Genomic DNA, 103,069 nt, shown 5'->3' with positions numbered 1-103,069 from the left:
ACCAGGCCTGGTGGTGGAGGGATTCTAGCTTTACTGGGTCAGGACCAGACTTTCTGTATTTAATCATTCAATGTTAGAGGAGCATTTGGGTGACATTACCTCATCTTCGAACACATTCGTCGTTCAAAGCCCTTCCTGTCTACTATCTCTTTTGGTTTTTGTTTTGCTTTTTGGTGCTGGGCCTCGAACCCAGGGCTTCACACATGCTAAGCACATGCTCTACCACTGAGCTACATCCCCACCCTTTTTTGATTTTTGAGACAGGATCTTGTTAATTTGCCCAGGTGGACCTGGAGTTTGTAATCCTCCTGCCTCAGTCTCCAATTTGCTGCTGCAATTTGCAGGCCTGCACCTGGCCCCATAGTGACTAATTTCAAACTGTCAACACTATAGTGCATACGGAATGGGGAAGCCCAGGGACCACACTATGGGTAGAGCTTGGTTCTGGCCCTATCTCTGCTAACTGGCCATGTGGCTATTTGATTTTAGCTTTTATTTATTTTTTTCCTAATAGAGGGAGGTGGCGCTGGGCATGGTGGCACACGCCTATAATCCCAGTGGGCTGAGGCAGGAGGATCTGAAGTTCAAAATCAGCCTCAGCAATCTAGTGAGGCCCTAAGCAACTCCTAAGCAACTTAGCAAGACCCTGTGTCAAAATAAACAATAAAAAGGGCTGGGGATGTGGTTCAGTTAAGTACCCTTGGGTTCAATCCTTGGTATTAAAAAAAAAAAGCGGGGAGTGGCCTGGATGGTCTATTTCATCTTTCTGCCCCTTTCTCAAAGGAAGGGACTCTATTCCACTTTGTGGTTGGAGCTTTCTCTGCACACTCTTCCCCCTTGCTAGGCCTGGCTAATGACCTGCTCCCAGAGCCACAGAGCACCTCTGTTTATGAAAGAGACATTGCTGCTGTTGTTGCAAGTTGCTAGGCTGCAGAGAAGCCCCAAAGCTGGGCCTGCAGTATCCTCCCAATTACACATCTCTACTCCAGAGATGGAAACCTCCTCCACCCCACAGCAGTGCACCAGCCTCCACCCAGAAGAACGCTCAATGGCAGAAGTGGAATAAGAGTTGAATTTAGCAACCCAGGGTAGGAGAGTAGTTTGACTTCAGACTCTAGTGTGGGCCTTCCTAATTCTGGCAATCACACAGGTCCTGAATTTAGCTTTACTTTGTGCCCACGCTGTTCCAAGTGCTTGACAAATATTGTGTTTAATCTTCATAACAACCCTATGAGGTAGGTGTGATTATTTTCATCCCCATTTTACAGATGAGGTGAGCGTTTAAGCTGTTTAACTAAACACACTTTTGTAACTTTGGAATCATCTTTTACTTTTTTTTTTTTATTGTACTGGGGTTTGAACCCAGGAGCCCTCTACCACTGAGCTACATCCTTAGCACTTTTTATCTTTTATTTTGAGACAAGGTCTCATAAATTTCCCAGACTGGGCTGGAACTCACCATCCTCATGCCTTAGCCTCCCAAGTACCTGGGATTACAGGTGTGTGCCACTATGCCCAGCATCTTTTGCTCTTAACATGTCTAGAATATTAACTTTCATAAGACAGTTTGAATCCTAGTTTCTGGCAAATAGTTGCTCAGAGTAACTCTCAAGGTGAGAGTAACTAAACAGCTAGGAAGAACATTTGAAAACATGCTAAAAGCCACCATGTGCTGACAAAATAGTAAGAATTTAACAGGCCAAAATGGGGGGATAATGCTAAAAGATAATCCAGCAAGGAAGCCATGTTTACCCTGCAAATATTTGCGAACCCTAGCATATTTGAACTTGACTGTTTTGTGGGGTGAGAGGCCAGAAAATTACGACCCGGGGCCCACACCCAGTGGGAAATCCCTCCATAATGATTTGGGAGCCACCTCCCTCAGTCAGGTTTCTCCACTGTGTGATAAGCTGGCAAATGTTCAACAATCAGCTCTGGGTAGGGTTGAGGAAGAAGGGTCCTGATGTATACAGTGTTCCAGTTTCCATAGTGTAAATATTCCCACTGTGGATGATTTCAAACTCTCAACCTGAAGTCCCTGGACACAGAGCTCAGTAGCTCAAGCCCATAAGTCAGTTACAGCACATTATAGACGCCACCCTCAGAGGACTGTCTGCAAACCAGTCTCCACCACTGCACAGGCTGCACTTGCATCAGCTGGGTGGTCAGGGAACCACAAGCCCTGAACTTGGATTTTTGTAGTCCCACATTAGCAGTGACCTCAGGAGCCTGGCAGAAGCAGATGTCAATCATCTCTGGAGGAAGGCCTCAAATTATCCCTATAAATAAATTTTAAAATACAGTATCCAAGATAGGAGTGGTGGTATATAACCATACCTGTAATCCTAGCTACTTGGGAGGCTGAGGCAGGAGGATCACAAGCTCCAGGCCAGCCTGGGCAATTTAGTGAGAACCTGTCTCAAAATAAAATTTAAAAGGGGGCTGAGGTTGGTAGAGGGCTTGAACATAAGGGATGCCCTAGGTTTGATCCCTAGTACCACATAATAAATAAATAAATACAGTATCTAGCATAGTCAAAGATAATCAGGCATATAACAAGGAAATATGACACCATGAGCAAGAACTAGCAAAAACAGATCCTCAGATACTTTACAATATTAGAATCATTGATCACTAGATACAAAACAACTGTATGCTTTGTTGAAAAAATAATTTTAAATATCTCATGGCCAGAAACTGTAAACTGTAAAACAATTTTTATAGAAACGGAAAAAATTGACAAACTACGTTTATAAAGAACATTTGTAGAAGCTGTATGGTTTAGGGATCAAGAACAGAAACACTTCAGGGGTCATACAGGTACCAGAGATGAGTCAAGTGGCTGGATAAGCACTCTGGCGACTGGGACAGCTTTGTCTGTAGGGCACAGAGCTCCTCAGGTCCAGCTGATTGGTGCCCTGTGGCACTTGAGGCCCTGTGTGTGGATCTAGAAATCTCAAGAGAAGCTGGATATTTGGATTTCTTTTTTTACAGATTCAAAGGTTGAACTGAGGGCCTCATGCATGCTAGGTAAGCACTGTTACCACTGAGCTATACCCTCAGCACTTTTTACATTATTTTGAGGCAGGGTCCAACCTGGAATGTGTAGTTCTCCTGCCTCAGTCTCTTGAATAGCTGGGATTATAGCTGTGTGTCTCCACTGGGCCTGGCTTGGATTTCTTTTTATGATTGTGAAATACATGTAACATCAAACTGCCTGTTGTAAGCATTTTAAAATTACAATGCAGTGACACTTAAGACATGCACAATGTGATGCAATTGTCACCTCTATCTAGTTTCAGAACTTTTGCATCATCCCAAATGGAAACCCCATGCCCATTAGTTGTCACTGTGCGTCACCCCTCCCCACAGTTCCTGCCAACCACCAACCTGCTGTCTTTGTGGACTGCCTGTTCTAGATAACTCACATAACTGGAATCATACCATCTTTGTCCTTGTGTACCCTGCTTTCAGTTAGCATGTTTTAGCATGTCAGGACTTTTTTTTTTTTAGCATGTATTCATTCCCTTGAGTGATATTCCATTGTGTGGATACATGCATTGATCAATTCATCGAATAGTATTTATATTTTTGACATGGTGTCTTATTTTAAATCAAATATAGCTGAGTGCAGTGACACACACCTATAGTCCCAACTATCTGGGAGGGTGAGGTGGAAGATCCCCTAAGCCCAGGAGTTCATGGTCAGCCTGGGCAATATAACAAAACCCATCTAATAAGAATAAATATAGGGGGCTGGGGTTGTGGCTCAGTGGCAGAGCACTTGCTTAGCACGCATGAGGCACTGGGTTCGATCCTCAGCACCACATACAAATGAATAAATAAAGATCTACAACTAAAAAAATATTTTTAAAAACAAGAATAAATATATATTCTACAACTATTGATTTGTATACCATTTTTTATTTGTTCTTTTCTTTTTTATTTATTTTTGTGGCACTAAGGATTGAACCGAAGCAAGCTAGGCAGTCACTCTACCACTGAGTCCAGAAATATATATTTTTAAAAGTTCTCTGTGGCCCAAAGCACATATCTGATGGCTACATGCAGTGAAAGGGCCAACAGCATGAGAGTTCTGATTTGTGACCCACTGCTACTATTGTGTTTGCTTGAGATGGAGTCTTCCTATGCTGCCCAGGTTGGTCTCCAACTCCTGGGCTCAAGTGATCCTCCTGCCTCAGCCTCTGAGGAGTACACAGCACACAGAACCAGGCTGCTGTCAGGTAATTTTTCCCGCATAAATCCTCAGGATGCTTCTCTGAGGTAATTGTTCTTATCTTTACTTTCATGTTGGGAGTTTGCATTTCAGAATGGTAAAAGATATGTCTAGGAAAAGGCCCTCAGTCTCTCACTCCATTTCTGTCAAAACCAAAACCACAGGGAAAACTTCTTGGTACTGGAATGAATGAGAGTCATAGGTTACAGCTTATGGCTGCAACCCTGAACTTCCCTGAGACTCAGTTTCCTACCCTGAAATGACTGGTATTGGGTTAATTCATCTCCAGCACAGGGCTTGCTCACATTAGGTCACCCTTTTCCCAGCATCCATCTGGGCAGGCATCCAGCCTGGTCCAGGCTCAGCTGCAGCTGCACACAGAGACATGGCACTTGGTTCTCCTGACCCTAGTAAATTCTTCCAGAGCTCCGTCCTAGCGGCTGGAGAGATGGAACGATCCTTAAAAGTCCTCCTTGTGGGTCGGGCCAGTCCATTTTACCTTCTACCGTTATGTGTGCAGTGGCAGCACCTGGTCTAAGCTTGGTACTTTTGTCAGAAGCGACTTACGGTTAAATTGCGGTCCTCTGACAAGCCCCAGCGAGGACCCCCTCACCTTATCTATGACAGGGCAACTTATCTCTGGGGAAAAGAATCCCTGTGACAATGATGATAATCATTAGGTTCCAGGCACCTTTCCTAGAACCCTAGTTTTCCAAACGGGCGTAGCATGCAGAGCGACGTCCTGGCTCATTTTTAAACAGAGCAGCGGGCCAGGAGAGATCGGTATCTCTCAACTCTTCTAAGAGCACCTCGCGTCCCGAATCGCCACCTCCAACTCTCAGAAGTCAAGAGCACCGCAGGAAACTTGCATTATTGCATCCGCTGCCACAAATCCCGGGCAGGGCACTAACCAAGCTGGCTCCAGGAATGCGCCCCCTCCGCGGCGGGCTACCCAGCCAGACTGCCATCCCCGCGGCACCTGCGGCCTCCGAGTGAATCCCCGCCCCCTCCGCGTGCCGGGGTCGCCAGGCGCCCCCCGTCGCCTCCCGGGAATGGGGTCGGGTGGCTCCCTGGGGTGGGCGGCGGCGGCGGCGCTGGCGGCGCCCGGAGGCTGCACTGCTGGCGGCCGCGGCGGCGCTGCTCCCCCTGCTCGGTGCAGCTGCCGCCCGGCGCTTGCGCACTGGGCCCCGGGCGCGCGGCGGCATCAGGCTTTGTGTGTGTGTGTGTATGTGTGTGAGTGTGTGAGTGTCTGTGTGTGAGTGAGTGAGCGGGCGGGCGCGAGTGTGGCCGCCGCGGAGCGCGAGCAGGACCCGGCGGGCGCGCTCCCCCAGCCTCTCTCCCCGCCAGAACCATGTCGGGCAGGTCGGTTCGAGCAGAGACCAGGAGCCGGGCCAAAGATGATATCAAGAGGGTCATGGCGGCTATCGAGAAAGTGCGCAAATGGTAAGCCGAGGAGCCTGCCCGCCCGCTCGCTCGCTGCTGGGCGCCACGGCCGCCTGGAACCCTACCCTGGCACAGAAAGCCGCGGGGCGCAACGCTCCGGGCCGCCCTGCCGGCCGCGGGCCCGGAGTTGGCGAGGGCGGGCGAGCGGACGAGCGGGCGGGCGGCGCGCGAGCCGGGTCACCTGCGCCAGGCGGGGGCCACGGCCGCTGCCCAGGTGCGCTCGCGCCTGTCGCCCACCTGGAGCGGCGGCGGCGGCAGCCCGGAGGCGGCGGGCGCCCGGGGCCGGGCTGCTGGAGCGGCGGGCAGCCCCCGCCGCGGCGCTCGGCTCCCGGGAGGGGGGCTCGGGGCCGGCCCCAGAAGCCATTTCGTTTTGTGCAAGTCACATGAAAGCGGCTTCCCGCGCGCCGAGGCCGCGGTGCCGGCGGCGGCGGGCAGAGCGCGAGCTCCATTGTGCAGGCACCGAGCGAGCCGCCGCCGCCGCCGCCACCGCCACCGCCGTCTCCTCCCCGCGCGCCCCGGGCGGCGCAGCACTGGCCCAGCGTCCCGGCCCGCGCCGGGCCTCCCGCCCTCCTGCCCTCCCAGCTCGCCCGCCCGCCCGCTCTCCCGCTCCCCGCCTCCCAGGCCCGGCGCCCTCGAGTCTGCGGAGTTTGCGGAGCGCGAGCCGTTTAAATTTAGCGCTTTGGGCTGCCTGGAGCGAGGGCTCTTGGCGAGGAAGAAAGATGGGGGCGAGCGCCGGGAGGCAGCGGCGCGGGCGGCCGCGGGGCGCGGGGCACCTACGACCCACCCGGCTCTGCGCTGCGCCCAGAGCGCGGGGGGCGCGGGCCGGCTCATATTCGGAGCCAGAAACCGGTTCTGGGCCGCGTCTGCCCTTCCCCGACCCGGAGCTCGTGTTTGTTTTGCGGGGAGAGCCGTTGTTTTTGTTCTCCGCGCTGGAGAACAGCAAGATTCGGCGTGGGCCGGGCGTGTTTTTCAAGCTCAAATTAGATCGTGTCCGGCGTGGCCTCGTTATAATCAGTGGGTTGGCACATTTTCATGGCCTCGGCAGGGTCTGGTTCGGAAGCGACCCCAGGGTCAGGCCTGAGGCGCGAGCAGATCGCCAGGTTGCACTGGACTTGTTGAAAACTCCCAGCTCCCTGATTTCAACTTTATTATGTTTTTCCCACGGCTTCACCAGAGTCCGGGAGGGAGAGGAGCAGCCGCGACGTTGTCCCTGAGTGTCAGCGCCCGCGGGCTTATCCTGACCTTTTATTAAAATTCTAGAGCCTGACCAGGCCCCACGGCAGGCTCTGTTTATATTTGGGGGTGTCATTTCTTTGAGTAACGCCTTGGTCTCTAAAAACCACTGGGGGCGAGCCTCCGGTCAGGTGGTGTCACAAGTTAGCTGTCCTTTCTGAGTCAAACCCAACAAAAAGGCAAGGGGAAAATCAATAAAGTCCACGTGCTCCCGGGCCTCCTATGGAAAGGGCTGTCTGCGGATGGCTGGATGCCCGGCCGTGGGCTGGGTTTGGCTCCAATGGGACAAAGAATTTTCACAACCGTGAGAAGGAGAGGCTTTCCAAAGTTGAGATCCAAGTCTTGGGTGCCGGCGGGAGCTCCCCTGCCGCGCAGGGCGCCCAGTGCCCAATTGGAGCCATTTAAAAATGGCAGAAACAGCTGCAGGCCAAAACACAGACAGGAAAACAACCCATAACCTTCTCTCCTGTGGGACTCCCAGTGGAAAGGCTGGAGTCACCTCCTTCCCTGCCTCAGCCCCTGTGCAAAGAAAGAGCTGGTGTTTGGGCCTATGTCCCTTCTGGCTGTCACCAGCCTGGAGGGTAGAAAGGGACCAAACAAGCTGCCCTTCTCAGCTCCTGGAGGCGTGGTGGGGCCTCCTGCCCCGGGTTCTCAGCCCTGCCCAGGCTCCTGCACCCAGTGACAGCTGCAGCCAGGGCTGCCAGCTGCTCTGCAGGGAGGGCAGATGGAGGGTTGGGGCTTTCTACCCGGGAGACTCCAGAGCAGCCGGCCTCTCTGTCCTGGCCAGACACCTCCATAGGGAGGGGGATCTGTCAGAGTCCGTTCCTGTGTTTCAGGAAACAGCACCTCGAGTCCTCTACAGACCTCTGGCTTTGGGACCTCCTGGTTGAGCTTCTGCTTCACTTCTTTGCTGTGACCTTGGGCAGTCCATGTAACTCAGTTCTCTAACCCTGGCAACAAGGGGCTCAGTGGCTCTCTCCCATCCTGGGTCTGTTGGAGGTGGTTAAGGTCATGTCTCCAAAAGCACATTGTCCTGCTCACAGGAGTACTTGTGAATGTTGTCCTTATTATAAGGTAGACTTTGTAGAAACTTGAATTTTGCACCTCCCCCCTTTTCCTCTTATAAGCAGAAAGCATGGTCTCATTGCCCAGGTTTCTCCAACGACCCCTGAGAAGCTGAATATGGCTTTGCTGAGCCTTTAGAATGGGTCTTCCAGTTAGCCCTAGAGGCTTTTGGGTTGTTTATTAACTGGCCACCAACCATGCATTTCACCACTGGCTAGGAGGGAGAGTTGCCAGATTTAGCAAATATAGAACACCCAGTTAAATTTGTATTTCAGATAAACAACAAAATAATTTTTAAAAATAAATGTTTCTGCTGGGTGGGGGGAGGCTGGGTGGTAGAGCACATACTTAGCATGTGTAAGCCCCTGGCTTCAATTCCTGGTACCCCCCCACCCCAAAACAAATAGAATATTTTTAGTGTAAGTGTATTCAACACAAAATTTGGGATATGCTTATATCAAGAAATTATCCATTTTTCTGAAGTTCAGATGTAACTAGGAAGCCTGTGTTCATCTGTTTGTAGAGCTGGGAAGGAACCCAGGGCCTCACGCATGCTGAGCACATGCTCTACTGCTGAGCTGCACCCCCAGCTTGTGTCCTGCATTTCATCCAGAGGACAGCAAGTTGTCTGGCATACCTGTCAGTGCTTAAACCTAGGGGGGAATTTCTTCTCAGCATCAGTGACCCTCAAAATCCACACCCCCTCCCCTGCCAGGCCCACCCTTCTCCTGCCCCTGCAGAAGAAGCCAGCAGCTAGCAGTGGCCTCCTTTCTATCTGCTGTCCTAGGAAGGCAGGCTATGGAGTGTGAGGCCAGAAGATGGCTGAAGTAAAAGCAAAATGGTGGATCTCTGTTTGGGCAAACTGGGCCAGGGGTATGAGGCCCAGTGTGGGTGGAGAAGAGGTGGGGAAGGGGTGTCATGGGTTGGGAGGCAAAGGCTTGAGCTGCAAGGTGAGCGTAGACCTGGGACAGCTCAGCACTTGCAGGCTTCCCTCAGCGAGTTGCTATGAAGACTGAGGCCTGTTTACCTGTCTCTGGAAGAGACCTGAGTTTGAGCCTGGGGCCTCATTTGACTCCTTAGGGGTTTTGTCCCAGCTACCTACCTTCCTTCCTGCCAGAACATGCAGGTAAAGTGGACCTGCGCCTAGTTTGGATGAGGCCTGGACTAAGGTGTCAGGACCAACCCTGGGCATGGATACAAAGTGAGGGAGAGAGAGCTCTCTTTAGAGAGTCCCCTTGGGTGGGGGGCAATCCCCAGATGGTCTCCTTGGCCAGCCCTTACTTTTGGACCAAGGAGAACATTGGAACTTGGCCTTGGCCTAGAGAATCCAGGATGGGTACTTCTTATAGTTTATATAGGAGCCCGGGGGTATGTTCCTAATGTGGGGGAGACCTCACATGCTTTTGCTCCTTGAGCCCAGTCTATTGTTATGAGGGGCAGTTTCATAGCTAGGTTGGGGTACGGCCCTGCGGTCATGTTGAATCCCGGCCCCAGTGCCTACAGGTGGTGGGAGTTGGGGGGGTGAGTGAGCTACATCGTGCCATCTGGAGCAAGCTGGCATGCCTCGGGGCATGTGGGTCCAGATCAAGTTTTTGAGAGTAGCCAGAAGTCTGGATTTTTTTATGTGGAGTTTTTTTTTTAAGTTTGGCAATCGATTCAAATTTTTAAAAGTACTCGGCAGGCCAAACAAAACATGTCTGTTAGCTGCTCGTTTGTCACCCTGGCTGTGAGGTGGCGGGAACAGCCTACTACCCTCATTGGGGAGGGGCCGCGTGTCCTGGGGTAATGGGTTTGGGCGGCAGTATGGGAAATCTCAGCTGCTCCCCTGAGCCTGGGCTCCTGTCCCACGTGTTTGTGAAGTCCCGTTTTGTCCTCCTAAGAGCTCCTTCCATAGCTTACACCTGAGTTCCAGGCCCCTCTCCCTGGGAAGTGGCTGGTGGAGCCCCAGTGCCCAGTGAGGTTCTCCACACTCCTGCTTCTGTCCAGGAGCCCGCTCCGTGTCCACTGCCAGGAGAACAGCTTCCTGTCTCTCTGATAACTTGGGGACTCAGCAGAGGGGTCTCTGGGCTTCCTGTTTTTCCACCTACAAAATGTGGTGACAGTGGTCCCTTTTTCCACCTTTTGGGAATCTCTGGCCAAGAGTCTAAAGTGCTTGGTGTGAAGCCTCACATGCACCAGGCCCTCGGTGCACAGTGGCCATTATGATTGTGGCTCTCCTTACCACAGAGGGTGTTTCTGGAAACATCCTTGTCCCTTCAGGTACCCTCTGATTATTTGGAATGGAGGTGGCAAAAGATTGGGATCGTGCTGACCTGTCTGATCTGCCTGGTAAGAGGGATGAGGGTGGCGGCCTCACAGACTGTTCCAAAAAGCAGCATGGCTCCAGGGGTTTGGACACTGGCTGTGGAGAGAATGAGTTTCCTCTCCATGCCTTGGTTTCTCTGTCAGATGGGGCATGAACCACTTCCTGATACCCAAGGTTTTGTAGAGATTAGAGAAAGTATGTCTGGTGCTTAACACATAGAAGGCCCTAGAAGTGGTCAGTAGTATAATAAAAGCCAAGCCCTAGCTTCCTCCTGCAGGACCCGCGCGGGCAGAGGTCGGGGGTGTAGGTGTCTGTGGTTTTGGTTAGCTGGTTTTGAGTGTGCATGGGCCCTGCACCCACAGAGGGGAAGACCCAGGGGTGAGCTTGGGTAGAAAGGCCAAAAACAATGTGTCAGGCAACTCAAGAAGGTCCTCGTACCACATGTAATTTTCAGTTCCAGTGGAACTGTTATCATTGAAGTTACTGAGGGTCCCTGGAGGCTCTACCACCTGCGCCAGATGTGCCTCTGGCCCCAAGGGCTTCCCATGAGTCCCCAGAATCAGCCAGGTTCCTCGCCAGGCCCTCAACAGATCCTCAGTGACTCCCACTTCTCTGAGATGGCAGAGCTGGAGGCCAGAATATCAGAGTTCAGACCTAAGCTCCATTCCTGAAGCTGTCCCTGAGCCTCTGTCCCCCTAGGTGTGTGGCTCTGAGTAAGTGGGGCAGGAAGTGACACAGTCTGACGGAAGTTCTGTGGCAGCAGCAATGATCTAGAAAGTGGCGATGGCGCAGAGCAGGGTGGTGGTGGTGGAGAGGGCAGTAATATTACCACCCCTTTTCCTTCTTGTGGCTTATAATTTTCTCCTCATCTGGAAACCTGCCTCTTGCAGCTGGAGGCCTGGATTCTGTCCTTCAGAGTTCAGAGGGTGGTAGCCTGGCAGACAGGGCAGAAGAACCTTGAAGGTAGGGGCACAGAGATGCTCCCCGCAAGGCCAGGCTCTGCCCTTCATGGCCCCCCAGCGTCACCCCTGAGGGCACCCTTTCTGTCCAGGAAGCTGCTCTCTAGAGCCTCTGAGCTGTTCCAAGAGGCAGATGGCGGGAGAGGACGGGGGCCACTGTGCTTTCTGCTCTCAGGAGGGCAGGATGAGGCTTACCTTAGTGATGTGACTTGCCAAGGGTCCCCAGCTATCAAAGGGCAGAGCTGGGGGTCAAGGCCACCTCTGTGCCATCAGGGATTGTTCCCTTACCGTTCCAAGGAGTGTGACTTGTACCCTGCCACAGGGATGAGCAGGTTCCTGCTCCAACCCGCCTTAATGATGGGCTCTTCCTCATCCTCCACAGGGAGAAGAAGTGGGTGACTGTTGGTGACACGTCCCTACGAATCTACAAATGGGTCCCTGTGACAGAGCCAAAAGTTGATGATGTGAGTATGCGGGGTTGGCCTCAGGGGTGGGGCTGCCAGTCTGTGCTCCTCCCACTGTGGGGAGAGGGCCTATCTGCTGCCGTTCCCAGAGCCAAGGGAACCTGCAATACAGGGACCCAGCTGAAACCCAGAGAGGCTACTGGACCTGTGTCCCTGCCTTCCTCCATAGTTCAGCCCCAGAGTGGCAGGAGTGTCCCCTGCAAGTTGTGTCTTCTGTACTGAGAGCCCCATGGTTTGCCAGTGGAGACACAGCTAGTACAAGGCTGCTCCCTCCCCAGGTCCAGGGCACCATGGTTTGGGGGTGGGGACAGTGGTATCCACAGCCACTCCCACCCTCCCTACACTGTGGTCCCATTCCTGAGCATTTAACATCTGCCAGGCCCTGAGCTCATGCTTCACCTTATTATTTCATTTACTTTTCATACTGAACTTGTGGAATTGAACTTTTAAAATCTCTATACAATTGAGGACACGTGCTCAGAGAGGTAAAGTCACTTCCCCAGAGTTACACAGCTAGCGTCTGAGCCAAGGATGGAGTTCAGGTCTGTCTGACTCCAAAGTACATGCTGCCTGCTCCTGGGAGCCTTCTGCTCATTGCAGCTGCTGGTGACAGGTGGCCCTAGGAGTGAGAAAGCTTGGTGCAGGGTTGCCTGGGCTCTTGGGAGGAGTTAAGCGGGATGGGACTATGTCTCCTGAGACATCTCGAGGGAGCTTGGGTGGCTTTGCTGGATCCTGAGGGATCCACAGCAGGCAGCTGCCAGGCATTGCAAACAGGGTTTCCCAGCTTCCTAGCTTTGATGCCAGTCACCTGCTAAAAGGGCTGAGACACCATGTTGGTGCTGTTTGGCAAGCTTGCCCCAGGGGGGTCAGTGTGGGGCTGAGGGCTTCGATATTTGTCTTCCCTCCTGGTTCTGTCCTGGGCTCCTAGAGGAGGGACTGAGACTTGGTCCTCTGCAAGTGTCCAGAGGAAGAGCAGGGTAGCCCAGCTCCTGGAGGCGGCTCCTGGCTCTGGCCCGTGCCTGGTCCTCGCTCATCATTAAGTGGTGTAGAAACGCCGGCTGCTTTTGAGAAGATGTGGTCCCTGCTTTCAAGGAATTTCTAATCTCATTGGGGGAAGATAATTATAGAATAGCATGAAACAGACATTAGGGAAGTGCCAAGTGGAATATGATCAAGGAGAAAATGGAATAGAGGGGCCATCAGAAGGACGGGGCAGCTCCAGGCTGGGCCAAGAGTGCTGGACTCGCAGTCAGGCAGAGAAGCCCTGCTTAATCTTTGAGGCTGGACTGGTTGCCCCACCCTGTGGGGACTCCACTCCCTCCTCTGTGTAGTGGGGCTTTGCTGTCCAGTTCCTGGGTTTCTCACTGAGCACACACGAGGTATCAGCTCCGGAAGCACCATGCCTTTCCCTGTCTGAGATGTGACGCGCAGTTCACCCGCCCCTTTCCCTGTGGGGTCAAGGTTTCCAGCCTGGCTGAGCATCTTGATTAAAAATGCAGATTCTTGGACCCCGCCCCAGACAACAAAATCAGAATCTCTGAGGTTAGAGCTGGGGAATCTGCATTGTGGGTGATTAGCTCCTGATTGCTTTAAATAATACCCAATTGGTATACAGTAATACCATTTTTTAAACTTCAGAACTCTGGAAGTTTTCATTCTTGCAAATATGTAAAATGTTTCAAAAATCCAAATGTTACTTTAAAATGTTTTTAAATTAAGGCAGTTTACATACTATAAAATTTATTTATTTATTTATTGGTACAGAGGATTGAACCCAGGGGCGCTTACCCACTGAGCCCCAGCCCCAGACCTTTTTTGTATTTTATGTAGAAACAGGGTCTCTGAGTTGCTTAGTATCTCGCTAAGTTGCCGAGGCTGCCTTTGAACTCATGATCTTCCTACCTCTGCCTCCCGAGCTGCTGGGATTACAGGCGTGCATCATGGCTCCCTGCAAAATTTACTTCAATCTTGCAGTTCTAGGGATCAAACCCAGGGCCTCATAAGTGCCAGGCAAGCGCTCCACCATGGAGCTGTGCCCCACATTCTTCACTCTTTCAAAGAGTGCACTTCAGTGTTGGTATATCCCTGGTTGTGCAACCACTACCACTACAATTCCAGAACATTTGTATCACCCCAGAAAGAACATTCATACTCGTGATCACTCACTCCCTGTTCCCCACTCCCTGCATCCCTGGTAACCACCAGTCTATTTTCCATCTCTGAGCATTTGTGTATTTATACTTTTTTTTTTTTTCTGTTGTGGCGCTGGGAATTGAACCCAGGGCCTTGTGCATGCAAAGCAAGCCCTCTATCAACTGAGCTATATCCCCAGCCTGTATTATTACACTTTACTATGGCTTTTTTTTTTTTTTTTTTTGGTAGTTTAGATGGACAGCATGCCTTTATTTTGTTTATTTTTATGTGGTGCTGAGGATTGAACCCAGTGCCTCACACATGCAAGGCAAGCACTCTGCCACTGAGCTACAGCCCCAGCCCTAACATGGCTCTCCTTATGATATGCCTGTCCTCCTCGAATGCACCCTCACCCCACTTCTCTTCCCTGGAGTGTTCCCAGTTTGTTTTTATCCTTCCAGAGGGAGCCTGAGCTTACAAACCACATAGAAACACCCATGTTTGTCCCTTTCTCACTATTGGTGAGAAATTCACATGTTCCATACCTTTCTTTTATACATCTTAGAAATACTGAAATATTTTCATAGGTTAATATTCTTGCAGATGGCCCCCTATTAGTACAGGGGAAGCGGCCATATTCTCTGTAGTTGTTACATTGTATACCTTATTTATTTAATGAGTCTCTGACTGATGGATACAGGTAGTTTCCAACATGATTCTGTTCCTGTGGTGAAAACTGGGGGCTGGGGGTGCAGCTCAGTGGTAGAGCTCTTGCCTAACGTGCCTGAGGTCCTGGGATCCATCGCGACACTGAAAACTAGAACGGAGTAGCATGGGTTTTTGCTCTGGGGTTTTGCTCTTTCCCTACACTTGGAGAAAGGCAGCCCCTGGGGAACTGAAACTACTGAGAATCAGTGACCCCTGCCTTCTGGGGTTCACCTGGCCTCACCTGGCACCTGCCAGTCTTCCTAGAGGCGGAGACCATTGCTGCCAGCCGCAGTGTTTGCTTGACCACTAGTGATCCCTCCACAGAGAAGGGATTATTTCCCAGGGTGCTGCACCTAGGCCAGCTGCGGCCATCTCCCTTCTTTGATTCCAAAGCGGAGGAGGCCCAGAGCTTGGCTTTTAGGGGGACACACTTAAATGCAGACCAAAGAAAACCCTGCAGAAGTTTGGGGCTCCAGGTTGATGGAATGGAATAAAACATTCATAGCACTCCCCGGGGTCGCTCGCGCATGTGTCCTCACATGTGATTCAGTGACTTGGTTCTGCTCCATTTTCCCCTCCAGAAAAACAAGAATAAGAAAAAAGGCAAAGACGAGAAGTGTGGCTCCGAGGTCACCACCCCAGAGAACAGCTCCTCCCCAGGGATGATGGACATGCACGGTGAGCTCCCCACGGCCGCTGCCTCAGCTGCCAGGTCCTTGGGCCTTGGGAAGCGCTCAGTTGTGTTTTTGTTTCTCTAGCAGGTTTGTTCACATTCCAGGCAAGGGGTAGGAGGATGGGCAGGACCAAGAGGCCTCTGTGCCAAGGAGAAGGCTCTGCAGAGAAGAGGAAGTTCCTATCCCCAGTGCACCAAGCCAGAAAGCAAAATAAACCAGAGACAAAAATAAGACCCTCTCCTCCCGCTGTGACCAGAAACCTCACCGCTGTTTCTATAGCCCAGTATGCCCAGGAGGAGTTGGGGGGAGGAGTATATGTTTCTTTTTCCCTCCTGGGTCTGGCTGACCATATAAATGACTGTATTTTCTTTTTCCCATTTTGTTTTGCTACTAGGAAGCTCCAAAATGGATTTCTTTCTTTTTTTTGGTACCAGAGATTGAACCCAGGAACACTTAACCACTGAGCCACATCCCTAGTCCCCTTTTATTTATTTATTTATTTTAAAAATGTTTATTTCTTTTAGTTGGACACAGTACCTTAATTTTCCTTATTGATTTTTTAAAAATATCTTTATTTATTTTTATGTGGTGCTGAGGATCGAACCCAGTGCCTCACACGAGTGAGGCGGGCACTCTATAACTGAACTACAGCCTTAGCCCCTCTTTATTGATTTGTATGTGGTGCTGAGGATCGAACCCAGGGTCTCCCACATGCAGGGTGAGCGCCCTATTGCTGAGCCACAACCCCAACACCCCCTTTTGATTTTTTGATACAGGGTTTTACTAAGTTGCTTAGAGCCTTGCTAAATTGCTGAAGGTAACTTTGAATTTTCAATCCTCCTGCCTCAGCCTCCCAAGTTGCTGGGATCACAGGGGTGTGCCACCGCATTCAGTTTCTTGCTATCTAATTTCAAAAGTTGTAACTTGAGCTGGGCATCCAACAATCACACACCTATAATCCCAGTGACTGGGAGGTTGAAGCAGGAGGATCTCAAGTTTGAGGCTAGTCTTGGCAATTTAGCTAGACCCCGTTTCAGAATAAAAAATTAAAAGGGCTGGGGATGTGGCTCAGTGGTAAAGTGTCCCTGGGTTCAATCCCTAGTACCCAAAAAAAAAAAAAGTTGTAACCTGTGTCCCATGTATCAAATCCAGGCTGAAATGTGATTTACCCAGGTTCTCATTTTCACACCTTGTTGGTGTTTGTTTCTCTTTTTACCTTTTATTGCAGGGGGGGGGGATTCAAATCCTAAGCATATAGCTCTGTGAAATGTTCACAAACAGTATACTCCCATGTAAGCAGCCCACGTCAAAACCCCAGATAGTTTCCAACTAGTGCCAGTGGGCTTCCTTGTGTCCCCTCCTGATTGTCCCAACCCCACAAGAAAAATGTTCTCAGAGATTCCAGTGTGAAGTTTTTACAAAACTGAGTTAGCTTCTACGTTAGCCAGCTTCTGTTACTATAACAAAATTCCTGAGTTAATAAACTTAAACAGAGGAAAGGTTTCTCTTAGCTCACAGTTTCAAAGGCTTGAGTGTCCACAGGCATTGTTTCTGAACCTGTGGCAAGATAGCACATCGCAGCAAAAGTCGAACAAAACTGCTCACCTTGTAGCTAAGATGTGTGTGTGTGGAGAGGGGAGTGGAAAAGAAGAAGAGGAAGGGGCTGAGGTCCCACGGTCACCTTCAAGGGCACGTCCGCCTTCCACCAGGCCCCACATTAAAGTTTCTACCGCCTCCCAATCATGCCGTGATAGGGACTTAGCTTTTCATATGTAGGCCCTTGTGGACATTTGAGATCCAAACTAGAGCAGCCTTTAATATTTATAAGTCAGGAAATCTGCTCTATTACCATCCTTTGTGGAGTCAGATCTAGAACCCTGGGAGTGGCCAGCTGAGCAGGAGCAGTTGTTCTGTAGGGAGGATGGGACTCTGGCCCACCAGGTTCGCCTCATTCTTGTCACCTGGCTGGCCCGTGGGGTCATAGTGCCTGCCACCCCTACTGCCATCCACCTCTCGATTTTGATTTCAATGTCTGTACTTTTGTCCATCCCAAGCCTTTTGTATAGCAAGTAGCATCAGAGAAATAACTAAGTAAGTAAATGGAAGAGGAGTTCACTGGAGTTTCTAAGGCCTTAGACCCCCACACTTGTCTTGTTCTGAGGAAAGAAGTCTGGAAGACCCAATCCCTGGCTCCAGGTCCCAGGAAGGCTTGCTTTTTTGGAAAACCTGGCTTCAGAAAGGCACATGGGGTTTCACTGCCCATTAACATGTCAAGAAAGCCCCACAAGTATCCACGTCATCATGGTCAAGATTCATTTCCTTTTCAAAAATGGACCTTTGAGCTGGGACGTGACTTCGTTCCCAGGCATCGCCCAGCAGCCCCTCTCTCAGGAACCCAAGAAGCCAGCCTTACCCAAGATTCAGGCTGGACTGTGGCATTCCTCTGGCCTTGGGGTTTGTCTCATTTTAATCTGTAGAAAGTGGATGGTGGTGCCTGCTTCATAAACTCATTGTGAGGATTTAAATGATAGTCTCTCTCAAGCCTTGGCACGTTAACAGCTACCACTTACCAAATCATCAAGGCGTGCCAAGCATCATGCCAGCCCTGTTTTCGAGCATTACCTCATTTGAATTTAATAAAAAGTCCCATTTTACAGATGAATAAACTAAGGCTCAGAGAGATGAAGTGACTTGCCTAACTTGAAGTTGGAAAATTTGTAACATCTCATCCCAGTGCTGGCATTTGAGGTCCTTCACGGGCAGAATCCAGGCTCATAGCCTGAACTAATGCAGAAATCCAGAATGCTGAGTGGAGGAGCTCCCAGGATGTGAGCACCACGTCCACCTTCTTGCATCCTTTCCATTCTAGGGCACGTACAACAAGACAGGTGTGAAGGCCAAGGGAGAGACATGGGAGACATGGGCCCTACAGGTGTTCCACAATGCTTTGGGGGGGTCATCAGCGCTGAGCTCTTTGGTCCCCAGGATTCCACTAAAGTGGGTCCAGGTATCAGAGTCCTGCTATTACCAAGTTCCAGGCCAGTTTCTGCAGCTAGCTCGTTAAGCATTAGTGTATATTGTCATTGTTAATGCCATAAATGCACATGTATCTTTGCATAAGAAAGAACTTTAGATTTTCTTGCAGGGTAAATCAGGAGAACACACTTTTTTTTTTTTGTCTAGAATTCATAAGAGGATGCTTTTGTGTAAGAAGGGCCCCAAAGTATACTTAAAGAAAGATCCTGGGCTAGGATTGTGGCTCAGTGGTAGAGCACTCGCCTAGCATGTGCGAGGCCCTGGGTTCGATCCTCAGCATCACATAAAAATAAATAAACAAAATAAAGGTAAAGAAAAGAAAAAGAAAGATCCAGTTTAACCCAGCTGGGCTGTGTGATTGCCTGGCACCTCTGCAGCATGTTGAGTAGACAAGAGAAACAGAACTAGGAATTGGGTAGAACAGCCTAAACCAGTGTGTCTGCCGCTCTGAGCCTCAGTTTCCCCCTCCATACAGTAAACATGGCAACATTGACTACCTGGTAGGTTGTTGAGAGGATTAATCCCCATGGCTATGTCCATTGGCGCACAACTGTAATCCCTGCTGCTTGGGAGGCTGAGGCAGGAGGATCACTTGAGCCCAGGAGTTTGAGGCCAGCCTGGGCCTCATAGCAAGACCCTATCTCAAAAACAGGCAACTAAGTGCTCTTGCCCAGTGCCTGTCTCATTGTAGGTGCCCAGGACTATCAGAGTGCTTTGCTGCCCCCCACGCTCACTTTCACAAAATTGGCTTTGGCCCGGAGTGTAGCATGGTCCAGAAAGGCAGTGTCAGATTATGGTGTTATTTTTGAAATCGCTGCAGGACAAGGGGAGATGTGCCCTGGCACCCCCCAGCTCTGCCACCACCTGACCACTAATGTAACTGCCCAGTTACCTCCCATTGCTTTTTCCTTTTTATTATGAAAAGTTTCATTGTAGAGCATAGAAGAGAAAGTAACGTGATGGCCCCCCTGAGCCCCCTCCTTGGTTTTTATGAGCACCAGCCCATATTTGCCGCATCAATTTTTTTAATGTGTTAAGTTTCTTAATTGACATATCATTTACATATTTTTTTAAAAAACAGCTCTTGTGTGTGAAGTTCTGGGAGCCGTGATGGTTGTCTGCAGCCTGTGCTAACGCATTTTCAAGTCAATTTCCGTGCATCACAATGTTGGAGTCTGTACCTACACATTTCAGAACACATTGCCAAGGAGTGACATTCTCTCTGCCTGCTGTGCCATTATCACTGCTAACAAAATTAACAATAATACCTTAATAGCTTTTAAAATCCAGGCCATATTCAAATTCCCCAATTGTCCCAAAATGGGTTACAGCTGGCACATTCCAAACCGAATCCAAATAATTTCCATATATCATATTTAGTCTTAAAGTCTCTTAGGTTTCTTTAATCTGTAAATCTGTAATAATATCCCCTGCTTCTCCTTGGTATGTGTGTGTGTATGTGAAAGAGAGAAAGAAAGAAAGAGAGGGAGAGATGTGCTGGGGATGGATGCCAGGTTGCTACTAGGCAAGAACTTCACCCCTATACCATGTCACACCTAAAGTGTTTAACTACTGAGCCACATCCCCAGCCTGTTTTATTTTTAATTTGGAGACAGTTATCTGTTAGGGCCTTGCTAAATTGTTGAGGCTGATCTCCAACTTGGCCATCCTCCTGCCTCAGCTTCCTGAGCACCTGGGATTACAGGCATGTACCACCATCATGCCCGGCTCAGTCCTTTTTCTTTTCTTTCTTTCTTTTTTTTTTTTAATGACAGTGACTTGATGAGATTGGGCACTTGTCCTAGGTAGCCTGCTCTTGCTACTTGGTCCCTGTCTCCCTTTGATTCTGGGTCACCTGGAAGTCAGTGCAGAGGTTTGATGCACTTTGGAGGAGGCCCTGGCAGGCTGCTTCACCAGTCATGCTGTGTGCTTCACAGTGCTGTATGGCTTTCCCCGCCCAGAATTAGGTCTCAGGTGTCCCCCAAAGACGTTCGATGTATCAGGCCCCTCTCTCCATACACAGTAAAGGCCACCCAGGTTGGGCCAGCTTCCATAATCCTTTGCTTCACAGGGCATGTGGGGTGGCCCTGGGTGGTCAGCTCCAGAGGAACTGCCCAAACCTTTCCCTGGAGAGCAGCCTGGGGGGCCTGAGGCATCAAGGGATGCTGACACTGTCCCCAATCTGCTGTTCCTCGGCCCGGCAGGATCTCACCCTGTGCCTGTTTCTCCCCCTGTGCAGACGATAACAGCAACCAGAGCTCCCTAGCAGACGCCTCCCCCATCAAACAGGAGAACAGCAGCAACTCCAGCCCCGCACCAGAGCCCAACTCCGCCATGCCCAGCGACGGCGCGGAAGCCAAAGTAGATGAGGCGCAGGCTGACGGGAAGGAGCACCCTGGGGCTGAAGGTACGTGCCTGCCGTGGCTAGGGTGCAGAAGGGCCTCCCTGTAGCCAGCCTGCATTCAGTCAGGGCACAGGTATTCAAGGAGGCCCTGCCATCAGCCAGCCCCAGAAGGTGACAGAAGAAGGAAGGTAAAACACCTGAAGCTGCCAGGTGCAGTCGTGCACACCTATAATCCCAGCAGCTCAGGAGGCTGAGGCAGGAGGATTGTGAGTTCAAAGCCAGTCTCAGGGATTTAGTGAGATCCTAAGCAACTCAGTGAGACCCTGCCTCTCATAAAATACAAAATAGGGCTGTGAGGGCTGGAGATGTAGCTCAGTTGGTAGAGTCCTTGCCTTGTAAGCACAAGGCCCTGGGTTCAATCCCCAGCACCACCAAAAAAAAAAAACAGGGCTGGGGATGTGGCACCGTGGTAGAGGGCCCCGAGTTCAATCCCCAGTACCCCCCACCACCACCCTCAATAAAAAAGAAAAAAAAAAGGAGAAATTCCTGGAGCAGGTATTCTTTTGCAGCAATTAAAAAAATCAGATAATCCAGTATTTGAAGATGTGTGGGGATAATTATAAAATAGAAAAAGGGAACAGATTGTCTTACTGAGTTATGGCAGGAGGTATGATGATTTTAAATAGGGTGGTCAGGAAGCACCTCACTGAGGTGACACCGAGGAGATGAGGGTCAAATTGAGCGAGTGGCAAGTTGTGGGAGAACCTTGCTGGCAGAGGAACAGGCAGTGTGAAGGCCCTCGGGCAGGAGAGGGCTCTGCATGGCTGGGGAAGATTCAGCGGGGCAGGAACAGTAAGACGAGGTCAGGAGTGGTGGGCTCGTAAAGCCACTGTGCCCACCTGGATTTTTACAGCAGGTGAGACAGGAGTCACAGGAGATTTGGATGGCAGGACCTGAAGAATTAAGAACAGGTGATGGGGATGCCAGGGTGGAGGAGGGGATGCCAGTGAGGAGGCTGCAGAAGTTGTCCCAGTGGGAGAGGGTGGTGACCAGGGCAGAGCAAGAACAGAGGGAGCAGTAAGAGGTGGTTTCATTGTGAAGGGAAGATTGGGTATACACCTGCATTTCGTAGGGGTGTGTGTGTGTGTTTATTTTGCAATCCCTGCCAAAAAATGGAAATAGCATCATACATGCCTGTGTATCTGCCAGCTAAATTTGGCAGTTATTATTTGAGGGTTTCTTTTCCTTTCTGCTTTATCTGTAGTTTTTTTCCTAGGACCATGTGAAAGGAATCTGTAGACATAGGGCAGTTGGTCCCTAAGCGTGCCTCTTAGGAACATCCTCTCACAGAATCACCACTGTGAACCCCAAGAAACTGAACAGTTGTTCTGATGGTCTGTCGGGGGGTGTGTTTGAGTGTTAGGAGAGAGTATGTGTTGATGGGTGCACCTGGGCATGAGAAATGGGCTGAGGGCAGCTCCGGGTACCTGCAGGGAGGGACAGCAGAGGCTGGCCTAGGCAGGCAGGTCTGGAGCTCCCTGGGCAGGTGCGTGCGTCCCAGGGTGTGCCTTGCGAGCAGCTGGTAAGGTTCTGGAGGAGGACCACCCCTACTGGAGAGTTCGTCCTCATCCCAGAGAGGCTCTGTGCTGGCTCCTAGGTCTTAGTCACAGCTACATCCTGCTTCCTGTCCCACAAGAGCAGAGGTCCTAGACTAGATCCAGCCTGTGGGGTGTGGAGGTGGCCATGAAGCCCAGGACTATTGTTTGTTTTAAATTCAAACGTGATGTCAGAATTTAAAAACTGGACAATTTCACTTAAGATTGATTTCTACCTTCTCTCCCAAAATCAGAATATTTGGCAATACTGGGCCTGCTTTTCCAGGGGCACCAACAAGCAGGAGTGGGGAAGTAGCTGCTCCTGGAAGAAGGGCAGTAGGGCTGTCTGCTCCAATTACCACACTCCCCACCTCTCCCTGCTGCCTTTCCCACACCAAGGCCAAAGCAACATGTATTACCTACAATCACTGTTTTTCTCATTGAAGATTTAGAAGACAATTAAGATATTTCTTGAATTCATTTATTTCTCCAAAGTGAAAAAGTAAAAGTCTGAGAAGGCTGTTTTGTTTTTTGCAGTACTGGGGATTGAACCTGGGAACATTGTACCATGGAGCTACGTCCCCAGCCATTTGTTTTTGTTTTGAGACAGAGTCTCGCTACATTGCTGAGGCTGACCTTGCACCCAGCTCTCTTTTTTTTCTTTTTTAACGTGGTCCCTGCAGGGAGTCTCATACACGTATCTCTTTGCACCTTTGCCCAGGTACAAGTAGATCTGTAGGACCTGTACCTGGCAGTGGGACTGTGTAGTCAGAGGGCACATGCAGTGAGAACATGGCTAGTTGGGCATGGAGGCGCACATCTGTGATCCCAGCAGCTCAGGAGGCTGAGGTAGAAAGATTGCAAGTTCAAAGCCAGCCTCAGCATCTTAGTGAGGCCCTAAGCAGCTTAGCGAGACCCTGTCTCAATTTAAAAAAAAAAAAAAACAGGCTGTGGATGTGGCTCTATATGGTTAAGCCCCACTGGGTTCAATTTTTGGTGCAAAAGAAAAAAAAAATACAGGTAGAGCTGGGGATGTGACTTAGTGGTGGGGTGCTTGCCTAGCATGCTGGGTTTGATCCCCAACACAGCAAAAAAGTTCAGTGGCACACGCCTGTGATCCTGGCTACTTGGAAGGCTGAGGGAGGAGGATCACAAGTTTGAGGCAGACCCGATTTTCAAATAAGTCAAAAGGGCTAGGCACGTGGCCTAGTGGTAGAACGCTTGCCTAGCAAGCACAAGACCCTGGGTTCAACCCCCAATCCCACCAAAAGAGTGGGGGAAATGTGTGGAACTGAAATGTGGAGATCCAGCTGGGATCTGTTCCAGGGAGGCCGTAGGTAGGGTGACTCCCCTAGAGCAGGGGCTCGTGGCCCTAGCACCGTCGAGTAGTTCCTGGCCGTGGGGGCCTCCTGTGCGTGATAAGGCGCTGGGCAGCATCCCTGCTCTCTGCCCATTCGATGCTCCCTCACCCCCAGCTGTGACACCAAAAATGTTTCCAGATATTGCCCAGTGTCCCCAAGGAGAGGATTCCCCTAGCCGAGTGTCCTGTAGCTCTTCCACATACACTATGTAGGCCCCCTCTCTGGTTCCCGCTCGGCAGCCCCCACAGTTAGGGCACACCTGCCAGGCGTCCAGCACCTTCCTGGTCAGGTTGCTTGGCAGGTGGAAGGCAGAGGGGCTGGGACAGGTGGTCACATGGAGGCTGACATTTACTGGCTGCCTGGCCTTGGACAGGGAGCATCACCTCCCATACCACTTCCTGTTTCCTTGTTTATAAAATGGGATGATAAAAGTTGCCTCCCTTGTCAGGTCCCTGCAAGGAGTCATGGAGGCTGGAGGGGCTCTAGTGGGCAGGAAGGGCCTGGGCAGCTGTGGAGACCACTGTGTTCACCCTTTGTGGAAAGAATACTTCTGGGGGTGCTGGGACACATGTGACCACATCTACAGCCGTGTCCTGGCTTCTTTGCCTTCCTGGTTTCTTTCTGGCTGTGGCCTTGTTTCCCCATATTCGGGGTCTGCGTCTCCTCTGTCCTAAGGGCCACTGAGTTGCGGGAGTTATATTTTGGGCTAAAGCTTTCATAACTCCCACGTTTGGTCCCTGCACCCTACCAGGGTCCTCTTCCAGCCACCCCAGGCCACTGGGCCTGTACCACCTCTACCGGCACAGGACAGGCCCATGTGGCCTTCCCAGGTGGGTACACTGGGACCAGACGGGCTGGCCACCAGATATTGACCTTGCTTTGAACTTGTTTACTACTGAGTGAGTTCAGGGAATGACATAATGTCCAAGCTCCCTGGACTAAATTTAGGCCCCAGGAAAAAAATTTCCCCTGGGTAAGTTCCAGCACCAGCGCACTCAGAGAACAGGACTGCTGCCCTCAGCCCCGAACATGCCACGGCCAGCTCTGCCTGGCTCTCAAGAGAGGCCTCTGGCTGGGGCATATGTCTGCCCAGCATAGGGGCAGCATGAATCTGCCGGGTGAAAGGCCACCCTCATGATCTCTAAGCCATCCTCCTGCCCCTCCATATTTTACTAAGATGAAAGTCACAAAATTTACTATTTCATGGCTGGGGGTGAAGCTCAGTGGTAGATCTCCTGCTTAGCATGCATGAGGTCCCGTGTCCAGTGCTCAGCATCAAGAAATAAATGTAAAAATTAATCATTTGTGGGGTTGGGTTTCTAGTTCAGTGGAAGAGCACTTGTCTAGCATGTGTGATGCCCTGGGTTTGATCCTCAGCACCACATATAAATAAATCAAGTAAAGGTCCATCAGTGACTAAAGAATATTAAAAAATAATAATAATAATAACCATTTATAAGTGAACAAGAATTCACTGGTACCAGGCACAGTGGCACACACCTGTAATCCCAGCTACTCAGGAGGCTGAGGCAGGAAGATGGCAAGTTCAGGGTCAGCCTCAGCAACTGAATGAGGCCCTGTCTCAAAAAATGGGCTGGGGCTGGGGCTTAGTGGTAGAACACTCGCCTAGCACATGTGAGGTGCTGGGTTCGATCCTCAGAACCACATAAAAGTAATAAATAAAGGTATTGTGTCCAACTACAACTTAAAAAAAAGTGCTCAGTAGTAGAGCACCCTTGAGTTCTATTTCCAGTTCCACCAAAAAAAAAGAAAGTTCAGCGGCATTGATTACATTATTACACTTACATTGTTGTGCAGCCATCCCCTCTATCTATCCCCTCTATCTAGTTCCAGAACATTTTCCTCACCCCCAAAAGAAACTGTACCCGTGAGTCCATCACTGCCATTCCTCCCTCTCCCCATTCCCTGGTAAACAGCAGTCTGCTGTTGGTCTCAATGGCTTCGCCTGTTCTGGATGCTTCATATAAATGTCATCACACAGCACGTGGTCCTTTGAGTCTGGCTTCTCTCATTTAGCATCGTATCTTCAAGGTTCGTCCAAGTCATAGCGCATTTTTGGTGCTTTATTCTTTTTCTTTTTGCCTTTTTGTGTGTGTGCACACTAGGGATTGGACTCGGGGCCTCGCATATACCAGCAGGAGCTCTACCTTTCAGCTCCATCCCCAACTTTTTTTTTTCCAGTTTGATTTTGAGATGGGGCCTCAATAAATTGCTGAGACTGACCTCTAACTTAAATCCTCCTGCCTCAACCTCCCAAGGAGCTGGGATGGCAAGCATCCACCACTACACCCAACTGTTTCATTCCTTTTTATGACTGCATAACATTCTGTTGTATGGAGAGACCACATTTTGTTTGGATATTCATCTGTCCATTTACATTTGTGCTCTTTCTACTCGGGGGCTGTTATGAATAATGCTTCTGTGAACATTCATGTACAAGAGTCAAGAGTCCCTCTTTTAGATTTTCTCGGTTTATACCTAGGAGTGAAATTGCTGGGTGCTTTGCTAATTTTTTGCTGACTTTTTGAGGAACCTCCATTAACATGGATTTTAAAGGTAAAACTAAAAACATCAAAGAAATTTCAGGTGTTTATAGCGTTTGGCTCTGTACCCTAAATAATTCCTTCAGTTACTCCCATCTGTTAGTTGACAGTTTGGGACCTAATCATGTCATTCCATTTAATCCACAGCCACTTGACAGGGTGACACTGTCAGCCTTGTTTTTACAGAGGGGGCAACTGGGACTGAGAGCCCCTGGTCCCACAGGCAGCCAGTGGCAGAGGCAGAATGGGCAGTATTTGAACCCAGATCTGTCGTCCAAATCCTGTGTCCCTCCACACACCGGGTTGTAGGTAGAGCCCAGCCCTGATGATGGTGGATCCTGACTCTTCCTTGGAGCAACAAGAGAGCCCAGCTCTAGGCCGGGCATGGTGGCACCTGACAGCAGCTCAGGAGGCTGAGACAGAAGGATTGTGAGTTCAAGGCCAGCCTTAGCAACTTAGCAAGGCCCTAAATGACTCAGCCAGACCCTGTCTCTATATAAAATATTTTAAAAATGGGCTGGGGATGTTGCTCAGTGGTAAAGCACTCCTGGGTTCAATCCTTGGTACAAAAATAAAAAACCGCCCAGCTCAGAACCACACACATGAACCTGGGCTAGTGCTGGCCTCCTGACATGGCTACAAGAGATCAGGGCTACTGGAGTGGGGAGGAACAGGGCAATGGCAGCTCTTCATCCCCTGTCGGCCTCCCAGGTTGGAGGATCTTGCGATTCCTAGCAGCCCTGCTTTCTAGCCCTCTGCACCCCAGCCAGTCGGGGCCCTGAATAGCCACTGGCTCTTTCTGTGTTCCCATGTTGCTTTCTTGGCTTTCAGTTCAAGTCTGACTGATTTTCTCCTATTGAACATTTTTATATTCTGCCTCAGAAACCCCAGAAAGTAAGTCCAGGTTGTTTAGGCATTCCTTGTATTATTTTAGTGTGTGTGGTTTGGGTTTTTTGTTTGTTGTTTTTTCAAACCACATGGTCTGTTGTCTGCACCTTGCATGAAGCAGCTCAGGCAGGAACTTGCTGTTCCCTCCCTGGGTCCCAGAATTCCAGGTAACTCACAGCTCCTGCCGCCCCCCAAGGCTCTATTCCTTCTTCCAGTCCACACCTTCCTACTGCCAAAGAAATTTGGGATGGGGAAGCAGGGAGACTGAGTCATGAGAAATAACCCAAATCGCCAGAATCTCAGATAAGGGCTTGCTAACTGGAATGCTGAGCAGCCATCTTGTAAGCTCTTGTGATTAGGGAATTTGTAAAGATATGAAAACTTCTCTGTGATTGCCATCCAGGAAAGTAGGAAAATGAGAGACACGTAGAGGAACAGTCTAGAAAAAATGGGAACAAATCCTCTAAAAATGTTGTTTTGTGCTATCTGTGGGTGGTTTGAGTGAGATGACAGGTTGATTTTAACTGTTTTTTTTTTTTTCCTGTATTCTGTTTCTTGAACGAAGTCATTACTCTGATATCAGAGGAACACCCATATTATTAAGAGAAATGTTTATAAAGGGTCCGTTCTCTCGAGACTGCTGGTTCTGTACAGAAACGGGGCAAAGCCTCCCTGCCAGCCACCTCCCCAAGGGGAAAGGAGTGGACAGCCATGATTGTTGGGCACGTCAGGCCCACCAGAGGGCGCCAGGCACCAGAAGCATCCTGAGGTTGTCCTGCTGCAGGGCAGCTAATAGATGTTCCCGGAGCAGCCTGTGACCCCCCTGCTTAGAACAGCCTCACTAACAAGTAAACAGGAGGCTTCCCAAGCCCCACAGCTCATCCAGCCCTGAAAGATGCTGGCCACAAGAGTACCCAGTTCCTGGTATTTTTAGTACTTGGCCCATCTGGCGACGCATCTCACGTATCTGAAAACAGCTTCTGTCGTCTTGCTTTTCTCCCAGACGCTTCTGATGAGCAGAACTCACAGTCTTCGATGGAAAACTCGATGAACAGTTCAGAGAAAGTAGAACGGCAGCCGTCTGCAGAGTCGGGGCTGGCGGCAGAGATGTCCACAATCTCTCAGGTACCTGGAGCGAGGCCTCAGAGGGCCAGCCAGAGCGGCCAGGAGCCTGGTGGGCTGTTGGGGATGCTTTAAAAGGTGTTTTCTCATTGTTTTGTAAGTTGGAACTGCCATTTATCCATCAAGCAGTGTCCATGACCGTCACCCTGGGTGCCTTTGCCAAGCAATAGAGGAGGAGGACATGGGTCCTGCTCCTGGGAGCCTCTGGGGGGTGGGGGGTCCTTCCTCCCACCTCAGCTTCAAATCCACAAAAGCACCACCTTGTCTCAGAGACCTAAAGGCTGGGGGGTCCTTTGCAACTGAGCCCAGGCCGTTGCTTGGGCCCCTTGCTGGGTCATAACCAAGTGTCAGCATCTGCTTGAATCATGCTGCCTCCCATCCCCACCTCCCCACCTTGCATTGGGAAGACCCCTCTGCCTCCCTGATATTTGATCTGGCCCGAGTCCCACTCCTCTGTCTCCTCTGTCTCTCTCCCAATGTGGAGCAGGTCAACTCTGTAGGTCCAGATCCGAGCTCCCTCACCGTCACCCTTGCTCAGTGCTTTGCCAAACAGAAGGCCCTTCACCTGAGCAGGGCCACCTTCCCTGGGAGCCCTACAGCCCACTTTCTCCGGTTAACACCCCTGTGGAGTTTGTATGCTCTTCAGTTAAGGGAAACATAGTTCAGGGAGGAAGAGAGCAGGCCTTCCAGAGTCCCCGGCGCCTGCTGCAGGGTCCCCAGAATAAGCTCACACAGCCTCCTCCAACCCTGAAGCCCAGCCCATATCCAGGCCCAGTGCCTGTATTTCATATTTTTAACACCAAGCAACTGCTGTGTGCTGGGTACCAGGGACACGGGACAGCTCTCATGGGCTGAAGACCAGGCTCAGCGGGACGCAGACTAGACACAAAGTCTGACCGAGTGCTGCGTGGGGAGAGGCACAGGGTGATGTGACGAAGAGTGACGAGTCGGGAGGTCTTGGGGTCCACATGAGCCGAGAGGAATTGTGTTTGAAGGGTGCAAATGCCAGCGATGGCAGGCTTCCAGGCAGCTGCAGCCAAGGGCGCTCCGGCCTCAGGACAGGAGCCAGGCTGGGGGGTGAAAGGGAGGCCAGGGCAGGGTGCGAGGGCCAGGGGAGAGGAAGAGTCCACTGGAGCTGGTCCCCTGGCCTCTTCAGCCCTGGAAAGGAGTCTCATTTTGTTCTGAAGTCAGAGGGAAAGTGTTGGGAGGTTTCATGCCCATTGTGTGGCCGATGGCTTAGGAAGGTGCTTGGGCTGGGTTGGGGGACATGCGGGAGGCTGCAGCGGAGGCTACTGCATCATCCAGGCAGGTGGTGGCTCAGGAATGGCTGGGGCAGTGGTGAGCAAGAGAGGCAGGCAGGCCATGAATGAGACTTGCTAAAAGGTGGTGGTGATGGAAAGAATGGGGGCTGCAAGGTGCTGAAGGACCACGGGCTGTCTCCCAGGCCAGTGGCCTAACTGGTGAGTTAGGAGGAGTGTGACCCAGAGCTTGGTCTCAGGTGTTCTCAGGTGGCCAAGGTAACTGGGTGGTGAGTGAGTAGATATTTGATCTTTTTTTTTTTTGGGGAGGGGGGGTGGTCATGGGACGTCTTGGGAATTTGTTGACAATTACAGACTGTTCCCCAGAATAATGTGCGTGTGTGTACATTTAACAAAGGTTAAGGGTCTGCCCTGGGCCAGGAACTTGTGTCCTGGAGGAGCAATAGTCCAGGTGACACAGTGGTTCTAGGCCTTGGGAGACTGCCTAGGGCCTAGGCAGGTGCACCTGAACCTGGTGTACCAAATAATTACCGTCACACTTCACTGCAGATGAGACAGTGCCTCACAAGTAAGCCTGGCCCTTCTGGGTGGGGTGAAGGGGTGAGAAGCTCGTCAGGGCCAGGCAGGGTCTTTGCATAGCTCTGAAAGCACCAGGGCGCGACGTTCCCCTGCAAGCCTGGCTGGGGCTGGGACCGCCAGCTCCTCCTTCCCTCGCTTTCTTCCTGGGCCTGAATCCCTCCCCTGCTTATTAACCCACGTCTCTCTGTTGTTCTTCCTTCTTCCCCCAAGGATTTGGAAGGAGTGCCACCCTCTAAAAAGATGAAGCTGGAGGCCTCTCAACAGAACTCCGAAGAGATGTAGACGCTGAGCTCGATCCTCCGGTCCGCGTTCCGTGGCAGGCGCGTCAGCAGGCTCACCCTAGAAAGCGCTGTGAGCTCCATTCCTCTTGGGCGCGAACAGGACTACTAACGTTTCAAGTTTACCAAGTGCAAATCCAAGAAAACCCAGAACGGCAAAACTTCTCAGACACTGAAGAACTCTGCTGTGAAGAGAAACACCCGAACCCCGAAGCGGCTGTCCTGGGAGGCGGGCTGACCGCTCAGGAACGTCCACACTGTCTCGGAAGCCAAGATCACATTTGTGTTGCTGCTGTTTCCCTCCCCCACTTCTCTATTTATCGATATAAGCTATTGGAGGGTGGTACCCATCAGGAATTCGCTTTTCTATCGGGGGCTTTTCACTGTTCTACCAATTCCTTCCACTTTCTTTTTTTGTGCCTTGTGCCCTTGAGGTGACCTCTGGCATGTTTCCTGGTTATTTTGCATCTCCCTTTACAAAGTGCCCTCTCAGTCCGGATGAGGCAGCGGCCACCACCTTCCTCGCCCTGCTCCTTCCTGCCCAGGACTGCTGTGGAGTGGGCAGGCTGGAGCTGCAGGACAGTAGACACTCCTCAGCTGGCCCAGTTTTGGAAGGGGGGACTTGGGCACCCTCTGAGCCCTGGGTGGGGTTGGCACCAGCCTCCAGGACTCCAGGAATTATAGGTGCCAGGGCCCAGTCCTTAAGGGCTGGCCTCCTCGGGTCCAGGCCATGCCCTTACCTCCTCGGGGCATTGGGGGCTGGGTATTTCCAAGTTCCCAGCAGCCCAGATGGACATGCAAAGCCCTTAGATTTTTCTGGCACTTCCACCCTCTTGCCCCTACTGTCACCACCACCTCCATCACTGCTTCCTCCTGGACCTCCGAAGACCAAGTGGCTTCTCTGGCTGACTGCGTGTTTGTCTCCTTAAGACGATAGCAGGGCCAGGAGGTGGGAGCGGGCAGCGGGAGCAGCTGGTGCTGAACTTTCTCACGGGACGTTGCTTGGATTTCAAATCCATAGAAACCTGCTGCCCTCTGACCAGTCCCCCACCGGCATCCTTGGCCTCCCCCAGCCCCCAGAGGCAAGATTGCAATCGGAGGAAACCCACTCGCTTCTGCAAAATGTTCTGACTCTCAGAGACGACAGTTGGATGGAATCTCATTCCCAGGACATTTATGCCGTCGGGTCCCCACCAGGGATCAGGCCTTGATGGTTGGGCCTTAAAGGCCAGAAACAAGGCACCAAGGAATTGGAAAGATTTGCACACCCTCTAGAAAGGAGCGACTGAATTCCCCTCCCTGTGCCCGGCCTGCGCTGGGACGGTCCTCTCAAAGCGGAGATGCCCCCTTGGATGAACTGCCTAGCTACTGAGTTTTGAGGCCTGGTTTGCTCTTAATTAACATACGGACTCCTCAGACCGTAAACCTTTTCCTCAGCTTTCTTTACTGCACTGGAGTTCTGACTCCCTTTGAGTTGTGTGTTACTGGGGGGGTGGGAGGGGGACTTCGGCTTTTGTTGGGGGTTTTTGTTTTAGTTTGTGTTTGGGCTAATTGGTGCATATTCAGGTACCACTTTGACATGTGGATCTTTCTCCCGAACACCATGGGAAGTGTCTGCCAGGTTCCATTTTCTAAGAGTTTCTGAGGGTGAAGCTCCTATTGTTTTTTTTTTTTTTTTTAAGGGAGCGTATATATTTCCTGCACTTCAAGAAGAATCAAAATGTTCCTGAATTTCAAATACCTCATGCAAAATGTCTCCTGAAATAAGGGAAGGAAAAAAAAACTTTGAAAAATCTTAATGGTGAAGTGAGCAATGCCGAAAGGTTCTGTCTTAAAAAAAAAAAAAAAAAAAAAATCCTTGTACTTATCACTTTTGCCCCTCAGGCGGTCAGTTCTGCTGAGAACTGTGTTCTGCGCCTCGGCGTGGAAGTGACCCCAGGCGCCACCTCTCAACGTATCTCAAGGCGGCTTTACCTCCAGATCCTGTAGAGTTAGGGTAACGTTTTTTCTTTGCAGCAAAGCTCCATTTTGATGAAAGATGAATCTGGATATTTATTTCTGTTTTGGAAAATGAGAGGTTACAACCCAGAGAGCTGATGGAGACTCCAACAGCATCCATGGAGACAGGAAGGCAGCCAGGCCTCCTCTGCTCACGTGGCCTCTCTGGACAGACGAGGGGACCCGGCCTAGTGGAGGATGAAGATGTCCACGGTACCAAGGCTGTCATTAGTTTTTCTCTGAAGTGCCTGAAGGTAGGAATAGGCCAGCGGTTGGGACCAGCTGGGCCCCGCCAAGGCCACGCCAGGCAGAGCGCCAGCAGCCCTGCACTCCACGCTGGCCGGAAAGGCCTTCCCTGTGGCATGGTTAGACTGCAGAAATCCAATGTGCTTCCTTCCCCGAGGCAGTCTGCTCCTCGGAGCTGCTGCTCCCCACCCACCCTGCACCCCTTGCCCTCGTCCCCACCACGGAATCTAAGACCTTTTAGCCGGCGGAGCCAGGGGTGGGGGATCCTAAGCGATTGCCTTCCATGGACATCAGGCCCCGTGGCCTAAAGGGCTCCCAGGGCAAACTTAACTCCCCCACAAAACTTGAAGGTGGGGGAGCTGCGGCTACACATTCCACAAAGTGCTGGCACTTACACCCATAACCCGGAAGGCTGATGACGGATTCATATGGGGTGGTGACCTCCCATCATCAAAAGGTGTCATGGTTTGGAATGTTCATTATGGCCGAGGACCTGGTTAGAGGTATAAAGACCTTTTTTTCACCGTTACCTAATTTTTCCCCCCTCTTAAATGATTTTCTTTTTTTGGTGTGTTGTACAGCAGTATAATTTTTCACTTATTTATTCCATCAGTAGATATGGTTTGTACAATGTACAATGGTTCCATTTCAGAAAATAAAAAAAAATTTCAAATCATGAGCACATATGGTTTTGTTGCATTATAATAAAGAGTAAATAAATAAAAACAGCTCAAAAGCAGAGTACTTGCCTAGCCATGTGCAAGGGCCCAGGTTCAATCCTCAGCCCCACACAGACTATCAGGTGGTTGGCAAGAATGCCCTCAAGGCTGTGTCTGCATGGGTGCATGTCCCTGGTTGTACTGATTCAGGGGAGCTCATCGCATGCAGGGACTCTTGTGTCCACAGTCAGGAGAGCTGTTAGCACTAAGCATCAGCGGGGGGTCAGGTGAACCACTAGACGCTCTTTCTGTGGGCAGGTATTATCAACCACCTCGTGCAGGTCCAGCTCATATGGCCAGGCAGAGCCCCAGTCTAAAAGCCACACCTGGGGCTGGGGCTGGGTCTGTAACTCAGCGGTAGACCTCTTACCTAGCATGTGCAAGACAAGCATGTGTCTCCCTATATTTATTCCCCGCATCATAAAAAATAATAAAAGAGCCTTACCTGACACATACCTCAGGCCTGGGCTCCAGCAGGGACATCAGTTTGCTGCTTTCCTGACTTTGGGAGCCTTTGTCCTGCAGGAGGAACTCGGGGAGGTGGACATGCTGATGGACTGCAGCCTTGTCTTTGACTTAGAACTGGGCATCCAGTCGCTTGTGGTGTAGCCAAAACCAGAACCTTCCCTGGGCCCTTTCCTCCTAGCTGAGACTCCCCTCCCCCTTTGACTTTTTCTTCCCCTTGTCCGGTTTCACTTCCTCTTCCAGCTGAAAACTGGCCCTGGCCCTGGGTGAGCTTCCTGGATACAGTGGGGAGGGAATATTGTTCTAGAAGGTCTGAGCCAAGTCTCCCTACAGAGCTGACCTGGAGGCAAACACTCCTTTTTGTTCCGTCTGCCTCTCTGACCCACCCTGATCTTTTTCAACGTTTTTTGTTTTGTTTTGTTTTGTTTTTACCAGAATTGGTCGCTCAGCTAAATTAACTCCTGATATGGAAAGTTCAGACAGACAAAACACAAATCACAGGGCCTTGTTTGCTTAACGGAAAAAAATAAAAAGCTTTAGCTGGCTGGCATATCACAGTTTCTGTCCTCCCTGCTATCTGTCCCCGTCCAGACTCATCTCTCTGTGGATCTCTGCCACCCATGTCTGCAGTCCCTAATCTCTGCTCTCCCAGTCATTCTGTTTCACTTTCAATGTCACTTGGCATCTCTGTCTCTCTGGAGCTGAGTGACTTCTGCCATCTGCATCAAAGAGCAGTCATGCATGAGAGTGGAAAAGGAAGGCTTTATAGGCATTTACTGAGCACTGTCTGTGTGCTGGACCCTGAGCAGCAATGACTCAAAGGTGACCCTTCTCTCCTGGGCAGAAAGGTGCCCTGGCGCACTGAGAACAGTGCCTAGCACAGTTTGGGAAAAGGGAGACCTGCGTTTTGATGGCAGGGGTCAGGGGAGCTCCTAGGATGGTGGATGAACTCCAGGCTAAGGAATCCAGTTTTCCTGTTGACGTGAAAGAGTGACTGATGGTTTCTGAGCCAGGGCTCTGCTGGGCTAGGGATAGTGTTGCCAGCCAATAGCATGGAATTGAAAAAGGCCACCCTGGAGGTAGGGACAGGGCAGCTTAGAAACTGGAACAATAGGACAAGCAGGAGGCCAGCTTTGGCAAGAGGGCCCTTGTGCCCCTGAGTGACATGTTGAAAGCAATCAGTATTGCAGCCAGGTGGGTGGAGAGGGGACTGGTGGGCTGGGGGAGGCAGGCTGAGAAAGCTCAGCCCCAAGTCTAGAGCAAGCCAGTGGTGTCATGGAGGTCTATGGTGAGGCTGACGATAGACTGCAAATCCTAAAGGCCAAATCTAACCTCCCTTCCAAGCTCTTTTGGGTGAGGAACACACGTTTTACTCCAAAGACTCGGTCGACAACCCTTGGCTTTGTCCAGTTGCATTTCCCTCTTCTTCCACTAGGGGTCGCCCTCATTCAGGCTCTTTTAAGTGAAGCCAGCGATTCTGGGTTAACCAGACGTGTCCAATCAGTACGGTTCCACCCCCAGGCTTCTGCCATTGGTTCAGAAGTGGGCACATGACCCACAGTGGTCCAATGACAGTCAGCCCTGGGATTTCTGTGGAACTGGTGGGGAAAAGTCCAGTTGGAGCATGGTGGGGAGGGGGCTCACCGAGGTGTGAGCTGCTGGGGCTGTCTTTACCCATATCCAGGGAAGACTGATGATGAGGCCAACACAGGAAAGAGTTGAGTGAGTGTGAGCTTCCCGACAGTAACTCTTGGGCACTGTGCTCCAGCCGACCCTGAAGCCAGCCCTCCCCCTGAACTTTTCAGTTTTGTGAGATAATAAATACCCTTGAATGGTTAAGTCAGTTTACACTGGGTCTTTTCCCCAGGTGAGCCCCCACCCTCCATCCCAGGGCTCAAAGGGTGTCCTTGACAAATCCAGGAGCCCTTTCTATGGGAAATGTAGCTCAGACTCCTGACTGAATGCCATTCTCTCTGAGGAAGTTTCTGTCCCTTTCCTAAGTCACTCCCTTTTTAGTGCTCCCATGTGTCAAGGACTTGGAGATTTCCCAGCTGATGACAAAGAAATAAGCAGAGGGTAACATGGGCCTATTTTGGACCTTCTATAACCTTCAGCTTCCAAAGCTCCACCTTTCCAGAGCTGTGTGACCTCAGGCAAGTATCTTAATCTCCGCAGGCCCCAGTTTCCTCATCTGTAAAATGGGGAGTATAACAGTGCCTATACTAGCATTGTTGTGAAGCTTAAGTGTATTAATATACATAAAGTTCTCTGAACAGGTCCTGGCACACAGTAAGTCTCAAATAGTTGTTATTTTTATTGCTATTATAGTTATTATCACCAAACACATGTGGAAGTCCAGCTCTGAGGTCATGAGGCCAGGGAAGGAGAAGAACTGCCCATCTCTAGCTGCCTTGAACTTGCCTCTCAGAGTCACATTTTGCTCCCGGAAGACCCACCTTTTCTCCAAATGATCGACACTGGAGTTGTCCACATAGCACATCTTAGATGAGTCAGTCCTTGTGGGATGAGTGGAAGCCCACCAGAAAACAGGCAGAGGGAAGCCGTTCCTGGCTGGGGAAGGGCCTGAGCAACACATCCCTGACCCAGGCGCTGGCCGCTCAGGGAAGCCACCCACAGAGTGCTTCAGGGCCCTGGTCTCCGTGGAATGGCCCATTGGAGACTCATTTTTCCAGCTCTTCACCAATGTTCTCTCCAAGGGCTCTGGGGAGAGGCCTCAGGGAGGCAAGGACAAAGATATGGTGCCAAGTCTGTAGATCCTGTTTCCCTCTGGGATACCCCCTGAGCCACTGGAGCTTGGAGGATGCACTGGCAGGCTTGGGGTCCACAGTTTTCTCTTTCCAGACCTTGGCAGAAATAGCAAGCTGCTTTGCAACAAAGAACCTCAAGAGGCTCTTAATCCTGCTCCTTTCTCCCTCGGGCTCCCAGGGCGATGAGCTCATTTGACCTGCTTGCAACCCCGAATGGTAGCTTAGAGCAGAATATCAGTCTCTCCATTATACAGAAAAGAAAAACCAAGGTCGGGGAATGACCATAGGGACAGTAAGGAGGGTCTAGAAACTAGCCTGTCTTCCTCTAGATCAGAAATTTTATTGAAATGCAGCCATACTCACTCATTTACATATTGTCCCAGTCTGCTTTCACCATACAACTGTAGAGTAATTGCAACAGAAACTCGATGGCTCCTGAAGTGAAAAATATTTACCATCTGGCCCTTCACAGAAGAGGTTTGCCAACGCTTGCCCTAGACTACACTTTCCTGTTGAAAGAATAATAACAATTACCTCTTATGTGCTAGGCACCATGCAAGACTTTACTGAAATTTTTATTGACATGTAAGGATATAGCCCAATGAATATTTTTTTTTTCTTTTGTAGTGCTGGGGATCAAACCCAGGGCCGCAAACATGCAAGGCAAGCACTCTGCCACCGAGCTACACCACCAGCCTCAATGAATCTTCATATATACCCTAACACAACTGCTTTACATTATCACCACCCAAATCAAAAAAACAGAGTATCACCCCCCAAAGTCCCTATCCTATCCTCCTCCAGTCACTTCCCCTCCAAGGGTAGGTGCTACCCTGACTTTTCTCCTTGCACATATTTATTTTGCCTGGTTTTGAGTTTTATATTCATGGAATCACAAAGCACAAGCTCATTTGTGTTGGTTTTTGCAGTATCCGGGACAGAACTCAGGTCTCTCACGTGCTAGGAGAGCTTCCCTCCACTGAGCCACATCCACAGCCCTCATCACATGAGATTCACCAACATTGCTTCATGTCATTAGAGTCCATTCATCCTCATTGTTGGAGAACATTCTAGGGGGCCAGTATACTCCAGTGTACTTACCCACTTTTCAGGTAGAAAGGACCGTTAATAATCCATGCAAGATCCTGGACCTCCATGATCTCATTGCACCCTGACTTCTATCCTGAGAGAGGGACAGATTCAGAGCTTCATTTTATAGATGTGAAAACTGAGGCTTGAAGATAATGACCAGCAAGTGGAGAGCTGTCATTAAAGGTGTGTTTACTGTCCTGTTAGATTCTGGCTTGAAATCCCACCGTGGGTATACACAGTCAGCCCCGTGCACCTGAGGATGTGAAACTTGAAGACTCAGAGGACCACAGGGATTTAAGCATCCTCGGATTTGGCATATACAGAGGTTCTAGAACCAATCCCATCTATATGGAGGAATGAATGACCTGTACTGTATGGTTCCATTTATATGAAATTTCTATAAAAAGCAAAACAGTGGAAACAGAAAGGAAACCCTAGTTTTCCTGAGGCTGGGAACAGGGTTTAACTGTGAAGTGCCATGAGGGAATGTTTTTGGGTGATGAAACTCCAAAACTGGATTGTGAGGATGATTGTACAACCACGGAAATTTATTAAACCTCAATGAATTGAACATTTTAAATGGGTGAATTTAAAGGGATGTAAAATATACCCCCTTAGCCAGGCACAGTGGCACATGACTGTGATCCCAGCTACTCAGGAGGCTGAGGCAGGAGTTCAAGGCCAGCATCAACAACTTAAGTGAGATTCTCAACAATTTAGTGAGATCCTGTCTCAAAAATTACAAAAATAATAATAATAATAATAATAATAATAATAATAATAATAATTGGGGGATGTAGCTTAGTGTTAAAACGTGCCCCTGCCTAGGTTGAATCCCCAAGCACCCCCCCCCCAATTTTTTTAAATTAAAAATAAATAAATAGTACCTCTCCAGACTATTTTTAAAATCCCAAACCCACACTCCTCTATTTCTTCACACACCTGTGCTTCAATTTCCCTATCTGAAGACAGGGTTAATGTCGGCTGCCCTGCCTGCCTCCCACGGTTGTGTGGGGATGAGGAAGAGGAGGATGTGTTAGGTGTCCTGGGCAAACCATCAAGGAGCCTACCATCAGGTGCTCTCTGTAAAGGCATCGGGGTCTCTCTGGCCAGAGGGAACCTCTGGAATTATCGGGATCCTGTTTGGCTTTGCGTATCCGCCCTGCCGCCCGCTCAGGCCTGCCGAGCCACGCGCGGCGGATGCACTGGCCCTGAACTCTTTCTCCGAGTAGTCCCCAGAGGTGGCCGCTGCCTTTCAGTTTCTGCACTTGTTTATTTTCAAAGGGTCATTGCCAGACCGCGAGGCCACCCCTGCCCTTTCACGGTTTGTTTTATCCAGGAGATTTCAGGAAGAGAGAGAAGAGGTACAGAGGCCAGAAACAAACCCCTCTGTCAGCCCAGAACTGCAGAAGGCCCAGCTGTTAGGCTCAAGGACAGGCACTTGGGGCAGGTGGCTCAAGGAAAGGTGGAGCCAGAACAGTCCCTGCCCCAGAACACTTTATAGGATTTATAAATGGGAGAAACTATTATTGTTAATAACAATTACAAACACACAACAAGTGATGCTGGAATAACTGGATATCTGTATGCAAAAATAATGACCTAATTAATACATTGTACCTTATTGCAACTGCACTCAAAAGAGACCACAGACCAAAATGTAATACACAAATCTAAAAATTCTAGAGGAAAACATAGAAGAAAATCTTTGTGACATGGGGTTAAGCAAAACTTTTTTTTCTCTTCCTTTTTTAAAAAATATGATAGTGGAATGCATTACAATTCTTATTACACATATAGAGCACAATTTTTCATATCTAAGCAAAACTTTTTAAAAAAATTTAAATTTAAGGGCTGCGGTTGTAACTCAATGGTAGAGCACTACCTAGCATGTGTGAGACACGGGGTTTAAGTATCAGCACCGCATATAAATAAATAAAATAAAGGACCTTTGACAACTAAAACAATATTTTAAAACATTAAATTTGCTGGAGTTGGGGCTCAGTAGTAGAGTACTCACCAAGCACGTGCGAGGCCCTGGGTTCCATCCTCAGCACCACATAAAAATAAATAAATAAAATAAAGGTATTGTGTCCGACTACACCTAAAAAATAAATATTAAAAAATTAAATTTAATTAACTAATTTTAGTACTGGAGATTGAATCCAGGGACTCTCTCCCACTGAGCTACATTCCTAGCCCTTTTTTTTTTTTTTTTTGGTTTTGAGACAGGGTCTCACTAAGTTGCCCAGACTGACATTGAACTTGTAGTCCTTCTGCTGTACCTCGTGAGTTGCCAGGATTATAGGCGTGCACCATGGTACCCGGTAAAGCTGGGTTGGTTCGTTTGTTTTTAAGATATGATATCAAAGCAATAACTGCAAGAGGAAAAAATGAATAAATTAGACTTTATTAAAGTTAAAAACTTCTCTGCTAAATACACTGTATAGAGAATGAAAAGACAAGCCTCAGACTGGCAGATCAATTTTTGCAAAACACTTATCTGACAAAGGAATTGTAACCAGAATATATAAAAAACACTCAAGACTCCATAATAACAGAGCAAACATCTCTCCTCATGTTCAAAATATTTGCATGGACATTTCATCAAAGAAATTGTATGGGAAGTAAATAAGCACATGAAGGATGCTGAACATCATTGGGCATTAGAGAAGTGCAAATTAAAACCACAGCGAGATCCTTGATCCACCTGGTAGGATGTTTAAAAAGACTGACCATGTCATGAACAGTCTTGCAGAGCAAGCAGAACTTTCACGCCCTGCTAATGGAATGTAAACTGTGTGACCATTTGGAAGCCTTGGGTAGATTTTGGTGGCACAAGCCAGCAATATCAGCTGCTCACGAGTCTGAAGCAGGAGGATTGTACATTTGAGGCCAGCCTGGGCAATTTATCGAGACTGTTTCAAAATAAAATAAAAAAGGCTGGGGATGTAGCTCCAAGGTAGAGAACTCATGTGTGTGGTCCTGGTTTCAATTTAAGAAGAAGAAGAAGAAAGGAGGAGGAGGAGGAGGAGGAGAAGGAGGAGGAGGAGCAGGAGGAGGAGGAGGAGGAGGTTTGGCAGATTCTTATAAAATGAAATATAAACTTACCCCATGACTCAGTAGCCCCACTTCCAAATATTTACCTAAGAGGTAAATAGATGGGAATGTTCACAGTGGGCTTATTCATAATCACTAAAATTTAGACAAAACTAAATGGCCCTTTCCTGGTGAATAGAAAAACTATAGCATATTCATGAAATGAAGTACTACTCGGAAATAAAAAGTAATGAACTATACCCAGCAGCTCGAAAGGCTGAAACAGGAGGATTGCAGGTTCAAAGCCAGCCTCAGCAACAGTGAGCAACTCAAGGAGCAGCTAAGCAATTCAAGGAGATCCCTGACTTTAAACAAAATACAAAATAGGGCTGGGGATGTGGCTCAGTGGCTGAGTGACCCTGAGTTCAATCCCCAGTACTAAGGGAAAAAAAAGTAATGAATGACAGAGACATACAACAGGGAAAGACCTCAGATGCATTATGCTAAGTGAAAAAAGCCAGATTGAAGGCACTTATTAAATGATTGAATGATAATATTGATTGATTGAAATGGGGCTCATGTGGGTCCAGCTGTCTTTTTTTCTTTTTTTGAGTACTCTCTCCCCAGTCTTTTTATGTTTTTATTTTGAGACAGGGTTTTGCTAAAATGTCTGGGGTGGCCTGGAACTTGCAATCCTCCTGCCTCAGCCTCTTAAGTCACTGGATTACAGGTGTGCACCACTACGCCCAATAAGGTGGAGGGATTTCAAGTTTGAGGCCATCCTGGGAAATTTAGTGAGACCAGTCTCAAATTAAAAAAAAAAAAAAGAGTTGGGGGATGTAGCTCAATGATAGAGTGCTTGTCTGGTATGTAAGACGCCCTGGGTTCCATTCCCAATACAAAAGACTCTGGAACTGTGTGCAAAAAAATAAAGAGCATTTTATGAATGATCCCTTTATATAACCATCAAAAACTTAGGGCCATATACTCTTGTTCCAGGCACTGTTTATAAAGTCCTTTACATACATATATTTTGACTCAGTCCTCCTGCCAACTCTATGAAGTAGATATTAATTACTCCAAATTGTGAGAGTTTTATCCCAGAATCCCTCAACTTCCACTGTCTTTTTACTGAGGGGCACATAGCTAACAATGAGGCTTAGCAGGAATTTCAAACTCAAACACCCATGGCAACCAGGCAGGTAATGTAAATAAGCCCAATAGACCAAGGCATTAGGGAGTGGGGGGGGACTGGGGAAAACTTCTCAATACAGACTTTATTTGGAGGGGACAGTTGCTCCTGGGCTCCAGCAGCTACTAGGGGAAATAAGGGCCCAGGGTTGTCAGATAGTCTGATCGTTTGAGAATGTCCTAACAGTCTAGTTTATATGAAATGTCAATGATTTTTTAAATGTTAACAAATAGCTGGATTCAATGCCCCACACCAATGACTCAGAAGGAGGAGGCAGGAGGATTGAAAGTTCAAGATCAGACTCAGCAACTTAATGAGACGTTGATTCAAAATTAAAAAAAATAATAAAAGACAGGAAATGAAGTTTAGTGGTAACACACCCCAGGTTCAATCCCCAGTACTGAAAAAAAAATGTTAGCAAATAGTCAATAATTTAAAAAAAAAACATGTAGATGTTAGTTAAACGTATATTCTCTCCTTCCTCCTTCTCCAAAATCACCCCCCAGGTGTAAGAGAGCAATAAGCAGAAGCAGAAAATCCATAGCTAGTGAAATCAGGCATTATCTGCAGCCCTTGTGAAAGTAGGAAGGAGAATGGAGGAATAGAAATGAATTTTGCAGGGGGCTGGGGCTAGAGTGCTTGTCTCCCATGCAGAAGGCCCTGGGTTCAATCCCCAATCCCCAGCAACACACACACACACACACACACACACACACACACACACGAGCACACATACACACAAAAGAAAAAAAAGAAAAGAAATAAACTTTGCAAGCGGGGTGTGGTGGCACCCAACTGTAATCCCAGCAGTTCAGGATCACAAATTCAAAACCAGCAATTTAGCAAGACCCTAAGCAATTCAGTGAGGCCCTGTCTCTAAATAAAAAAAGGAAAAAATGAACTTTGCAAGGTGGAGGAAGGTGGAGGAAGATAAAACCAAAGACCTGCAAAAGCAGATCCCAAGGAGATGCTGGTCAGGCCTCTCCCAAGATCCCAGGGAGTCTCTAGAATTGGAGGCACCTTAGAGGGCAGAAAGAAAGGACTAGGGAGGTTGTATGGACTAAGGAGGTTAGAAGCCCATGTGGGACAGAGGGTCTGTCAGGTTCCCAGCCCCAGCGGGTCTAGTCCTGCTGACTGCCTCTGATGGTAGGGCTCCCTTCTGGAGAAACCAAATCAGGGAGGCTCCAGAGTTGGGGGTGGTGGTGCTGAAAGTAGAGAGGAAGGGAGTGACCACAGACAGAGAGCAGGGCGACAGCAGCAGCAGTGGGCACAGCAACAGGAAGTTCATGGCCCCTTCCCCAGCTTTGCTCTAGGGATTCCACAGCCTTACCCATGCTCTCCCAGAGGACAACTGGAGGTCCTTTTCTAGATGGCTCGAACTCCCCTCCCGTCAGAAGACTTTCAGACACCCACATTTAGCCTTCTTTCAAAAGGCTGCTGGCCACACACTGACTCAGCCATTGATGGGCCTTACTTCTGCCATCACATTGATGATGCTGGGGTTATCATAATGGCTCCTTTCCATACTTCTTCTTCTTTTTTGTCAATAGACTTTATTTATTTGTGTGCGATGCTCTAAAGCTTCCAATATGAAGAGAGTTCATGTTGAGGGCAGAGGGAATGAGGGTATAAACAATGTAGGGAGCAAAAGAGACTTCAAATAGCTGGGCACAGTGGCTAGCACATGCCTATAATCTCAATAGTTTGGGAGGCTGAAGCAGGAGGATGGCAAGTTCAAGGCCAGTCTCAGTAATTTAGTGAGACCCTTAGCAGTTTGGTGAGACTATGTCTCAAAATAAAAAAATAAAAAGGGCTGAGGATGTACCTCAGGGGTAAAGTGCCCCTGAGTTCAATCCCCAGTACTATGAACTCAAAATAGTTGTGGGAATAAGAGTCAATATTGTATTCATGAAACAAGACAGGATGCTCTTAAGAAAGTTTAAAAAAAAAAAAAGCATAATTTAAACTTTTAGTAAAATTTCCCTAAAAGTAGGTCAAAGAAAAAAATTTCAGAAAATATAGTGGGCCCTCTGTTTTTGTGGGTTCTACACTCAAGGATTCAACTAACCTTGGATTAGAAATATTTGGGGAAAAAAATCTGCATCTGAGCCAAGTGTAGTGGCACACAGTGAGACCCTGTCTCAAAATCTTGTCTCAAAATATAAATTCAAAAGTGCTGGGGTAGAGCCTCAGTTCAATCCCCAGTACTACAAAAAATAAAATCAAAGCAAGCAAGCAAGCAAACAAGCAAGCTAAGGCAAACCAGAAGCTGTGGCTCATGTCTGTAATCCCAGCTGTTTGGGAGTAATGTCAAATTTGGGTAATGTCAAATTCTCAAGTTTCAGATCAGTCTTGGATAGCATAGCAAGAGCCTATCTCCAGGGCTGGGGATGTGGCTCAAGCTGTAGCGTGCCCGCCTGGCATGCATGAGGCCCAGGTTGGATCCTCAGCACCACATACAAACAAAGATGTTGTGTCCGCCGATAACTAAAAAATAAATATTAAAATTCTTTCTCTCACTCTCTCTTTAAAAAAAAAAAAAGAGCCTATCTCCAAAAAAAAAAAAAAAAAAAAAACCCAAAAAAGGTAATATTATCATCTTGAAGAATTAAAGGGTCCCTTCATCTGTAACAATCTTTAAAATTCAAACCATACACAAAAATATAAAGAGGAAATCAAAGTGGAATTTAGTTATTATATTATCACTAATTATACTGACAACCCCCTCCTCTGAAAAAAAAGTTAAGCAAATGTGGGCAGGAAGTGAGGAAAGTGAAATACTGGAACAATAAAGGTATAGAACTCATCAGTGTACAATTTGGATCAAGGGCACACAATATGATGGGCATGTAGCTCAGTGAAAGTTTGTGTTTAACATACCAGAGGCCCTAGCTTCATCCCTAGCACCCCCTCTCCCCGCCAAAAAAAAAAAAAGCACAAAATATTTTTCGTGGTTGAAATAATGGAAATATTGAAAATGATCTTAATGAATTATAATTTAATTATATTACTATTATCAGTTTGTGATACTGGGAATTTAAAGGAGGGGAGCTATACCATTAAGATATGCCTCTGGCCCTTTTTATTTATTTTGGGGTCCCCCTAACTTGCAGAGGTTGGCCTTGAACTTGCGATTCTCCTCCTTAGCCTCCTGCGTAGCTGGTATTACAGGCCTGTGTGTGGAGCTAAGTCATAATCTGGGAGATATTCACTTCCTAGATCTTCTGGTAGACTTCTCCTTCCTCTGGCGCACCGATAACTCAAGGTAAATAGTTTCCCGCCCCCAGGTTAGGGAGCCGGAGAGGGAGAAGAGGAAAAGAAAAAAATAAGCCCCAGAGCAACTGAGGGTTATATTCCCAAGGTGAACCATTGTTACAGTTTGACAGAGAAGAAAGCTATGGCTCAGAGTTTCCCCTTTTTGGAATTACATAGGGGCTGGTTCTGCGGTCAGTCTCGAAAACAACCCCACAGTGTTTTGAGCTGTACTGGAAGGAGCAGGGCTCCGGTCCAGCTCTGCCACTCAGAGCTGTGGCCCTGGGACGGCGCCTTGACCTGGACCTCTGCGGATGTCAGGTCTCGTGAGAAGGGCTCCCGTTTTTTTGTGCACATCTGGGAAATCCCTTCGGTACTCAGCGACAATAAAAACGAAGACTGTAGCCGCAGCAGCACAACAGCTCGGAATGGAGCTGTCTAGGACCCAGTTCCGGGCCCCGCAGGAGAAAGCCGGCAGAGGAGGAGGAGCCCCACCCCCACCCCCACCCACCACGTGGAGCTCGGGTTTGGCCCGCAGCTAGGCGGCCGGGCGCTCTAGCCAGCACTGGGCTGCGCGGGGCGGGGCGGGGGCGGAACCCGAACAGCCAGTGGGCCAGGTTTCTGTTAGGCCGAGCCACCCTCAAGGGGCGCGGCCTGGCCCCGGCGTCCGGGGGCTCTCGGCCTGCCCCAAGGGGTGGGGGTAGAGAGGGGCGGGGCAGGAAGGCGTAGCCCTTTTTTTGTCCTCCTAGATAAGGAAAAGTTCCCTTGCGCCTTTAAGAGGCCGACGCGGGCATCTGATTGGTTGAGGCGCGGCAGTGACGTCACGCCGGGGTCGGCGCCCTACCCCTCCCTCCCCGCCGCGCGCTCGCGGACAGTCCGCGCGCGGGCTGGGCCGGCGCCCCTCAGCCTAGTAGTCCCGCGTCTCCCGGACCCCCGGGGGATGCCCGCGGTTGGGCTTCCCTCATGGCCGCCGAAGTCTTCATGTGTTCTCCGCGCCGGCCCCGCAGCCGGGTCCGTTCGGTGCTGCTCAAGCCCCAGGTGCCTGAGGACGACGACGACTCGGACACGGATGAGCCGTCCCCTCCGCCTGCCTCCGGCGTGGCCACCTCGGCCCGGGCCCACGCGAGCGCTGCGCCACTGCCGCCCCGGGCCGGGCCGGGCCGCGAGGAGCCCTCGCGCCCCCAGCAGATCATCCACAGCGGCCACTTCATGGTGTCGTCGCCGCACCGCGAGCACCCGCCTAAGAAGGGCTACGATTTCGACACGGTCAACAAGCAGACGTGCCAGACCTACAGCTTCGGCAAGACCAGCTCCTGCCACCTGTCCATCGATGCCTCGCTTACCAAGCTCTTCGAGTGCATGACCCTGGCCTACAGGTGGGACCCGGCGACCTTCGCGGACCCGGCCGGGCCCCGTCTCTCACCGGGGCCTTCCTTAGACAAAACGAGCGTGGAGGGCTGGGACCCCGGGGGTCCCTTTGGCTCCACGCTTTCCCTTTGGGAGGGAGTCCCAACGTTGTGAGAGGCGCCGCGGTCCTGGCCGCTTCCCCTGTCATCAGTGCCTGGGTTCTTCCGGCTTCACATTCCCCATCCAGGCCCCCCCACTCCAGTGTCCCAGGAGCCCCCCATCTCGGACCAGAAACCGTTGTAGTAAGGCTGCACCTTGTGTTGCCCAGCTCTGTCGACCCCTTCCCCAAAACTCTTTGTGTTTCCAACAATACCTAGCGGTGATTAAGACCACCTGTCCAGGGTGTCTGGGGCGCTGGCTCCACTATTTAATGATTGTGTAACACCTTGGAGCCTGGTTCCTCCTTTATAAAGAGGAGATGACGGTCGTATCTGCCTCCAGGGGGCTATTGTGGGGATGGATTGGATAGATAAAGCGCTTATTACAGCCCTGTACAGCTCCATTAATGTTAGCTACTTTTGGTATTGTCTGTGCACCTGGAGTCTGGGCCTCCTCACAATCTATTTATTGGGTAGCCCTTGGGGAGGGCCCTGGGTGCTCCTAGGAAGACTTTTGGAGCTACAGCGGTTGGAGGTGCAGTCTGTTCTCCTGGCAAGTTGAAGGGTTTTCTGGGTGTCCCTGAAACATTAGATGAGGGAGATGTCAGTGTTTAGGGCACACATCCCAGATATCATCCTGACATGTGGATTTGGCTTTGAGCAGACATCTCTTTTTTCAAAGTCACAGAAAGAAATACCTGCCTCTCAAGGGTTAAGAAGTCTTTCCACTCTTCTCTCCCTTCCTCAGGTTATGTGTTAGGCATTTTCTTCAGGTGACTTTTCTCACTCAATCATAGAACTTCTTTGCCCTGGCTGCCTTGGCCTGAACAGCCCAGCCTTGCACAGAACCTCCTCCACCCCCGCCACCCCATGGGATCCCTACAGAATTGAATCTCTTGCATTAGTAAATGCAGTGGCCCTGGCTCACTTAGCTCTGCTTCACAGGCAGCACAGGCAAAGTTTCCTATGAGACTCCAGTAACACTGTAGAGAAGAGCAGAAATATTTCCCTCTCCTTTATTTATTTATTTGTTTATTTTTTAGAAGGTACCTTGCTGTGTAACCACGCTGGTCTCAAACTCTTGGGTTTAAGCAGTCTTTCTGCATGAAAGACTTTATTTTTTTCTTTTTCTTTCTTTCTTCCTTTTTTTTTTTTTTTAAAGAGTAGTGATCCCTGAATAAATCCAAGTTAAAACATTATTTACCTGAATTTAAAATGCTATATACTTAGCTCTGGATGGCATTTTCTTCCTCTGGAATAAATGATTAGTCTACCTGTTCCTTTGTTATGTTGCTGAGACAGACCCCTCACCCCTGTTTCCTCTTATGAAGGTTTCCCTGATGGCTTGTTCCATATTTCTTTATCCTATTCCCCTGACATGGCACATTGGTCAGTCTCTGCTCTGATTCTCAGGTCTTGCCAGTTTGAGCTGGCACTGAGCCTAGAAGATGTTCTGTTAAAAAAAAAAAATGGCATTGATGTTGCAGTTCTGTTCACCCTTCAGTCTCAAATTTTGAGAACTTCCATTGGAATTAAAGCAACTAGATCACAGCATAATCTATGAGAAAGCTTTTTCAAACAAAACCAGAGGTGAAAGACAGGAATGTGTCTTATTAAGAAAATTTAATCCTCTACTTTAATATAAACTTCTGCATGTACAGTGAAAGAATGATGCTTGAGTCACAGGAGGCGCAGGCTTGAAAGCTTCAAGTCAGGTCAGCAAAAGGAAAATTAAGCTAGTCTCCCCTTTGCCCTTTGTTTAGATAACCTAAAGGCTTATTAAATAACACCAAAGAATTTCAGTAATGGCTCCCCCCCCTTCGTTTCTTTCAAAAATATTTTGGCAACTGGCCACTGCTCAGTTACCTTTTTTGATTGCAAAATGCACCACTAGTTTGGTGCTTACCTTGATTTTCAGAGCTTCTAGCCCCCCTAGCTCTCTTGCTTTTCTTGCTGTTCCTTATGCCTGAGTTCCTTCTACTGCCACCTAGGTCTGTCCACCACCAAAGGTCCCCTGCTGGGATCTGCTTACTAATTTTTCATGAAGATACTCTGCATCTCTGTGTGAGGCTCAATTTGGCTTTTCCTGAACTTAGTTGGCAGTGTGGAATTTTGGTAGAGATTGACAGAAAAGCTGGGGAAAAGGCAGTTTTTGACCTCAGCTCTTTTGCTGTGATTACCAGATGACTTTCAGAGAAGTAAGGTTGAGGTGGGGGACAGGGAGGAAAGAGACTCAGCTTCAGAGCTGGTCTGACTTCCTGTTCAGTGGGGTCAGAGCCTTTACTGCTTTTCCTGGTTTCTTCTGTACTTCAGCTGAGAGGAATGTCAGCTGGAACTGCTCTTCTATGTGACTGTTTCTGTCTTGGGTCCTTCCTAACTTCAGTGTCCTGGCTGTCCCCTGGCCTCTTGGTTCTAGCTGCCTAACTCTCCCTGGTACACTCTGTGCCTTTTTTTTTTTTTTTTTTTTTTTGGCTTCCTGTTAGCTGCTGCCTCCCAGCTGTTTCCAGCTGAGGTTCACAGTCTTTGGGGAGGAACCAAGTGCAGGGGAAGTTGTGGTTATTTTTCACCCAGTTCTGAGAAGTGGTCTAGCGATCACGAACATGGTCTGTTCCAAAACAAGAGAGGCTTTAACTCCTGAAGTCTGACCAGGGCTGACTTTGGTGGGGGAAATATGGTATTTGGGGGACAGAAGACAGTGTGAGCAAGCCCAGTGGCCTGCCTGGTGACTGTGCCAAGGGGATTCCATTTTCTTTGTAGCTGGCTTTAAAATCCATGGCCACCCACTCTGAGATGCTGAGTAGCCCTGTGGCAAAATGTCTTGATTTGGTCCTAAAATATGTGTTCAATTGTTAGGATATCTTAGAGGGGAAGAAATTGCCTCTACCCAAGGCAAAATTGGTAGGTGGTAGAGGACATGGAAGAGCTACAGGTGGCTTTACTTTCCTAAGCTTTCCTGTCTGCTGCTCTGGAATGGGGTGGCTAGAACTTTTCTGCAGGGTGGAAATGAGTATTAACTGAGATATGTCTGTGAATGTGCCTGGTATCTGGCAAATAATAGGCAAGAGGAGGTTTACCCATCTGACTATAGCAGGTGGAGCATGATGGAATTTCAATTCTGCATTCTCATTCAACTGACATTTTTCTAGGATCCCAAGTTTCTCATCTATAATCAGAAAAAAAAATGTATCCAACTCGTGTCTTTTAGGGTGGTTTTTAAATGTCCACCTAATAAATACTAAACAGAAGCATTCTTGATTTGGCTGAGTCCTTTCTAAGGCTCCACAGTGGAGCTATGCACTCTAGAACATAGTTCATGATTCTTGCCCTCTTAACATTTCAAGGAATGTCACACATGTACATCCCCCACACAGATTCTGAACACATCTAGTGTGTAGCTTTTTGTGGTCAGTTTTGGTTTCACTTTTCTACTTTTTAATTCCTTGCAGGGAACCTTGGTATGAAGTTTTCAGAAGGTAGAAGATACTCTTTTCATGTGTTTTAAGATAAAAATAGCTTTCTGGAAAACAGCTTTCTGCTTAAGTGGATATTGGAGGAGACATTTTGACTAAGAGCTGTAAGGTAACCTTGGTATGTAAGTTTTCAGGATGTGGTCCCCACACGTGTGCCCGGTATGGTAACCCTTTGTTCGTGGCTTAAGGAGGGAGGCTGTATCAGACTTGGGAATAACAAGGACTGAAGACAGAGCATTATGTCCTCTAAAATTTTAAGTTTCAAAGCAGCATCCTCTTTCTCTTGCTCCTCCCCCTCCTCCTCCTTTTTTGGCAGGGTACTGGAGGATGAATCCAGGACCTTGTGCATGCTGGGCAAGCATTCTACCACTGAGCTACATCCCTAGCCCTTTTAAAAATTTTTAAATTCTGAGACAGGGTCTTGCTAAGTTCCCCAGGCTGGCCTCAAACTTCCCATCCTCTTACCTCAGCCTTCTGAGTAGCTGGGTTCACAGGTGTGTGCCATGCCCAGCTGAGTTTTACTCTGCTGCTTCCACAAAAAAGTTAAGGTATTCTTCTTCTCTTGTTCTGTCTTTAACCTTTAATTATTGGATAGTGTGCACTAGCTGCACATGGTGGCACATGCCTGTAGTCCCAGCACTCTGGCGTCTGAGGCAGGAGTATGTATCCCTTGAGTGTAGAAGTTGAAGACCAGCCTGGGCAGCATAGCAAGGCCCTGCCTCTAAAAGGTGGTGGAAGTATAGTTACACATCCCTGTAATCACAGCGCCTTGGGAAACTGAGGCAGGAAGATCACAAATTCAAGACCAGCCTGGGCAACTTAGCAAGACTCTGTCTTAACATTTAAAAAAAGGAAAAAAAAAGTTGGGGATGTAGGTTAGTGGTAGAGCACTTGTCTGGCGCGTACAAGACCCTGGGTACAATCCCAATACCACCACCATCAAAAAAAGAAAAAGGTGTGTGTATGTGTATATGTGTTTGCACATACAAGCACTGAGATGGGAGCTGTGGCTACAGAGATGAAAATGTCAATCTCTAAAGGAGTTTCATAGAAGACTAGTTGTGGGACAGACACAGCAATGACAGCAGTTAGTAAGGGCTGTAACAATGTGAACCAGGTCTAATGCCTTGCTGAGGAAGTGTCTACACTGTACTGAGAGTATGTGCAATGCTATAACTAGTATCTATGTGGACAGTTTTGCTGACATCAGTCAGGTTCAATGCTTATCTCCCCTTCCCTGTATTAACTGTCAAAAGTCTTGGATTCTCTTTCCCAGTGGGAAGCCCCACTATTCTTCTTACCTATTTTCTGCCCTTCAGTAGTCCAGAACCAAATTTCTATTTTTATGTAGAGGTTGAGTAGTTAATTGCTAGCTCAATGGAAGGGCAAAGAATGGTTGATAAAATTGGGGAAAGAGAGTCTGAAAAAAGAAGTTAGAGGACTGGGGTTGTAGTTTAATAGTAGAGCACTTGCCTAGCATGTGTGAGGGTTTGATTTTCAGCACCGCATATAAATAAATAAAATAAAGGCCCATTGACAACTAAAAAAATATTTTAAGGAAGAGAAGAAGTAAAAGGGTTTATTTGGTAGGGCAATATAAGAAAACTCATACTAACTAAACAGCTGCTATGTTGTAGATTCTTTCTATGATTGTTTTTTTTTTTTGTTTGTTTGTTTTTTTAAATTGTTTTTGTTTTAAGACAAGGTTTTGCTAAGTTATCCAGGCAGACCTCAAACTTGCAATTCTGCCTCGGCCTCCTGAGTACGGGGGATAACAGGTGTGAGCTGTGGCACCTGATTCAGAAGTTTCTTGGGGGAAACGTTAAGCACCCAATCATGGTATGAAAGTCTTTTAAGTTCTTTTCCCTCATTGGCAAACCCACCCCAGGGTTATATTGATTATGCTGAGTGTACTGAGCTCCAGGGGGCTGTAGCAATAGAAGGGCCCTGGTCAAAGAAAAGTCTATACAGTGGATTGTGTCCTTGTTTTTTCCCCTGCCTGTTATAATTCCCATAGGAGGATATTATGGAAAGTCAATAGACTTTTTTATTGTTGCTGGGGATCAGAACCAGGGCCTCAGTGCATGCTAGGCATGTGCTCCACCATGGAGATACAATCCCAGCCCCAATCTGATTTATTTTGTAGGGATATAGAAGCTAATGAAAAATTCAGAGCATGAGCGCCCCTTCTTCAGATTTCTTTTTCTTTCTTTTACTTTTCTTTTTTTGATTCTAGATATTGAATCCAGGGGTCCAACTATGTCCCTAGCCCTAGCCCTTTTTATTTTTTATCTTATGACAGGGTCTTGCTAACTTGCTTTAGGCCTTGATAAATTGAGGCTGGCCTTGAACTTGTGATCCTCCTGCTTCATCCTTCCAAGTTGCTGGGATTGTAGGCATGTGCCATGACACCCAGCCCCTTCCTGGAAATTGAATAAACTCTTGGGTATAAAATGTGCAGTCTAGAAGTCCTGTGTCTCCAGTGATTCTTTTTTGTCTTTTGTTGGAGATCCCTCATCTATGGTTAGAATTCCAGGTCCCAGGACTGGGTTTAGACAGGGCTCTTTGGGCTGTGTGCCTATAGGATAGGGGTTTATTGAAAGGATCAGGCTGGGCACAGTGGCACACACCTGTAATCCCAGCAATTTGGGAGACTGAGGCAAGAGGATTGCAAGTTCAAAGCCAGCCTCCACAATTTAGCAAGACCCTTTCCCGCTCCCCCCCCCCCCAAAAAAAAAAGGGCTGGGGATGTAGCTTAGTGATAAAGCACCCCTGGGTTTAATGTGAGAACTACTGGAGGGCAGCGGAGACTGGTGCTGGTCCCTGGCAGCCTTAGTGGTCAGCAGGGGTGATGCCCCTCTTTACTGATGGACCACCATGCAGTCCTCGCCTCCTCGTAGGCACCACTTTCCTTGGTGATGTCATTCCTGCTGCCTGTTGGCACTCTCACCTGCTGCTGTTTCTTCTCTCTGCTCCTCTGCTTACGGGAGCTTCCATGTCTGCCACCTTAAGCTCCCTAGGGCCTGTGTTTTCACATGTGGACCTCACTCAGAGTTTCCTGTTATTACTAGTGCTCTTTGCCAGTTGTCTAATTAAATTAGCCCTGTAGACTCCAATTCAGACATTTGAGGGACGCTGACTGGCTCTTTCTCTGAGCAGAACCTCACAGGCCACAGCATATGTTTGGTTGTGGTCTTCGCTTAGCTGCCCCAAGCTCAAATGCTTATTCCCCCAACAAGTATTCATTGGGCCTCTTGTGTTCCAGGCACAGGTCAGCTGTTGGGGACACAGTAGTAGACAAGACAGATTTATCATCTCCCCTCATGGAACTTCCACTCTAGTGGGAGAGTCAGTCAGCAAATCAGATCTTGATATTCTGAATGCAGCCAAGACCATAAAACAAAATGAAGGATAGAAGTGATGGGTACAGGGAGGGTGGGCAGATACTTTGGACTGCTTGGAAAAGACTTCTGAAGAGGTGACATTTTAGATTAAACCAAAACATGTGTGGCAAGTAGGAGGCAGGCATGGAAGGAAGCAGCCCAGGTTAGAAAGAAGGCCAGCATGATGAGGTTGAGGGCAGATGGGGTGTAGGAGATAAACCTGAGAAGGCAAGGGAACTTGTTGGTTGTGGTGGGGAGTTAGCACATTTCTCACTGTGCTGGGAATATTAATTTGTCTTCATCGAGCAGCTCATGGTGGCTCATCTGTAGATTAGTTCACAGGAAACTAGTAGAGTAGTCTCTAGGGGGCCAGAGAAGCGAGGATCCCAGTTGGAGGCCGTTACTCTCTGTTCTGGGACACTCCGTGTCAGGTGGAGTGTGAGAAGTGGATGGACTCAAGGTGGTCTTTGGATTTGCTGGTGAATTGGACCTGGGGGGGCGAAGGAAAGCAAGGAGTTAGTGATGACTGGGCATTTTGGGGCCTGAGCTTCTAGAGCCATGACTGAAATAGGGAACCTGCATTGTGTGGCTGGTATATTTGTGCTGAGAACACCTCAGTGCAGAAAATTTTGTTGCCCAAGGCTTTCCTGACAGCTGGGACTTGGGCTGTGTGACAAGGTATGACAAAGGATGAGAGGGGCTGTCAGTGTGGGAGGCCCAGGTCCATGCACCTGGGTTCCGTCTTCTGGCCATGCTGTACCATCTTGTCCTCTTCCCTTTGATGTGCCTCCTGAGCAGGACATTGGATGATTGGATGGGTGGTGGGGCTTTGGGGTTTGAAACTTGCCTTCTGAACAGAAGGGTTTTTATCCTGTGATCTGTACTACCGTAAATCTTGAATGTTTTTTTTTTTTTTTTTTAACTCAGATGGGTGTGGTTATGTATAGGAATATAGAAACAGGATTCCTTGTTGTTAGCCTTTGATTCTCAGACAGAGTATGCAGAATCCCATTTGGGTAATAGTGAAGACTTTACAGCTCATAAAAAAAGAGTAACTTAGTAAGATCCTGTCTCAAAAAATAAAGGATTGGGGATGTGGCTCCATGATAAAGTGCTTCTGGGCTCAAGCCCCATTGCCAAAATGAGAATAAAAACAAATAAATAAGTACAAAATTTAAAAGGCATGCATGAGGCCCTGGGCTCAATACCTTACACCAGAAAGAATGAAAGACTTGTGCATTTTATTCTATGCAGTTCCTACCAAAACCAAAAACCAGGGACAAATATTAAACTGTAGTTGGTGTTATGCATGCTAAGATGTTAGGGATGAAGTGATGATGTACTCTGTCTACGTTCTACTCTGAAATGCTTTAAATTAGTGTCTCACAAACTTTTTGGTCTTGGGACTGCTTTACTCTTTTTGTATATGTGGGCTATATCTTTTTCTTTTTCTTTTGGTATTGAGGATTGACTCCAGGATGTTTTACCACTGACCTGCATCTCCAGTCCTTTTTATTTTTAAATAATTACTGCAATTGCTGAAGCTGGTCTCAATCTTGCAGTCTTCCTGCCTCAGTCTCTTGAGCAGCTGAGAATGTAGGTCTGCACTACCATGCCTGGCAGGTTATATCTATATATAACCATATTAAAAACCAACTCTGAGAAAAATTTAAACTATTTATTAAGCACTTAAAAAATAAAGTCATTAGCCAGGCATGGTGACACACACCTGTAATCCCGATAGCTCCAAAGGCTGAGGCAGGTGGATTTGAGGCCAGCCTAAGTAATTTAGTGAAAACCCTAAGGAACTTTATAAAAAGGCCTGAAGATGTGGCTCAGTGGTAGGAACCCTGGGTTCAATCCTCAGTACCAAAAAAATCCCAAGCAAACTGCAACTACTTGTCTGGAAAGCTGTACCGCATACTCTGCAGTGAATGAGCATTAAAGACAAAGAACTTCTTAGTATTACTTTGAAAATAGTTTTGAGGGGGCTGGGGTTGTAGCTCATTGGTAGAAAATTTGCCTAGCATGTGTGAGGCACTGGGTTTGATTCTCAGTACCACATATAAATAAGTAAAATAAAATGTCCATCAGCAACTAATAAAAATAAAAATAAAATAGTTTTGATATCGTGGGCTCCTAGAAGGGTCTTACGGTACTTTGAGAACCACTGCTTAAATAAAATAATATGGATTGATGCAAGGACTGATGGATTGTGATGAAGGAAGTATGTCAGAATGTTAACATAGAGGCGCTGGGGATGTGGCTCAAGCGGTAATGTGCTCGCCTTGCATGCGCAGGGTGCTGGGTTCGATCCTCAGCACCACATAAAATAAAGATGTTGTGTCCACCGACAACTGAAAAATAAATATTAAAAATTTCTCTCTCTCTCCTCTCTCTCTCTTTAAAAAAAAAAAAAAAAAAAAAAAAGAATGTTGACACAGAATCCAGATGGTGGTTACATGAGTGTTCATTGGATAATTCTTTCAACTTTTCAGTATGTTTGAAAATGTTCATAACATGTTAGAGAAAATGAAAAAAGCATCATATTTTAACGAATGTCCATTGTGACTTGATCAAAGAAATATATACTTTAAAAATATTTAGCTGGGTGTGGTGGTGCAGGCCTGTAATCCCAGCGGCTCAGGAGACTGAGGCAGGAGGATTGAGAGTTCAAAGCTAGCCTCAGCAAAAGTGAGTTGCTAAGCAACTCAGTGAAACCCTGTCTTTAAATAAAACACAAAAAAAGGGCTGGGATGTGGCTCAGTGGTTGAGTACCCCTGATTTCAATCCCTGGTACCCCCCCCTGCAAAAAAAAAAAAAGAATGAAAAAAAAATCCAAGGTTGGGAACTGTAGCTCAGTGGTAGAGCACTTGGGTAACATGCAGGAGGCCCTGGGATGGATCCCCAGCACCACAAAAACTAAAACAAAAGCAAAAAACAAAACAATTGAAAACAACTTGAAGTGAAACTCTGATACATGGCTACAACATGGATGAACCTTGAACATTATGGGGAGTGAAGGAAGCCAGACACAGAAGGACCACATATTGTGATCCCATTGATATGAACTGTCTAGAGTAGGAAAATCAACAGAAATGGAAAGTGGTTACTGGGGGCTTAAGAGAAGAGAGAATGGTTAGTCCCTGTTAATATTTTTGTTTTGTTACAATTTTGTGGTGTTGGGTATTGAACCCTAGGTCTTGTACATATAAGGCAAGCAGGCAAGCACTCTACCTCTGACCTACGTCCCCATCCCCTGGATCCCTAGATACTTTTTTTTCCTTTTCTTTTTTCGATACCGGGGATGCTTTACCACTGAGCTGCATCCCCATCCCTTTTTGTTTTTTATTTTGAGACAGGGCATAACTGAGTTCCTTAAGGCCTTGCTAAGTAACAGAGGCTGGCCTTGAACTAGCAATCCTCCTGCCTCAGTCACCCAAGTTGCTGGGATTATAGGAATGTGCCACTGGACACAGTAAGGGTACATATTTTTGAGGAGATGTTGAAAATGTTGTAAAATTAGAGTGGCAATGGTGTGAATATACCAAAAGCTATTGAACATTTTTAAAGGTTGAAGTTTATAGTATGTAAATTATAAAGGGTGAAGTTTATGGTATGTAAATTATATCTTAACAGAGCTGTGGTTTGTTTGTTTGTTTAATATTGAAACAATTTAGACTTTCCACATTATTTTTAGGGAATGTGACTTGGAAAGTGCAGGATCAGATGGTCTTAAGAATCCTAACTATGTCCATGTATGGAACCATGATTCTGTATCTTTACTTCATACATGAAAGGGAGGAATCATCGGGGAAAGTGACCTTCTTTGAGACTTTCCCTATAGATCAAAAGTGGCTTGAGAATTGTTTTCTGCATGTGCACTAGAACTTGCCAAATTACCCTCTGTAAAGTTTTCCTGTTAAGACCTTTCTCCTCTTAACATTGCTTTATCTGGGTTAGGATTACACGTAAATCCCCATAAGGACCAGGAAATAAAATGGGCCATCTGTAAGTCCAAGAGGACCTTTTATATATTTTATTTTCCTATTTTTGATAAAGTCACAGTTATAGAGAAATACTTACTATGAAAACCATATGAGTTTTAAACTGTTTGGCTTGGCCTCAGCACTGGAAAGGCGCTAGAGAGTGACCTGTGGGGCAAGGCAGAGTTTGCTCCAGAGGACAGCCATCACCCACCTCCAGGTGATTCTTGGTATTTTGAGCCCAGTGTTAGAACATCTTCATATTTGAAAAGCTGGAAGTAATCTTGATTTGGGGGGATGAGGGGTTCTGGAGATTAAACTCAGGGCATGGCACACACTCTACCACTGAGCTAGAGTACTCCCAGCCCCAGAAATCTGGATTTTTATGTGAACTCTACTTTTAAATTTGATTTGGTACAATTTAAGGTTGGATCTAGTGTAAAGCGAGGCTGGCCTAAGAGATGGCAGTAGTGAAATGTGGAAAGTGGAAAACAAAAGAGAGATAAAGACAGTGTGCCATGAGCCAGCTCTGGTACAAGGACAGTTTTTTAGGTGTTGCCACTGCTATGTGTACCTTCAGCTTTGTTCACAGGACCATAATCATCCCCCCACCCCTGGTACTGGGGTTTGAACCCAGGGGTGCTCTAGCACTGAACTAATCCCCAGCCCTTTTTATTTTTTATTTTTAGACTGGGTTTCACTGTGTTGCCCAGACTGGCCTCAAAGTCAAGATCTTCCTATCTCAGCCTCCTAAGTAGCTGGGATTAGAGATGGGCCACTGTGCCCATCTGTACTGAAGTCCTCAGAGACAGTGGCTCTTTATTAGGAGGAGGGCCTGGGTTCTAAATGATCTTGTCCCAGAGATGGGGGGTTTACTCTGGCTTTGTGAAAATCTTGTACTCTAAGTTAATCTTAGCCTTACATTCTTTTTTAAACTATTATGCCTCAACCTTACCACCATACTTGACAAGAATGGGGCTGTTTTCATAGGGTGATTCTGAGATTGGGGAGGATGGCAAAAAGTTGGACTTGAAGCAGTTGATTTGGTTACAGTTCAAACAAAATTATAGCTTCTGGATTGAGTGGGCCTCTTGCCTCCTGTTTGAAGTTTGTAACCTACTCATTTTATTACTCTGTGTGTGTGTGTATGTGTGTGTGTGTGTGTTGGCTTAATAGTGGGTGTCATTAAGAGCTTCCTCTCACCTACACATACTCACTTGTATAGTCACCAAATTCTTCCTCTGTTTCTCTCTCTCTTTTTTAAAGTATTTTTAAAATTGTAGATGGATACAAAATATTTGTTTATCTATTTATCTATCTTTCTGTGGTGCTGAGGATCGAACTCAGTGCCTCACACGTGCTAGGCAAGCGCTCTACTGCTGAGCCACAACCCCAGCCCCTCTCTCTCTTTTTGATGTGATTTATAAAGGTGTTGGCAGATACCCTTATGGCTCATAAATGCATTACTTCTGCTTCTAAACCAGATTAAAATGGAGTTTGTATTTATTGGAGATACAATGTTTCCTCTGCTGTTCACTGATAAATTGGTGAATCCTTCTAAGCTTAGATCCTTACTTTTTAGAGTTTGACTGTGCTTTCCAAGCTTCCTTCCAGATTTTATTTGTCATTATTTCTCTATGTTCACAGTATTTTTAACATTAAAAATAAAACGAATCTTTTCCTTTTAAACTGCATTTTTATTATAGAAAATTAGAAAATGCAATAAAGCTAAAAGAAAAAGAAAAATCACAATACCCAGAGATAACTTGTCAATTTCCTAGTGTTTATCCTTCCAAACCTTGTTTTAAAATTTTTTTTGGCATGGTGAGTATATTTTGTTTTCCATTTAAGAGATTGTGAACATCTTTCAAAGTTCCAAAATATTCATCTGCATTGTTTTTAGTTGCTGAATAGTATCTCATTGTGTGGATGATTTACTTAATCCCTCTGTTGACCCTTGAGCATTATTTCCATGGTATTTTTGTAGCCTCAGGTTTCTGGGCCCCAATTCTGTTTGCATACCTCAGGTTGGCTCCTTTGTCCAAAGGGTCCCTCTGCCTCCTCCTCCTTTCTGACAGAATCATTTACCCTGAGAACATTTTAGGACTCTTGGAAAAGAGGCAGTACCTCATACTGCCATACCAGGTACCTTCCACACCATTACACTAGCCCACCCTCATCAGGCAGGTAGGTGTGTATGGGGATGGTGGTGAGGGGCTAGACAGCTGAATGGTGGCCTTCTTCTGGCACCCTGGGCTGCTTATTTGAAAGCTGTCTGTGTTTTCATGTGTGTCCCTGCAGAGGAGCAGGGGGCAGAGGATATTTGGTAGCCAGTAGGAGTCTTCGTGTGTTTTGCAGCTGTCAGACCCCTGAGGCAGTGATCACAGTGGTGTTGGCAGTGAATGCCTGTCCCTTGGCCTTTTGTTGTTACTGAAGTAAGGAGGGTGAGGGCTTCTAAAGGGCTTGATTCCAGACGAATGCTCAGCACCGATGCTCAGGTGGTAAGCTCTCGAAATGGTGAGTGCTGTGGATGTGTGTTCCTGCGATTTAGGCCTAGGCTGTGGGAGGGCCATGGGAGGAAAGGCTAACTCACTCTGAAACGTCGTCGGTTAAATATTTTCTGTCAGGTGGTGTTCTGAGATGCAGACTGATCTCTGCTTTTGGCAGCCTTCCTCACTTGAGGGGATGTCTCATCTCCTGCAGTGTCAGCTGATTGCGGGGTGAGGGGCTGGTGATTGAAGATACAAGGAATTTGATTATGTTTTGCCTGCCCTGTGTAGAAGTGGGGTCCCAGCACAGAGGCCTGGAAGCCTGGGTATCTGTGTCAATCTTTTTTTTTTTTTTTAATATCTTTATTTTACTTATTTCTTTTTATGTGGTGCTGAGGATCGAACCCAGGGCCTTGCCCAGGCCCTTGCCCAGGGCCTTGCACATGCTAAGCGAGCACTCTACCACTGAGCCACAAAACCAGCCCTGTGTCAACCTTTTGCATTCTTGCTCAGACCCCTTACTGAGGAACCAGTGGGTCAGGCTCCTAGCTCCCTGTTCTTTCAGGGTAGTCACCTGTCCATTGGACGAACTGTTTCCATTTTTTTTTTTTTTTTTTTTTTTTTGCATGGTGAGTATATTTTGGTGTTGTTCTTCTTGTTTTGGTTTTTGTTTTTTATGGTTTGCTGGGGCCCAAACCCAGGTCTTCACACTTAATAACTACATGCTGTGCTGATGAGCTATATCCCCATGCTTCCTGTTAGTTTTAGCATTCATGTTGTTTTCCTACTGCGAAACCTTGGCAGAGGCGGTGCCCATAGGAGAGCCTGCTTTCATAGCAGCAAAGAGCCTGGTTATCAGCTCAGCTCTGGCTTGTCCTTGGCATTATCCTTGTACAGTAGTTGAGAGCCAGCAAGCAGGTAGAGCTTACCTGTGCTCTGCTAGGCCCCCTCCATATCCTTCTCAGTAGCTTACCAGAGTGTAGGTTACAGTGGAGCTGGCTGGTGTAGCCTGTGTGTAGCTAGCTGCTTTTCACCTGATAAGTTTGTTTGCTTATCTTTGTTATTGTGCCTGCTGCTGGCTCCTTGGAGCTCTGGGTGTGTTTGTGGAGTCCAGGAGATTGCCCCAATTGGAAAGTAAGGAAGAAGTGAGGAGGGCAGGGTGTGGTGTGAGAAATACTGTAACTTGTTCTTTCCCGAGCCTCCAGTTCTTCTGCAGAGGGAATGTACTGTTTCCTGTCCTAGAGGACCCTGGGGTAGCTGCTTTGAGGGTCTTACAGAGATAGGGGGTAGCCATCCCAACTCACATCAAGATCTTGATACTTCCCTCCCAAGTGACTGGAACTCGACACTGCAGCACTGTAGAAAACTTGATGTTTCAGCCCTTTGTTCTCTGTTGGCTGGGATCACTGGAAATTCATCAGTAAGATTTAGACATGTCCTGGGAGCCCTGGCTCCTGGGTAGGTATCCCTGCTGCACAGTAGGCAGCTCCAGTGATGTGTTGTCTCTGAAGGGCAGCTGGTGACCTTCTCTTGCATCACATACATTGGCTGATGTTGATTAAATGTATAATTTCTTTTCCTTCTTTTTCTTTTTGGTATTAGGGGTTGAACCCAGAGGCACTTAACCATTGAGCTACATCCCCAGCTTTTTTTGTTGTTGTTGTTGTGGGGATTGAACCCAGGAGCACTAAACCACTGAACTGCATCCCCAGCCCTTTTTTGTATTTTATTTAGAAGCAGGGTCTCACTAAATTGCTAAGGCTGGCTTTGAACTCAATACTCCTGCCTCAGCCTCCCAAGCTGCTGGGATTATAGGTGTAGTCTCATTAAGTTGCTTAGGGACTCACTAAGTTGCTGAGTCTGGCCTTGAACTTGTGATCCTCCTGCCTCAGCCTCCTGAGTTGCTGGGATTCCAGGCATGCACCTCCATGCCTGGCCCTTTTCCTTCTTTTTAACATGATATCTCAAAGTTATGGGGACCGGAGGGTAGAAATTAGGTGGGGAGGGCAAGTTTTTCAACTGGCTCTTCTTGGGCTGTTGCAATCTCCTGACAAAGCCACCATTGTTTTGAATAAAGTGTCAGTTGCTTTGGTTTGAGTTGCCCCAGTGTCCTGACACTGGCTCCTTTTTCCTTCTACCTCTGCTGCTCCAGAGGGGAGAAACGTCTTCCCTTTGCTGTCCCTGGTCATAGCAACAGCAGATTTGAGTAGGCAGCTGTCTCCTGCTCCAGTGGCATCCCAGGACCATCCTGGACTCCAGGGCTGCAGCCCATGTTACCTCTTGGTAAGGCCCTTTCAGCGTAGTTTCCAGGAATCACAGCACTTCTGGTGGCCTGAGCCTGCTCCATACACAGACTACCTGCTCTGGCCAGGCTGCCTGCTTGCTGTTGTTGCTGCCAAGGCTGACCTCTCAACTAACCCTTCAGGCCTGGTGTCTGCCCTATCTTGTGTATGACATTTCAAGTTATAGAGGTAATCAGCAAGAGCAGAAGGTTTGGCTGAGCTCCTTCAAGGATAGGAGTGGAGCCTCAGTATTTTGGTTTCCGAAGCTAACTTCAGTGCATCGACTCACTGTCTCACCCCTCAGTGCAATGTCCTATTTGTGGGGTCAAATTATGACATCCAGATGTCTCTGGAACTCCTGCTCCTGAAGGGAAAGGACATCAGGAACTCCCCTGGGGTTGAGGTGGCTCACAGAGGAAGGTGTTTATAGTGAGATTGAGATTCCCTTTTCAAGAACTTCATTTCTGTGCATTTGGATTAATAACTCTTAAGTGCAGTGTGGTTACAATATGACATCTCAAGAGTTTAGAAGGTAAACTAGGTTCATTGGCACATACCTGTAATCCCAGTGGCTGGAGGCTGAGGCAGGAGGATCACAAGTTCAAAGCCAGTCTCTGCAATTTAGTGAGACCTTAAGTAACAGAGTGCGGGGGAAAAAAAAGAAAAAGAAATTTAAGACTCTTGTGCCAGAGAGCTAAGTCAAAGTTCTTTTTCTCATAGATTGGGTTGTGGGAGTGAAAGGAGACAGTAGTGCATGGTGACAGAGCCCAGTGGAAGGGTGCCTATACAGTGACCTCCCCAGGGCTAGTTCTTATTCAGAGAGACTTGGGACGCACCTCCATGATTCTATTTGAGGAGAACACAAGAATCTAGGAATGGATAAGCTCCTGGTTTTCAAATCTTTAATGACTGTCCCCTCCAGGCTGTCAGCTCCTCAGGTTCTGCAGGGGGTTCACTGCTGACCTGCCCTTTTGTCTCACGTGCTGGGGCTTGAACCAAGGGCATTTTGCCACTGAGCTACACCCAAACTCCTTTTTTTATTTTGAGTTAGGATCTTGCTAAGTTGTTGAAGCTGGCATTGAACCTGTAATCCTCCTGTCTCAGCCTCCCAAAACACTGGGATTACAGGCGTGTACCACCTTGCCAGCCAGATCTTCCATTTTCTATTGGTTTGTATAACTTGTTAAATTCAGTGTAAAATAAGAGTAGTTAACTTAGGGTTTGGAGACTATCCTCTGAATCTGTGCACAGAAGTTTCTCATCCATCTGGAATTATTTTTACTCACTCCTAGATAGTTAATTGAGTTCCAGGTAGTTGTGAGAGAATGTTCTGTGTATGAACTTTTCTGGAATACTCTGAAGCTGTAATTACCCAGTTATGTCACTAAAAGTGTTGGTCAAATTAACTAGTATGTATGATAGAAATGATCTGCAGATCTGGGAAAGGCTATAAGATATGAGATTCTTAAGAAAATTACAGCTGAGCATGGTGGTGCATGCCTGCAATCCCAGCAGTTCAGTATTCTGAGGCAGGAGGATCACAAGTTCAGCCTCAACAACTTGGCAAGACCCTATTTCAAAATAAAAAAGGCTAGCGATGTAGCTCAGTGGTTAAGTGCCCCTGGGTTTAATCACTGGTGCCACAAAAAAAAAAGAAAATTACAGTGTGTTCTCATTTCTCAAATGTTCCAAGTTTTTTAAAAAAAAATCCAGTCAACAGGGCAAACTGTGTGTCCTGGTTAGTTGAATTTTACTTTATGTTAAATGTGAGATGAACAATTGACTTTTCCCCTTTCCAAGTGGAAATTCTTTCTTTCTTTCTTTCTTTCTTTATTTTTAGTTGTCAATGGATCTTTATTTATATATATGCGGTGCTGAGAATCACACCCTGTACTTCACACATGCCAAGCAAGTGCTCTACCACTGAACTATAACCCTAGCCCCCAAGTGGAAATTCTTTTATGTAGGTTCTTCCCTTACCACTTTCCTCATTACTTGGAGATGCACGTTTATTGTCAAACGGGGAATGCATATTTCCCTAAAGACAGAAAGAAAGGACAGAATCCTTTGAAATACTACAGTTGGGGGTTCCGTTATGTTACTGTCCTTTTAACTTTTCTCTGTGCCCATGTAGGTAAAATAGACTCACACCATCATTTTTGGTTCTTTTTTTTTTTTTTTTGGTGGAGGGGGATTGACCTGGGGCACTTTACCACTAGTCCTTTTCTTACTTTTTGAGACAGGGTCTCACTAACTTGTTGAGGCTGGCCTTGAACTTGTGATCCTCCTGTCTCAGCCTCCTGAGTTGCTGGAATTACAGGCATGCACCATTGTGCCTGGCTTCAGTAGTTTTTTGTAGAGCAGAGGTTTTTAAAAAACAGTTACAGTATGTCTTTTACAATTCATCGTTTTTGTGCTCTATTAACAAAATATTTGCCAAACCCAAGGCCTCTAAGATTTTCTTGTCTGTTTTCTTCAGGAAGATTTTTTGTGATGCTGGGGATTGAACCCAGGGCCTTGCACATGCTAGGCAAATACTCATACTAGGCAAGAGCTCTACCACTGAGCTATACCCTCTGCCTCTAGGAACCTTATACTTTTAGTTCTTATATTTAGGTTCATTTTGAGTTAATTTTTGTGTATGATGTGAGGTAAGGGTTGGAATTCAGTTTACATAGAATGAATAACCTTGTTTATACCTTTTGTGATTACACTTCTTTATTTTTTATTTTTATTCTTTTGAGACAAGAATCTCAAAATGTTCCCAAAACTGGCCTTGAACTCCTGGGCTCAAGTAGTCCTCCTGCCTTAGCCTCCTGAGTAGCTAAGATCACAGGTGTGAGGCACCACACCTTGCTGAAATCTTTGATACATATTATTAGAGCAGGTTTCAAAAATTGTACCAATTAGAAAAGAACTCCCAGAATAAGAAAATTTTTGCAAATCATATATCTAGTAAAGGATGCATATGTGAATATATAAAGAGATTTACAACTCAAAAATTTAGAAATCCTAATGTACAGATTGAGCTAAGGACTGAAGAGACATTTTTCCAAAGACACACAAATGACCAGAAGCATGTGGAAATATATTGAGCTTGTTCATCATTAGGAAAATACAAATCAGAACTACAGTGAGGTCCCACTTTCTGCTCACTAGGCCATGGTCTGCATTGGTGAGCACATGAAGGTTTGAGCACTCTGCACTGCTGACACTGCTGAGGGGAATGTAAACTGGTGCAGTGGCTGTGCTGTCTGGCAGTTCCTCAAAAAGTTAAACATAGAATTACCCTATGATTCAGCAGTTTCATTTCAGAGAAATGAAAACATATGTCCGTGCAAAAACTTGTTCATGAATTTTCATAGAAGCATTATTCATAATGAGAAAAAGTTAAAAATAAACTCAATGTCCTTCAACTGTTGAATGGTAAACAAAACGTTGTGAATCTGAGCAATGGAGTATTATTCCATCATGAAAGTGAATGAAGTACTGACATGCTTTAATGTGAGAGAACCTCAAAAACAGTATAATAAGAGGAAAAACTAGTCACAAAAAGTCACATAGTACAATTCCAGTTATGCACATCATCCAGAATGGACATACATATGAAGACAGAATGGATTAGTAGTTTCTTAGTGATAGCTAAGGAGTGCAGCATTTCTTTTTCTTTTTTTGGCACTTAACCACTGAGCCACATCCCTGGCCCTTTTTTATACTTTATGTAGAGACAGGGTCTCATTGAGTTGCTTAGGGCCTCTTATTACTAAGTTGCTGAGGCTGGCTTTGAACTTGAGTTCCTCCTGTCTCAGCCTCCTGAGCCTTGTGCACCATGGTGCCTGGCAAATTTTTAATAAATTAATTCTTTTTGCAGTACTGGAAATTGAACCCAGGAATACTCTATAATTAAGCCACATCCCCACTGGGCCTTTTTATCCCCTGCCCTATCTCAAATTTTAAAAAAGAGCTGAAGATACAGTTCAGTGGTTGAGTGCCCTGGGTTCAATCCCCAGTAACCCCCTCCACCACAGAGATACAGAATCAAGATATAGCACTGGCAGGTTCCTTGAATCCTTCCCAGGAGAAGCTTGCCTCTCCCACTGGGTGCCTATCAGGGATGGTTTTATATAATGTGTAGGGTACGCTTTTCTGGCTTCTTTTGTTAGCATGTTTGAAGATTGATTCAAGTTGCTCTGGGCTCAGAAGACATTCCACTGTACATCACACTGTTTCATCCATTCAACAGTTGATAGGACTTCTGGCTTCTATTCAGTTTTATTGTTTTCAACTATATAATGAATAAAACTGCTCAGAACATCCATCTGCAAGTCTTGTAGACATACGGTTTTCACAGTGGCACACACCTGTAATCCAGCTGCTCTGGAAGCTGAGGCAGAAGGATCAAAGTTCGAGGCCAGCCTGGGCAATTAGACTGTAGGAAAATAGAATAAAACATAAAGGGATTGGGGGAGAAAAAGAAAAAGGTTTTATTTCTTTTGATTAAATGCTGAGTCACATGCCAATGTATATTTACCTTCTAAAGAAATGGTGAAAGTGTTTCCCAGTTTTGTTTTTTTAAACTGTGTGCTAGTATTACCCTGCTTTTAAAGATCTTTGTGAATCTGATAGTCACAATTGGTATCACCAGTGTTTTAAGATTTATTTCTTTGGTCTCTAGTGATTCCTTTGTTTCCAAAGTTTGACCATTTATTATATATTTTTGAGTTTCCCTGAAAGCCCTTGAGCCATACCCCAACCTGTTTTGTTCCTTTTTTTTTTTTTTTTTTTGGAGAGAGAATTTTTTAATATTTATTTTTTAGTTTTCGGTGGACACAACATCTTTATTTTATTTGTATGTGGTGCTGGGGATCGAACCCAGCACCCCACGCATGCCAGGTGAGCGCGCTACTGCATGAGCCACATCCCCAGTCCCTGTTTTGTTCCTTTAAAAAAAAAAAAATTGAGCATGGGCTTTTTTTTTTCCCCCCAGTTTTTTTTTTTTTTCAGATTTTTATTATAAAAGATTTTAAACAGAGAAGTTTAAATAATGCAACCACCACCATAATTACAGTCCCCCCTCCAACCTCCCTTTATTGGCTTTTATCATACTTTCTGTACCTATATCTCTTGCTTTCAGATGGTTCAACAAAATAAGTTGCAGACTTTTATGACATTTTATTCCTAAATATACAGACTACATGAAGTTTTCTGGTTTTTCTCCAAATGTCCTTTGTAATTAATTTTTATGAATCAGGACCTAATTCAGGCCTATACTTGTATTTGGTTTTCATCTTTTTAGTCTTTTAATCTGGTATAATCCTTCTCCTTTTCCTCATGCAGTGACTTTTTGTGTGTGTGTGTCGGGGGGGGGGGGATACCTGGGATGAACTCAGGATACTTTACTTTGGTGCTACACCTTTAGTCCTTCCCCTTTTAAATTTTTGAGACAGGTCTTACTAAGTTACCTAGGCTGGCCTCAAACCTGGAATCCTGCCCCAGTCTCTCAAATCACTGGAATTACAGGCATGTCCCACCACACCTGGCATGCATTGACCTTTTAAAGGGACTGATCTGGGTGTGAAGACTGTCCCACATTCTGTATTTGTTTTTCTGTTAGGGTGTTTAACTTGTGTGCCTGTCCTTTGCGTGTCCTATAAACCACATGTGATTTGGCCTAACCATTTTTGTTGGGTGCTTCATGGGTGTGTAACGTCAGGTTGCCCCACTGTCAGTGATGCTTACTTTAGTCATTTGATTCAGTATGAACTGCCAGATCTCCCTGTAGAGAGATGTTTTAGACCTCCTTCCTCAGCCTCCGGAGCTGCTGGGATTCAGGTATGTGAAACCGCATTCTGCAGATTTTCACTTTTTTATCATCAAACCACCAACAGTTGAGAAAAGACATCTCTCCACAATATCCCTTTTATGAGCCCTTCTTTCCCCTCTTGTTTTCTCTTGCCCCACTGCCTTCCTCTTTCTGCTTCACTTCAAACACTGGCATGGCAGGTGAACTCTTCCTCCTGTTCCATCATCCTTTTGGACCATAGATTCAGGAAATTACCCTTTGTCTAAATGTAAGATGTGGACAGCAGACTTTCCATAACTTTCTTCTTTTTCCAATAACTTGACTGGCCCCTGTTCTTCTACTAGCAGGGGACACAGCAGCAAGGTACAGACTTTGACCCTTGGCACTCAGCATTCAGGTGCTGTTATCTTAACTCCTTTCTTCAAAACTAAGGACCCATTTATGGTGCTGATAGGGGAAGGAGGAAGAAGAGTGCAGGAGCTGAGGCTGTTCATGTCTGGACAAGGGGCTCCTTCCTTTTACAAGGAGCCCTTCCTCTGTATCCCCTTCTCTGGTCAGCCCTGTCCAACCTGGAGACAGGTGAGGCATCCTTTTGGAGGCAGGCACCATTAAATTTCCTTCCTTTGTGTTTCCCTGCACTTGTTCCCTGCAGGCCTGAACTCACTCGGCCATTTCTGTCATTCCCATTAGCTTGTGGGGTTCTAGGGCAGGGCCCAGGGACTCACTTTGTTACCTGGGCCTCAGTGTTAAGCTGGTACCTTGCAGGCTCTGGTTGGGTAGTGCTGGGATGCTTCATTTCCTGGCCTGTGGAAGAGCGCCTCCTTACAGTAGGATGCTTTGATCTCTGGTGATGGAAGCAAGATGCAGGCGTAGGCTCTTTTCTTTTTTCCCCTTCATTCATCAAAAACACATATTAATCTGTACCTTCCTTATAATAGTTGAGGAATTAAAGGCCTTTGGCCTTTCCCTTTGTAACTCTAGCAGCTGACTCTCAGCCTTGTAAGGGGATCATTTCTTATTTATTTATTTTTTAAAATAAATACCTTTACTTTATTTGTTTATTTTTATGTGGTGCTGAGGATTGAACCCAGGGCCTCACACATGCTAGGCAAGCATTCTACCGCTGAGCCACAACTCCAGCCCTCTTATTTTATTATTGTGATTTTTATCTTATTTTATTTTTTGGTACCAAGAATCGAACCTAGGATCTTGCACGTACTAGGCACTCTATCACTGAGCTATATACCCAGGCCTTTTTATTTTTTGGAGACCAGATCTCACTAGGCTAGCCTCAAATTTTTGATTCTGCTCCTTCAGTCTCCTGAGTCTCTGGGATTGCAGGAGTGTGCCACCATACATTTCATTTATTTTTTTGGTGCTGGATTTTGAACTCAGGGATGCTTTACCACTAAGTGACATCCTCAGCCCTTTTTAGTTTTTATTTTGAGACAGGGTCTCACTAAGTTGCTGAGGGTCTCCCTAAGACGCTAAGGCTGGTCATCTCACTTGGGATCCTCCTACCTCAGCCTCTGAATCACTGGATTACAGTTGTGCACCACTGCGCCCAGCTATTTCATTCTTCTTTGTTTCTGTGGATTTGTCAGACTGAAAGAGCTGTGATTACATGACCAAGTACCTGAGTCCATGGAGCTGGTCCACTGCCTCCTAATGCACTCTCCAGTAGGCAGCGTGGCCCAGCACCCTCCCTTTCGCTCCTTCCAGGTTTCCAGCTCTCTAGCCTAACTAATTAATCAACGCTGGGGCAGAGGGCCTCTGAGCTAAGGGTGAAGGCCATCAGTCCCTCTGCAGCATTTCTTTTTTCGCCCAGGGAGCTAGGACAGGATACAGGGGGTGTGGGTGCTGGGAAATCCCCAACTCCACCCTTTGCTGCTCCTGTGCAGTGGCTCTTCTGTAGTGGGGCTGATGCTGGAAGGATAACCTGCTCTGTGCTGCCCATACTGGCTGCAGTCTTTTGTGTTTTTAACAAAAACACTTTAACAAAGTGTGAGATCTTGCAGGGTGTCTGGCCAGCTCCAAGGATCTTGTTTATCACCACCCCCCAACCCCACCAAATTGTTCCCTTTCTACATTGGCTGTAGTGCCTCAAGGCCTCTAAATGTGCCCTTTATAGTGAGTGGGTCACAGCTCTGAAGGTATGGCAAGCTGATTGTGCAAATCCATTCAGCAGAGACCCTTCTGTGTAACAGATGGAGCAGTCAGTCTGCTCCAACCTCCAACTTCATTTTTTCTTACCATAGCTCTGTGAAATCTATTTTCTTCTTCCCAAAGAAAGTGAAGTTCAGAGAGACCTGCGGTCTGCCTGGGCTGCAGAACTGCACTGGGGGACATTAATATCCTTTTCCCTGCTCTTCTGTGGCTGCAGGTAACAGGGTGATTCTGAAAGTGTTTTTCTGATTAGAAAAGCTGGCCCTGTGCCTGAAGTCACCCTAATTGGGAGACGCTCTGTGTTTCCACCCATGAAGGGGGCCTGGCCAAGGTTCTGCTGATAGATCTGATAGATTTTTCATGACATCAGGACAGGCATGGTGGATGAAACCAGATTTCCTCTGTAATGTCTGTGATTTTGACTATAGCAAAGTCAGGCATTGTCCTCCTCCTTATGCTGAGAAAACACAGCTGACTTATAGCCAACACAGGCTGCTGAAACTCTACAGTCAAAAAATCCATTTAAAGGTTGGCTTCGTGTTTTATTCTGCTTGCCTCCTCTCATGCAGAATTCATAGTCTATGAAATGTCTATGGAAACAGAGAAGGAGGAGCGCTCCTTCCACCTTGGTCTAGTCTTCCCAGTTCCACAAACTCCTGGAGGGCCTGGCTGCATCAGTATATCAGGACTTCAGTTAGGAGAAGATAAATGCCTATCTCTTTTTTTTGGTGTGTGTGGTACTGGAGATTGAACCCAGGGTTGCTTTACAACTGAGCTACATTCCACCACCCCTTTTTTAAAAAGAGAGTCTCACTAAGTTGCTGAGGCTGGCCTGAAACTTGCAGTCCTCCCACTCCAGCTCCCAAATTGCTGGGATTATTGATGTGGGCTACTGTGCCTGGTTAATGTCTATTACTTTGTGTGCTGACTTCTATAGTTTGTTTTTCTTAATAATCTGTGCCTTAGGCATTCTCATTTTCTTTTTGTCTATTTTGCCAAGAGGCCTTTGAAGCTGGGGTAAATGAGAGATCCATTAGTTACCCCTCCACTTGATTTTCATAGCACCCCAGTAACTAAAGGTGTTCTCACCTTCACATGCAGCTATAAAAAATATTTTTCTCTTTATGCATTTGCATTGACAGTTAAGATAGGAATTGCCTGTGCATCAGGGTCAATAATATACAAAGGTCTGATGTTAATATTGGGATTGGATAATAACTGAAACTTATCTCCTTCTGCTGTTTTTTTTTTTTTTAAGTTGATGAAAGAGGAAGAGGTTTGGGATGACAGTAGCACATGGGAGGGAGATCATCTGTAGCAGGCAAGGGAGAACAGATGTTGTTTTGGAATTTTGATGATGTGAAGAGGGCATTAAAAAGTTGTTTGCTTTGTTGAACTGCCCTTCTCAGAGATAAGCCAGAAGTCTGGTTGTAGTGGGGTGTCACAGGTTCATCTATTTGTTCTTTTGCCTAATGGCAGCTGGTGTGACCCACCCCCCCCTTACTTTGGGTACCTCTCACTTGGGTTCTTTAGGGCTCACATCTCCTTTTCTAGGAAGGGGAATGCTCTGGACCTTTGGAACTGGAATAGAATTTGGACTAAGCTGCTTGAATTCTCTGTAAAAGGGAGAAGCTATGGAAGCCTATTTATAGGTCTTGGCTACCTGGAGAGTGTTATCTTACCCTTTGAGATGCATCAGATGGCTTCAGGTTTCCCTGACTTTTAAGTAGGTTACTTAGCTGGCAATGCCTCAAAAATGACTGATGGTGATAATAACAAATTTGTGTCTTGCCAGTCTTCATAGGAGCTTGGAAACATTGACCCATGACCCATTTCTTTTGCATCTCTGGTAGCCAGTTTTTAGAGCCTTCACTCTTCGTGTGGTCTCTGGCCAGAAAACTGTTGATTCACTTCCTCTGTAAGCCAGGTATCTGCATTTCAGTGAAAGTTTTCATTCTTTACATACAATCTTACTTTAGACTATTTAAACCTGCCTTTTTGCACAGGTGGGGGAAGAGGCCAGAGCAGGATTATTCTTTGGGGAATATTCCTGGTACTGAATATAATAGAAGTCTTTCCTCTCTGTATCCCAGCTGTGCGGTTGCCTTATCAGCTAGGTGGGGCCATGTTGAATACAATAAAAGGTGTTGTATTGAAGGGTGCTCCAGTTCAGGGGTGTAACTATGCAATTTGGTTTTGTTTTGCTGGTTTCACTTTATACTTTTTATTTTTATACTATTTAAAAATGTTACAAAAGTATTATGATCAGAAATGTGAAAGACAGGGCTGGGGTTGTGGCTCAGTGGTAGAGCACTTGCCTCGCACTTGTGAGGCACTGGGTTCCATCCTCAGCACCACATAAAAATAAATAAACAAATAAAGGTATTATGTCCAGCTACAACAAAAAGAAAGAAAGAAATGTGAAAGACGTGTATAGAAAACTAAAAAGTTTCAGATTTCACTTTTCCATTTTTTCCTGTATGGTGCTTGGGCTCGAACCCTAGGCAAGCATGGTACCACTGAGCTACATCCAGCCTTTCTCTTTCCTTTCTAGTCAGTTGAATAGCTTGAATAAGTAGAGAAGCAAACCCTAACCTGGAATGGGGACAGCCCAATTGGCACATCAGTGCAGCCCACCTTAGGTATAGCCCCAATCAGAATACTAGAGGCGTTTCCTAATTTTCTTCCATTTCCCTTTCTTTCTTTCTATTAGGAGATAGGGTCAAAGGTGGCCTTAAACTACTGGGCTCAAGTAATCCTCCTGCATCAGCCTGCCAAGTATCTGGGACTACAGGTGTGCATCACTGAGCCTGGCAAGAGTTTTCTTTTGAGATTTGACAATATGATTGTAAAGTTCAAATGGAAGAATAAATAGGCAAGAATTCTGAAATTTATTTTAAAAAATGATGGGCGCTAACCTTACTTGTGACAGTAAAGTATGTCACAAAGTTATAATTATTAAGTCAGGATCATGTTAATAGATGATGGAACACCAATCAGTGATATGAGGCCCTAGAGCAGACCCTACTGTATGTCATGACATAATATGTATTTATGGAAATGCCATTAATAAGTTGGGGAAGCTGAGATGGTCAGATACCTAGTCAGAATTTATTTTGGAGAACTGTATAAGGAACTGCATTTTGATTCCCTCCCCCACCCTCTGAAGAAGCAAGAGTTGAATGTGATAAATCACTAAAAATATGTTTATGGCCAGGTGTGGTACATAGCTGTAATCCCAGCTACTAGGGAGGTTGAAGCAGAAGGATGGAAATAAAGTTCAAGGCCAGCTTAGACAACTTAGTGAAACTCTGTCTAAAGGTAAAAAATAAAAAGAGCTGGGGGTGTCGCTCAGGGGTAGAGCACCCCTGGGTTCAGTCCCCAGTATCCCTCCCCTACAAAAATCCACAATAACTCGTAAGAAATGGAGCATTCAGATGTGGTCCCAGGTGTGTGTGGAAAGGCTGTGTGCTGGGGTGGAAGTTTAGTGGAACAGAAAAAGTGGATGGTTTTAGCAAGTTGGTGGGAACCACTGACTAGGCAGGATCCCCCTCTTATTCATTACACCAAAATATATTCTAGACACAACAAAGAGTTGAATGTACAAAGTAAAGCTGTGGAAATACTAGAAGGAAATGTAAATGAGTATTTTCACAGGCTTAGGGTAGGAAACCCCCTTTCTAAAATATGACACAAAAAACAAACATAGAAGAAAGGACTTACATTTTTACTACATTAATGAAAAAATTCTACTAAAATAGCAACAGTAACCCACCATATATTAAAAAATTAAGTGGGACCAAAAAAAAGAAAAAACCAAAAGGGCATGTACCTTAAATAGTCAAGACAAATAGGACAGGACATGGTAACTCTTTGGTGAGTTGCAGACATTTCCACCAGATAAAGAGCCTCAAGCCAACAGGGAGGGAAACATTTTACCTTAAGAAAACCAACAGGGAACACACACAAAAATATACTGATGGGGGCTTGGATTGTGGCTCAGTTGTACAGTGCTTGCCTAGCACGGGTGGGGCCCTGGGTTCTATCCTCAGCACCACATAAAAATAAAATAAGGATATTGTGTTCAATTACAACTAAAAAATAAACATTAAAAAAAAAAAGATGGTGATGGGAGTCAAAGTATCATTGAGCCAGATTTTGCCTGTAAAATTAGCAAGTATTAGTAATTAATATAAGTAATATTTTGGGGAAATAGGCATTATTCATTGCTATTGAGAGCGTAAATGAGTATAAATTTTTAAAGAGTCTTTAGCTATCACCAAATTATAAATATATATAAACCCTCTGATTCAGTTCTTTCATTTCTAGGAATTTTTCTTATAGAAACGGTCTCATAAATGCACAAAGATATAAATATTGGAATATTCATTATAGCATTGTTTATAATAGTAAAGAAACAGTGTTTGTTAATATGAATATCTATCTATGGGAAAGTAGTTAAATAGATTATGATAAATATGTGTAGTGGAATATTCCGTAGCCAATAAAATAATGTAAAACTCCGTATTCACATAATAAGATATCTGTTACCTACAAGTGAAAAAACATGTTATAAAACAAAAGCATGATCCTTTATTTGTTTATTACAATTATTCATATATTTATAGCTTTATCTGAATAAATATATTTTAAAAGAACACATGGGGGCTGGGTTGTAGCTCAGTGGTAGATTGCTCCCCTCACATGTGGAAGGCACTGGGTTCGGTCCTCAGCACCGCATAAAAATAAAATAAAGGTATTGTGTCCATATACAACTAAAAAAAAAAAAAAAAAAAAAGGACACAGCTCAGAAGGCTGAGGCAGGAGGATCGGAAGTTCAAAGCCAGCCTCAGCAAAAGTGAGGCACTAAGCAACTCAGTGAGACCCTGTCTCTAAATAAAATACAAAATAGGGCTAGGGCACTGTGGCTCAGTGGTCAAGTGTCCTGAGTTCAATCTCTGGTACCAAACACAAACCAAAACAAAGAAAAAGGACACATGGGCCAGCTACAAGGTTAGAATAATCCCTAAGACTTCTTTCAATAAATACACCAAATGCACATTATGGGGTTTGCAAAACTATCTCCAGGTTCAATGATTTGCTAGAAAGACCCCAGAACCCACTGAAGACTGATACACTTCCAGTTATATTTGATGACAGGGAAAGAATTCAAATTAACACCATCCAAGAGCAGAATTATTACCAAGTCTCCATCCATATTGCCTATGACTGACTTTTAGTCTCCAGCTGCTCCAGAGGTCCAGCTGAGACCTTAATCGCCAGCTGCTCAGGTGATCAGAACTGATGTCCCCTACTCCAAAACCCCCATGCAAACAAAACACTCCTATCAGGCAGGAGTTGCAGGGGCCTAGAATTCAAGGCTGAGGGTAAAGACTGTACCTGTCTTTAGATAGATATACAATATTCTCACCAAAATTTAAACGACTGTTCCTTCTAGGTGGTGAAATTGCTTGTGATCTTGCTTTTGTTTTTTGTACCATTCAGTATTGTTTGAATTTTCTTTAATGTGAGCATGTAATCTTTTTTCAAAAATCAGTAAGATTAAAAAAGGCTTAAAAAGAGATTAATGTTAAAACAGAATCTTTGCAGCCTCTGGGCAGGGAGGGAAGCAATAAAACACATAAGGAAAGACCAGTAGCTATGACTACACAAGCTTATGAACTACCTATTCAAACACATGCTATAATACACAAAAGACAATCAAAAGCCTCGTGGAGGGGCTAGGGAATAGCTCAGTGGTAAGGCAGTTGCCTAGCATGCAAAAGGCCCTACGTTCATCCTCAGCACTGCAAAAAACAATAGAACACGCAAAATCAAACCAAAGCAAAAGACCTAGAAGAATCATCTTTAAGAACTTCATGAACTGGGGCATGGTGGTACAAACGGAAATCCCAGCAGCTTGGGAGCCTGAGGCAGGAGGATCATGATTTCAAAGCCAGCCTCAGTAATTTAGGCTCTAAGAAACTCAGTGAGGCCTGTCTCTAATAAAATATTAAAAAAAACAAAAAACCCAAAAAAACAAAGCAAAAGAAAATCATGAACTGTAAATATCGATAATGTAAAATATTACAATGTAAAATAGCAAGAAAAAAGCAGTCAGCATTTCAGTGGATGTTGAAAAGCTAAGTACAATTTTAGTCCTCTTACCTGTTATGTACCAAAGCCAGTATCCTGGTTTTGATATTGTCCTGCAGCTATATAAGATATTACCCTTGACTGAAAAGTACCTGGAACTCTTTGTTCCATTTTTGTGACTTGCTGTGAGTCTATACTTATTTCAAAATAAAAAGTTATATTTTTAAAATACAAAGAACATGAACAGACAACTCATAAAATAAATAAAAGTGACAACTAATGTATAGATCTTTTTTTCTTTTTTTTCCTCCTATGGTTTGAACCAGGGCCTCATGCATGCTACGCAGGCACTCTGGCACTGAGCTACATGTCCAGCCCTTTTTATTTTTTGAAACAGGGTCTCAGTGAGTTGATGAGACTGGCTTTGAACTTGTGATCCTCCTGTGTGTATCACCATGCCCAGCATATTTTTTTAATTATTAAATCTCACTAACAAATGACACAAAATGAAGTGAGATACCACCTTTTTTTCAGTTGCAACTTGTTCCTAGAGGAAGGGGATCACCTGGGTTTTTATCTATCTATCTAACTATCTATTTATTTTAGCGCTGGGGAGCCCAGGGCTTAGTGTATGCTGAGCACATATTCTATTACTGAGCTATACCTCAGTGCAGACAAACATTTGAACATGGCTCTAAGTGGTGCTCTGCCCTGTGAGTCCATTTATGGCCAGAGTGTGACACTTTAAAACCCAGGGACATGCCCCACAATGACTAGTGTTTCCTCTGTGTTGAGCCCAGGGCCTCACACCTACTTGTAACCCGCTCACTGCTCTTGTGCGTGGGCATTTTGCAACTACAAAAGTGGACTCAGGAAGCTAATAAGACTTGTCCAGAAATAGAACCACTCTTCTTTCTTTCTTTGCTTAGAAGTGGTGTAAGTCTGGCGGTGTGTCTGTCTGCAAATGGAAGGCAAGACCATAGATCACTTGAGGTCACAGTCAGAGTAAAGGAGAGGTCAGTGTTGTAGCCAGGTGGAATTCCCACATACTCTTGTTGTAGCTCGCCTTGCTGTAGAACAGAACTGGAACAGGACTTGCAGCCTGTGTTCTGCCTTGCTGCTACAGCCCTTAGAGGCTGTTCCTCTGCAGGACTTTCTTTTGAATGTAAAACAAATCAGGTAACCAACATAAGGGATGAATTTCAGGTGCAGGAGAGGTACCCATGCTCAGGCATGGGAGCAGGCCCCAAACCCCCTGGGCTCCTCTGAAGGAGCCCTCCTCTGAGTGGCAGCTTCAAAGTGCCAGGGCGATTCTTGCATGTACATTGCCCTCCTCCTGCCCTGCACTTGCTGTGGCTACTCACCATGTTCCAACTCCTCAATGAACCTTTGTCCCTCTACAGCCTGTTAGTTTTGGCTCTTATAGCCTGTGGGACCAGGCCCAGAACCCAGGACAATCCAACAGAGACTGCTCTTTAGAAGAAGAAGAATTGGAGTCTTGGAGGAGAGATGAGGCTGAGCATTGTGCCTCCACTCACTCATTAAAGACATCCGCTTAATAACCATTATCCTATCTGGTCTGGTACACAGAACTGTCTCATTCACAAGTCCATGTCTGTCTGTGTGGTTAATTGCCTTTCCAAAGCTCCCAATTAACAGGAGCTTTATATGTTCCTGAACTGTGTCTGATCTTTTTTTTTTTTTTTTTTTTTGCTTATTTAGGGGGAAAATATTTATTTATTTATTTATTTATTCATTCATTCATTCCTGTGATACATTTGAACAGTACAAAAAAAAAAAAAAAAAAAACAGTAAACAGTGAAAACTTCCCACCAGGCCCCATAACTGTCTAATTCGTTTCTCTAAAGGGGATTGCAGTTATCAATCAATGTTTACCTCTTTCTTATGTGTTCTTCCAGAGATTGGCTGGCTGTCTATTCTCCTCACTCCCCTTCTTCCTCCCTTCCTTTCTTCTTGTTTGTCTGTGTATATTATATACCCCCCTGTTAAAAATACAGATGGGGCTGGGGATATAGTTCAGTGGTAAAGTGCATGCTTAGCATATGTGAGGCCCTCAATTTGATTCCCAAATCAAAAACAAACAAAATTGCACCACAAACAAACAAAATTAATAATGCCTCTTATAGATTGGGCCTATATATTAGCACATAAAAATGCTTTTTAATGATCCCGTAGTGTTCCACTATATGGATATACCAGTGTTTGAACCGATCCCCTCTGATGAACATCTAGTTTGTTTCCAGCCTTCCGCTACTGCAGATAGTGCTGGGGTTTAGTGTCCTTCTGTTTGTGTATTCTTGCCTGTGTGCAATTGGATCTATAGAATCAATTTCTACAACTTGAATTGTGGATCAAAAGGATGTGCATTCAAAATGTTGATAAGCAGTTGTCAGCTTGCTCCCAGCGAGGCTCACAATTGTTTTTGCCCATCATTATGTCCCCATTGCCAGCTCAGTGATGAGACCTCTCTCCCCTGCCAGTGTTCTGAACCATTTGGGAAATATGACAAGGGAATTAGTTTTTGGCAACATTGTTCATGGTAGCCCAAAAGTAGAAACATCCCAGCTGTCTGTCTGTCCATAGAGGAACAGAGGAATAGAATGTGGACTAGAGGAATAGAAAGTAGGTTCATCCCTTATGTGGGTTACCTGGTTGGTTGGTTTGTTTTACATTCTAAAGAAAGTCCTGCAGAGGAACAGCACACAGTGGAATAGGATTCAGCCTTAAAAAGGAATGAAGTTCTGAACCTGCTACAACATGGGTGAGGCTTGAAAATATGTAGAGCTGTGCGTGTGGCCCAGTGGTAGAGTGCTTGTGTAGTATTTGTGAGGCCCTGGGTTCACTGCCCAGCACCACAATAAAATGTAGAAAAAGGAAATAAAAGAAAATATTATGCTAAAATAAAGAAGCCAGACACAAAGAGCCACATATTGTATGATTCCATTTATATAAATTGTCCTAGAGCTAATGCAGGACTAACCGGTGACAAAAAAAAGTTTGGAGCCAGGCGCCATGGTGCATGCCTGTAATCCCAGCTACTCAGGAGGCTGAGACAGGAGAATCGCGAGCTCAAAGCCCATCTCAGCAATTTAGTGAGGCCCTAAGCAACTCAATGAGACCCTATTTCTAAATAAAATACAAAATAGGGTTGGGGATGTGGCTCAGGGGTGGAGCGTCCCTACGTTCAATCCCCAGTACCAAAACAAACAAACCAAAAAAAAAGTTGGGGAACTAGGTAACGGTGATGATTGTGCAACATTTTGAATGTACTTAGTGGCACTAAATCATATACTTTAAAATGGCTAAAATGGTAGATTTTATGTTACATGTGATTTATCATGATAAAAATAAAAAGTACCATCAGATGATGGCTAAAATGTTACCATGTTGTTGATCGAGCTGAAGATGAGCTTGTGAGTTAACCCCAGACTGACTTCCTCCCTCCATGTCCTCCCTCCAGTGCAGAGCATGGTGAATATGGGCAGCTGCCTCCCAAGAGAAGAGGGGAATGGCCTGCCACCTCTACCAGTCCCTCATCTGCTCTTACACTGACACCCTCTCCACCTGTCTGTGAGGAAGTAAGGAGGCAGGGCTGGGGATGCTTTGCTATTGGCCAACCCACCAAGCAGCATCAGGAACGATGGGGACATGTTGCCCCATAACATATACGATGGTATAAACGAATGGAACAGACCCTGAGACCTCTGCCTTCTTCCTGTTGGAGAGAAGGTTTGACCAGGAGTTAGGTTCCAATCCTGCCTGAGACCAACAGAATCCCAAATCTGTGGCCTGCTCCTGCCCTCCCTCACTTTGCTGCCCTTCCCTGTTTTCCTACTTATCTAGCTTGGCCTGTGTAAGCCTTGTATTTTAATTTCCTTTCATTCCAAAATAGTCTTTTGCCAGACCTCTGAAGAATTTATGGTTTGTTCACTCGGTCCAACAAAGTTTTGAGAGGGATCTTTGTTGTCCTGTGAAGTTCCTGTTTCATGTCCAGAACCTGCCTTCTAAGAAGGGTGGCCAGGCTGGGTGGTATGAAAACTTCTCTTCATGGAAACACTTAGTATTCATTTAAAAACTGGATGTAAAGGCATTTCCTTGTACCAGACACTATGCTGGCAGCCCCAAGATGAGCTGGACCTAGACAGTGGCCTTCCTATATAGTGGGCAGGGAGGCTTAGTGGATGGTAAGTCCCATTGGGATCATTGTTCTGACATAAGGAGGGGCAAAGTTGGGAGGCAAAGGCTGGCAGAGGACGTCACGGTATTTGGCGGAAAGCTAGTGGTCTCAGAAAATTTCATCAGTGGTCCTGGTTATGCTTTGAAGAAGAAATGCATTTGGACCAAGAAGCGTATTTCCATCACATCTGGAAGATGAGTTTTGCTGTGGCAGTGTGGGGGCAGAGTCCGAACTAGAGAGACTTTCTGGAAACACTGCTCATGGCTCTGCCAGGGAACAGCTGCCTTTTCCCATGAAACTAGAAGCTTCTCTAAAAGGCTGCACAAGGGAGCCCCAGCAAACAGAAAGGCAGCTGTTCCCTGGTATAACAAACAATGTACCTGAGCATCTTATAGGCCAAGGAGCCCATCAGGAAGGTGACTTAGAGAGGCTTACCCCAGCATTTCCTAATATAATTTGTCTATTGTCATATTGTAACATCATTTGTCTTGGTAACCGTTGATATCATAGAGCAATGTGAGTTGCATCTTCAGATCTTTATTTGGACTTGCTGTGGTGGGCAGGGAAGTCTGTACCTTAAGTTTTGCCTTTGCATTTGGGCCCATTTCTTTGTGTCTGTGGAGCGCCACCTATTGGCTATGAGGATAATATAGGAACCTGGACTGATGGAAGTTCTGAAATCTTGCATCTTCCTGCTGAAATGGGACTGTACTTGACCTAAACATCAAGGAGAAGGGAAACATTTCATCAAGCAGGGAGGAAGAAGTGAAGAATCCTCAAACTCACCCCTGTCAGGGGGAGCACATGGAGCACCACCAACCCAGTGGGAGAATCCAGAAAGCTCTCTGCAAGAAGCAGCATTTAAGCTAAGGCCGAGGAAAGGAGGGGAGGCCCACACTGTTCCTTCTGCCTGCGACTGGTCAGGGCAGTGAAGCCCTCAGTGTCCGTCCAGACAAGGCTGGAGGTAGAGCCTACAAGAAGCTAATAGCTCCCTCCCACCATGAAAAGACAATCCTCTTTCCCTCCAGTGCAAGGTTGAATTTCTTTACCATCCCACTCCTGTTGTGCCTTGTTGAAGGTGCTGGATAAGAAAAGCTAGAGTTGGATTTTTTTTGTTTGTTTTCTTTCAGTGCTGGGAATTGAATCCAGGGACACTTAACCACTGAACTACATTTCCAGTCCTTTTCATTTATTTACTTTTGATACAGGGTCTCACTGGTTTGCTCAGGCTGGCCTTGAACTGATGATCCTCCTGCCTCAGCCTCCCAAGTTGCCGGGAGTGTAGTTGTGTGTCAGTACTCCAATTTGGTTTATATCAGCAGGTGATTAATTTGGAGACCACATTAGGGCACCAGCAGCTCCCCAGTCTGTGTGGGTACTCTGCAGCCATTTCTGGGAGGCCAGTGTTTGGTCAGATTCTGGTCCTACTGAGGATGTAGAGTAACCTTAAAATTCTTACTTCAGAATGAGGAAGGGGTGTCAATTATAGGGAAAGGTTGTTTTGTTTTGTTTGTTAAAGAGTGAAAGAAGTGGGATTTATTCAAGTGTGAAGAATAAAAATAGAGTTGGCAGGGGCAAGAGGGGACCCAATAGGGGTTGCCAGGGTTTTGTTTTTTTTTCCTTAAGGAAATAAAGAGACAAGGACAGTGTTATTTTCTTTTGTTTTCTAGAACCACCTCCCTGGCCATATCTTCAGTTGCTAGAGAACCTCGCACAGGAGGGAAAGAGGATTGTCTTTTTCATGGTGGGAGGGAGCTATTAGCTTCTTGTAGGCTCTGCCTCCAGCCTTGTCTGGATGGCCACTGGGGGCTTCACTGCCCTGACCAGTGGCAGGCAGAAGGAACAGTGTGGGCCTCCCCTCCTTTCCTCGGCCTTAGCTTAAATGCTGCTTCCTCCAGAGAGCTTTCTGGATTCTCCCACTGGGTTGGTGGTGCTCCACGTGCTCCCCCAGTCTTTGCTTATCCTTCACACTCAGCACACAGGCCTGGGAGAGCAGGGCCCCTGCTGCCCTGCCCGTGTCCTTCCTTGATTCTTAGCACTTCACCACACAGAGTAGGTGCTTGATACTTGTTGAATAAGTGGGAAGCACTGAAGAAAGAACCCTTGGCCCCACAGCTTTGGGGGCTCACAGGCACCACAGGGCTGACCTTCCTGTGTCTCTGCTGGGATTGAGGGTGCGCACAAGGCACCTCCCTCTTCCGCCTGTGCAGGAGCTGCAGCCACCTGGCAATGTGGCAGACATCTCAAGTCAGGAGATGTTAAAAAGATAGCTTTCAGGACTAACTAAAATCTGATTCTCGAGATAGTTACTCACAGTTTTTTTATATTTTGCTTTAGGGTTTAACAGATATGGGGTGGGGAGAGGAGAGAGAATCTATATGTGTAAACACATGCCCATTCTTATTCAATCCTTAGTGAAATACTCTGGAGGAGGGGCATTTTATTTTGATTCTACCAGGGAAAGGCTGTGCCAGAATAGATGGGTGCCTGCTTAGCTGGGGTATGCTGTACAGCAGAGGCTCTGAACCCCAGAGGTGTGGTGACAGGTCAGTCACATGGAGATGAGCCAGGTGGACTGGGAAGCAAAAGAAGCACTAAAGGTTTTGACTCTTCTGAGGTTCCTGACCTTTTGGGCAGAAGCTGCTGTTACTCGTATGTCCCCTACATGCAAAGAATGTTTCTATGACATGTCCTCTGTGGGGTGAGTTTTCTGGCCAACATAATCCAAAGCTTGGGCTCCTTGATGGCTTGGGTGGGAAGGTAGAGCACCCTGGGTTCAATTCAACACATAAACCAAAGAATGTTTATTATTTAAGTACCTCCTTTGGACACTCCAGCAGCTGCCTGATTGCCGACACACCTCTGCCCCTCAGAGGGCCTTTCTGAATGGGTTTGGAGAAGAGACAAGGCTGTGGCCTGTGACCAGATAGATCACTCCAAACCCCCTTTAATACAGACCAAAAATAATACCTTGCCCATCTTAAGCCATCTGAAAAAGGGACCCCTCTGCCAGTTGTTCAGAGTGGCCCCTGGCAGGACACTTGGAAAACTGAATTGCTTGAAAGCCTGCACCTCCAGGGAGCTCTCTGCCAGCTGTTAGCTTGGTTTGCAAGTACCTGTAACCTGTTCCAGGAAAAATTACTAAGTAAGCCCATCCTGGTGGCAAGAGAGATGCAGTCACGTGTGTATACACCTGTGCTCAGACATCTCTGCATCAGGTGTTGGTGTTGTCTCAGAGGCTGACTAAAGCCAAGAAGAGAGGCCAGGCCAGCCCAGAAGGGTGGCATTGGAACAACTTCTGGAAGGCAGAGCAGGGGCTGGGCAGAGGGAGTTCCTTCCTTCATGAGTGAGGACCCAGTGTCAGGGACTCTGAACAGGAGGAACTCCCAGTCATTGAGGCCCTTAGGACATTTGTATGCCTGGATTGCCCGTACCACCCCTAATTGTTAAAGAGTCTACCTTCCAATTCTTCCTGGAGTATGTGAAGGGTACTTGCAGACCAGGCTAACAGCAGACAAGGAATGCTGCTGAAGGCATGGCCATCTTGGACAGTTCAGGTTCCCAAGTGCTGTGCCAGGAGCCACCTCCAAGCAATGCAGAGAGGTCCCCTTCTCATAAGGCTTGAGAAAGGCAAGTGGGGACCAGGGACAAAGGAAGTGGGTCAAGACCAGGGAAAAGGAGCCTAGTTTTCATTCAGTGGTCAACAGATTTCTTTTTGGTATTTAATTCGGAAAATGTTACAGATAGACAAAAGTAGCCCAAAGAGTTAAGTGAACTTCATAGTATCAACTGCTGCAGTATTTATGCCCTCCATGCCTGACACTTTTGCCATCACGCCCTACTCCTACCCCATATGCTGTGAAAAAATCCTGAAGTAACATGTGTTCTGTCAAGCCTACTCTGTGGCTGGTAATGAATCCATTGAGAGTTCTGGGGTTCCCGAATGACAGGGCAGCATGGATTAATTTCACTTCATTTTCCAAGAAACTACTAAGTCTCCCTGCTTTGTCTCTCTTTCAGTGGGAAGTTGGTGTCTCCAAAGTGGAAGAATTTCAAGGGCCTGAAGCTCCAGTGGAGAGACAAGATCCGGCTCAACAACGCCATCTGGCGGGCCTGGTACATGCAGTGTGAGTGCCTGGGTATGGGGCTGAGGGCCTCCAGTTATCTGGGATCAGATGTCTACCCACTGGAGACCTGAGCAACTTGGGACCCAGAGCTTGGAGGCATCATGTTCTAATAGGAGAGTTTCTCAAGCAGTCTGTGGAGATGGGAAGACCAAGCCAAATCCCAGAGACCTGGATACTCAGCTGTGTCCAGGCATAGTTGGCTGACAGAGCATAGAGTCTGGAGGGACAGATGTGTGAGACCACTGTTCACAGTGTAGTGTGCTCAGTAGCATGCTAGACGCTTGTGCCCAGAGGAAGAGGAAGGGGTTCTCTTCAGGGGAGTCAGGAGTGAAGTCAAGAGGTGACATTTGAGGAGCTGGAAAGTAGTTCTTGTTTTCAGCAGGTCTGAAAAAATGCAGGCAGGGCTGGGTTATAGCTCAGTTGGTAGCGTGCTTGCCTCACATGCACAAGGCCCTGGGTACCACACACACACACACACACACACAAAAAAAAAAAGTCTTAAAAAATGCAGGTAGCTGGGCATTATAATATATAATATATATAATACATAATCCCAGCAACTCGGGAAGCCAAGGCAGGAGGATCACAAGTTTGAGGTTAGTCTGGCAATTTAGTGAGACCCTGTCTCAAAATTTAAAAAAATAAATAAAAAGAACCACGCTGTAGCTCAGAGGTAGAGGACCCCTGGGTGAACCCCAGTACACACACATAGTTTTTTTATAAGTTGCAGGCACAGCTGTGTCCTGTACCCAGGAGCTTGGATACCACAGGACCCAGTGACTCAAGTTGAGTGGACAAAGCATTGCTAGCGCAGGCTGCACCCCTCTCCATGAGCCAATTCCCTCTCTTGCTCACACATTATTGTCAGATTCTTTGCCTTTCACCTGGATGGCTTCCAGGGGAAAGAGAAGGAAGGAACACTCTAGAGGATCTCATCTTGAGGGAAGAGTGTGGATAGGTAGGACAGGATTCCTTCAGGGTTCTTGGTGCAATGACAATGTCTCATCTCTCTTTTCAGATTTGGAGAAGCGCAAGAATCCCGTGTGCCACTTTGTCACCCCACTGGATGGCTCTGTTGATGTAGATGAGCACCGCCGACCAGAGGTACTTGGCAAGCCATCATGGTGGGCTGAGAAAGGAAACTGCTTTTGCTTCCCGGGATAGACTTGCTGAGGGCTGAGTTCTGTGGGGGAGACTGGGTGGAAGAAGCAGGGTCCCATGTTGTGACAGCAGTTAGTATGAACCTAAGAAGGCACAGGTGGCCTCCAATACCCTCCAACCCACAGAGATTCCCTCCTTAGGCCAACCTGGTGGAGACTCATCCTCTCCTCTTGTATAAGTGGGTCTTTCTTCTGGAAGTTATCAAGAGAGAAGCCTGCCTCCTTACAGAGCAGATGTCATTACTCCTACAGGAACCTGAGATCACTAGATACTGAGAGCAACAAGAAAGAGCACCCTTTTAAAAAGCTGGTTGCACAGCAGTATTTTTAGTATATTTATGTTAATTTAAAAGTGTAAGTGTGCACTTGTGATTATATGTGCAAATGACATGTCTAGAAGGATATAGAGATTCATTCATTTCTTATTTATTTATTTATTTTGCTGCTGGGGATGGAACCCAGGGCCTCATGCATGCCAGGCAAGTGCTCTATCACTGAACTGCATCCCCAGCCCTAGAAACCTTTTAATAGAGGGTCCCTTTGGGAAATGAAATTAGAATGGGTGCCAGACAATGAAGGCCGACTCTGTTTTCACTTTTTTCTTTTTATCTAAGAATGCCTTTCTGTTATGATAAAAGAGGGGGTAGATTTAAAGTAACCTAATGAAGTAGTCCTGAAACTCTCAGGTATAATCTGCTGTTTAACATCATATGATTTCCTTAGGTATGATGGAAATATTGAAATTGTTTTTAGCTGGGCACCGTGGCGTATGCCTGTAATCCCAGCAATTCAGGAGGTTGAGATAGGAGGGTCACTAAATTCAAAGCCAGCCTCAGTAACTTAGCAAAGTCTTAAGCAACTTTGTGAAACCTTATCTCAAAAATAAATCAATAAATACATAAATAAAGTAAATTAAAAAATTTTTAAAAAGATTCTGTTTTTAAAAAAGTGATCCTTAGGCTGGAGTTGTGGCTCAGTGGTAGAGCACTTGCCTAGCATGTGTAAGGCATTGGGTTTGATTCTCAGCACCAAATATAAATAAGTAAATAGAATAAAGGTTCATCAACAACTAATAAAAATTTTTTTAAAAAATGATTCTTCATTGTTACTGACACAAACCATGAAGGTTTGCAGGTGAGGGGAAATGAGCTTGAAGCCTGAAGGCTGGGCCTGCATTGGGCAGAGTAGGTTCTATCCTGAGTCTCCAGGGCCACCAGGGAAGGCATGTATCCTGCTGCAGTGGAAGGGTGGATTTGGTGCTCTTGCGGTACCTGATCCACCTGAAACCTGTGTGATCACCTGCTCATTTTCACCCTTTGAGAAAGCAGCAGAGGCTACTGGAAAAGATATTATATGGGCTGCCCATGAGGTTCTGGAAGACTCCATGCTGGGAAAGAGTGACTCTGCTTTCTCCTGCGCCCCAGTGCGGATCCTTAGGACCCAAACCAGGATTCCCCTTAGATGTTTTAGGTCTTGAAATGAAAATGTGTCTTTAATCAGAGGGCCAGAAGAAATGCAGCATGCTCTGCGAGTGAAGTCGCAGCCTCGCAGTGATGAGGTTCCCAGAGCTGGGTCGTCCGAGGCCCACTCTGAGTAGTGGATACTCTGGTGTTCACGACTGAGTTTTGTTGATCATCTAAGACTGCTCTTTTCAATGTGGCCTCTCTATTACAGGCCATCACCACAGAGGGGAAGTACTGGAAAAGTCGCATTGAGTTTGTGATCAGGGAATACCACAAGTGGAGGACCTACTTCAAGAAAAGGGTATCTAAAAATGAATGAATGAATGAATGAATGAATGAATGAATGAAAAGGGTGTTGTGTCACATTTGTCGCAACTAAAACACTCAGGGTCACTCCAGGGGAACTGGGCTGCACAAAATAACCACACAAGAGACAGAAATATCTTTTTCTTTGGGGGGGGGGTCCTGTGACGGCTCCTCTGACTTTAAGGGTTCGCAGAAAGAGTGGGCGCGTGCTGACCCCTTTTATTGAGGAGAAGCCATTCAAGTGAGGCCAGCGGTCAGGGTTCAGGGGGCTGAGTCTAGCTTCAGGATGTCTGCTGTCAGCAGGTTGACTGCCATCTAGGAAGGCCACAACCAAAGGCAGAGCAAGAGAAGGGGACACACAAAGGGCATTTCCATGGAACATTCTATCCTAAACAGGGCAAAAGGGTAATATCACAAAGGAACAGGTGAGCATAGCCCGACCCATGGGGCTACAGGGAGGCACGCCTACGCGTGAAGACACATTCTGCTACTTCAAGGATCGGGGCAGCCATATAGGGCCACTATGAATGTGGCCAGATCACTACGAAAGTGACAGACAGAGCCTCTATCAATCATGGGAAGGAAAATGCTGGTTACTCAGCACGACAGCCCCCCATAGTGTTAGACTGGGGCTCCCCCAAAGAACATGTTCAGGAAGCCCCTGTAGAGGAGGGAAGGAGCACAGCCCCCATTCAAAATACTGGCCCAAGGCCCTGGGCTCCACACTGCTCCACCAGAGGCAGAGAATCAGGAAGGAAAGTGGGAAGCCAGCATTCACACCCTAAGTGGTGGCCTTCAGTTTCCTCAGCTCTGAACAGGGCGTTTCTTCCACAGACCCTGGCTGGGAACCTCCTTTTTGACCAAATCCTGGGGATGGCAATAAGCAGGGTCCCTCTCCCTGCCTGCCTCCTAGAGAGATGAGGCCCGGGTGCTTCCAGAGGGTTCACTCACATTGTGGGGAGATGAAGCTGGGTCCTCTTCCCTCCCAGGGCTCTTGGTGACCCCCTGGTCCCACTCCTTTTGTCCATAGCTACAGCAACACAAGGATGAAGACCTCTCCAGCCTGGCCCAGGTGAGTGATTCTGTGGGCCCTGCCTGGGAGAGCTGTGGGACAGAGACTGCCCGAGGTGGAGACAGGTCCTGGGCAGGCTGGGAGGAGCTGCCCTCTACCTCCCGCCTCATCTTCACAGCACGGCTCTGTGGCGCGCTTCCCAGCACGGTGGGACTGAGGATTCCGAGTTCCACAGCTGCCCTTTGATGTTTCCTCCCCCTCTGTTGGTGGCAGGATGATGACATACTGTATTGGCATAAGCATGGGGATGGCTGGAAGACCCCAGTGCCCATGGAGGAGGATCCCCTGCTGGACACGGACATGCTCATGTCAGAATTCAGCGACACCCTCTTCTCCACACTTTCATCACACCAGCCAGTGGCCTGGCCCAACCCACGAGAAATAGGTAACCCCAGCTCAGTCCTGGAAAGCTGGCTTCTCTGCCAGGCCTCTCAGGGTCATTTCTGAGCTGCTGCATGTCATCTGTCAAGGCTAGGCAGAGAGGAAGAGAAGGATCAGCCGACCTCCTTCACTTAGGGCCACATGCACTGAATAGGATGGGGACTACAGATTGAGTCACACTGCAGCAGCTGTCATTCCCTTGGCACCACTGTGAGACAAAAGCAGGGGTGTGGTCTGAACCAATTTAATGTTTCTGATATTAAATGTTAGATATTATTTCTGATACTGTCCTGCTGTCCTCTTTAGTCAGGGACACATGCCAGTACTGAGATCTACATGTCAGGGCCATGTGACTCTAAAGAAAACTGGAAGCACTTCTGGACCTGACTTCCCAACTGGAGGCCTCCTGTCTTCCAGTGAACCCAGAGAAGTCTGAAACTCAGAACTGGGAAAGGGAGTGGAGGGTTGGCATCTGCTCAGCTATTTGCGGCTTTCTGGGGGTGTCCCATTCCCTGATACTCCATTTACCCATCTAGTAAAAACTCACTTTTCCCTACCTTCTGAGTATGGGAATGGCCACAAACCTCCAAGAATGTAGAAACCCCAGCCAGCTGCCCACAGTTCTCCTTAGAAGAATCTAGAATGTGAGCAGGGCCAAGAAAATCTATTCCAGGACTTTTATATGTTCCCACACCCTGTCTGAGAAGGCGAAGTGATTCCTCTCTCCTAATTCTCCCTTCTAATTCTTACAGCACATCTAGGAAATGCAGACATGATCCAGCCAGGGCTGATCCCTCTGCAACCCAACCTGGACTTCATGGATACCTTTGAACCTTTCCAGGGTGAGGACCCCAGGGCAGAGGGAGCACGGGCCTGGCTCTTCCTGCCTGCCACAGAGCACATTGGTGCTTCCCTTTCAGAAAGAGAATGGTTAGAGTGGACATGGTGGAAGACTTAGAATTTTTCAAAAACTAAACTTTTATTTTGTAGTAACTGCAAAGCTTGGGAAATTTTTCTGGGCCATTGCTCTCTCGAAGGAACTTGACATTCTCAGAAGGCATTATCACCAGTTTGGAGCCTGACTGTGAGCAGTTCTCCCTCTAAGCAGCAGAGGGCACTGATGACACAGCCACCTCCCAACAAAGCTTCCTGCAGTTAGATCAGGTCCTTGAGCTGCTGTCATCACTGAAATGCCTGCCTGGCCTCAGGAGTTTTCAGTCAGCAGTGATGGCTCTAGACAGGCACCTCTTTCTACAGAAGAAGTCATCTCTGGGGGGTGGGGTACTCTGTGGTCATGGCAGCCCTGAGGTAGGGTGGGGTTCGGCCCTGTTTGTTTGGGTCTTTCTTCTAAGAAACGGTGGGCACCCAGAGCTCAAACACCGCTGCCGGCTTGTTCTTTTTTAGACCTCTTCTCTTCCAGTCGCTCCATTTTTGGCTCCTTGCTGCCTACACCTGCCTCAGCATCTGTACCAGATCCCAACAGCCCTTCTGCTCAGGTAGAGGACATTGGGGAAGTTGCAGGGGGTAGCAGGCATGGGGTTGTCATCATAGTTTGCAGTAGAGCTAGGTCAATGACATAACCATGCAATCACAAGCAAAGTGGTAGGTGATGCTAGATGTGGTGCTGAACACAGGGATCGGGTAAAGAAAACCCAGAGTCCTCTTCAGAAGCATTCTTACACACCACAGGTGTTCTCCCCAAGGCTCCTCATGACTTATGTGTGGCCAGTTCTGTTCTGAACAGTTGAGATAGGATTAGCTAGAGAGAATGAAAACACGGATCACTAATAAAAATAGTTCTGTATATTTCTTTCACTTGTTTTACTTAGTAATCAACAAAAGTTGGTTACCAGGTGCTGAGGCTACAGAACTGAACAAGCTGCCCTGGGAGAGTCCTCTCTGGCTGGTGCCTGTATCCAGTTAGCTACTGGTAACCTGGCACCATTTCCCTCCACCTGACTCGGGGAAGAATTTCTTCTGTAGAGACCGAGGTCTCCACAGTTGATTCCTCATAGCTTTTCCCACTTAGGAAGATGTGGCCTGCCTAGAAATTGACATCTGAAGCTGTCCTGGGGGAACCCCTGAGCAGCTGCAGTCCAGGCCAACTCTGCTCTGTAATAGAAGACGACAGAAACTGTAGGGAGACCCTTACTGGACTCCAGAAACCAGATATTCCCAGGCTGCTGTCCAGCTGTGTGGAGGCCACTGCTTTGTCTGAACTGTGTTATCATTCACCTCCTCATGGAAATAAGACCCCTGTCAACACCCTGGGGACACCGATCTATTTTCCCAGCACAGTAGCAGAGAGATAGCATTTCAGTTCCTCTGTCCCAGTGTCTGAAGTTGGGCTTTGTAGTACGCAAAACACTAAAGGGCGAAGGTGGACGTCTGATCCACGTTGGCCCTTCACTTCTCTTCCTTTCTCAGGGGAGCGTCCTGCAGACCTCTGCTCTGCCCACTGTGAGCCTTCCCGACAGCCTCATCGTACCCTCTGCTGCTCCCTCCCTTGACCCCACAGGTGGGCAGGGCTGTGAGCGTGCTTCTCAGACTGAGGACCCATTTACCCAGTCCCCGGATTTTGGTCCCTCGGAGCCTCCCCCAAGCGTCCCTCAGCCCTTCCTCCCCATCTTTACCATGCCCTTACTCTCCCCCAGCCCTGCCCCAACCCCTGTTCCACCTGCATTACCTTTAGTTTCCTCTCCTGTCCCTGCCCTGAACCCCCCAACGCCACCTGCCTTTCTGCAGAAGTTTGCTGAAGTCAGCAAGTCGCCCCCTGTCATCACCCACACGGCTTCCGCCACCCTCACCCACACAGCCTGCACCACCACCTTCAGCCAGAGCCAGGGCCTTGTGATCACAGCCCGCCACCCCACCCCTTCCCCCTCCCCCTGTGGCCTGGCACTCTCCCCTGCCCCCCGGCCACCTGCTGTTGGGCCTCCCCAACCTCGTTTAACTTTTGTACACCCCAAACCTGTATCCTTCACTGGAGGGAGGCCCAAGCAGTCCCCCAAAATAGTGCCTGCTTCCAAATCCGAGCCCAGGTCCTTGGTGTTGAAGAATGCTCTCCTGGCCCCAGGTGAGTCAGGGGAGTGCACCTGTGTGGGATCTCCAGGGAGGGGTGTCCCCCTGTCCCAGAGGCTGTCAAGCTTGAGGCCATCCCCTTCACACACACACATTTAAACAAAGTAGAAGTGTCATGGGTAATGCATGTGCATGATCTATTCCATCTTCTATTTTATGTCTTTTTTTGAAGTTAGTATCAGCCCACAGTTTGAAAACATATGGTCTGGGCCTAGGCCTCTACTCAGAGGTAGAGCGCTTGCCTAGGCACTGGGTCCAATCCTCAGCACCACATAAAAATAAATAAGATAAAGATATTGTGTTCATTTACAACTAAAATTATAAAACATACACACACACACACACACACACACATACACACACGGTCCCAGGCATCTCTTTCGAGTCTATAACGTGTCTCCTTCAAAAAGTTGCAAAAACAACTTAGATGCCCTGGTGGTCTTGTCTCTCCCTTGTGGTGAGGGGCAAAGAGGGTGTATGTGTGTGTGGTTGTGTGTGTGTGTGTGTGCCCATGCACACACGCGCTTCTTGGGAGCTAGGCCACCTGCAGCTTGGGGGCTGGGTCTGTAATGGCAGGCCCAGGCCTTCACCTCACCTTAGCCTTGTCCTGGCAGCTGCCTTTCCAGGCCAGCCACAAGCAGTGATCATGACGTCAGGCCCTCTGAAGAGAGAAGGGATCCTGGCATCTACTGTGTCCCAGTCCAGCGTGGTCATCGCACCTGCTTCCATCGCTAGGGTGAGGAGGGCCCCAGGCAGACCTCAGTGTCTGAATCACCCCAGAGCAGCCTGCATTTGAGTGGCTCTCACCCAGGGTAACCGGTTTGCTCTGCTGTGCATCAGCACTGGGTGACCAGTCTCTCCCATGTCACCACAGGCTCCTGGAGTCACAGAGTTCCACAGCAGCGTCCTGGTGACAGACCTCAGCCATAGCACGAACAGCCAGCCCACCCCTGTCTCCCGGCTCTTCTCTCCGAGCACAGTACCAGACTCCCTGGTGAAAGGCGAGCAGACCCCACTGCATGGGGGCAGTCCCCAGGGCCCTGCCTCAGGATCCAGTGAGTGTTCACACTAGTTGAGTAGTTGGGACTTCACACAGAATCGAGCAGCTGCCCATGGGCCTCCAGGACTGGGCCACGCTGGGTGGGCAGCAGGGTGACTGGGGCAGCATTCATGCACAGGCTACCGGCACACTACAGCACAGGCAGCTGGTGTGCTTGGGCAGCAGCCACTGTCTTTTGTAAGGACAGGTTTTGAAAAAAATGGACTCTTCAGTCTAGAAAGATAAGGAGTTGAGAAAATTATGAGTCAAGTCCCTAAAATAAGCTCGGAAAAGCCCAGGGCCGCACAGCCCTACTGGTGAGATAGAGGAACCTGGGGTTAGAGCCATGCTGTGGAGCCTTACCATAGTTTGGGGGAAATAATCCAGTAGAGAGGACATGAACCTGGGATGTCTGGTGCAGTAAAGTGGGGCAGGCCAAGAAGGCTGGAAAGGGACCCAAGAACTGTCTGCTTAAGAGACGGCAGTGACAAGAGCCATGAGGTCACAACGCTGCTCTACTTGTTCTGTGTGGGTTCAAAGGTGGCAATGGATTTTGATTAAAAATTTCAGGGAATGGGTAAGATAAAAGTTTAAGAAAGCATACATGTAGAGTTTAAAGAACAGAAATAAGACAGATTCCAGTGTGCTCCACACACAAGGTAAGAACGGGGACCTTACAAACCCTGTGGAAACCCCTGGCTGCCTGGAGGTAGCATTGTAGGGGGCTGGGTCAGCAGTCAGACCTCCCCTCTAATGGCTGCTACTCCCTGAGACCTGGGGCTGCAGAGCTCAGGCTGTGTTCCTGCCCCATATCTGACTTGCCTTTGCCGGGCCTTGCCTGGGCTAAGGGAAATACCCCTTTCAGTGTTGGCAAGGGTTTCTCCAGGTTTTACTCTGGGGCAACTATGAAAGGTTAAAAAACTGGCCTCTAGTCTCAGGAGTTGGAGGATCCCTGTGTCTGAGGGTTGCTAACCTTCCTTCATGATACTGAGTCCTTTCAGGCTCTTCCCTGAGAGCAGTTTCTGTTCTTCCTAGGTCGAGACTGCCCAAACTCAGGGAAGGCCTCTCCGTGTGCATCAGAACAAAGCCCCAGTCCTCAGTCTCCCCAGAACAGCTGCTCAGGGAAATCTGCAGACACCAAAAACGTATTTGCATTAAAGGTATGAAGCATCTCTCTTGGGTCTTGATTTCCTTGTCAGGATGAGGAGAGAAGGGAGACAATATTCAGGAACCTTGGGGCAACTCTATCCATCTGGAAAAGAGAGCCACTGGTTTGGCATTTGTCTGATGTCACACCCTCAGGCAGCCAGAAACATTGAGATCCAATCTGCCCCTCTGTTGCCCCGCCTTCCCCTCAGCCAGCCCCGTGGCAATGAGGACCTATCAGAAAGCTGTGGGTGGACCTTGAACCCAGGGATCAGCTTTGAATCCTCCAGCATGATAGGGCTGCAGCTTTGCCACCACCAGTTGAGGAAGGCCGCGGCAGCCAGAAGCACTGGGTTGGAGAAGAGAGGTGGCGGCTGTAGTCTACCCTGGCCCCTCATTGGATCCTTTTAGTTTTTTGTTGTCCCCCTCCTGTGTAGCTCTCTAGCCCTGGCCTATCATGTGCCCCAGGGTCCCAGTCTGCCTCCAGCCACTCAGTGTCAGGTTGGGCAATGAGGAGGGATGCGGCCCAAGGCCTGCTCTTGTCTTAGTGACCAGTTACTTCCCAGCAGCACCGGCATATCTCAGCTGAGCAGAAGAGGCGCTTCAACATCAAGATGGGCTTTGACACCCTCAACAGTTTAATCTCCAATAATTCCAAGCTGGTGAGTTGCCTGAGAGTGTCAGGTGGTGGTGACAGGATGGCTCTTCCCTGTGTGCCTTTGACGCACCAGGTGCTGCCGCCTGAGTCTCCTGCCTTCTGCAGACCAGCCATGCCATCACACTGCAGAAGACCGTGGAGTATATCACCAAGCTGCAGCAAGAGCGGAGCCAGATGCAGGAGGAGGCCCGGCGGCTGCGGGATGAAATCGAGGAGCTCAACACCACCATCATGTGAGGCTTGGGCTGGGCACTCAGCCTCACACGTTCACGTGGCAGAGGGACCTTTTGTGGTTTTGCTGCTGATGGAGCCTCTCCTACAGCGTTTAGGTTCTGGTCCTCTGCCCACAGGCCTGCGTTTGTGCCTGGCAGTGGCCCAGTAGCAGGCCAGCCCTGCCCACCTGGCCCAGGGTTCTCCTCTGCCGCCAGCTGCCTTCAGAGCTTCCCCTGATTCCTCCTGTTGTTTCAGCTCCTGCCAACAGCTGCTCCCTGCCACAGGAGTCTCTGTCACCCGGCTTCAGTATGATCACATGAGAGACATGTTTGACGAGTACGTGAAAAGCCGGATCCTGCAGAATTGGAAGTTCTGGATTGTATCTTTGGGTGGTCTTTTTTGCTCTTCCCTCCTGTAAGCAACATACTGAAATAGTAGACGTGATGCTCAGTTCCCTTAGAGAGCTTTCTGCGTGGTTGTCATTGGCTCATCAAGATAGGCAGTGCTAGTTTCTGTCTCTGGGGAGAGAGGTCTGTTCTGGCCTGGCCTGCGTCCAGGGGAGAGCTTCCAGGGTGCTTTGCAGGAAAAGCCAGGAGGCCACGTGGCCACTTCCGCTCTCTAAGTCTATGAAGAATGCTGGAGCCACCAGCAGAGGCAGCAAGTGGGGAAGGAAAGGGGTCAAACAGCCTCGCAGCCTTTTTACTTTTCACTGACAGATGGAAACGGGGCTCACCTAGTTACAGTGGAAGAGCCGGGTGCAGTGCATTCCTGTAATCCCAGCATCTCGGGAGACTGAGGCAGGAGGATCTCAAGTTCAAAGCCAGCCTCAGCAACTTAGACTCTTGTCTCCAAAAGGGGCTGGATTTGTGGCTCAGTGCTTAAGAAGAACCTCTGGGTTCAATCCCTGGTACAAAAAAAAAGAAGAAGAAGAAGAAAAAAAAAATTTACAGTGGCAGGGGCTGGGGCTGGGGCTGGGACTCAGTGGTAGAGGGCCTGCCTTGCACGTGTAAGGCTCTGGGTTCGATCCTCAGCACCACATACCATCTATAACTAAAAATAAATAAATATTTACAGTGGCAGAGCCTGGATTTGAAACCAGTCCCCTCAGATTCCTCTCAGTTTGTGTTCACCTGGCTTTGAATGTCCTGGGTATTAGGTCATGTCTTTACTTTCCAGATGGCAGTACGGCTCTTACAGGGATAGCTTCTTCACCAGCTTCCGCTCTGCCTCCAAGTAGGCAGGGCCCTCGTGCGGCAGGTCAGCCATGACGTGGGGCCAGGGGCCTGGCATTTGGAGGAAACAAGCACATCGAATGCAAGGATCGCAGCTGCAGCAATCAGACAGGGCAGAGCCACCTGTGTATACTTCCGTGGGTGGTTTTAAATGAAGAGATGGCAGACACTCGTCCATGTGACTCAGCTTGCTTTGCTCTCCTGTCTCCTGTCATTAGTGGAGCCAGGTGGCATCTGGAGTGAGAACCTGTCACAGGGCTAGGTGGGGGTGGACAGTGAAGTCCAGGAGACGGTGGTAGCCTGCTGTCACCGAGCACACCTAGGAGGGTGTGGCCCTGGCTCAGGAAGCAGCCAGGAGCTGCCTGTGCACACAGTGAGCGGGCACACAGAAGACACACCCCCTCCAGACAGCTGCTCATCCGTCAGCTTTGGGCCTCCTGTGTTACATAAAAATCTGTTCATGACATTATTTCAGGACCTGTGTCTTCCCTGCCTTCTGCTCAATCCATGGTCATAGTTAGAGCAAACTATCTGATCACACGGAGGACACAGCTTGCTTGGAGACAGGACTGCCTCTGTCTCTGATCAGCTCTCTGTGGTTGACACTTGCTAGTCCAGGGGAATCAGGAGGAAAGACGGGCTGTCACTGGGCTTTGTCTTCCCTCAGCTGCCTGCTCTCTGGCCCTCCTGCACGCTCCCTTCTCCTTAACCCACGCCCTGCAGTTTAGCATCATCATCAAGCCGCTGTTTGAGTCCTTCAAAGGGATGGTGTCCACTGGCAGCCTGGAGGAGCTGCACCAGACAACACTGTCCTGGCTGGACCAGCACTGCTCCCTGCCCATCCTCAGGCCGAGTGAGTGGGATGGTTGATGCTGATGCCGGAGGGAGGGAGGCGTGTAGCTGGAGTCAGTGCTTAGGGGATCCTGCCCGCAGTGCCAGGGGTGGGAGGATGATGCCGTACAAGAGGCCCTGAGCCAGCAAAGCTTTTGCAAGGGCAGTGTGTCTGCCAGTCTGCTCCAGTCCAGCTTTTGTTATTGAGTACCTGGTATTTGCTAGGTGGCTTTAGGGGCTATTCACTATTGTTTAATTCAGGGTACAGGCAGCTTTTGTGAAGACTGAGGCTAGCAGGGTCTGGGCCCGGGCCTTGCCCACAGTCCCCCCTGCACTTGGCTCTGGGCTGTCGTCTTTATGACTGAAAAGCATCCTGTAGGGTCTCGCCTGTGAAGTCACGTGCTCTGCTGTTGTGGGTCGTGTCCCCAGGCTAACTTGCCCTTTGTCTTCCAGTGGTGTTGAGCACCCTCCGGCAGCTGAGCATCACCACCTCTGTTCTGACAGACCCGTCCCAGCTGCCAGAGCAGGCATCAGAAGCTGTCACCAGGATTGGCAAGAGATCAGGGGAATCCTAGCCACCTAGATGGCATATGACCTCGTGAGATGCCTGGAGACCCGACCTGTCCCCGCTCTTCCTGACGCAAAGCCTTGGGCCTCCCTCTGCTCTACTGGCTGTCAGGATGCCACGCTCAGGGCCTGCCCACAGCAATAGCCCATCTTGGGAACCCCTTGCTGTGACCTCTCTCTCAGCAACCTCAGTCATCAACCTCCCTGCCCACAGGGCAGCCGGACAAAGGGAAAAGCGCCTTTCTAGTCCTGACCTGCTGGTGGTCCGTCTGGGTCCTGGACCAGTGAGTGAAGCAGATGGGACAAGGAGACAAAGCCTGATCCTGCTGGTGGGAAACCTCCAGGGTCCCTCTGAGTTCCTGTCTTGAGACTTCCTGCTCCTCCACCCTGGGCTCCCTGCACTCCTCTGGTGATCCTGCCCGGGGCGGGCAGAGGCCTTATTCCTGCCTCTGACCCTGATGGCGCCTGGCCCTTGTGGGTGACCTGGGCTTCTGTTTCAACTTTGGCTTGGTGGGCTGCCCTCTTCCACCCCACAGGCTGCTGGGGAAGTGCCTTCCTCGCAGACCTGGAGCACACAGGCCCAACAGAGGCACCGAGCGTGCACAGCATCGCCCAAGCGGCTGCTCAGCTCAGAGGCCCTCCAGCTGCCTTGTCGGTTGTGTTTGGTCCACCTGGTGTTGTGTTCTCCTCAGTGCTGCTGGGGACCTGGCCCAAGGCCTGTGGGGGTCCTCTTACAGCTGAGGCCTCTGCCCTGATCCCCACCTGGTGGCAGAAAGGGAGGCGTGCCCCAGGGAAGTTCCCCCGAGTTCTGGCATGCAGAAGGCCCAGGCCGCGCTGTGCAGTCAGCTGGCTGTCTTGTCTGGTGGGAGTCAGCTGGGATCCCGAACAAGGGCAGGTCTTAGACCATATGTCAGCATGCTCAAAGTCCAGCCTGTCTGTGTTTGGGGAGGAAACTGAATGCTGAGGGGGTCACCTCAGAGCTATCTTCAGATGTCCCCAGGTGAGACATGAAGGACTGCACTCAGATTTGGTACAATGGAGGTGTGGCTGGAGGTGGCAGGCATCCAAAGGTTCAGGGGTCCTGAGTGCACGCTGCATCTGGAAGGGATGAGGAAGGACAGCTGCAGGTGGCTGCACCTGAGTGCTCTCCCCAGCACTCAGGTTCCTCCTGGGAAGAATGTGCTTCTCTGATCTGCTGTGAGGATCAGAGCCGCCTTTCAACCCTGGCCGCCCGCCTGTCCTTGCCCTCATGCCTGAAGGAGTCACCTGAGGAGGAAGCCCTGGGATGCCCCTAAGTTCTACCCAGGCAGAGGCAGGGGCTCCAGCTCCACCTCAGCCTTGGTGGATGGAGGACAGAGAAGGGGGTGTCTCTTTCAGCCACTGGCTGAGCTACCATCTCTGTAGTGGGCCCTAACCAGCCATCTGCTTCCCTGTCTGCACTTCTGCCCCGTGTAGAGCAGCTTGGTGGCACCCCTTAGCCACCTCAAAAAACATGTTTACAGGCTGAGGGGTGAGCAAGGCATGTGGGGGCCGGTGCTTTGTATTCCACTGGGAAATGGTAATGGAATTGATTCCTTACCCCAGGATAAATTCAGAGTTCCCTTTCAGAAGTTAAGACCATATGTCAGCATGCTCAAAGTCCAGCCCGTCTTGTGTTTGGGGAGGAGCACCACCAGGATCTGAAGGGAGAGAGGACAACCAGACATTGCTGGGAGGGCCTCCTGGGGGACCCAGGCCCAGCCCTTCCCACTCCTGTGCCTTGTAACCTGCAGGTGGTGTAGTGGTGGCCAAGGCTCTCCTGATCAGGGGGCTCCCACCCCTACTGGGGAGGAACTTTAAGAAAAGAAAAAAAAAAAACATGGGCTGTAAAATCATCGGCCTCCTGCTTCATGGCCTACCTCTCTTTTGCTGAATTTACTTTCATGATTCAGCTAAGGCTGTTGGGTCCCTTGAGACTGGAGCGGGTGTGTGAGCACGTGAGCCCGTGCGCCCTGGCGGACTTAGCTGGATGCCTGTTTCTGTCTGGGGCTGACTTTAGTCTCTTGGTGCCTCTGCTTGCCTCGGCTGTGAGGCCGCAGTGCCGTGTCTCTGCTCCACACTGGATTGTCTCGTGACCTGAGAACTTTCTTGGTTTAGAGTCTTGCCTGATGAATCTGGCCAGATGGAAGGGCCTGTCCTTGACCTTTGTCCTGGGCTCCCTGGCTGGTGTTTGGGGCAGCTGAGGCCACGGGGCAGCTGAGGCCACGCTGCTGCCAGCAGCCTCCTGTGGCGGGAGCTTGTTTACACACCTTCCCACCCCATTCCTGTGCCCAGCCCCTGTCAATGCTGACACTTTGAAGAGGAGAAAATTGACCTGAAAAGATAAAAACAGAAGGATGGCAGGCTTGTCAGTCTCTGAAAGTGTTTCTGTGAAATCTTCCGAAGCCATCAGTGCCCACATGCTGTTCGTTCTTTTGCTATGAGTGGGAGACCACGGATGGGGCGGGTGCAGCCAAGGGGCTTTCTGAGAGTTGGCAGCAGGTCACACTCTGTCACCTTCCTGGGGCCCTGTGGCAAGCCAGCTGCAGTCCAGCGGTTTTTCACTCAGAAGTCAGCACTGACGACACACTGGGTCTAGTGAAAGAAGGCTGGAGGGCTGTGGAGCCCAGTCCAGCCCCTATCCCCTGCCACCCACAGGGGAGAGTCAGTGGCCAACGAGCCTCCGTGCTCCCGTGACCCAGTTTAATCCCATGTGCTGTTCTGGGGTTCTGACCCCTCCCCTCTTCCATAGCCTGGGCCTGAATGTTTCTGTGCCATGGCTGAGATGACCACTTGGATTCTCAGAGGACACAGTGCCCAGATCCCAGTTGCTCCCAGTGAAGGAGTGAGGTGGCTGGTAGCACTGGGCTGCCTGTGGTCAGAGCACCCTAGGGTGTGTGAAGGGTTACAGGTCCTGGCCCTACGGGCTTACCCAGCCTCGGCCCAGGGCTCAGCTCCTCTCCCCACTGGCTCCCAGATGGGCAGGCTTGGAGGGGACATCACCCCTCCTTGCTTTCAGAAGTCCCTTCCCTTTGTCCTCATCTGACCCTGGGGATCCCTTTCCCTCTGCTGAACAGGCACATGAAGGTGCGAGTGGGGCCTTTCTCCACACTGGGGAATCTGGTCTCTAGTTAGAAGCACCACTGCCAGTGACTTGGCTTTGCAAAGTATCTTCCTGCGGCCTCTGCAGGGGGCAGTGTTTGGGGAGCAGCCCACTAGGACACTCGGAGCAGCAGGATGTGGCTTCGGACCCTGTCCCCTCAGTGCCTGTTAGTATTAAAGAGGACTTGAACCATGTCTGGCCACGTGTAGGGGCGGGACAGTGAGGGGAAATGGAAGAGCTCAATAGCAGTCTTGACATTTGGACTGTCTGGTAGGCACCTTGGCCACCACCCACAGGCCACCCCAGGGTAGGTGGGCAGCTTCTCAAAGGCTCTAGGAAAAGGGGGTGGCCTTAAGAAACAACCCTATCCTGTGCCTCCTGCAGGGCCAGCCATGGGGGTGGGTGAGGCTGAGGACAGGCCACCTCAGCTCACCAGACTGGACTGCTTGTTGCCACATGCAAAAACCAACCTTCAAGAAAGAAGGGAACTTGTCACATTGAATGTAGACTTGTGTGTGTACCCACACTTGCACAAGCCTGCGTGTGTGCGTGTGCGTGTGTGTGTTTACTTCATGGAATTTTTATAAAATTCCTTTCCAATTATTTAGCAGAACTCAACCTCCATCTCGCCTTCAGACTTTGGATCCACAGTCATCCTGGGCAAAGCGATTTGAAGAGTTAGTTCTCTTGGGGTTTCCTAATGAAGATCTGATGAGGGGTGGGAGACACCGAAGTCACACATTTCTGTAGTTTACATCCTGCAGGGGGGAAGGCCTGAAGGGCTCAGCCTGTCCCCAGGCCGCCTTCCTCCAGGGGCGGCCTGTTTGAATCTTCACCACCCGCCCAGGGCCAGCGGGCTCACCGGCTTGTTCTGCTACTCCATGGCCATGGCTACAGCATGTTCTGTTCTTTTCCAGGTTTCAGTTATTATGTACATGGCTGTTTTTTTTTTTTTTTTTTTTCTGTTGTGAACTTCAGTGACTGCAGGGCTCCTTTGAGGATGTGGTTACACCTGGGGGTTTGAAAATCCAAACCAGGAAAGGGTCTGGTTTGACCAGAGGCTCCTTCTGTCCCTGTCACCCCCAGCACGGCCCTCTGACGCTCTGCTGTCGAGAAACGCGTTTCCACCAGCTGTATTCAACACTACAATGCATTTTTTAAACTATATTTGCATTCAAGACAATAAAAAAACTTATTTTTTTGAAAAGCTGTTCTGTGTGGCCTTCAATGCTGCCTGTCGAGCTGCGGGCAAGGCGAAGTGAGGAGCCAGAAAGTTGGGAGATGGCGATTCAGCCTGGAGTGGAGGCTTGGGTGCAGGGTGTGGGGGTTGAGGGTCCTGTGCTTTAACAGCTGCTCCCTCCCTGACCCATCCAAACTTGGTCTTCTCCAAATTATGCCCCCAGCTCCTTTTAAGATTGCACATACCGTATGGAACTGGGCTCAAATCAATGAGAAGAACAAAACAGACACCTGTTGCTTAGCTCAGTGGAAACCAGGGTCCTCCAGCCCACAGGAATCTGCAGCCCATCGCCTTTCTCTGCATGGTACTGGTTCTCAAGGCCCAAGGTCCTGCTTTGTGTCATGAAGACTCTTCCCTGGGGGAGTCCTGAGGATCTCATCAAACACAAGCCTCTGCATCAGCCCACTGCGTCTCAAGTCAGGGATTCACATTTGCACCACTGTCCTGTGAAACAAGCCAGCAGGTCCCTACAGGCTGGCTCCCTTATCCGCCACCTGTGCAGGCAGGTGGAGGAAGAAGGTGTGGAAGAAGAGAGTGCAAATTAGAGATGACAAAAACCTCCGCACCTGAACACAGGGACACTCTGCTGCTCAACTTCCCAGTATTTACTGTCTAAGGCATTGGATCAACAATTAGCAGAAAGACCCGTGTCTTGGGGCCATTGCCATGACAAGGAGCCTTTTCAGTGCTGGGCCAGTTTGGGCTGCGCTGATGGTGACCTATACTCTAATCCCAATGGTCCTTGGACACGAGTCCCCAGGCAAAATCCTTCATGGCAGGGGTTTGTCACCTACCCTGTGAATGCAGGCTTCCTTGGGACCACTGTCTTTCTGGACACCCCTCCAGGATGCTCTGCCCACCCACCAGTTGCCAAGCTCAAACCCAGAGGCCTGAGACCCCTCTTCTCCCTCCCTCATCCCCCCTGATGCCAAGAGCTTCTCAAGTTCCTCCAAATCCATCCTCTCTCCCCATCCCACTGCCAGCGGCACCCGAGTTCCAGCTGCCCTGGGAGCTCCAGCCCATCATCTCAGCCCCT

The 103,069-nt window shown here is 47.8% G+C and overlaps 2 protein-coding genes and 1 non-coding gene across 5 annotated transcripts; all 3 read left to right on the top strand.

The window, feature by feature from the left end:
- The first annotated feature begins 5,440 nt into the window (after positions 1–5,440).
- Positions 5,441–33,170, top strand: Bcl7a (BAF chromatin remodeling complex subunit BCL7A). The gene is made up of 6 exons (XM_046446114.2): positions 5,441–5,680; positions 11,625–11,706; positions 15,129–15,225; positions 20,497–20,664; positions 28,013–28,134; positions 30,180–33,170. Exons 1-6 carry the CDS (start codon positions 5,589–5,591, stop codon positions 30,249–30,251), a joined length of 633 nt encoding a protein of 210 aa, XP_046302070.1. The 5' UTR covers positions 5,441–5,588; the 3' UTR covers positions 30,252–33,170.
- On the top strand, positions 20,963–21,035 carry Trnat-ugu (transfer RNA threonine (anticodon UGU)). Its single transcript has one exon. It is a non-coding gene; the product is annotated as a tRNA-Thr (tRNA).
- Positions 33,171–45,870: 12,700 nt separating the features above from the next.
- On the top strand, positions 45,871–102,000 carry Mlxip (MLX interacting protein). Of its 3 annotated transcripts, none has more exons than XM_046446111.2 (17): positions 45,871–46,394; positions 84,417–84,523; positions 85,542–85,627; positions 87,358–87,447; positions 88,483–88,524; positions 88,738–88,909; positions 89,658–89,747; positions 90,310–90,401; positions 91,333–91,981; positions 92,601–92,722; positions 92,861–93,041; positions 94,061–94,185; positions 94,738–94,833; positions 94,935–95,062; positions 95,298–95,421; positions 96,998–97,127; positions 97,559–102,000. In XM_046446111.2, exons 1-17 carry the CDS (start codon positions 45,982–45,984, stop codon positions 97,678–97,680), a joined length of 2,769 nt encoding a protein of 922 aa, XP_046302067.1. In that variant the 5' UTR covers positions 45,871–45,981; the 3' UTR covers positions 97,681–102,000. The 3 variants fall into 3 exon arrangements, with proteins under 3 accessions (XP_046302067.1, XP_058435825.1, XP_046302068.1); XM_058579842.1 differs by having other exon boundaries at positions 45,872–46,394; positions 91,333–91,423; XM_046446112.2 differs by having other exon boundaries at positions 45,872–46,394; positions 94,741–94,833.
- The last annotated feature ends 1,069 nt before the right edge of the window (positions 102,001–103,069 follow it).

Source organism: Marmota monax, unplaced genomic scaffold (assembly GCF_021218885.2).
Source record: "Marmota monax isolate L192 unplaced genomic scaffold, Marmota_monax_Labrador192_F-V1.1 WCK01_AAM20220418_F8-fsc00092, whole genome shotgun sequence".
Classification (NCBI taxonomy): Eukaryota; Metazoa; Chordata; class Mammalia; order Rodentia; family Sciuridae; genus Marmota; species Marmota monax.
The sequence above is the reverse complement of the archived record's forward strand: the minus strand, read 5'-3'. Positions and strand labels throughout refer to the sequence as shown.

Coding starts and splice junctions, on each gene's coding strand:
- Bcl7a (XM_046446114.2), top strand. CDS start 5,589: ATGTCGGGCAGGTCGGTTCGAGCAGAGACCAGGAGCCGGGCCAAAGAT. Junction 5,681..11,624: donor ATCGAGAAAGTGCGCAAATG/GTAAGCCGAGGA, acceptor CATCCTCCACAG/GGAGAAGAAGTGGGTGACTG. Junction 15,226..20,496: donor AGGGATGATGGACATGCACG/GTGAGCTCCCCA, acceptor CCCCCTGTGCAG/ACGATAACAGCAACCAGAGC.
- Mlxip (XM_046446111.2), top strand. CDS start 45,982: ATGGCCGCCGAAGTCTTCATGTGTTCTCCGCGCCGGCCCCGCAGCCGG. Junction 88,525..88,737: donor ACCTCTCCAGCCTGGCCCAG/GTGAGTGATTCT, acceptor TGTTGGTGGCAG/GATGATGACATACTGTATTG. Junction 94,186..94,737: donor AAAACGTATTTGCATTAAAG/GTATGAAGCATC, acceptor GTTACTTCCCAG/CAGCACCGGCATATCTCAGC.